Below are 119,339 nucleotides of genomic sequence, written 5' to 3'. Positions count from 1 at the left end.
CACCTAACTGAAGGGATGAACCAGTGTTGTATCATCACTTAACAGAAAATCTGGGGAAGAACCTGTTTTAAATTATACCTTTAGGCACTTTGTAGCAGCCTGTTGTGAAACACATTATTTGTTCCTGTTTCTTTGGTTGAATCTGTGAAAAATACCACAGATAACACCATGTGACAGACATAAAATAACATTTTTGCAGCAACAAGGTGTTTCCCCAAAAGCTCTTAGCTGAAAACTCTACATATGGTGGCGTGGTAGTAGCAGACCTAAAATCTATCTACTGCAGATGAACAGCATCTGAAAGTCATGTTCTTTTAAAATGGAAAAAAACGAAAAAGATGTGGCATGAGAGATGCATCTGGCCTCTAAGTTGATGCATCTCTCTTCTCCTCACTGACGTCTCCTCAGAAATGACCTCAGTAGAAGGGTGGCTGCACGAAACTATTCTTAAGAAAGGGAAGCAGGGAGAAAAGGCTGGTGTGTGCCAAATTACACAAGGATTAGACTGAAAACCATTCATAAACAGGTCTTATGGAGGGATGCATGTTTAAGGTCAGGGGAGCAATATAAGAGTGTTTACAGTCGTCTGTAAAACATGGTTGGGACTGAATTTCAGTCGTTGGTGTTGGGAATTATGTCAAAATTGATGGAAACATATATGCAGAAAAGAACCATCAGATTTTGATCCAGCATGCAAGACCATCTGAAAAATGTCAGATTGGAAACAATATCATTTTTTTCAGCATGACACTGATCCCAAACACACTGTAAATGCTGCAAAGCGCACTTGGATAGAACAAAACACACAATGCAGCACTACCAGAGCCTAGACCTCAACATCACTGCAGCGGTGTGGGATCATCTTGACAGAGGATGCATTAAAAGTCACAGTATGCACAGTATTGTCTCTAGTTGCATCATGGGAAATGTGTCATGTCTGGAGCTTGACCCTTGGAGGTGACACAAAAATTTGGATATGTCACCCACCTCTGATTCTGTCAGCTTCTCTCTGTTAAATCAAATGAACTTCATTATGTAGCTGTTGCACTAAAGTAGTTGAGTATATCATAAACAGGTGAAGCAATGGACTCAGAGGAAGTAGAGACTGGAATTGGACGATCAGGAAAGCAGCGTAGATGCGTTGTCTTGTTTGTGTCGGGCAGACTGTATTTAAGAACAAAATCTGACCCAAGAACAATTTAGCCCTATGTGTTCTGTAGTTAAATCACAGAAATAATAGTTTGACATAACCAAGTCCCAGTGGGTTTCCTTCCCCATGATCCCTGGGGGAGGGTGACATAAATAAAACATCCAGTTTCTCATACAATACAGATCCTCAGGGCACAACAAGCACGTGCTTCTGTAAAGCAGATCATGATCTAAGCTTCCATATTATATAGAATCAAAGCGGATATCTCCCTACATGACATCATTCTCTATATTTGGTATTTGATGTAAAGGTTCACAGTGTTTTATTTATAGCAGCCTGACCATTAGGGATTAGTCATGCACAAAGTAAACATCATGTGTAAGTCTTGTGTCTCCCTATGTCACTCTCCTAGCCAGAGTTCCTCAGGCTACAGACGCAGACTTTACTGTGATCCATTTGTCCACTGGGTTGGCACTGATGTGTGGAATAAAAAAACAGCAAATGTGGGCTAAAAGGTGCAGGTCCTCCGGCTACATGTTCCCAGTACAGCTGTATTGTGAATCAATTCTAAATGATGGAGAAAAGAGGTATTTGCACTGCATTGCCTGCTAAGAAAGTTGCAGTGTTTGGTGCAGATCCTTAAATGCTATTTTTAACTGAGACCTTTCTGCTTAAATTACATTTCAAGTTGCCTTCCTCTGATCTCACACGATGACTGCATGTGGTTTATTGTGGTGCACACGTCTCTTTCTAAGGCTCAACTGCATGCACAGTGAACTGCTGATTGATGGACACAAAGTAATGTTGCAGCGGCACGTGTTTGGTGGGGATTTATGTCCAGATGGCAGGCCTGTCCTCATTTCCCAAACGCTGTCTCGTGAACTATTGATGCTGTTGCGCTTGGCAAACCTGAGACCTGAAACAGGCGCAACACTTGCATAAATGTTACCACATACTTTTTTCTGACAAGTACTCTTTCTTTGATACACAACAGGTGGGATCAAGTGAAGCGGAGAGGTAGTTTTCGCTCGTCTCTGTTATGAAATCATTTACTCAAAGATAAGCATTAATAGAACAGCTGAAGATGAAAGGCAACAGAGAGGTGGTCATGTACAGCCTGAAGAGAATCATGTCAAAAGCCTAAAAACGTCTCATCTTTTCAACATCTCTTAATATCTCTGACAACACTGAAAACAAAGTAAAAAAATGTTCTGTTTGAAGAGTGTGACACCTGAAATCTGCTTCATCCTGACTGTGTAGTTGCAGTTTGATCAGATCAGCTTGTGTTCACAGAAAACCAGCGGCTCCCACGACTGTCATCCCACTGTGATCTAAACATTTCCCTTTTTCCTTTTTGAGCCCGCTCCACCTCAGAATAAACAAACTAATAATAAAAAGAATAATCTTGGGTCTTACTGTATCACTCTTATTGAGAAGCTGACAAAGAAAATTTGTGTTTGCGTGGCCTTTAAATGCGTGCAAAGAAGCTATTGTGTCACGACTGCCAGCCCTCAATTAGCAGAAAAACGAAAACCGTCTCAGTGATTAATTGCGTGCAGTCGCAGAAAGAAACAAAGCACTGAATGTCACGTTTGATGTTCTGCCCTCTGGGCCTCCCATCAGTAGAATCTGTTCAGAAGAAGAGCTCTTTATGAGAGCGGAAAGCGGAGAAAACCATGGTTTAAAAGCAGGATACTCACATACTGTAATTACAAAAGCTTTCTGCTTCCCTGCTTCCCTTTCAGATGGTCCCCCTTCCTCAAAGCTGCTGAGTGTGGATCATCGCTGATTACATCTGCAGGTGTGTGCTGAGGGCCTGGGCTGCTGGATAATTCTTGTTGTTTACCCCTGCTGTTAATGGAGGCTGAGGCAGAAACTGTGTCCTCCTGTAGAGAGGCGAATGAGAGGAGAGTCTGTCACCATGCAGCAGAAACCATCCCACTCTCACCTTCCCAGCGTCCTCTCTGTGCTGCTTTCTGATCAAAATAACAATAATCCTGAGGGTGTACCTTTAGCATGTTTCATGATGATCACTCTCCTCCTCCTCCCTCCACCAACTCTAATGCCCCCACCCCAGGCTTTAATCCTGCTGCGATGATGTCAGCCGTATGGGAACAGTGTTATGATGGTTACGTAATAACAACTGCCTACCTTCTCTTTGATTCTGTCAGGCCACTCGGAGTCAGGATCACCTGTTTCCCTCACATTCAGTCCATTCTAGATTCTCCATCACTGACAGAGTTTGTTTCCTCCGGAGAGCAGGAAAAAAATGGATGTTTCTATTTCAGCGCTGTTCCCTGGCAACAGCATCTTCACCCGTTACGCGCACAGTCTCTCGCTCTCTCGTTTCCCCCCACCATCTCTTATAACCTCTCTCTCCCTCGATGAAGCCCCTCCTCCACACAGATTCCCCTCCTTTTCTCCTGCTTGCTGGCTCTGACGCTAATTCACCTTCCTCCCTGTTTCTCCTGCGGTCCTCACAGCTGCACACAGCTCTCCGCAGTGTCACCGCACACGGAGTGGCATCCCTCCGGCATTGCCCTCAATACCCAAAGGGAGCAAGCACAACTTCCAGCTCTTCAGCTCAGGCAGAAAAATTAAATTCAGGTGTTTTTACACTTTATATTAACAACATTTCACTGCACAGCACTGAAACATGCCTGATTTATACAATAAGCGCTTAGCAGATGCAAATTTTGCATTAAGCAACAATTTTATCTCTGTAAGAAATCACTTATTTTGTTGATGTTTACTGGAATTAGGATGATTCTATTTCGTTTCTACTTTATTTCACAGAAAATCTTCTGTAGCTTTAGATTTGTGGCTTCTAATGTTGTTATTAATTCCTTTTAATAGTTAATAAGGTGACAAAATATTACATGTTGATATTTTGCATTATTTTCCTCAACAAAAAGCATGCTTTTGTAACGATTTAGTTCAGTTTTTTAGTTACTTGAACTCATAGTTATTTATTATTTTTTTTAACAGCACGACATAGTCTATGTCGTGCTCTTCTTCTTTATTTTTTCATTTTTGTCCATTTGCCACCAGGTGGCGTGAGAGTGCTCCACAAGTCAAACTCATCAGCGTAAAATAAGAGTTGGACTGAGCTGTATTACAGTTTGTAAGGCTATAGTATATTCAGCACCCTAATTTAGAAATAAGAAATTTAATCCTGTGACATGTGCCACAAAAAATACAGCTCTGCTTCCCGGAGAAAGCAAACATCTGTTACTTTCATTCTAGCAGTCTGGAATAAGAAGCCAAAGGTTTGATCAGGCTACATTAACATTAACATGATGTGTTATTACATGAATACTATTACTAACAAGACTGTTAGTTTTGCCCTGAAGGAGTTAATATTTTACTTATTATACAGAACCCATTATTTTATGCTTAATTTGCAGTGCTGTAGGAAGTGACTGTTCCTGAGAGATGAATCTTTACTAGCAGAAACATTTTAAGTGCTTCAGCAGCAAAGAGATGAAAGATAATAATAAATAGAAAAAATAAATAAATAAAAGTTGAGGAATAGGATAAAATATATAACGTGGCATGGTGGTTAGCACAGCAAGAAGGTCCTGAGTATATATAATATTGGACAAAAAAAAATGTCAGTGCTGTGATTTTATCTAATGAGCAGTGTTGATTGTAAAGTCTGACTGCAGCAGGAAGGAAGGACCTGTGATGTCTTCACCCGAGTCTCCTGAGCAGATGTAGTCTGTGATCTATTCTTTCTTGAATAGATCAGAGAACATTCAGGAACCTAAAGGAATTTATAATTTTAATCTCTTCTTAGGGATGATGATCAAGATGTTTTTAGCAAATGTGAGATGAGCCTTTGTGACCTTTTTGGTTTCTTATCTCTTCTTGAGTTTCTTTAGATTCGGACATAACATGTTGCTTTTTGATGTCTTTAAGCCTGCTTCACTTTGTCACACACGTTATATTTGGATATATTATATTTGGACATGTTATATTTCTTGATTTAACAGATCTGGCAGTGATCAGGCCTGGATGTGGCTCATAAAATTAAACTCAGCTTTACATGATACATTTAATTACTTTTTCACATAGGGTTGGATAAGTTTGATTGCATAAGAGGGGTTGGATAGCCCTTTTCTCCTAATAAATTAAATCATCATTTTAAAACTGCATTTTGTATTTACCTGAGATGTCCTTTTTAAATTTTGAAATTACTTTAATTTTAAATTACCTGAAACATTTAAGTCTGACAAATATGCAGAAAACCAAGAAATCATGAAGGGGGCAAATACCTTTTTGCAGCACTGTATGTCTTAGCCTGGAGCTCTAACCATTACAAACATCCTCCCAATTGAAATTTCTTCATTTTCCAAAAACTTTATCAAGATCTGAAAGAAGTACTGCTACTTACTGGTTTAAATAAAGTGATATATCTGTAGTGGGCAGTCTGGCTAACACCAACACAATCTCCATGGATACTGTGCCCATCTGTGTGACGCCTGCTGCATCAGAATTTGCAGCTGTGGCAGTCAGACTAAAAAGGAAATCAGTGTTTGTCTTCTAGTGTAATATTGGTTTTACACATCATTAAGTTACTAAAAATGATGAATGATCAAAGTTTTAAGCTTGACCAGTCATTTTTGTGGAGGCGATTTTTTCCATATTTGCTCAGCCCAGGTCTACATTATGCCCTTTCTGCTCTGTTAAATTTTTAGTGAACCACGAAAAGCTAAAAATATTCTAATCATTATTGTACTTCACACAGAGGTCAGATTTCCCCTGAGGTAGAAATCAAGCATGGTCAAACAAGAATAAAGCCTGCACAAGTAAGTGCGAGTTTTATGCTTTAGTAGGTCAAACACACTGTCTGGGTGTCTGTACCGTAATTCTTACATAAAAAGTAGATCACCTGGAAAAAGTCCAAAACTCGTCGTGAGACCCTGGAGGATGGGATGAAGAAGAGATTCTCATGCGTCACAAATGGACTTGGTAAAGACATGATTACCAGGATTACCAGGTCAGATGTCAAAGTGAGAGAAGACTTGACCACTTTAATCGGTACCTAGTACAGACAGACTAGGTCTGTACTAGGACCTTAGTACTAACAGATTTGACCCCCTTATGTCTTCAGAACAACCTTAATTCAACAAGGTGCTGAAAACATTCATCACAGGTTTTGGTCCAAAGTCACATGATTGCATCACACAGATGCTGCAGATGATGCAGATCTCCTGTTACACCACATCCTAAAGGTGCTCTATTGGATTGGCATCTAGTGACTGTGACTCGTTCACATGTTAAGGTATGGAGCAGTAAGGTCAAACGCACTGTTTCTGTGGCTGTACAGTGAGCAGTATTTAAACTGTAGGTTACCTGGAAAAAGTCCAGGAGTCTTGTTGAGAGCCTGAAGGATGGGATAAAGAACCTATGCGTCACAATAGGCTATGGTAAAGACGACGTGGATTACCGGGGCAGAGGTCACAGTAAGCCAATTCTTGACCACTCCTCTGTTTGTCTGTATACTCGCAACAAATAACCTGTGGTATAAAGCAGATGAGCTATAGTGACACAGGCTCACAGGCTAAACTGTGGCAGGTTGTTATGAGCTTGGCAGCATCTCTTTTTTGTTGTTTGAATTCACAACAAGGACAAGTGAAGAAAGAGATCTGAAAGATGTGTTTGGTCTCTTGCGTGCATTAATGAAGCAAGGACGATTAAAACAATGATCCTAAAGGAGTTTTCAAATTTTGTCAAAAGACCTAAGAAAGTATGACAGACAAAAGCAAAGGAGGTTAAAATAGTAAAAACAAAATTACATAATTGAATGGGACCTCAAAAGTTTTCTGTAACACTAATAATAATCTGTAAATAGACATAACAATCATCAAGCAGTAAGTTAAAAGAAGTCTGACATCTTCATCAGAAAAAAAAATCCCACACGAATTTCTAAAATCTCTCAAGGGATACTTCATTTAGACGTTTCCATCTCAGTATATTCATTAAGATACACTCACAAACCACTTTATTAGGTATACCATTTTGAGATGATTTGAGTTTTCTTCTTCAATTTTGGTCTGTCTATACTGTAGCCTCAGTTTCCTGTTCCCAGCTAACAGGAGTGGAACTCTGTGTTGTCCTCTGCTGCCATGGTTGTAATACTTTGGCTGCAATGAGTTAGTTGCTGTGCTTTGTATCAGTTTGAAGTATCTGCCCATTCTCCTCTGGCCTCTGACATCAACAAGGCATTTTTACACAGAGAACTGAATATTTTACAGTGTCTGTAAACCCAAGAGAAAGTTTCTGTGCAGTTTTTCAGTTCTGGGTGTTACAGAATGTTTATGTTATGAAAGTGTGATGTCCACAACATCACTAAAATACTCATTAGCTCTAACTAGGACAATATATGGCAGTCATGGCAGACAGGAACGCTTCAGGACACCTTTGAAGTATCATTCAACTCTTTAATTCCTGTTTTAACATGCAGATAACCTGCAAAATAATTTTTAACCAATGCAAACTGGATTTAATGTGTGATAGATACACAAACTGATACAGACATTCTCTGCTTCTCACCCCAACCGGTCGCAGCAGATGGCCGCCCCTCCCTGAGCCTGGTTCTGCCGGAGGTTTCTTCCTGTTAAAAGGGAGTTTTTCCTTCCCACTGTCGCCAAAGTGCTTGCTCATAGGGGGTCATATGATTGTTGGGTTTTTCTCTGTATCTATGAAGCGCCTTGGGGCGACTTTTGTTGTGATTTGGCGCTATATAAATAAAATTGAATTGAATTGAATTGCTTATATCATATGATTTGGCAAGAGAGGAAGACAGGAAAGCTGGGGACAGTGCACAGGACAAGACACGCAGTAAATGGCCTCAGGAAAGCTTCAAACCCAGGACTGTGCATCAGCCCTGTAGCTTATGGGTTGCCCGTTAAACCCAGTGAGCTAAACCATTTTTTATGTAAATGTCAGTGACAAGAAAATCTTGCTTTAAAATATGAACCATTTTGTATTTCTACTTAAAGGAAATCAAGACAGCTCTGTGACTGTAGAGTCCACCTTTAAAAACAGTCAATACTGTGAAGCTCAATAGGAAAAGAATAGTATTTTCCAAGTGTATAACTCATGCTAACCCTAATATCAATTAAATAACAGTTATAAATAATAATATAGTAACAAAGAGCTGTGCAAAAGAGTTTTCAGTGTTTTAACCTCAAACTCAAATAAGTTCAGTATCATTCATGATAAATAGCTGTATCTGCTGTAGCACTGCTGAATTTAACATCCACTGTGGTAACCACTGTTTATATGAAAGGTACGTGCGTACGTTTGCATTATGGAAGTTATTTATGTTTTACCTACAGTTAGTTTTTATTATTCGATCACACTAGTTCCATTGCAGTGATTAGTACTGGTTTGGCAAGTAGATAATAGTGAACTACATCCAGAGGGTCTATCCTGATCCATCTTGTTGACAAGATAAACACTCTCCATTGTCTGCAGGCTGGCAGTTATGAGCTAAGCTCTTTATCGGTTTTACTCCAGCTACAAGTTATTGACATGGTCTAATCATCTTGACACACATCTAGGGAAGTTTGTATACAGCTCTTGTAAACAGTATCTTGTTTTAAACATACAAAATTTAATTTTAACGTGACCCTTCTCTTTTCCACCAGCCCTTAGCTTTACGCTTTCCCTGTAGGACTGAGAAAGATTACAGCTGAAATATGGCATTCCTTATGAATCAAATGTTGGGTGACAAGTTGAAGAGTTTTACCGGAGGAGGTGGTGAAGGTAACGGTAAAGCAGGAGCAGAAGGAAAGGAAACAGCAGAGTCCAAAGGCATGTCCAGAGAGGAGTTTGAGGAGTACCAGAAGCAGATGGTGGAAGAAAAGTGAGTAAACCTTTGCAGCAAACGGTGCCTTAAAATAATGTTAACAACAGCTAAACTGGATAGCATGTTCACAACTATTCAACAATATGTTTTTTGCACTGAAGTCACAAACTAGTGGTTAACATTTTTAAATGACAATCTAAGTTTGATGTAAGTGTGAATACTTGTGTGTTATTCTGTGCTTGGACTGGCGGTTTGTCCACAGCATAGCCCACCATCTAATGCCAGCTGGGATTAAAGTTTATGTAAATGTTTAAATGTTTAACAGTGTGTAATTTTTTTTAAAAAAAGGGAAAGATACAACTCATGTTAAGCGCGGGCTGTATTACTCATCGCCAGGATTAGTAATACCAGGCTATCGCGTCATGTTTGTTCCAGAGCTGCAGATAAAAGCATATAGCACCGATAAAAAGTGCCTCTCTTAATCTCAAAACCCACTCTTGAATTGCTATTACATTGTGGACCATAGTAGCAACATTTAGAAAGAAAGAGGTTCGTTTTCATTCCCTGTCAATACAAGCTGTATTCTACATTTCAGACATTTGTATGCTGACCAGATCCCAAAAAACTAAATGCGGAGCAAAACACTGTGTTTGTGTGGGACAGTGTGGGACGGGTTAGCATTGGTGGGAGGTGGTCGGAAGTTTTCATATGCAAAAAATACCAATAGAAGAATCGCTGTAGGTTACCGAATTTGCATTTACAATTTTCTTTGTACTAGCTTCCATCATATTCACCCAAATCTGCAAAACGTGTTACTTTTTGGTGACGCCTACCTTATGGGCAGAGGATTAGACAAGCTAACTTCCACTTAAATGTAATAATCCCTGCTCTCTTCACATGCACTGGGCATATGCCAGACTTAAGGGCTACTTTACCCTTTAGTATGAGCTGCATAATCTTAAGACTCATTTTGGAGTCAGCTTCTGCCATTATGAGAAAATACTGTCAGTCAACATTCTCAAACTGTATTGTTTTCTATAGTGTGTGGGTGTGTATTATACAGTCTTACTTGTGCGACTACATATGTGACATCAGCGGATGTGAGACAGGCTTATAGTTTAGCTTTAGGTACAGTTTATTCCCTTGAGGCTCAAATTAGCCAGTGAAGGAGATTAAGCTCTGTTTGTAATGACTTGGTTCGGTTTCAGGAAGCCACCATTAAACATGTCTGTTAAGCCAGTGTGTTTTAAAACAATAATTATTTAATCACCTTAAAATCTGAAGGGATGCTACAATATAAGCTAATTTCAACTAAGTGAAAAAAAGAAGCTCTTAGGGCAGACTGTATAACAGATTACAGTCATTTTTGATTTATTATTTACTTATTCAAGTGGCAAATGGCAGTTTAGTCTTAATCCAGTTCTGGCAAGTATGGTGGTCAAAAATACAGGTTACTGTTAATTTAATAAAGGTAAGTTCAGCAAGAAAAAAAAGACATTTTTGTGATTTTCTTTTTTATTATTGTTAATTTTTAAATGTTTGTTTATTTAATTATTTTTAAGTGGCAAATGATGTTTAACGGGAAAAGGAATAGTAGTTCATTTAATTAGGGTAAGTGCACCAATACTAATTTCATTTAATTTGTGGTATTTTTTTATTGTGATTTTTTTAAAGTAGATTTTTGTCTTTATTTAAATGTTTATGAATTTTTTGAAGTTCACCAGTTTTTTTTTTTTGTAACTTTTTTTCTTTAAAGATTATTCGAGCTATATTCTACAACAGGAAGTTGATGGACAATACTATAATAATGTTAGTAGAAGTGATTAAAAAATTGGTCTGCATCTTTGATTTTTTTTAGAATTAGTAAAAACAAAAAACAAACAAACAACAAATAAGTTAACGAAGCTATTCAGGATAAGCGAAAAATTTACTTTTTCAAGTTACTGTGATTCTATTTGAGGATGAACTGCATTTAAGTAGCTAAATGCTAATATCGCCTTTGTGTATAAATGGCACAGCAATGGGAGTGAATGAGGTGAAGGAGTGCAGCCCTGGTCAAAACATCAAGTAACCCCGGATTTGTGTCAACTGCTAGCTTTCCATGTAGCTAATCTTATTATTAAGCAGGGCATTACTGCAGCTACAGTTACAGAAGTGGGCTAATAGCACAAATTACGGTAGTTCAGTGTTTTCAAAGAGGTTAACCTGAAATCAGGAGGTACAGAAGTAAAAGTTCTCTTCTATACCACCTAAGATAACCTTACAGTACATTGATGCGCATCAGCAAATTGTTATTACTAGCTACACAGCCTTATTGTTATTTTTATTAAAAAATAAATATTGACAAACTGATACCTTGTGTGCCTGGTTCAGTGCATATTGAATTTTTAATGAATATGTTACACCAATGAAAACCAATAACAACATAATAAAGTTTTGTATACTGCAAGTTTCACAAGTTCTTGAGTGTAACAAGACTCACAGTAACCACCATAGAGCAAATACTGGGCCACCTACAGGAGCTGCCCACCCATGGAGACCCATGCCATAAAACGCCTGCTGCAGTTTCTGCGATGATTTTAATAACAGAGCAGATTAGGTTCCTATTAAGCTCTTTAAAATGACTAATTTTCTCACAAGTGTTTGTAATGGCAGACTGCATGGCTAGGTGTCTGATTTTATACACCTCTGGTAACTGGACTTGGATTGGACTAAGTGGTGACTTTTATGAACACATAGAGACGAAAAGAAAAAAATCAACAGTTTTTAAATTAGTTTTTATAAACACAATGGTGGACAAGGGACTAACTGATAGAGGGTCATACTCTGTATGTATTATTATTATTTACCTTACAATATAGGTTGTTGTATTTGTATAAATAAAATTGAATTGCAGCATATGATGAGCATCAGCTAACATTAGCCTATTATTGTGGCTCTCCTGTAATTCTCTGGTCCTGTTCTGCTGCATAAATGTTGGACAAGTGGTGGTTGCCAGGTGACGATATGTCATTAAAAAATATTAAATATATTGTTTTTTGTACATAAATTAGATGTTACTGTCATTAAATGAAAATGATATGTTGCATCCTTTGTCCATGCATGCTAAAAATGAGTCCCATTAGCCTGTTGATAAGTGGTAGCTTTGCAAATGATTTCAGGGGGCCTGAGATGTACCTCTACTCCAAGTCTGGTCCCTCAACTTCTGATCACATAGGAAGAGTTGTGAAGAAACAGACAGTCAGACAACTACTTAATCCTCACAGATCCACACAAGGTCAAACACAATAGATGAAGGCAGGAAAACAAGATCCGTGCAGTGAGACTTGCTGATCAGCTTAACAAGATAATGTTTCATACGACATTCTAATTGACGCAGCTGGCAGTCCTGTCTTCTTCTGCTAACAGCATGATGCGCGTGATAACATAATGATATGAAAGGAAATATTTACTTATATTAGATATATTTTAGGGATTCTGAGCATTTTGGAAAATATGATAAATAAATAAATAAAATCATATGATCATACATTAAATGTATGGTAAAAATAAACACAATTACATTCCAGTGATTGATTTACTGTTTCTTTTTCCTTTAACTCACACTCACTATGTGGCAGGGTTGGCCTTACTGGCTTACATAAAGTGTGTGCATTTTGCAGGATTCAACGTGACAAGGACTTTGCAACCAAGAAGGCTGAGAGGGCAAATCTCCGAGTGGCTTTAAGAGATAAATATCGACTTCCAGATGTAAGAAACTCTAGTTACTATATGTTTAGTTGCATTAACCTTTACATATATCAGTTTATTGTGCCATTTTTCCAAGTGTATCTCATTTACCAATGTTATTTTACTTTTATTATTATTTACTATTTTGATTTATTAATTATATTTATTATTTTCATCACTGTATTACTGTTTTTGATTTTCATTAAATCATTTGTATTACTTCTCCGAGCATTTTATGTGTGTGCAGCAGTTTTATTTCTGTACTATTATGTTTAAATGTTCTATATAAATATGTTTACTCGACTTGTATCAACTTAATTTTAACTTAGGTAAGTTTACTCTATGACTAGTACTGCATGATTTCTGGCACAACCCTTTTAGAATTACTTTCCTTACATAATTACTTTCTTTAAATGGTAAAATCCATTATTTTTACACATTAATGCAGTTGCTATTGAACCATACCAGTGCATTTGTATAGTTATTGTAAAACATTTCATATTTTCATCAGATTTAAGTAAATAATGTTTCCACACGAAGGTGAACACAATTTTTTCAACAGGGATTTGGGGAAAGGATACTTTTTAACACAGTTAATTATACTCATATTCAAAATAAAATGCGTATTTTACTTATTTATTGTGTAAGTACTGTAAAGTAAGTTATCCTTTGTAGAACATCCAACAAACGTTTTGACATATATTAGAAAAAGCATGCAATTAATTGCATGTATTTGCTATTAATACTAAGAAAAAGACTTGTTTTTGGGTTACTAGCAAAGCTGACTGAGACTCAGTTACTAGTAACACCTGATCCATTAATATGATACATTTCTGCCCAGCCATAATCATTCAGTCTCTTAAACAGCTCTAAAGTGCGTTTCCATGGTAACTTATTAAATCTTTGGGTTTTAACATCATTCTGAACTTACTGCATTACAATTTTGTGACTTTTGTCACAGAGCACTCAAGACACGGCATTAGTGGAGATGGCTGGGGATGACATTGATGTGCCAGAAGAGCTTGCAAAAATGGTCGATGAGGATGAGGAGGAAGAGGAGGCCAATGACTCTTTCCTCAATAGACTTCAAAACTTGGACATGGACACACTGAAAACCAAGGCCCAGGCAACAATGACGGAGATGAAGCAGAATGCAGAGGAGAAATGTACCCTCATGTGATAACTACTTGTCTAAAACTCAAAGTATAAAATATACAGTGCTCGCATTGTACCCAGGCCTTCACACATTACTTTTCACCTGAACTACAACATTTGAAATTAAGTGTCTATTTCACAGATAATTGCTTTTATTTTTCAGTCTTCATACTCAGACTACAGGTTAAAGTGCTTTGTTTATGGAGCGCTTCTCTACATACAGGTGCTTCGTGAAATTATCCGGCCATCTTCACTTCACACCGGTTTTGCTACTTATATACACAGTATGACACTCAGTACGGTCATTTGTATTATATTTCATTTGTCTATCTCTTCACCTGTCTCTGTAAAAAATACAATAAAGATTTAAGGGTTCTTATTTCTTATGTTTGTGATATTCATTCAAAAACTGTCTTTAAAGAGGTTAAATTCCCATTAAGGTTAAAGCATTAAGTTCCTAATCTGGATGAGTGGACGAGAGAGAAACTCTGGTTATTATGACAAACTAAAAGATTAAAAGATAAAGTACCTGAACGCCCCAAATATTGTTTTCTTTCAACTAACGTCTATCTGCATCATTTTCGTAAATACATTTATCTCAGATGAGATTTACTGCATATTTGGAACTTTATTTGACAGGAATTTGGATTTGCTTTTATCTACAGAAGACATTTTAGGTCACAGAGTATAATCTAGGATTATGGGCCATAGGATTAATCTAGGACCCATATACCTTGTTATCTCTTCTATTAATTGACAATCATCCCATTATATTTTTTTGTTGCTGAATACATTAAAATGTAGTTTTTAACACCTCTGTAGAGATCGGAGGTATTCTTAAGAGATATTTGATATTTGTTTTTAAATCATTTCATTTGGGCAGTGACTGGTTTCAGTTTCAAGTCTTTAGACGTAAAAAGATCACATTTTGTACAGACTTTTAATAATAAGCACAAAGTGCACATTTACAACCGAAAAACCATGTGACAGATTAGACTTTTCTTCACATTTGAGCATGAGCTGATCACATCTCCCAGCATTTAACCCTCCCTTTCCATTATGCCTGTCATCCCCCTGCTGTTCACCATCCCCCTTTCCCCCTGTAAGCTGACACAGCGCCTTTAAACTTTAGCTGCTTTCTTCCTAATGGGATCTCAGGGACTTAAACTGTCATCTGATAAAACTAAGGCGCTTGATAGCTGCGCTGCACCCTCTTAACCAATTTGTACTCAATTAGGATAATGGGGAAACAAGCAAAGAGGGACAGCTTTAATATATTAATATTAATGTGATAAAATGATTATCAGTGTCCCTTGCTTATGACCTGCTACTATTAGGAGCATCCAGCAGGTGTCATATAAATATGATCTGTTATTAAAGTAGTCCAAACATTAAAGGGCTTTACAAATGATTTATAATTTATAAGTAGATACCTGCCAAAAATGACAAAAACAGTATAAGAGTCTGAGTTATCAAACGAAACAATTCAGTATGGACTAAAATCCGACTTTACATACACAAATTTTACATACTTTACATGCTTTAGTTTACTAAAACTGAGCCATAATTAATCGTATCTACAAATATGCCTTCACAGATATCACATGTCAACATGATGACCTACTGTAACAGGGATTAACTGCAGCGATGGTGCTTTTCCTGGTTTGTTAGCCTGGAGCAAGCTTTTCCGAAGATGACCCTTTTATATTTGGAACCAAGTAAATAAAGTTTCTTTATACAACAGAAATTCATTCCAATTTCTTTAAATGGTAATTATTGTTTTTGTGGAGGCATTTCACTTTCAACATGCAAATATGTGAGATATAGCAAAATAAATGTCAGAGTCACAGCTAACGTTGTTTAGGGGTGAATTCTGATTCTAATGAAATAGAAAAAATAATAACTTTAACAGGTTTTTACTTGCTATTCGTTTTTTCCCCCCTGACATATTGAAAGTTAGAGAAAGGTGACGCTGCACAACACCTTACAGGGTTGGCTTCCTTCATAGTAAACATATGGTGGCTACCTACTTACCAGCAAATCTCTGCCAGGGGGGCATCTTTAACTTCTTTATTTATTCACAGGCAAAAGTAATAGGCTTTTCAGTCTCTCCTTTATTGGAAAACAACTTTGACAACCCAGAAAAGGTGGTCAGCCAAAACCACTTAACCTATAGCCATTCAGCTATTAGATCGGACTGACAATGTAGCTCGGTGGCTCAATTTAGGCCAGATGGCTTTAAACTTGTTTAGCTTTAGGTTTCCACGGATTCTTAACCTTCTCACTGACTCCTAGAAGATGGTTTATTCCCTGCTGCTCCTTTATTGTGTGCCAAAGGGCTAATAATAAAAAACCCAAACAGGATCAACATTTACTACCCAGCAGATTGCTGGACTTATGCAGTTACACTAACTGTTATTAATAATGCAAACATGTAAAATTGAAAACTTCGCGAAAACTATCTATCTAAAAAAAACACTTTACGTCAGAATTCACAGCAAGAGTCTCAGTGAACCTCTTTGAAGGCAATTTGTATTTTTTGAAAGAAAAGTTCTGGATTTTGTTTGGCATGTCAAGAACGCCTAAATATATCTTAAGGTAGGTGGGGTGAGGTCAGTGGAAATCTCCAGTCAAGTCTTTAGGCTAATTAAGGATGGGGTTGATCTCTGCAACACCTACTGTAGCATCTACGGCTTTGGCTGTGCCAGCTGGCATGGGTGAATCTTGCAGGCTGTAGAATGAAATACCCAGTGCCACCAATCCAAATCCACTGTGTACTATCAGAAGCAGATCAGCAAGATTATGTGTCGATTATGTGTTGTGCCTTTTTGGCTTTTTTAAAAAAAAGTATCATTAGACAGTGAAAAGTTATTGCAATGATTATAGTATACATGTATATTTGTGTATTCCACTTTGAAAAATGTAATGTGATTAAATCCACTTTTATTTTAATTTATCAAAACTGGTAAAATGAGTAGTGTGAGGATTAAAATCTTTCACTTGCTTGAATGAAACATTATTTTACGTGTTTACAGTGTGCAGCCATTTAAGTGAAGTCTATCTCTGTGTCTTTCCTCTCTTATATTGTCTATAATGAAGGGATTAGTAGGGGGGAAAAACTCTCAGTACAAGCCATTATCTTTCAGACAATAGATTTTTTGAAAGAAAGTTTTGTTGAGCCTTCATTAGCAATGGCCTCCCTCTGTGGTCTGAATGCAGGACACATTTGGAGCAATTACTTGACCAGAAAACAACTGTCAGTCATTCTTAAAGGGGAAGGATTCCAATTAATAAACCTCTTAAACTCTTTGATTTTACTAGCATTCAACCTCCAGCTTTGGTGTCTTGTGCAGTTAAGGAGGAGTTTTGTCGGGGGAGACATGTTACATGTTCTTTCTGCACAGAACTTCAGCAGTAGGTCATTTGCTCAGTTGTTTGCAGGGGATTTCAAGGACTTAACAGGGAGTAACAAATGCCTACGGTAGATATTGTTAGAGTCAGTTGTCTACTTACGGACTGCAGAGACGTCATGTGCGCAGCCTAGCCTGTGGAAGGAGAACGAAGGAAGGTAACATTACTTTATGTACTTTCTCGCTATGCATTCTGTCAAATATGTTGATAAACACTTTCTATTAAGCTGATTTATATTTAGGCATGAGATGAGTTAAATTCACTCTTTTCTTTACTCACTCAAATTGTTTAATTATGTAAAATAGTTTTTACTGAATTAATTCATAATTCTTCCAACTTTTACCAGAAGCTAATATTCCCAATAGGGACTCCTGCTATCATTTTAAACTAAAGGATCACGATGAGCAAACTGGGGCTCCCGTAAAGTCCATCAAGACTAATAACAAACCGTTAAATTACCTTCAAGTGCAGAACTTTACATTTTTGTCTTTTTTTTCTTTCCTTTTATTTCTTTTGCAGACAGATATGTGAATTGGCTTTGCTCTTGTGGGAACGGCCTGCACACTCCACAAAATTCTGCTCTGCTGCTCTGTGTGAAGCAGAACAACAGGTGCTCTGCCTGGTCTCACTTGGTAGCCTTTTGCTTTTCTCTGACAAGGAAAAAGAGACAGTGTCTCCAAAGGTTCGAATGCATTTGTCAATGGATACCCTGGGAATAGTGGATGATAGTTGCCTAGACAACTATGACATGGCAAAAGGTGCTGGGTCAAGTGCCGGAGGCAGGGTTCACAGTATCGATGTCATACTGGGATTCACTAAAGACCAGGACCCTTTACTCCATTCAGCAGAAAGTGATGAAAGCCAGAAAGCAAATGGAGCAAACCCTCAGGATCCTGAAAAGATGGTCCCATCGGACCACTACGCTCACCTACCAGACCTCGGAGACAGCTCCCAAAATTCTTCCTACCATGGTGAGTCTTTTAATAAAAGGCATAAAAACCAGGGAGTTTTTTCCTCTCAGTTTAAATCATTGAGGGGATTGTCTTGTTAACCAACTAAAGAGTGGAATTAAACCTGTACTAAGGTTGTTAAGATCTTGTACATCCAGTTTAAACATAGTACACACATTTCTGTATCAGTGCTCAGGCGCTTAAAGCCATCATGTTAACTGAGTTGCTTTTCTGAAACAACTTGTTTAAATACACTAGTTTTGCACCTCATGCAAAGCTGTTTAACAATAAAATAAGTAAGTAATAAATAAGTAATAAATAAGTTCTGGCAAGTGGTAAAGTAACTGACAAACTTACTGTACTGTAATATTTAAGTTTGTGTACATGCTAAGGACAAAAAATAAGCATTACTCCAAACTTTACAGCCCATCAAATTCAAAAGTTAGCGCAAGTGTTTAAATAACTTCAAGCACCCAAATTAAACTGCTCACTACCGAGTTTCATCAGCAAAAATTATACATAGATGAATAGATGGTGTGGTTTAATTTTATCTATATGTTTTGACTAACGCTCTTTTATACAAAATGAAGATGTGAAATACATTTAGTGTCATTTACATAATTTTACTTTACTTTCACTTTGGCACTTAAACAAGAAAGAAAGCTATCTTACTCTCTTCATACTTGTTAGTTGCAGGTGTAGCTACTAACACAAAAACTGATTACATATTATTATGTTTTACTTGTAAAGTAACTGGTACATCTCACTGGAAAGCAGACCATCCAGTTTGCCATATTTCTTCCTTTACCTTCTGAGGATGAAAGTAGTGCCTGTCGATACAGGCAAGGCAGGTGGGACCAGTTTGAAATAAGAGGCCGACAAGCCAACAACATCAGCGTATGTAGTCAATTAACTAAAATTGAGTGTAATAAGTATTTAGGAATAAAGTTAATTGTCCTGCATATATCATAACCAGAATTACAAAGTGCTGTAGAACAACTAGATAGAAAAACAATTAAAAACACAGTTTATGTGTATGAATAAACAGGTTACACAGACAGGAAAAATAATAAATACAACTAAAACAAAAAGACTAATATAAAACAAAGGATAACCCCCAAAATATATTATATTTTCTTCACTTGTATAACACTTTTTAGAACACATCGATGCAAACCAACCAATGCTAAAATTGAAAAACAATTAAGTTTAACTGGATGTTTTAACCTCTTAAGCCCCAAGCCTAACTGATCTCCTGCCTTTTGCCCCCGTATCAGGAGGCATTGGGGCTTAAGAGGTTAAAACTTAAAATAGAGATGTACATGACTCAGATCTCCAAGAATAAGAATTATTATCATTATAGACCACATCGTTCATTGTGGTTTTAGCACAGAAAAGAGCTTGATGTCATTTATCGGGACCAAAGATAAAGATTTAATTAGTTGTATCTGACAGTGACTTGACTGAAGAGGATTTGTGTCTCCCTGGTCTTTCCCAGGAGACAGAGCTGTTTATTTCATTAGCAGCGAGCTGAATGACAACAAAGGAAATGGTTGATATGTAGTATGGCTCTACTGGCTTTTATTGAGGGTTCCTTTATGACAACTCATTAGCTTAAAAAAAAAAACCTATGAGCTTTTATTGAGCTGACATGCTATATGCTACAGATATGTCATGCTACATTGCTATATGTTTTTAATTTTTGGGAAAATGACAAATTTCTTCTGCCTTGCACACTTTAAAGAGTTAAAACTGTGTGTGATTATAGACACCTCCATATTTTCAGTGGCCATGCTTCAGTGTGACTGTTTGCTGGACAAAAATACATATTTCATACACATTTTGTGGACAAAGGTTGAATTTTGGATTATAAAAGATGACACACACAAAAATCCTGTATATGAAGGATGAAATAAAGCATGGTCGAATATACCTTTCTGTGCAACTGCTATCTTATTACATATCTTTATCGTGAGTCCCTGCAAGTTAAAAATATAATTCCAAAGCCAAACAGTAGTTCTGCACCAGCTTTGAAACTTGTACCTCAAAACTGTGTTTTAATGTTTAATGTAGGGTTTACTATAATGTGCATTAAACACGAGTCCCTTTAAATAAGTTTTAAAGTTTGGCAGCTCAGGTTGATTTGACTGGACGCGACTTTAGAGAGGCAAGGCTGAGATGGTTTGGACATGTGCACAGGAGTGATAGTGGATATACTATATATGCGGTTGTAGAGGATGAAGCTCCCAGGCAGGAGGAAAAGAGGACGACCACAGAGAAGATTCATTTATGCAGAGAAGGAGGAGGTGAAAATTGTGACAACAGAGGATGCTAGGGACAGGGTGAGGTGGAGGATCCCTAAAGGAAGCAACCTACATTGAAAGATTTGGAAGACTGTTCTTTGATTTGTATAAAAGCAGTCACTTTCTCCTCACGTGCACTTTTAGAACAAAGATACTTTTTATCCATGACCATATTGCGTGGAACGATTTGCTATGACTAATGAGCTTTGGTACATCACTCACATGACTCCCTTGCTCTACATCCATTTCTTAGAAAGCACAATCGGCACTACAACTGTTTACCTGGCTCGTGCAGAAGCCAGTTGTCAGGGACTTGCAGGTTTAACTGGTAGCATCTGTCACTATTGGATTACTGCAGGGAGGAATTCAGTGAAAGACATGATGTCATTTAGACCTAGCCCTAACCCACCCTAAGGTTCATAAGCCTTTAAAGGGCTTTGAAAGGAGTTTTTAATCATTGATTTGTTTTAACATGGAAGCTAATAAAAGATTTCACTTTCTTAGTTAGTGGTAGAATAATGCATAAAACATTTCCCCCAAAGTATTCACTTCTTATTAGAAAAATCTTACATATATCAAGTTTTCTTGGTTTCTGATGACTGAAATAACAAAGGGCAATTAGACCATTTATTATTGTTTACCATAAAGTAGAAATACATAACAAATGTTGGACATTTAAGTAGTGTGCAATTTAAGCCGAAACATCAAAGTACTTTAAAACCTTAGTTTCACTGCTCGGTTGTGTCCTTTTGTTGTTGTTGTTTTAGAATCTGACATTTTCTCTGGTGACAAATGTGAGGGAGAGATGAGCAACTTGCAAAAGGAGGCAGATGATGCTGAGGGATCACCAGAGACCACTAAAGATGAAGAGCACGCTAAAAAGAAACACAGGAGAAACCGCACCACTTTCACCACCTATCAGCTTCATGAGCTGGAGCGAGCTTTTGAGAAATCTCACTATCCAGATGTCTACAGCCGTGAAGAGCTGGCAATGAAAGTCAACTTGCCTGAGGTTCGAGTTCAGGTAAAGGCAATGTATATGAAGATATAAGCACATGTCATCCAGATATTCTCACAACCTAAACACCAACACAGGGACTGATTGATAGTGTTTACCAATCTTCCATCAGAAATCCACGAAAGAAATGAATATTTACCAACCGTTTGTGTTTAATGAAGGGTTAGAAAAAATCCAAAAAGTAATATGGAACCTGAGTGGGATGGTGTTGATATGGAAGATTATTTGTTCACCTTTTAACAAACATGCTTTTTCTTGGAGGATTCATTATTCAAAGCTAATGATCCGATGACCATATTGCCTGAAACTCTTTGGCATGATTAATGGGCTTTGGTACACCTGACTCCATTTCTTGGAAAGCCGAATCAGCGTTACAACTGTTTACCTGGCCCGTGCAGAAGTCAGTTAAAGTCTCTGTTTAGATTAGAGAAGGCACGGACTTACAGGTTTAAGTGGAAGCATCTGTTACTATGGGATTACTGCAAGGGAAAATTCAGTGAAAGGCACAATGTCATTTGCAAAAGGTGCAGCTATTGGTAGTAAAAAAAAAGTATTTTATTCAGAATCCATTTTAAGGATTTACTTAGTTTTTTCACTATGCTTGATAGCATATTAATCCCAATTATTAAATATGGCATTTAACTGTTAATGCCCTTTATGTTCACTATTGCCCGGAAAGCAATTGTCCACTTTTAGGTCAAATACTGTGCACACAGACACAGAAAAAAATATTGCACCAACTTGTGTTTTTACTAGAAAATACATTTGCAGCCTCCATAGTCTCCAAGATATATTTGATTAATTTTTTAGTTCTTGCTAATGTAATTCAAGGCTTCCTTGTCCATGCATCATCCCATTTTATATCATTTTGTTCGGTTCAGGTGTGGTTCCAAAATCGAAGGGCAAAGTGGAGACGTCAAGAAAAGATGGACACCACAACTATGAAGCTCCATGATTCCTCCATGCTATCCTTCAACCGTCCACCGATGACTCCAAACGTGGGGCCAGTAGCCAATCCAATGCCGCTAGATCCCTGGCTGACCTCACCTATTTCCAGTGCCACACCTATGCATACCATTCCAGGTTTCATGGGTTCACCTCAGAGCCTGCAACCCACCTATCCAAGTCAAAGCTTCCTTAACGCCCCGCCAACGATGGTCCAGTGTATGCAGCCACATATGGGGCCACCTCCTTATCAGTGTCCTCCCAGCTTCAATGACAAATACCCAACGGAGGATGACAGGAGTTCAAGCATTGCAGCACTCAGGATGAAGGCCAAAGAGCACATTCAGTCAATGGATAAAACCTGGCAGCACATGTGATGTGAAGCAGACAGATTTGATTTAGCTGGTTCTCTATCACATCAAGACTATCTCTCCACTCTGTTACATATTCCATATGTAGGGGAAATGATTCCCCTTTGTCAGGGTGTGCGGATACTTCTTTAAGACACTCCGGCTTGCCCAGTCAGGCCCCACAGCTTGACAATAAAACAGCTGTGGAGATGTGAACGGAATGTGTCTCCAAGCCTAAAGGCTGGAGATATAGTCTCTCACTCAGAGATCCGAGGTTACAATGTAACCACATGTTCCGTTAATGTTTACAAACTCCCTTTAAAGCGTTTGACTCGTGTTCCAGTGACGCGGACATGTGATACCAAAGAATATTTTTAAAAATCAATTTTATGTCTAACAAACGTCTAACCATTTAAAAAAAAAAAAAAATCACTTTAAAATGTATTTAAGTTTCAGCGACCCTTTTTTTTAACCCTACAAATACAATTAAATCCCTGCCAGGTTCTTGAACAGACTCTTGTTTAACTTTTGTAATCATTCATTTTGTAAACCTTTAGTGAATCTCTACTGAACTGAGATGAGAGATGATACATAGAGTCATGTTGTCAGAAGTAGCAATGTTTTTGTATTGTACTACAACGTGATGAAAAATTCATACTTGAGATTTTATAACTGAGTTGTGTTCTGACTGTTTTGTGGTGGTAAGATATTTTACAACACACACACTGTCACTGTTTATGGATGCATTGTGTACAGGTATTAATGATATATGTTATTTCGATATAAGATTTCCCAGCTCCTATGAAGTGATTATGACCAATTAGTTGCCTGTTAAAGGGCTCCAGATCTCCTCTGTTTTATTGTAAATTTAGTTAGTTTGATGTTTTTCTTTCAGTTGCTGCAAAGAAAGTGAAAATGTGCATTCAAAGCCAGTTTTCCACTAATATCAATTTTGTTTAGTCTTTATAGGGAATATGAGTGTTAATGGGCTTTTGAAGAGCACCGAGTTCTGATGGGGGAGGTTATCGTAAGTCATGGAGCGTAATCTATCTTGGAGGCTAATCTAAACAGACATGCACACCTCTTAACACCTAATTACTGCTTTTAAAGCGATTAACCCTGGATTCTCAGCCATAGACAAAGTGCTCTCAAGTGGCCCTGAAAACTCTTTTTCGAGCTCTGGGTTGCATGGCCCCTGCTCTAAAAATGTGACAACTCTAATATTAATTAATTGATACAGAAAATATATTTTTTTAATCATGACTGCATCTTCATGTTGATCCATTTTGTCTGCTCATTATTTGAATGTTGACTAAATATTCACTTAGGTCAGGTGGAGTTGGAGATAAAAGATTAATGGATGGTGGAAGTCTCTCTTATCTCTTGGAATTAGAAGAGTTGAATGTAACTGTTGGACCACAAATAAACAATATTTTACCGACTTGGCTCAGAGACATGTATGCATTAAGTCAATGCTGAAGGGTATTGGAAAAATGTTCCCTCTCAATTTTCCTTCTGCTTCTTATGGAATTTGCAAAGACTCCTAAATATGCTTAATTCTATATGTCAAAAGTACTGTATTAGCAATACATGTATAAGGGTAATACTAATAAGTAAGGTTATGAGGGAAGTATTCACAAATATTGTCTGTATATCCCATCCTTGAGAAACGGCACCATCAACAGTCAGTTTTACAGGCTTTGCTGCTCTTAGTGATCACCCTGATCATAAAACCAAAGAGAAAAAGAAGATTTAATACAACACAAACGTTTGAAGATGTTTGTTTTCTGTTTTCAATTATATTTCGAACCCCTTTATGTTTTTAGGAACGTGACTTTTATTTTCCAAATGCAAGACCCAGAATAAAGTTACAGAGCACAACTGTTGATTGTGGACCTTGTCTTTCTCTCCACGCATCCATTAGCCACCAACATGACTTTGTACTGTTAATGAGTGCTGGTGTACAATAGGCCATGTAAGATGTGACCGAGAGAGCTGGCCTGACGGAGGCCTGTTGTGCTCGTGCAGGCCTGTGGAACTTTGCCAGGCTGTTAGGCAGATGAAGCTCCACTCCATCAGGCCCAACCAGGGGTGTCAGGGGCCCTGCCTGCCAGGACGCTAAGGCCACAAGGGCTCAAGCTGTATTGAGCCCTTGTGGCCAGTAGCCTAGGTGGCTTAACTGCCCCGTTTATTTTGGGACCAATGATTGTATAAAGGGCTATTATGCATCCAAGTACTCTGCAACAATGCCTTTTAAACCTTTATTTAATCTGGATGAAAACTCCTGAGATTAAGAACCTCTTTGGCAAGAATGTCCTGGGCCTTCTGAAGAAATCTCACGCAAGCACACCAACAACATGCAGTCCACACAGCAGCGCCCTGCATGGGCTCAAACTTACACTTGCTCCACACTGATATGTCTTGTCTGATAGACACCATGAACTCCACAACCATTATTTTTAGGATATTTGCCATAAGAGATGGTCAGATATTAGAAAAGCCTCTTTTTAGCGGTGTTCATGACACACTCAGAAACAGCAATTCATTACACAAATTATTGTGTTATTTTGCTTGGCTAAGCATGACCTTCTCCGAGTCTCAGGCTCTAGTTAACAAGCTGGCTAGCGGGACGTGGTCCACGGTGGAAATAATGAGGGTAAGGAGCGGAAATAATTGGGTTTGATTAAGAACGTTTTTTAAAGGGACACCCTTTTCCTCCCGACAAAACTGCAGATCCCTTAGAGCAGACGTTCCCAAAGTGTGGGGCCCGCCCCCTAGGGGGGGCGCAGAGCCATTGCAGGGGGGGCGCGGCATGAAAAGGGAAAAAAAACAAAAAAACAATGCTTGGACACTGCTAGCACGGGCGCCCACACGAACGCAAAGCAGGAGATGAAGCATAGCTGAATATGTTTCCAAACCAACTTCATTCTATGGTGAAGCATATCTTCCCTTTGGTTTCACCTGCACAAGTGCCGAGGTAGGTCTCCCTGCAGGATTGGTTTTCCCTTCGTTGGGAGCAGCGCTGGGCTGTTTAAATCACGGACAAACAGTATCCCACATTCTTGATTTGTAGTTCACAAACACTTGTTGTAATGACTAACTACTCCTGACATTTTGGAGATGTTAGCTCTTTATACAGTAAAGTTACAGTGGGATACAAATAACATCAGGCTCATCCTGCCACAATTTGTTCCCCGGTTCAAATCACGGACAAACAGCATCCAACAGTTGTTTATGTTTTTGAACCCATTTTGCAGAGGGATTTTTTGAAAAATGTATTGATAGCAATGATGAATATTATTACACATGAAAAAAAAAACAACTACATGTAAAATAATTACACCATGACGCCTCTGCCTTTCTAAATGGAGGGACAGTAACTGCGTGGGTATGTAAGCGTGTAAAACCTGCAGATAGTCAGATTAACAGTATTTCGTCTCTGTCTGCCATTCTGCAATTCATCTCATGTAAACAATAACGTGCACACAGCGTGAGGTGAAAAAAGGCACATACCTTTGACATTGCGTGACGAACTCTGTATTCCTCGTCCACACGTAAACGCAAAAAAGGAGTTTTAAAAAATCTGTTCTCAGTGATTCGAAACGCCGTTTTACGTGTGGACGAAACAGCTGCGTTTTCAAAAATACCCGTGTAGGTGTGGACGTAGCGTAAAAGACTTAGTAGTTTATTTTCTTACTACCTGTCATTTATTGCAGATTACTTGTATTTGCTTAATTGTTTACTAAATGTTTGAGGTGTGAAATAAACCGCAATGGAGCAAAATATGGGCGTGTGTGGTTGGAGGATGTGTTCGTGCGTGTGCGCGCGAGGGGGGGCGCGAACATTTTTCTTGTAAAACAAGGGGGGCCCAGCAAAAAAAGTTTGGGAACCACTGCCTTAGAGGATGAGGGGGCTTGATCACTGGCGCCAGTTGTTTGTCTTTGCTCCTTTGAAAATAAGTTTCTCAAACAGTGCTCCCTGCTTTGTCTCACAGACCTGCATGGCTGTATTTACAGTTTTCAGAATGATATTTTTCTTCTGAATAACCATTTTTAATAATGACAAAGAAAAATGAAACAACACTTCACCCTTTACTGAAATAAATGTTTTAAAGTCAAAAGTAATCACTAGATTTTTTCTTATTTTAATTCTCTAATCATAAATAAAAAAAATGCATAGGACACAAAAACATGTCCAAAGTTTTGATTATTTATTTCATTTCAGAGATCAATTTATTAAGTAAACATGTAGTTTAAGTCACCCACACTAACTACCCAGCTCAGAACACAAACATAAAATTGAAAAAGATGAAATTATTTTACACCACTAGGAGGATCTGTCAAGACTCCATCTATATTAAAAGAGTATGCTTTTCTGCAGGAAATGTAATTATTTCTGTTTTTATCACTTTTACATGTTAGTAAAGATAAGCAACTGTTTTTTATTTGATGTCACAGAGCAGGGCAACCCCACGCAGGATCCAGTGGTCTGGTGACTCGACTGTAGGCAACATCACTGCTGTGATGTAGTTCAGGTCTGTGCGCTTTGGCTTCTTGTAGATGGGGCACACATAAAGCTTAGGATCCGGAGGGGCAGTGGAGTTGACAGCGAACATGTGAATGACAGGCAAGGGTGTAAACAACACTTTGGGTGAGGACTCGATGAGACGGGTGTTCTTTCTGTCCCAGCCAGCACCATCAACGTACAAACCATAGACATAAACTCCCTCCTGTTGAAGAAAGGCAGGATAGTCCATTATTTTATTCTCTCTTTAATAAAAAAAAAATCTATTAGTCAATTGCCTGTTATTCACAATTTTCAGAAAATACTGCATTTTAACTCACTGTTGGTGAGGCTGTGATCTCCTCCCTTGTGTGCTTGAGTACTTTGTTGTTGAGTGTGACCGTGTCCAGAGCCCAGCCTTTGTTCGCTCTGGTTACTTCTTGCCTCATGGCTGTCAGAAATCCTGCAAATATCCAAATAAAGACAGGATTAGCATCAGTGTGAAGGAGTTTATTCCCAGTTGATGGTAACATCAAGTTGATGGTGACAGCTGGTTTTTATTTATCTTCATTTATCTTCAAAGTACAGTGTTAGAGATCGATATCAGCAGTCCTGCTTGTTTTCTCATTGGCTGTATATGATACTAGTAAAATGCTCAAAGGTTCAACTAACCCTGTGGGTTGAAGAAGCCTGTCATCCAAAATGTTTTTGGTCTTCCTTCAAACACCCAACTGTGGAACTGCTTGTTTCTCTCCAGGAGCTCAGTGAACCAAAAGCCTAGCGTGGAAGACTCCCAGGAGATTTTCCTCCACAGGTTTGGCACACGGGCATCAAAAATATTGTCGAGGGCATCACGCAGGTTCTAGGAGTGAAGTACAGACTTTAAAACTTCATGAGTGCATTTAATCGTATAGTTTAATCACTATGTGTAAAAAAAAAAAAAAGCATTTCTGAAGTTAACAGTTAAAATGATTCCAAATATGGGGTGGGGCGATCGTGGCTCAAGAGTTGGGAGTTTGCCTTGTAATCAGAAGGTTGCCGGTTCGAGCCCTGGTTTGGACAATCTCGGTTGTTGTGTCCTTGGGCAGGACACTTCACCCGTTGCCTACTGGTGGTGGTCAGAGGGCCTGGTGGAGCCAGTGTCCGGCAGCCTCGCCTCTGTCAGTGTGCCCCAGGGTGGCTGTGGCTACAATGTAGCTTGCCATCACCAGTGTGTGAATGACTGGATGTGTAAAGCGCTTTAGGATCCTTAGGAACTAGTAAAGCGCTATATATGTTAATATTTGAACAGAGAAGTAAATTTACCTCGCTCATTATTATAGTGCCATCGATGGCCAACTTCAGGTCTGTCAGACTTATGCGCACCAAACTTATAATCCTTTGCATTCGATCTACTTCCTGACGTAGGAAGATGTTCATTGGGTTAAGCGCTCCCATCTTCAAGAGCCTCGCTTTGACCTTAACCAATCAAAGTGACAGCCATTAGATTTTAGTTCGTGTAAACGTGACAAAAAAGCATTTGAACAGACAAACTGACCTCATGAGGTACATAGTTAGGAGGCAGCTTCTCCAACATGTCCTGTGCCATGTTATAAACAACAGACTCTCGAGTCACTCCTGATCCCCCTCCACTTTGCTTGGGCTGAATATTTGTGATTGTGTCTAGCACTTCAGCAGATGTGTTTGTCTGGTACCTGGTTAATATTCGTTACAGAGCAGAAATGCGTGGTTAGCAATTATATCAGCAATTACAAGCAAAGCATTCAATGCTTCATGATGACCACGTCCTCTCCTTACGTGATATCAGCATTAGAGTGCAGTCCTAATGCCTGGGGTGAATCCACAGTGGGCAAGCTCTGAATATATTCCATGTACTCGTCCACTGTCTCGCACACAGGAATCTTATAGCCCGTGTAAAAGCAAAATGCTGGATCAAACATCTTTTTACTGAACCACACCTGCAGAAAGAAATGCAAAATGCAGAGTAACCAGGATATAAACCTTTATTCATCAGTGAAAGGTAACTCAAAAACAAACATAAAACTGGGATTCTTACACGAGAGAAACACTTCAACAGGCGTTTGTCATAGTCATCTGTGACTCTTCCTCCATATTGCACCTCAGCTAGCATGTATTGCACAGTTACCCATGACACATCATGCTGAAAAAAACAAACAAACAAACCACACACTGGTAAGTGAGGGCAGACGATGCAAACTCATTTTTCTTTTTTACACTGTCCCACATGAATCCTCACCTTCTTGCAGCGACAGTCATCCAAGTGCTTTTCAACAAATTCAACACTTGCTGTGAAATCAGCTGAGTTGAACTCATAAGGTATGTTCCAACCCAATGGTCCGAACTTGCGTCGCTCCTTAAAAACAAAGCAATAAATAAATAAATAAATAATTTTAAAAATATGAAACCAAATCAATTTACATGGCTTCTCACCAGGTCCTCTAAAAGGTCCTGCCTGACAACATTTTTGTCTTCGTTACACTGGCTCCCCAATGAAGTTTAGGGTTTAATTTATAAACATGGTGATCACTTTCAGAGCCCTTCACAGTCAGATGACTTCCTATATCAGTGAATTACTTCAACCAAACATAATGTCTAGATCTCTGGTGTCACCTTATCAATGCTTGTTGGCTGTGCCTCGGTCCAGATTAAAGACAAAAGGTGACTGTGATTATGGCCCCAGAGCTTTGGAACTCGCTTTCATTGAAACTAAGGTCTCTGGACACTGCTGATATCTCTAAAAAGAAACTTAAAATCACCTGTGCACGTTTGCTTTTATTTAGCATTATCTTTTAAAGTTTTTATTTTTAATTTGGTTTATATCAACTTCTGAAAATGTAAAAGACTTTGAGAATTTTGTTATTGGAAGGCGCTATATAAATAAACGGTACTAACAAACAATCAGGATCAGAGTAACTGCAATTAAACTTTGACAGACTGGTGAAGGTTTTTAAATAACTGCAGTATAATTAATAAATTCAGGTAGATTGCCAAAATGTTGCAATCAGTGTGTAATCTAGCTATATTCTTATGTCAAAATAGGTTACTGAGGGTCATTTTGTAGTTAAATTGTCGTGCTGCAGACACTACATTAACTTTTGTGGGGGATTTCCTGATGGTAATTAATGCCAAACTAAATTAATCAATTCATGTGAATTTCTGTATAACCTGATATCACCGCATTTGCATGATAGCATGAAATTTCCAACTTCACCCAATTCAATTAAAAAAAAAACTGATGTAAGACTGTAAGATCCCAAGCTGACTGCACACAGGCTCAATAATTCTGGTGTGGTTTTCAACCAGTTTTCCCCTAGTGTGCCTTTAAATTCAGAGCGATGATTCTCACTTATCATAACACACACAATTAAGAATTCTCGAAGTCAGTGATCCTTACATTTGTATATTATTCTGGCCTGAATCATGTCAGGAGCTACACTGATTATCTTAACCTGGACAGTACCTGCACAGCAGTGTGGAGAAAGGCCACACTGTACAACAAGGGCTTCCACGAGGGCAGGTTGCATACTTCCAACTGCTCCCGTGAAATTCCTGCAAATGTTCGTTTCAAGCCAGCACGTATTCCCTGGGGTGGATCGTTAGTAAATTTGATGGAGGACTAGAGGTAAAGGGTTGAGAAATATTTGCTTTAAGCTTGTACACAGCATCGGGTCAAGATGGGAAGTAATAAATGAAGTGCTGCAGCATACAAAAGCTTTGTCAAATGTCACCTGTAAAAGTGTGATGGAGAATCGATCATGTGGCTCCGTGGTGATCCACACTCTAAAAGTATTGTGCATGGTGTCTGCAGCTGTGATAGTTTCGAGCAGCTCATCCATAAACTCCAAGCCCAGGTGACAGTTTTGCAGTAACACCCAGCCTCCCTATACATATCCAGGTACAGAGACCACAGATTAGGTAAAATACTCAGCCATTATTAGGGTTATAGTACAATTTGATTGGATATCGTAAAGCTCTTATTTAATACTCTATCTGATAGAACATTACTCAACAAGCAGTATATCTGAGAGCAGACACAAACAGGTCAGCAAATTTGTGCATGAGCAGGGAGGCAGATGATTAGCAACTGGAAAACAAAAACTCATGTGCTAAAATGAAGTGCTAAGGATCATGCTCTTCATTGAATTGTATTCACACCTCTATCATTGATGTCTTAACAAGCTTCCTTGCATGCACCTCTTGTCCTTGTCCCATGGAAATCGCACTACATTCTGTAGGATGAAACAATGCAATGACAAATCATCTTCTAAGTTAAAACTGCAAACTAAAGGTTGTAGTGTTGTTTTATGGTTTAGTCAAACTCACTAAGTTGAAGTTTCTTAGCTAGTGCTTCAATTTGCTCTGTGGGATCTGAGCCCATAGAAAGGAAGCAAATTAAAGGGGTGCGAGGGTCGCTTTCCTCCCATGTGCTGTGAAGGTTCAAGATGACAGGCTCAGCAAACCTCATGCCCAAAGAATCTCCCACATATTTTACAGCCTGAGACAAGGTACGGTCAGGGCACCAGGACCTGTGGGAAAAAAACCCAAACTTATATAGTTATTGTCTTGTGTATGTATGTGTATTTAAAAAATACAACCACATAAAAAGACCAGCAGGAGAATCCAACCTTATCAACAAGAGTTTATGGAAAACATCAAGAGAGTTGTATCCATCTGGAATGACACCTTCTTCTGGTGCATCAAGACTGACCCAAGCTTTCCAATGTTTTCCACTTTGAGACACCTATAAAATATATCAATATTAACTCTGCAAGTACACGACAGCAGAAACCTCAGATTTATGATCTGTGGAAAGTAGCCTCACCTGCTTTACAATGTTTGCGAATTGTGGCAATTTGCTGAGCTCCACCAAGTTTAGCCATACCATATCCAAGATCCAACTGAATGGTTTTGAGGGGCAGGTCTTCAGGTCCAGAGCCGCTCCACCTATTTAGACATTTAATGAGCTCATCATGTTTTATAGCAATAACAGAAAGGTGCAAAATTACATTTCCTGGAAGTGCCGATGACCTCACCTTTAATAAGAACCTGAAATTTGCTGTGCTCTATTTTGTTATTCTGTATGTCAATCTTGAGGGCCAGCAAAAGGGTAAAGATGAACTTGTGGTTTTCATACAAGCCTCTGACGGTGTATCTGAACACCTCAAAAGTCAGATATTCAATGATGTTTGCAATTCGCTTCTGAGTTTTTGGGGACTTTTCAGACCTGCAAAAACAAATTCACAGTAAGAGTAAGTGGACTCTTACTTGCTTACTCTTACCTTACTGTTAGAGTAAGCCATACTTACTCTAATGTGAATTTTATCAAAGCCTTATGCTTCATACTTCATAAGAGACACACATTTTTCAGTATATAAACTGGTACTGGTGAAAACATACCTTTTCAGTGACAGGTCAAAGATTTTGAGGAACTGACTCAGGGACGTCTGGTACATGACATTAACCATGCTCATCTCTGTGATGAGGAAGTAAAGGATGCTGCCTCGAGAGGCAACAGGACGATATTCTGCTTGAGCTACATTGATCTTCACCTCTGCTTCTGCTGCAACGCTGAGCTTTGCACTAACTTCTGCTGCGGTTTGCTTAGTTGTAATCAGAATGCCGATCATTGAGTCGTCATCAACTAAAGAACCTTTAATCACACAGAAACAGCTTTTTTAATGGAGCACTAAATAAAATACAAGTATGTCTTAGACGTTAACATACAGAAGAAACAGGGTTACCCTTAGTACTGCTGAGTTTGTACAGCAGGTTGTCTTCCAGCTCTTGCATTTTTCTCTTATTAGCAGTCACATCTTTAATTAGCTTTAGTCTTTCGGCTTCTAATTCCTATTAAATAAATAATTGTACAATTTCTGTGTAACCAAATGCCCCATCAATATTACATGCATGATACTGAAATAACTTTTCATCAAACACATTAAAAAAATGCACTGATTTTCACAATTCATTAGTACATTTTCTACCACTAACCAATGTGAGGGGAGACTGTTTCCCACTGACCTGTTTCTCTGTGAGGATAACACGGCCAAGCAGCTGGTTCTCTAGACCCTTCATGTTAACAGTGAAATCAATGATGGAAGTCTTGGCACTGACTTCTGGGGAATATGCTGGATTGGGCAGCTTGGTGGTGATATAGAGTTGGAAACCATCCATTACATTTACTTCTTTGTCTCCCACTTTGACCTAAACAAATCCGATTTATGAGACAGCACGGTTTAAAGAAGTAGACATAAAGATTGTTGAATGTTAATGGTTTGATGATTACCTTGAAACGTGTCCCAGATTTGACGAAGTTTTTCTCAAGGACATTGTCCAGCACAGGATCCAGATCCTCAGCTATATCTTCAATAAGCAGTGGATTTCCCATAGAAAGAGAGTCTTCCAAATGATTACGAAAGAACTTGTGCTTCAGTGATGTGACCTGAAAAGACAAGACAGCTTGCCTCCATAAGATGCATAACTAAAACAACCAAGTTTGTTAAAAACAGCAACATTTAATTGTAATCGACAAAGTACTTGGAGTGAATTGGCCATTTCTTTTTTCTTTATCCAAGCCTTTCCCTGAGTCTGGGGATCAATGAGGAGGGGATATCTTGTTGCTTTTGTGACAATGATACCATTCTGCACAGACAGGTCATCTCCAGGGAGTCCCTGAAGGTTCCACTCACTTATCTTAAACAAAAATAGGATGATAAAAGTCTTTAATAAGTCACAAATATCCTTTGAGATGCTAGTAGATATGCAGAATTAGATTTATTTTGTTCTTACAGTGGGAGGGTCCACTAGGGCAGAAATGATGTTGAGATTTTCTGTAAAAGGGATTTTATTACTCTTGAGCTCTGCCTCCCAGATATCCTTCAGCAGCATGTCACGGAAACTCTGGTTGAACGGCCCGCAATAAGACAAGAAACCAGTGAGCTGCAGCACGTCACCCACCAGTCTGCCAAGAAGAACAGAAGCAACTTGCCTCATTATTATTCTACCCCAATCAATACACTGCAAAACTGCAAGCAAACATGCAGACATGAAAAACAGTCCCTTCTTAATACAATATTTCAATATAAAATGTGATTTTCTTTGTAACCTACCTGTTTATCTGTGATTTAAATTCTTTGCTCTGCTCTGTCCAGCGAACTTTCTCTCCACTAAGTCCATCAATAAGTGCAGATGCAGCCTGCATTTTATTCTTGCATTTCTCAGCATCATCCAGCAGGTCCTAAAAAAGACAAAATCTTGAATGATCTACAATTTCAAATTCAACATAAAGGCTTATGCAATATTAATAACATTTATCAGGGTGTACTGCACCTGTTTTTCTTTCATAGCAGCATCACATTTGGCCTTGACTTTGTCAAACTCTGCTTGCTTCTCAGCAAGCAGAGCCTCTGCATTCATTAGCTCATTATTTGCAATTCTTAGTCGGTTTTCTTGAACAGCCAGGTTAGCCTGGAGAAAGATAAAAGACACTGAGATTCACAAAAAACATATGAGGCACAGAAGCTTCATTACACATACTAACTAATATAAAAAGGCTATATTGACCTCTAAATTACAGACTCAAAGAGGCTGAAAGAAGAAAGCTTAACAATACAAATACAACAGTCCCATGTCAGGTCTACTTTGTAAACAAATTATGTCTTTCTGTCACATTGAGCATTAACATCACCTTAAGTGGCAGCACTTCTTTGTTGATCCCAAAGAATGTGGACATAGCCCGGGTCCATGCTAGCAGACCAGCTACATTACCACACACCTTCTTTGCATTTTCCATTGTGTAATCTTCCATATCAAAGTAAGGCTGTAGCAGTTCTACTGTTTCCTCATTAATTTTGTCTTTCTGGAAATGTTGGAGGGATGTCATGAAACCAGCAGCACTCATAAGCTAAAAGAGGACACAAACATATGGCAAAGGTATCAGATAAAATAGCATTCAGTGATGTGCAACTCTCATAAACCTATATTTTATTCTCAGGAGACTACAGAAAACATCAGATGTTTAAAGTGAGAAATATACCATTTAAAAAAAATGAAAGATTCAGCACAAAGCCATGCTGTTGTGATAGAGGTATGAGGATGAGGATGCAGTGTCCATGTTTTCCAAAGATTTTCAAATTTCAATTCAACTGATTACAGAATAGTTTTCCACTTTTAAACAGGATTTAGCCCAGGGACGACAGCAATGTTACTGCATCATGTGCAGACATGCAGGCATGGTGAACTGTTTTTAAGCGACAGTACCTAAGCCCCTGTCATGTTTTCCATGACATAATCATGCCTGTTTTTAAACAAACTGTATCATATTGATTTTTAGACTTGCCCTTTGCACACAGATTTCTCAAGATTTTCATAATCGTGCAATAATTTTATGTACTGTAGATGATGAGCTATTCAGTCTATCTATATTGAGGAACACTGCTGTCAAATCATCTAATTGATTTGTTACCAATTAAGCTAATTAAGTTAATTGGTTGCAAAATGTTTCTCCTAATTTTTCAGCCTTAAATATTTTGCTGGAAAATAACTCCATTTAGTGAGTTTTTATAAGAAACGTTTTTGTTACCTTCAGTGCTTCTGCCCACGATGGCTTAAGACACTGTCGTTCAGGATCAATGGAGACAGAGTCTAACTTCTTTTGAAACAAGAGAAGGCAGGAGTCCATGATCCGCATAATCAGATGTGGCGGCTTGGCTAATTTTCTCACAGTGGCAATATCAGTTGGCTTTATGGTCTGTAAAACATTTAAAGTATATGTACTGTGTACATACAGTATATATGAGAGAAGTACTTGCGTATGTAAAAAGTAATCACAGAGGGCTCACATTCAGTGCGGCTTTAGCCTCTTCTAAAGCTGGTTTAGCAGCCTCTAGTTTAGCTTCAGCAACAATTTTCTCTTTTCCAATCCCCTCCACAATTGTCTGGGCTTTATCCTTCACAACTTGGACGTCATTCTTTACAATTGTAGCAGCTTCAGCACTGACTGTTACCTCTGCCAACACCTATGTAAACGTAAAACAAGATGGCATGTTATAAAATGTGTAAAATATCTACATAATATACATAACATTATGTCTATAAGTTGTGCATTTTATTTGGGGGGGTCAAAGGAACCACTATGTATTATTTACCTTGTCAGCTTTGACAGATGCTACAGCAAGCTCTTTTTCCTTTACTTTTAGTTCTTTGGATAGCTCAGCCACAGACTCACTAGCCTCTTTTAGTTTCTCCAACCCTGGAAAACAATAACAATTTGAAAACCCCTTTTTCCTGAATAATCTTTGCAAAGTAATCCATACATGCCATCTACAGATTTCCTATTGAACTTTCTTACCAACATTCATGCGTTCTGATAGTATGTTGATGCTGTTATACTTTTCAGTGTACAACGTTTTGTAACCATTTATAAAAGAGAGGTAGGATTTAGGGGTAACATGAGTTCGTCTTCGGAATCTAAAAGATAATAGATACAATGCTGCATTGGTGTAAAATACAAATTATAGAAGAAAAAATTAAATTATATACATGGATATAAAATCATTTAAATGTAACAACATAAAAATATCGTCCGTGTTTTATACCTCTCAAAGTAGCTTTCACATGTGACAGATACTTTGTCATGGTATGTTCCCATAGCCGTCACCACAGACGCTTTGACTTCAGCAGAACAAACCATATTAAACTCAGACAAGAAATAATTGGATACAGCCACCAAAGCCTCATTTGGCCAAGGGGTGAACCAGTCCATCGTGCAGCCAGAAATCAACCCTGGAAACTTCAGAGACCGGGAGCGAAACTTCGGTCCCACCTGTCAAGGTTGTGAGACAAAATGTGCTTCACCACAGACTCATACAAAATTGTATCTTTAATGTAATATTATAAACAATACAGGTAAACAAACGATACAAAGTCCCAACCTCTGAGTCACTGCTTTTGTGAAACAAGTATACAAATCTTTGACGTACCGGTGAGAAGCAAAGAACAACATGGAGATTCTTTCTTGACCGTGAAATAAAATACTCGTAAAGGTTGTCAAAAGTTGGTGGAATACGAGGAAACTCCTTTTTCATCACAGGTATTAGGTTCTGGGTGATCTCTTGGATCTCATCTTTAGCAAAAAGATTGGAAACCTGCAAACAGTCAATTCACTATGAAGTCATCTGGACCAAATATGGCCACAAATGTAGCAGTTTTTAATTACATGGTCTAAATTTTGACTTTCAGCTTGGATCAAAGTGGATTTTTGTGGATTTAAATATATCTGAATTTTTTAAAGATCCCCACCTCTCCAGATGAAAGAACATTGTTGAGGTACTCAAGGAAGGCCTCATTCTTGATATCATTATCAGTAAAGATAAAGGTGATGCCTTTGCCTTCAGCCCCAGCTGTCCTATACAGCACTTTCAGGTCATCCAGGAAATTGGTCATGTTGTATGTTCTAATAAGAAGACAAACACTATAAATTCTGCTAATTAGCTAAACCCCAGATGATGCACATGTGTTTACATGCCATAACATGCTAGGTGCAACCATGTGTTTTCCCCATGCTTTTGACCCTCAATCTATGGCTTGTGGATCCCTGGGGCTCCAGGGCACCCAGTTTGAGAGCCAGTGGTATAAGGACTTTAACTTATAATATAAGCAGCATGAGGTAACTGTTGTGAATTGGCACCATATTGATAACATTAAATTCACCTGAACTGAAGGTTTAGTTTTTCTGTTCTTACCTGGTCAATGTGATCTGGAAGACGTGGTATCCAGCTATGAATGAGGCTAGCCGTGTCAGGCTCTGTTTACCTGATCCTCCGACACCCACAAGCAGGGCATTTCCTTGGTCAGTTCGAATTATTCGTGAGATCTAAAGCATTGGAATAAATCAGCATTAATTGTAGCCAGATATAAAGGAAATGTATTAATTGGGCTTGTAGTCTGACCTTGACGAGATGAGTCATTGCATCTGTGAAGAAAACCAGATCCAGAGTCGAGCCTCTTACGATCTCATTGTGTTGAGTCTGATACATCATTAGTTTCTCTGATAAGAACTTGAAATTTGGCACCTGAAAAAGTGAGTGTTTTCTTTCTGATTAGTATGACAGCTTTCTATATCAATGTTCAACAGTATCAATATTGTACTGTGGTTATAAATACAAATCTTTTACCAGTTCATAAATTTTAGGGGCATCAAAACACGCATCCTCCCCTTCTTCTCCAGTTGGCTCAGGTGCATCTCGGAGAAAGTCCACAAAGTATGGCTCAGGATGAAGTTTTGGGACAAGGCTAGGATCAACATGCTCTTGGATCACCTGGGATACACCCTTCTCAAACCACTCTCTGTCCTCTGAGCAAATAAACCTACAGCAAAATGATGTTTAAATTTTAGCATCTTTGTTCTGCTTATAAAGTGATTTGATGGATGTGAGAACTTTACCTGTCAGCGATCACCCTTGTACATTCACTCTTGAAAAGAGCCAAGAGGGTAGGTATATCATGACACTCCTCTGCCTTGATGTTTAACATCCCTTGCCAGATCCGAGACAAATCTCTCAAATTGAAAATGTAGTGGAACTTGGATGGTGTGGGAAGCATTTTTACCTTCAATGTGAAATCATCGAATAAGATGTCTTTATTAATACATCCACTTTTATAATCTGTTCACATCATCTTTTAAGTAGTTACCTTTGTCCACTGCCATAAAATCCTCCCAGCAGATACAAGATGCTTAACCATATCTGAAATGCTCTGCTTGAATTTTCTGCATTCATGGAAGTAACCACCACCAATTATACCTGCAAAAAAATTGCATCAAAATAATCTATTTGTGTGATACAACTAGTAATGAGGGGAAACAAATTTTGAGGTACTTACCAAAGATCTTATCAATTGAAGTATTTGATGGCAGAGTACAGTTAAAGACAGTAAACTGCCTCTTGAGTCTTTGAGGGATGTCATTTCTCCCACCACCAGGGTGAATCATGGCAGCAAGTATCTGCACATCTTCAATAGTGGAGAAGTCTCCTGGTTTGTCCAGACTGTACATGCCACTCATTTCCATCATCTGTCGAACTATCTCATTGGTGATCTGGTTTGGAAAGTTATATAAAGGAGTTATGCCTGAATTACTGTTCAGTGGAAAATCTACACCGTAACCTTCCACATAACCTGACATGCACCTTCTAAAAATGCATTTATGCATTTAGGTGTTTTTGGTTATGTCCTAAGTTATGATGTAGATTTCCCAGAGAAATCTAAATCAAACTTTACTAAGACTGGAAGCCACATGAAATAGTAAACAGTATATTTGCTGTTTTGTGTATTTTGTAAAATAAATATATATATATAATACATGTATATATAAATACCTGATCTCCCCATTCATTGACAACTGGCATGTTTATATCATCAATAAAGACTGTCATCCTGCGTCCTCCTGGGGGTCCAAAGGTGCTGCCAATTCTTTTCTCAATGTAACTTTCCACTGTTCGCTGTATATGTATGTATATAAAAAAGCTTTTACTAACAAAAAGCCATATAGAATTTGTTAAAGATAAATATAAAGAACATTTTATAGGTTACATTTTACCTGAAACATTAGTGGTTCTGTTGCAGATGAGAAGTTCAGCGTCTTTGATAGGTCTGTCTCAGGATCATATTTTTTTGTGCAGCTTTTTATCATCACAGTTTTAGCAGTTCCTTGTTCTCCAATGAGCAGCACAGCCTATTTATACACAAAATTTAACTGTAACAGAAGTACATACCAAGGATAAACATATGCTCTTTTATTTAATATTCATATTTTAAATGAGACCTTGTGTTGTTTAGCAATGGTATCCAGCAAGAAAGAGGTTCTTGTGTTATCCACATTGGGAACAAGAATAGAAGTGTAGTCAGGCAAATGGTCAGTTGGATAGATATAATCACCCACATGGTTGTTCCAATGACACCAATCACCTGAAATAAAAGATGAAGCTCTTATAGTAATTAAATTTCAAAATGCAAAAGACAGCATAGGGGTTTTATGTTCTGTAGAAAATGTTTTTACCATTTGTGCCAATCATGTACTCAAACATAGTTTCCCCTGGCTGTGTTGGAGGAACATCAATATTGCTTTCATGACCTCTGATGTAAGTCTCTAGTTTGTCTCTATCATCTAACTCCAAAATGGCTCCAAGGCTCCACATCAGACAGAAGGCAAAGAGACGCTCAAGGTGTTTGCTACCAGCAAAGCCGCCTGTCTCCTTGGTTGGGAGGAGGCCTTCCAGCAGATTCACAGACTGAAGGTGGAACATAATGAGACAATTGAATATTTCTAATTAATTTAGAAGCATCATCAATTTCTTCTCATTTGTCAGAATACATACCTGCATTATATAGTTACACTCCAAAAGCTCCATTTTGGGTTTAAGGTTCCGCTTCATATACAAGTAAGCATCCTCAAATATCTTGTCATATAAACTTAAAATACTTTCTGCCTCCTTTGCGTTGCGCTTGTTAGCCCATCCCTAAAACATAAAGGCCACATTCCATCTGAATACAGTATTGTAACAGCAGCACTGATTCTTTTCTCCAAACAGTCTTTGAATGGAAAATTTCAAAAAACAAGCCTACCCTGAGTATGGGTTTCCAACTGAGAGCTGATGAGCTCATGAAGACCATACCCACCCGGGACACTGTAGCAGGGGAGGCATTATCCATGTTGTGCACCTCAAATACCAACTTGCAACATGGTGACATTGTGATCCGGTCACCATTAGCCAAGGTCAGTGTTTTGTTATCATCCAACACAGAATTAAGATTCTCAATCCATATGGCGTCGACAGGACCATCAAGCACAATCCATATGAACTCCCCTGAAGTGTTCACATTTTAAAGAAATGAAAAATTATATATATATATATATATATATCTGTGTGTGTGCGAATATTCATTAAATATTGTATCATAAACCTTTCTTAGCTTTGAGTGTCCTCCTCCATAGTGTGGAAAATATCCCATCTGTCCAATCATTGGTGGCTGCATCAAGACGGCCAAACATCTGCGCAGCAGTGATTGCTTTGGGGTTCATGCGCATCTCCCTATGCGGGGATCCACATTCAGTCATAGCTCGCATGAGAATGTTGATGACTGTGGTCTTCCCAGCTCCACTTGGTCCTAAAGTCATCAGCCCATGCCGCACTCGTGAAGTCTCATAAAGCTGATAGTGATGTATCAGTAAGAAAGAGTGTTTTCCAAAGAAAATCCAAATAACAACAGCAGATAAACACGCAGATGGTACCTGAACAAGCTTGAGATTCCAGGGAGGATGGTTGATTATACCGGCTGACTGCACTTGATGGGCAACAGCTGCCTGAAGTTCAGCATATGTGCTACTATCCAGCTGGATACCAGGGAACAGGTCATTGATGAGACTGAGGAAAAGTGGCTCATCCTCGTCCACCTGAAACACACACACACACACACACACACATTATATATATATACAGTATATATATGCAATATATTACTGTCAAATATTTGACTAGGTTTGCATCATACCAGTTTAGACAGATTCATGTCACGCAGCACTCTCATGACAATGCTGGACTCTGTGTCATCAGGCCGTGCTCTTTTAGCAGCCCCAAGTGTTCGTAACACGGACAGGATGTTCCTCAGGCCAAAGTCATAGTGGACCTAACAAAGCAAGAGCTTAGCTTTAGAGGGTTAATAATTACTTATTATAGGAACTAAACTGGCCACATGATTATTACCTGTTTTGTAAGTTGTTCTTCACACAGTTTATAAAGAACAAAAAACTTCTGGGCTAAGATGATGTTGTCATTGAATCCACAACTGGCTAGCTTAACTCTCATGATGATCTGTCAAAGGCAATAGTGAAAACAAATGGTTAGAAGTTAAACAAAAAAGATAATATTTCTCCTTAACAAAACTAACCTTTACCCACCTGTCTGTCTGGCACCATCATAGAAACCGTCCTGAATTGCACTTTTAAATTTTCAGGAAGTTCCTGACGACCGGCATATCCGGGGTTCTATGTATTGAGTGACAACATGTTTTACTATATTCATACTAAACATCTGCTGCCTAGTAAACATATAAATCCTGTATCTTACCATAGTGATAAACAGGCCAAACTCTGGATTCAGATCCACAGTGTCTCCATCAGTAAAAATGAATGTGCTCCTCTGGTTCTTGCGTGCCGTCAGAACTATATAGATCTGCTGAGCAGCAACAGAGAGCACTGGCAGGTCGATTCTGTTGAACTCATCAAAACAACCCCAGGACCCTGACTGTGCGAGGCCTGAAAAAGAATGAACAATTTACCAAATGTGCATATTTTTGGAATGTGAAAAGAAGCTGGAAAATCTGAGTAACAAAACATGCACACACAACTGAAGACCCGCGTAGATTTGAACCTAAAACCAAAATCTTTCTATGAGCAGCATAAGATAAAATGAAATCTGAGTGTTTTGCTCATTAATCCAGGTAAGTAAAGTTGATTCGGCTCACCTGGATGTCAAGACCAAAGAAGTCACTTGGGTGAGAGATGAAATGTTTCTCCCACTGAAAATGCTACACAATAAATTTTCTAAGATATCTGATAATTTGATTAATTGGTTAGGATACCTTTATAAATCCTTCCAAGTCCTCTGAAGTCCATCTGGTCAGAGCAGTTGAACACTACAACATACTTGCCAAGACAGCGACCCATGTCTTTGGTAGTTTCAGTTTTCCCAGTTCCAGCCGGTCCTGCAGGGGCTCCTCCCATACTCATACCTAGAGCTTGGGCTAGTGTGATGTAGCACCTAGGTAAACAAGAAGGGGTTAATGAATGTACCTTAGTACATAAATCTATATAAAAAGTAATTAACAAAATCTCATTATTTACTTGCCTGTCTGTCAGTGGAGTGATGACCAGACGATCAGTACAGCCTAGAAACTCATTCTGATAAATGAAGTCAACATTAGTAATAGACACAATGACCTTATCCAGGTAGCCCCTGAAGTAAAACCTGCTCTGCTTCAGCCATTCGAAGTCGCCTACAGATTTTATACGCTTTTTCACCTGAGGAAAAAGCAGGACATGAAGAGGAATGGTTGACCATAACAGTTTAATAATAAAAAGTTATCTGTGATAGTAGATGTGGACAAGTAGCATTTATCCAAAAAAAACCAAAAAAACCCAAAACTTACTAGGTCATTAAATATATCAGTCTGGTGCACATGAATTGTGACAAGTGTCTCATATTTGACTCTGTCAAATTTGCTGAGGTCATAGGTTGTTTGCTTGATGAGTGTAGTGAGCAGACTCAGTAATTTCTTTTGGGTAAGAGGCATGATGTGCTTGTCATCTTCTGTTTGGTGCAGGGCCTTCTCTGCATCTCTTGTCCAAATCATTTGGATTCCCAGCAAGCCCACCTAAAAAGTACAAATCAAACAATACACGAAAAGATGCGTCATGTATAGTACATACAGGTAAAGTGGTAGAAATATGATGCTACATGAAAGGTACTACTGTCAAAGATATCCAAACTTGTTATTTTACAAACGTTGGAAAAAGAATGAAAAAGAACCATGAGATCTGTTAAGCTGCCTCTGCCACTGATAAAGGAAAGAAGGAAATGTGACATGAAAACAAACAGTCATGTTGCTGGATAGTTTAATCTTATAGAGAGTAACGTCTCAAATCTTTAAAATCTTGAATCCCTTTAAACACTACTAAATGGTGGTTGGTATTACAGATGGAAGAAAAAAAAATCTCTGTTACACTTAAATGAACAAAATATTTTAAAAACTCATGAAAACGATTTTACTAACAGCCACAATTCAGTTTTCCTACCTGTGCTTGAAATTTGTTGAGAAAAGCAAGAAGATCAAACTCCTCATCGTCTAGCTCTAGATCTGCAGCTCTGATAACAGAGTGCAGTGAAGCCTGTTGTTGCACCAAAAGCTTCCTAAGCCAGATCTCAACTTCTCCCTGAGCCATTACAGGACTCTCTAGCTGAAAACACAGAAACACATTTGTTATGTTGTACCACACCTGTGATAAAAAATTGGAAAAATATTTACTGTCAGCCTCAATTGAACCTTATTCTGTTTGAATATCTATTTATTGTACCCTACACTTGTCTGTAGAAAATAGCAATCTGATATAAATTTAACTTTAATTTGAATTTGACTCTGTTGACCGCTTGCAAAAGTTATTTGCACTAAACGTAACAAATGCAATTCAACATATAGTTGTATTACAGCTCTAAACTGAAAATGCAAATAGTATTAAATACCGGCAGTTTCTCCCCTTCTTGTGAAATAACAGCTATAATCTTGTCATATTCTGTTGTGTGAAACTCAGCTTCTTTTACGTTGTCAAACACTCCAAGAAGATGTGCCTGAAAAACAAATGCATCTACAATTATTTTTGCTATTTTACCCAAAATCAAAAACCCAAAAGAAAAAAAAGAGAGAGAAAAAAATAAACAAAACCCAAGAAATCAGATTTCAATACACAAACCATTTTCTTAATATTTCTATCCTGATCGTCTCATTCTTTGCCCATGAAAACTCCAAATTTAAATTGTATTTCTTATTTGCTAACATGAGTTTTTAACATATCTACGCAGACAAACAAATTAGGCCTTTTGCAGTAGCAGTATAATTACATTGTTTTATACTTTTTTATTTAAATTTAAGTTTCTTACAGTGGCAGTGAATGTTCTGACCTGAATTGTGTGAGAATCACTGGCTTGTCCAAGGATTTCCAAAAGGGCAGGATCAGACACAAAGAAGAACCGTGGAAACAAGAGTCTCTTTTTCTCAAGATACCTGTGAAACAAGATCACATCATCTGCAGTGTACACATTGAAGTAGTACAAGTATTGTTATAATTATGGGGCCCATTTATTCAATGCTTTTCTTTTTATTGCAAAGCATCTGTGGGTGACAAAAGGACAAAAAGGGGAAGAAAAGGAGGGGAAGATAAAACCTGGAGTAATTATACTGCATAAAAAGTGCTTGAGTAAAAAGCTAATTAACTAAATAGTTAAATAATGTCATGTAAAAAAATTTTAAAGACTGAGCTACTCTTTACTCTTAAACTGTTGCAACCAACAGAAAGATGCAAACTAAAACAAGGATGGTGCCAAAAAAATTACCCTGCAAGAGATTTCTGACAGAGCTCTAGTTGTTTCTGAAGATCCGGAAGCTTTTCTCTCAGAGAGGGATCACCTACACAGCACTCCACAGCATTTGGGACCTTTTGTGCTCGCCGCATGATTTCAGTCCAAGACTTGTCAATATTCTGAAATCGATTTGCTTCCTGCAAACGGAAACATTTTTATGTTAGCATTTACTTAAGGATGCTTTCAAAATTGTTATTTTCAGGACACAGGGCAGAATTAATGAACTGTACCTGTGGCAGATCTTTGGCAATGTCGCCCCCAACAAACACAGCCTCCAAATAGACCCACAAGTTTTGCACTATAACCCACTGTTCAATGACCTCAGATGATGTTGAAAGCTTGAAGACCCAATCTTGAATCTCTGCTTTGTGGAAGGTACTGTACCTGTACAAAGCAGACAAAGCTTGTTAAGTTCTTTAAGACATTGCAGAAATGGGAATATGTGTGGATATTTCACATCTTGAATGATTACACCCAAACTAATCTTTGTCACTTCTAATTTTTCTGGGCTGAATGATTTGTTACAGTTAGGTAGGTCTTGCAGTCTTGCCCTTTTATTACTCCAAAGTATCAATGTTTCTTGGAAATCAAGTTTATAAAATCTGTTACAAAATTGTAAGCCGGGGTTTATTCTGTTCTACCTGTTGCTCAGCAGTGAACCTAGCACCATCAAACTGTCCTCCAAGTTGGTGAGAATCTCAGATGTTTCTGCTCCTTTCAGCATCAGTTCTCCTCTATTCTTAAATGTCATCAAGCTCAGGGTCTGAGCAGACCACAGCTCTTTTACTTGTGATAATTTGGCCTCAATATCCTTCTCCTTTACAGCTGATATGCAAATGTCCTACAAATACAAAAAGCCAAACTTGGGATGGTGCATACACATGAGCAAATCAAATCTATAAGCTTGAAATTGAAGTAGATTATAAATGTCAAATCCGCCAGCACACCTCAATGTCGTCCTTGTACGTCAACAAAGGCGCCTCCATGATGTTCTCAAGTATAAACGTACTGGACTCCACCTCAAAATGGTGTCCAGTCACTTGTGCAATACGGTCCCAGTGTCTCCGTTTCATAGACTTGTTTGCCATCATTTCAAGAAGAGGACACGAATCATTAAAATCATCAATGGTCTTTTTTAGATCAAGAAAGGCTTGCCAGTCCTTTAGTGCTTTGGGTAGCTTCCGACACCTATAGAAATTGGATAATAAACTTTTGTTAAAATGAATACTCTTAAAAAAACATTCACTACACAACAAATTTTTAGGTCTGTAAGTTATAATAACAGATATACTCAACCTGTTCTGAAAATCCAGAAGTTCGCCATTGATCTTTTCAATATCCACTTGTATCCACAGTATCTTATAGTACCCACTAATCTTGTTCATCACTGCATCATACAGGCCATAGAGTTTTTGAAGCAGATCAAGCTCTTTTCTAAAGGAAGCATTAGGAAGCATAATGTTTGAATATATTTTATAATGTGATAGATGTTAACACTTAGCATAGTATTAATAGAGATGCAAAAGTTATTCTAGCACAGAACAAGGTTTGATTTTTTTGCTGATGTACTTTTTCTTGTGTAGACAGTTGTATTCTGTAACTGGTAAGCCAAGAAGCTGCTGTCCAGAAGTATATGTGGTGAAGTTTTTCCAAAGCTCTTCAAATCTAGCCTGCAAACAAAACATACAATTAAATCTCGCAAGACTGTTTGTTATGTTATGTTTTCTTGCCCTATCAGCTCTCTCTTATCTAGTAATCATTTACCTCTAACTTATGTGAATGATTATAGATTTTCACACACTGAAAGAATTGAAACTGTTAAACGATTTAACAACGTCACCTGATAGATCTGAAGCATGCGGCTGGCTTCTTGTGGAGCTAATCCTTCAACCAAGGGGCCTTCCTGAAAAACGAGACATAAAATGAAGAATAGGTTAATATGAATACACTGATTTATTGAAAACCACCTGCACACAGTTTTTAAGATTACTCACAGAATCAAACTGTTCCATATAAGTGTCAACATCTTTTTGGAAGATAGCCACGCTCTCGAGAAGGTCTCGTTTCAACTTGGGTTGCATACGAACAAGCTCATATTGCACCGATCTCTGCGCAAGTCAATATCAAAAATAAAATCAAGATCACAGCTTATCACATTTACAACACACAAGATCACATTTATTTTTTAAAAAAAGTCATCAAACAAAATATGCATTAATGTCATGATAATACTTACAGCTTTAGACTGGAGCATTGTGAATGAGTCTCTCAGACTGTACACTTCTTCTACTTCTCTTTTGGTCTCTTCTGCTTCATATTTTGTCAAAATGTCATATGCTTCCTGTAAATACATTCTTATATTTAAATGTTCAACATTTAGCTCATTCTGAACACACAGGCCTCTCATTTATAACTAACAGTAGTAACAGTAGATAGTTAGATACAGTTAAAATTACATCCTCAAAATGTCTTTCACTAAAAATTTCTGGGCTTTATTTAATGTTGTTACTGGTACTCTGCAGCAGTTCATATCACTTTGTTTATTGTGTAGTGCTATTGCCAGTCCTTTGAAATATCTGCAGTTACACAATACACTTAAGCAACTGATACCTCAATGGAAATCAGTGTCATGTCAGTCTGTATTTCAGCTTCTCGAAGCGTAGACAGGGCCCCCATAGTACAGCGTACATCTTCCAGATTAGCCACAGGATGTGATAGCTGGATAAGGTAGTTGTTCAAATGTGTGTGTGTGTCAGTCATTTTCTTCTTGTACCTCTCCTTCAGGTATTTGCAAATTAGTTTCTTCCAGGCTTTTGTCTCATCTGTTAGGGCCTTTTTCAGTGAACCTGTATATAAAGGAACTTAGCATTAGTCCTCCAGTTCTCAAACTAATAACCGCCTACATGTGACATGTGTAATAAAACACACTAAATATCCAATTATCCAGTGGTAGCAGAATAGAATTCAATCCTGGTCCTCACAAATAAAAATTACCTGTTGTTAACTGAACAGATTCAAAAGCAATAACAGGCTTGATAGCTTGAATTTCTTGCTCAACTGAGTCATAGTGTTGGATTTCAGATGTAATGTGGATCAAGGATGGGTTGCTTGCCATGAATTCCTTTGTAGAAATTAAGAGAAGGGATATGATAATGATATAACTATATGAAAACAACAAGGAACATGTCATGGTGAAAGAAAATCAAAGACAACTAACTTTGACTTTAGCGTTTTTGTCCTCTTCCCAGATCGCTCTGAAAGTATTGAACTGTTTCAGAACACTGGCTGCTCGTCCCTTCTGAGAGTTGATTGCTGTTTTCAGAATGCCCACGAGTTTTTTGATGTCCTTGTGTTCCACAACAAAGTTAAATAAATGATCTTTTTCTGCAGAAACACAAATAAACAGTCAAAAGTACAACCAACGATTGTGCTAACAGCTAGCAGCTGACAGTTTCATTCAAAGTTTAACATTTACTTTTGTAAATGGTATTTTATGGGTGAGTGAGCCCATAAATTCAGCAGGAAAGTATTTAAAGGGAAACAGACTTCTACTGGACCAGAAGTCCATTTGCAACCACAACTATCACCATCTAGTGGCCTTCAGATAGAATGCAAGTTAGAGGCACCTCTGAAAGGTACTACCTTCATGTCTTACACAGTCCCCACAATAAGCTTAATATTTACAATCTTCAATCATAATAAAGAATGTCTTTAATTTAGGAGCTGTCATTCTTGGAACTTGTGCATCAAGTGTGTTTGCTCCTGTATGTGCATACTGATGGTGAGTTACCTGTTTTCTTCCTTTCATTAGAAGTGTACTCCCACTGCCAGGCAATGCTCTTGCTAACTTCCAACACAGAGTCAGTTAGTTGATTTATGGCCTGCTGGATTTCATCTAAAGTGGGAATCATTACCTGATAATGACAAATATCAGATATCAAAACTAGATTTTCTGTTCAACAAAACTTGCAAAGAATTCCAGATCTCTCTGTCCTACAATGCAAATACTGCACTTTGAACATGTACTGAAAGAAAAGTAGAAACTCACCACGTTGGGTACATCCAGGTGGACTTCAGATTTTATTAGCGGAACTATCACAGGTTGAGGCTTGGATTTCTTGTAACTTCTGTAGTATATTGATGAAAATATGAAAGAGTTCTTTCTCTTTGACTTATGATACTGCACTGAGCACATACCAACTAACACAAATATACTTACATAGCACAACTAATCCTCTTTTTCAAGGTGTTCAGAGATAACTTTGTTGTTTTGAGAACTGCATCAAGTACCCTTGCAGTGAAGGATTCATAAAGCTTCTTAAACTCCTGAAATTAAGATTTGTATGCAAATCAGTCGGTCAACTGCACATAGCAGAAGTGTTTTACAGTTGTTAGACAAATATACCTTTTCGAATTTAGTATTTTTGTCTTTCATTGAACTTTCTGCAGTCCCTCTCTCATCCTCATGAGCAATCGTGTGTCTCTCTCCTGCGAAGGTCATGGTCCTCCCGACTACAGTGTTGAAAGTGTGAAATACAAAAAATACGTTTAAATACTGTATTCTTGTATTCAATACAATATACTGTTCACTTGTATTCAACACTTAAAACTCTGCCTTGACATCACCTGACACAGGTTCCTCAACAGTCTTGTAGCCTTTTGGTTCATAAACAGCACTTAAAACAGTATCCAGCTCTTCGATTGCTGTTTTGGCATGACTACATTTGTAATTCAATGTCTTCGCCCACTTTTTACAAAGATTCTAAAAAGAGGTTGAGATATGTATTTGGTGAATAAGGCACAACTTATTTGTAAAGGCAAATTAAAAATGAGAAGAAGACTTTAGCAGAATAATCGTTAAATTATTGTAAAGAATTTAATTAAATTGATTTCGGTTGATAAACATCTAAAATTCGTGTTTTGATTTGGTACGAGTGGCCATACCTTATTATGGTCAATCAGATGCTGAACTGAAGTTGGATCATCTGAGAGCTCAATCAGCACCGTCTCTGAGATGTCTTTAAGGACATCATCAATGTGTAACTTGTTAATATTTAGCACCTGAAAAAGAAGGAAATGTGGTTCTTGCTTATTATAAATGCACAATAAGGAAAATTTTAATTAATGACACAGAAACAGACCTTATTCACAAGATGCTGGAGCTCATACAAAGCCGTGTCAACTCTTTGGAAGAACTCGTCCAGGAGTAAGGATGACCAGGTGAACAGCACTGCCCCACGTTGAAGAGCAGATTCAACCTAGCGAGTTACCAAAGACATTAAAGCTTATTATGATGCAACAGCCATAAATAATATTTTTTTAAAAAGCATGGCAACAACAGGGCTCTAGAGTGCGAACAATTTGGTTGAGACCTAATTTCTCAATGGTGCGACTAAAGAAAGCCTAGGTCTCACTAGTACGACCAGTCGCTCGAGTAAAAAAGAAATCTTCGTAACTCTGAAAGCCTCCGTGTGGTCAACAAGAGACACACATCCTGCCCATATCGTGGGCGTAACCAATCGGGGATAGTCAAGGAAGGGACCTCTCTGATTGGCCGTGGTCCAGATATTCCTGTAGGCCTACGTGTATGTACATTTGAAAGTGCAGGCTGATAGAGAGAGGTGAGTAGCCTAGGCCTGATAGAAGTGGATTGAGTTGTGGGTAATGAGAAAAGATGTAAAGAACAATTGATAACTTTTTCGTTAAGTTGAGGCCTGATCTGTCTGAAATTCATAGCCAGTGCTCTGACATAGAGCCATCAACCTCTCAGGTAATGGGTAATGTCTAACACTGGTCATGAGACGGCATCAGACAATGAGCCACATACAATCGACTCCGAGCCAGAGCCCACTGAAAGTAAAAGGGGGAAAGTGTATACGTTTCAAAGAGAGTGGCTTGACCAGTTTCCCTGGCTAAGATACAGTAAATCTGACAACATGATGCACTGCATTTACTGTCATGAGTGCGGAAAGAAAAAGGGGGGAAAAAGGCCAAATTACAGGAGTTGGCCATCTCAAGGGTCTGTGACTGCAAAAGTCCATACAATAGTCCATAAGATATCAAGCTGTTCAGCTGTTCAGATGTTCAGATGTTAATTTATATTTTCTTTTTATTTAATATATCTTGAGATGTTTTAAGTTTAAATTTCAGTTCAGTGAAGCACTTTAAGCACCAGCACTTTTTAAGTAACTTATCTTTCTTGTAGAACTGTGCTCAAATAAAGAACTTTGTGTTGATAAGATTGTTAGCTAATTATTTACAAAAGTCAATACTGTCTGTATGGACAGCAATTTAAAAAAAAAGTGAACTGAAAACTGCGGTGTTAAGCGATGCGGTTGAAAAATTCTGGGTGGACCTAAGAAAAAAGTTAGGTGCACCAGTGAAACCGTGGCAAAAAGTTAGTCTAGAGCCCTGAACAGTGGAAAACATATTCACACTGCCATTAACTAACAATGTTTAACAGGTGAGACATTTCTTCCACAAAATGCACCATCTACTGTAATGTACTTACATTTTTGATTTTTGAAGCCATCCAGCTGGAAAAGTCTTCAGGTATTTTCTCACAAGTGGACTCATAATCTTCCAAAATTGTCTATAAAAAAGGACAACAAGTTGTTTTATCCAACCACTCGCTTCCGCTTAACCTTTTCAGGGTCACGGGGTGCGCTGGAGCCTATCCCAGCTATAGGACGAGAGGCTGGGTACACCCTGGACAGGTTGCCAGTCTCTCAGGGTTAACACACAGAGACAGACAACCATTCGCGCTCACATTCACTCCCACGGGCAATTTGGATTAATCAATTAACCTATCCCCACAAACTGCATGTCTTTGGATGGTGGCAGGAAGCCGGAGTACCCGGAGGGAACCCACGCAAACACGGGGAGAACATGCAAACTCCACACAGAAAGACCCCGGCCTTATGGTGGAATTGAACTCAGGACCTTCTTGCTGTGCAGAAACAGTGCTAACCACCGTGCCACCGTGCTATAATATAAAGTTATTTTATATTAAGTTAAATAATCATTTTGTAAAAAAACTAGTTATTACTTGCCTGTAATCGATGGTGATCAGCACTGAGTTTTGTTTCGATGTTGAGAAGATGTAAGGCTTGCTTTGGAACCAGGAGATCCATCTTCACCAAACACTTTGCCTCCCGTATGACCTCAGTTACTTTAGGATCAAAGTTGATAACAAGCTTTTCTGTCTTTGGGTGACGAACCAGCAGTGCGACATTTAAGACTGTTGTGAATAACACAGAGAGTAAAGTCATACTAACAGAATCAGATACGGTGTGCCATCAAGGTTATCAGCATATTTAATTTAAGCCAACCATGATTCATCTGCGATACTTCCTCGAGCCATGCTTGGTGGTAAATACACTCAAACTTTACTAACGAAGCTGCAGTCTGATTGTACATTTTGACTGCATTTCGTCCCTGAGGACTGAGCAGGATGTCCGAGTTTTCCTGTTTAGGATGACAGAGTGAGGCAACATTAAAATCTTTCAGTGCTAGTAGCTTTAAAATTTTTGCTGACAGAAATCTAGTCTTACTTTTATGTGTAACATGGGTTCCTCTATTTTTTTGAAGAGGTGCCTGGCCCAACATATTCGTCCAGCCACAGGAGGCATGTCCCTAGCAAGTGGAGGGTTCTCTTTGTGGTTGCCATAGTGCTGCAAAGGAAGTTTGTAAAACAAAATCTGTGAATTTATATTTTATTTTAAATGGCATTAGCAAATAACAATAAAATAGGTACCTTTCTCACAAGCTCTACTTCTGAGACATAACGCTGAAGAATATGACTCAAAAGATGGGGAACGTGTGCGTTAATGCAGGGAATGTTTAGCCTCTGGAAACTACAAATTTAAAAAAAACAAAGTAATAACAAATCATTACAGTATTTAATATTATATTTCTAATATAATATTTCCAGTGATATATTACATTGCTTAAAATATCATATATAGACACTTACCGCTGTATCAGGTGAATGGCACGCTCAGATGTCTTCACATGTGAGAAGCATGAATTCATAAAATTCTGCAGCTGGTTCTGTAGAAAAGGTAACAAATGTAACCTTCATTAGTACTTTATCATGTTTCAGTTGTGGCCATGTCTTAATGAGTGATGTCTGTGATTAGTGGTTTTGTGTATATGTAATATATACATATGATGCTTCCTCTTTTAAACAATGCACAGGAAAACAGCAGCTACATGTTTTAGGCATAATGAGTACACAACTATACATACCTCAATGTAACAGATTTGCTCTGTAAACTTGACAAAATCTGCTTCAAACTCAGCACTCCTTGGAGCCAACATATCATACTGCTTTCTTTTCAGATTCATGGCTATAGTGTTGAACTGTCTGGCTAGAATCTCAATGCCCTCAATGTTGGACTTGTTAAGTGATTCAAATGTCTTGAACACTGTGATTATTTGTGTGATCTAGAAAAAATAATGCTTACTGTTATATGGCAAAGCATTATGACAAGACTGACATACATATTTTAGGAATTAAAATAGACCGTACCTTTTCAAGCTGCTTGCAGAAGTTGGAAAACTTCAAAAAAATTTCCATCTCTGAAACCTTTCCAGGTGCAGCCATTGTTTCCATCTTTGTTTTCTGGAAACAAGACTTATATTCCTGGTACAAGGAGGTACAGTGCTGCAAAAGACAAAAGATTAACAACAGCAGAAACTGTGTACTGCTGCAGTCATGCCTCTAAGACATCTAATAACACTGATGTGTACTAATCACAGTGTAACAGTCACCTGCACTTTTGTGATGATGTTATCAGCATCTTGGTCCCATATGAGACGTTTGCCATTGTCAGTAATGTACGATCTGCACATTGTAACCATCTGATTTGTGACCTAGAAGAGTTTTCAGTATCACATGTTGTACAAAGGGAATTGGATCTTAAATGTTTGTTCTTTGAATGAAATGAAAAAACCCAACAAAGTAAACTTACTTTGATGAATAGTGAAGATATAGTTTCACTCGTGTTGTAGTACAGTGAAACTCTGAAAATCATGTGAATAGTACTGATGACATTTTGCACATTTTTCATCATGGTAACCTGAAATGACACCAAGTATAGTCACATTATTTATAATATATTGTTTGCTCTGATATAATTTGTATTTCTTAAGTTTGTAATGAACAACTTTACTGTACAAAAATTAAACTATTAACAGGCTATTATCCATATTTATTTAAAAAAAAAAAACAGTATGTAAGATGGTCACTAATGAATAGTACATGGACTATGAATTGAATACTAGCGTTGTTTCTAAGTGTAAATAGGCAATTTTTGATCATTTTATTGTGATGTAGTCTGGGGCAAATAAAAGACTATTTTAAAACCTGTCAAAGACCTCCTGTATTCAGTGCATAGCAATAGCTTTTGTTTCTTATTGCCTACATTTGGTAAAAAAGACCATACTTTCCCCCCCAACACTGTTGGTTTACAGCCTGAATGCTTTACAATTTATATACATATCTTTAAATAGCTGTGTATGCGATATAGGTGCTTTCATACTTGGCTTATGCTTTAACATCAGTTCATCAACAAAAACACGGTTTGGCTCAGAGGTAAAACTTTATTTAATACTAAAACTTCTAACAATTGCAAGTTCTTAATGGAAAGGAATTGTTGACTGTACATACCGGGTCACTGATGTAGAGAGGTTGAAGAACTTTCTCCAGTGTGTTCAGGAATTTCACATTGTCTTTTGCCTCATTGGCACACCTTGTTATCCTAGTATCCAGCTTCCGCCACATCTACAGAGGTACATGTTTATGACAGTGATGAAGGTAATAATATATGTTATTTATTGTAAATGTTTGTTTATTGTTAAATGTTTGAAAGAGTAATTTCAATTTCTGATTTTATTATAATTATTATTATTGTTAAATTTTTAACACATTTTTTTGTACATAAAATAGAGGCAATATCCCTTGAATTATATGGTCACGATGCAAAATATTATTAAAAATACACAAATCACATTTATGGATCCATGATACATCATAGAACAGTAATTACTGATCATTCAGGAATAATCTTACTATTATATAATTTGCATGTAATTTTTATTATATATATCAAATAGATTCAGTTTTTCATATTGCATCTATATACACAGTGTTATAGATGCAATATGTCTGAAGGTTTTTTTTTTTTTAGATTTCGATATTGTTATTGTTATACCAAAGTTATTATTGTATAAGTGGGCCTAATGGCATCATAAAAACAGAATAATAACTAAATACTAAAATACTAAAAACTGTGTAGCACAAATTATTTTTTAGTGAGGAAAAACACCTATTAGTGTTTGCCTCACTTTCACTGTTCATTGTTGTTTCATTGTTATGTGTGGAGGAGCTGTCTGACACCAACCTACAATAAAATGTTTACCTTTGCTAATTTTAGAACACAGGTTTTTATTGAAAGAGTTTTATTCATTGAGCATATGTTTGAAGTGAGCGACTGACTTTGCATTTTTGGACACACGTGAACAAGATTAGAAATAAGTATATCAGAGGTGTGGTAATTAAAAAAATTATATTGTGCAACAAATAATGTTGTTACAGTATACCAGTACATACATTATACTGCCAAGTATTATCTTACATTAAACAGTGGACATAAAAATAAATACTATAATAGTGTGACTGACACTGAGAATGAGTACCTTTACAGTTTTGGATCTGCTAATATGGAGCACCATTACCACCGTCTTGCACTTTTGGCTTTTGATGTGAGTGATGATAGAGTTGAACCTTATAGACATTCCTTTCCAGTGCTCTAAGTCACTCAGTGGCCCTTCTGAATCAGCTCCTTTTCTCAGCTGATCACTCTCTATGAGGACCTGATGTACAGCGAAAAGGTTACATTAATTCAGTCAGTACTCTACAGCAAGTTTTTCTTTTCCTTTTTTCCTTTTCAGTCTCTTCTTTCATTTCCTTTCTCTCATACTAACAAAATATATACCATTCATTTATAAAGTCATCATCTCTGGCCAGTAAACTGTATTCCTTGAAGCCACTGGTTCATAGGCTGCACTTCACTTGTGCGTTTTAATGATTTAACAAACCTGCTCAATTTCCTTGCACCACTGCAAAAGATTTTTTTCCAGTTGATGGACCATCTCACAGTTGGCAGCTGCAGTTTTCATATCATTTAGGCTGGCCAGTTTAGAGAAGTCAATATGTGTGAATGTAGTCAGATGAACAATGTACTTGTTGCTTATATGGATTTCTGCAGGACAAACATAACAAAGTACAAAATTATTAAATTATTGAAACCAGCCATTTAGCTACAGTATGTTGTTCTGAAGAAACAATTTTTTTTTACCTTCTAAGGAGTCAAGACAGCGTTTTATTGTGTACATTAAGTTCTCTTTACATTTTACTCCATGTCTGGACTCTATAGTGCCCCAGTTTTGTGGTGCATCGAGAGCAGGCAGTAGAAAGTTGTAAGTGTTCCTTATTCCTTTCAGGAGGCCGTCTCTGGCATCAACTACTGAAAAAAAGATCTCCTACAAAGTATGGAGACAAGTCACCCATAACGTCATAAAAACCAAAGCCAAAACATCTGGGATATAAATCAAAGTATTTTAAACAGATTTATTTTCTAACAGCTGTACAGTTACATTGTAAATAGGTGTGGACGTCAGATTGTTTTATAATGTTAGTGAAATGGTTGGATGTCAAACGTGACCTCAAGATTTAAAAATATGTTATGGAAGGAGGGTTAGACCATATTAGCTTTTTCCTAAACTAATACAGGGAATGCTGAAAAGTGACAAGTTTATTATGTGATGTTTATTATGTGAACACAAGAATTATTATGTGGACGCAAGAATTTCCCCGCCATGGGATCAATAAAGCCTTATCTTATCTTACATAAACTGCTCAAAAAATAAAAGGAACAAAAAAATAAGACATCCCAGATCTGAATGAATGAAATATTCTTGTTAAATAATTTGTTTTTTAGTAGTTGAATGTGCTCAAAAATCACACAAAAATTATCAATGGAAATCAAATTTCACAACCCATGGAGGTCTGGATCACGCTCAACATTAAAGTGGAAAAACACACAACAGGCGGATCCAACTTTGATGTAATGTCCTTAAAACAAGTCAAAATGAGGCTCAGTAGTGTGTGGCCTCCACGTGCGTGTATGATCTCCTTACAACGCCTGTGCATGCTCCTGATGAGCTGGCGGATGGTCTCCTCAGGAAGCTCTTCCTAGACCTGGACTAAAGCATCCGCCAACTCCTGGACATTCTGTGGTAGATGGAGCGAGACATGATGTCCCAGATGTGCTCAATTGGATTCAGGTCTGGGGAACGGGCGGGCCAGTCCATAGCATCAGTGCCTTCATCTTGCAGGAACTTCTGACATCCACATGAGGTCTAGCATTGTCTTGCATTAGGAGAAACCGGCATATGGTCTCACAAGGGGTCTGAGTTTCTCATCTCGTTACCTAATGGCAGTCAGGCGAGCACATGGAAGGCTGTACGCCCCCCCCCAAAGTCCTGCTGTTGGGTCTGTGGTCATCACCTGCAGAACCCCTCCTTTATTGGGGATGTCTTGCTAATTGCCTATAATTTCCACCTGTTGTCTATTCCATTTCTACAACAGCATGTGAAATTGATTGTCAGTAAATGTTGCTTCCTAAGTGGACAGTTTGATTTCACAGAGGTGTGATCGACTTGGAATTATAATGTTTTGTAAAAGTGATCCCTTTATTTTTCTGAGCAGTGAACACAAAGACATATAAAATGCACAATTAGCTTTTGAAAAATAATTTCCAACCCAGATCCTAAATCATATCTGTATGTCCAATGAAAACTTTACCATACTATTGTCCTCTGAATTTAAAACACTTTATTGTGTGTTTAAATGGGATTTTTTTTCACAGATAAACCATTTTCTTTCAGCATATAAAGAAAATTCTGACATGCGCTTGGAAGTAAGTGGGACTTTTATTTGATATGTTTTATATGTTCTATTGTGAATAAAGTATGGGCTTATGAAACTAATGAGATTATGATTTCTGTTTAATTTACATTTTACACACTGTCCCAACCTTTTTAGAACTGGAATGGTTATAAAATCATATATCTATATTATATATATGGTTGTTAGGTTGTTAGATATGATTTTATAACAATTTTATATGGCAAAAATTGTGCATTTTGTTTAAATGTATATAAAAAAAATATTAGTTTTTTTTTTTACCATTCCGATTCTAAAATGGTTTGGACAATGTGTAAAATCTAAATAAAAACAGAAATCATAATATTATTAGACAGTATCTCACAAAAGTGAGCACACTGCTCACATTTTTAAAAAATATTTTGTTATATCTTTTCAGGGGACAGCATTGGAGATATGACACTTTGATACAACGTAAAGTAGTCAGTGTACAGCTTGTACAACAGTGTAAATTTCCTGTCCCCTTTAAATCAACACACAGTCATTATTGTCTAAACCTCTGGCAACAAAAGTGAATACACCCCTAAGTGAAAATGTCCAAATTGTGCCCAATTTGCCATTTTCCCTTCCTAGTGTCATGTAACTTGTTAGTGTTACAAGGTCTCAGGTGCAAATCGGAAGGTGTGTTGAATTTGGTGTTCATTCCAACTTTATTGATAAAGCACTTTAAAAACAACACGGTTGACCAAAGTGCTTCCCAGTAAAAAACAGTAATACAAGTTAAAAACCATACATTAAACAGACAAAGAAAATTAATTAACAGTAAAATAAATGAATGAATGAAAAAAAAGATCAAATAAATCGGTAAATATTGAAACGTGAATAAAACAGACAATATAACAGACAATAAAGAAAACTAGCAAAGTAAAGAAGATTAAAAGCAACCCAAACCTAAGACTGACTCTGGTACTACAACAAGAAAGCCCACAAACAGTTTGCTGAAAACAAGCAGACTAAGGACAATTAGTCAGTAATTGTGATCTGATGAGACCAAGACCAACTTATTTTGTTCACATGGTGTCAAGGATGTGTGGCGGCAACCAGGTGAGGAGTACAAACACAAGTGTGTCTTGCCTACAGTCAAGCATGGTGGTGGGATGTCACTGTTTGGAGCTGCATGAGTGCTGCTTGCACGGAGGAGCTACAGCTAATTGAAGGAACCATGAATGCCAGCATGTACTGCGACATACTGAAGCAGAACATGATCCCCTCCCTTCAGAAACTGAGCCACAGGACAGTATTCTAACATGATAACATCCACCCATCTCCATGATGTCATCATGGAGGGGTGGAAGAGGATTTCAGTGGCACCCTGTGAAGCTCTAGTGATCTCCATTCCCAACAGAGTTAAAGCAGTGTTGGAAAATAATGATGGCCGCACAAAATATTGACACTTTGGGCACAATTTGGACATTTTCACCAAGGGGTGTACTCACTTTAGTTGCCAGCGGTTTAGACATTAATGGTTGTATGTTGAGTTATTTTGAGGTGACAGCAAATGTATACTCTTATACAAGTGGTACACCGAGTACTTTACATTGTATCAAAGCGTCATATCTTTAATGTTGTCCCATGAAAAGATACAATAAAATATTTACAAAAATGTGAGGAGTGTACTCACTTTTGTGAGATACTGTATATGGATATTTTAATTATATAATAGTTATAGAAACAAACCACCATACAAATTCAGTACCCTCTTACCTCATGTACATTTTCAGAATTCACAGCTATGTCCTCTCTTGTCCGTATAAAGTAGCAGCAAATACCTGTCAGGGATATTTGGGACAAATCGGGCATAAACAGCCTCAGTGTTTTTTCTCCTTTTGCAGCACCAGGATATGAGCGACCACACTCTGCAATAAAATAGAAATAATTTTGGAAGAAAATTAAAAAATGAAAATGACACATAAAACAGATCTTAATTTTTTCTGCTAAAACTGGGATATTTCACCAGCACAGGGATAAAATCATTAATTATCACGTGAACTTGGTAAAAACTCCAATTATAACTGGCCTTGAAAATCAAAAAAGTTAAATACTGTAATCCTAGTTTGTTTTAAATTAGTGGTCAGTATTACTTAGTATGAAATAAAAAAAATAAGCAGGATAACATGTGACAGTCAAATACTGGAGTCGAGATTTATTCCAACCTGGTCCTGGCGCTGCAGACTCTTGATACACAAAGGAAATGGTTTTGCAACCTCCTTTGGCAAAAAAATGATCAAAAGCAGCCAGCTATTCATGATAAAGAAAGAAAAAGAAAGACAAAAAATTGTGAACTGAAAAATGTGTAACTGTATAATATCAGATGTGTTTAAACCATAATTGCCATATCAACATAGACAATATAACGTGAAATGTATGAGATGTTTTGACTTTTGCTTGTTCCAGTTGTACTTGCAGCAGCCAAAATATACACTTCTGATTATGATATTTTTTGCTTTTGATATTTTGCTTCCAAGGAGCCAAATGTTCATGTATTTTTTTAAGGTTGCTTTGAGCAGTAGTTCTCCAGACTTTCTGAAAGTCTTTTCGAAGCTTTTCTGAATGAATGAATGAATGAATGAATGAATCACTAAAGGGTAAAAGACTTAACTCAGTGGATGAACCAGTTAACCAGTCTATTATTAACAAATAATAGACGACTTAGACGACTTAAAGAACCGATTTAAAATTGTACGTTTTGTTATTATCAGCCTGTCCAAAAACACATAATTTTTGGACAAGGTTTGACAAGGATAAAATATTTTTTTGCACCACCTATTTGATTCTCAGTGAACTATTAACTGAAAACTTGGTCCTTCAGTTAATCTATTTTTCACTGAAGCCTCAACAGAAATGGGATCAGTAGAAGGATGGCTGTCAAGAAGCTATTCTTAATGAAAGGAAAACAGGGAAGAAAAGGCTGAGGTATGCAAAATTACACAAAAACTGCTCTGAAAATCAGTGGCAATAGATTTTACAGAGTGGTGAATGATAAATATGAAAGGATTAAAACTGTTGTTAGTATCTAAGGCAATCAGGAGAGCGGTACAACGGTGAGTGTCCACATCCTGTAAAACACGGTGCAGGCTTTGGTATTATTTGGGGATACAGCCAGTGGTGTCGGGATCAAAATTGATGGAATTATAAACACAGAAAAGTAATCTCTGATTGCTGCCATGCAATACCATCAGAAAAGTTATTGACAGTGGCTTCTTTTTTCAGTATAACAATCATCCTAAATCCACTGCCAGTGCAATAAAAGTATACCCGGATAGAATTTTGAACATAGTTTGTCAAAGTATATGGGAAAAACTCACAGAAGACGAATCTAAAATAAACTCCTCTACATCTGTTGGCGATAGGGCCAGTCTCTCAGCCAAGATGTCAATGATATACTTGTGTGCAGGGGTGAGGAGCTTTTTTCGCTCTTCTCTTGCCTCCTTATATTTGGCCTGAGAAATACAATAGATGTTAATTGTAGTAATTATAACTGCTCCGACAACAAAAGTGGTTGACGTCAGTAAGGTTTCATTAAAGCCATTATCAATTTACCTGACATCCAGCCTCGTTTGTATTTTGGCTAACTTCTTCCATCGTATTGTTTGGCAGGAGTACTCGCCTCCTTGATGTTTGAAAAACTCAGTGACTCTTTGACTTATTCTGCCTGGAGGAGAAAAAAAAATGAAATGTTATGAAAATGAATAACTAACTAACTCCAAAGTAGAACACAGTGAAAAAGTATTTGCCTCTTCCTCTTTTTTTTTGCATATTTGTCACATTTTCATGTTTCAGGCCATCAAAGAATTTTAATATTAGACAAAGATAACCCGTGTAAATATACAAAGCAGTTTTTAAATTATTGTATAATTTATTAATAAAAAAAGCTATCCAAACTTCATTTTGTGGAAAGCTTAGGTCAATTTCACTAGTCCCTCCCAGGCCTGCTTACTGTCAGACCATTTGAATCAAAAACCACTTGAAAAGATTCTGTCTGACAAAGATAAGATAAGATGAGATAAGATAAAGCACTTTTAGTCCCACACGTGGGAAACTTTTTTTGTTCACAGCAGAGAGTACGTTTAAGTTTAAGAGCAGTATAAGTTAAGAAAAACACAACAGAATAGGATAAAATAAGGGTTGGGATAAGGGTGAAAAGGGTTACAAAGCCATTTTTAAGGTTTTTGTTTTGTTTTGTTTTTCTTCTTCCCTTTAGTGAGATTCATTATCCACAAATGGAGAAAACTTAGAACAGTGGGGAACCTTTCAAGGAGTGGCGGGCACAGCAAATTAGTTCAAGACCTCACTTGCTTCAGGTAGGGTCAGGGTCAATAATAACAAAGACACTGAACAAAAAGTTTCAATGAAAAAACCACTGCTGACCACAAGAACACAAAGGCTTGTCTCACATTTACCAAACAAAAAAAACAAACGAAACAAACAGAAAAAAAACTCCTGAAGAGCCACAAGACTCTTGTAAAATAGATAGTACATATTTTTTCTGAAGGTTTGTGTCTCATTACATCTGACATAAAACTAATGTAGCACCATTAAAGGAAAATCACGCACACTTGGTGGTGGTAGTGTGATGGTCTAGGGCTGAGCAAAGTATTAATTAAAATTGTATCAGTAAAACAGAACTGTTTTTCAATCAAAGTGGCACTGAGGATAATATAATTAATAAAAAGTTCTTCTTTCTTTAGTCTTTTAGCTTTACCGCCATCTGAACGAGCTAACTGGATTATTTATTACAAGTTGGAGACTTGTTATCGAGGTCATATCTTACTTATATAATTCTAACCTTTGATATATATATTTTCTGCCCTTACCAAAACGTGGTCATTCGATAAATGGTAGCTTTCTGTTGGGCACATGTTTGTGCCAGTTTCGTTTTAAGTAAAAAATAGTATTTTGTTTCCCGTTTTACAATCGTGGAAGTCACTTCCAAGTCCTGCAGTCGTTATGAGCCGTTACTGATACCTGCTGTTAACGCAACAGTTGAAACGAGGTGTCACGAGCCCAACCGTTACCACACGTTATAAATGTTAATATTCACAGTAAACGTAAAACACAAAGCGTTTTTCATAGTTTGGGGGAACTTCTTGTAGTCGTATTGCTGACCGTCCTCTTGAAACACGTCAGATAAATAAACGTTCACAGGACAGTCATTACTTTATACTCTTTATTTGTTATTACCACCCTCTACAGGGTGGTTCCCGCACCGACACGACCGACATAACTCAAACAACAACTGATCTTGGACCAGGCTACGGACAGGACATATGTTTCGTGGTCTACTGTGATTGGTTCAGCCACACCGTCTGTTTGTCCAATAGCGGGTAGACATCTGTTCGCTGGAGCAACTCTAAAATATTCCCCTCTCTTCCTCCTGCACAGTCTTTTTGCTGTCCTGCCCGGCGACGCTCCTGCAGAGCTGCTGAAAGTTGAGCTTAAAATGGGGAAAATGCAAGTCTTAGGAGTAATTGCAGTAATATTAGCAGTGTACTGTGTACATGCGAAGATTTACTTTCGGGAAGAGTTTCTGGATGGTGGTAAGTTGTGCAGAGAATTTTTATAACTTTGCAAGGTTAGCACTTCACTGCCTGTTAGCTTGACTTTCAGACATCGTTGTGTCACAAAAAATGTTCTCTAGACTGTGAGTCCTCTCAAAAATACAACCTTTTCCGTTAAATAACCGAAAGTGCATTGATAATTGGCAACATGCATTAAGGTCGAAGGGAGCAGACGTAATATCAATATCAGTTAATAATCGTCGTCCAAGTTGCAGTTAGTGAAATTAAATTTCGACATTGACAATTTGTCGTCGCATCTACAATTACTGGGAAATTGTGAGCCGATTTTCATGACGTACCATGCTCTATTGGCGCGGGACTGTTAATCCTCAGCAAACTTACTGGTTGTTTTCTGAACAGATGAATGGAGAAGTCGCTGGGTGAACTCCAAGCACAAGTCAGACTACGGAGAGTGGAAACTCACGGCTGGCGACTTCTATGGCGATGCAGAGAAAGACAAAGGTACATGTTCGGACTTTCTAATGTAAATCTTCATTACAAAGTTTTCTTTTGATCAAAATAGCATTTACTGTTGTCCAAATGACAGCAAGGCACTTGACATTTAATGTGTTCCTGTTTTTTTAAAAAATATTTATTTCTATTATAGAAGTGAAAATGAGTCATTTGATCATAATAAGCAGTAGTAATGTCTCGAATAGCCCCTACAAAGTGCCCTCATGTCTGATTTCCATTATGGTTCCTACTTCTTTATGTTTGTTTAAAGCTGAACAAAATATATTTAGTTTTGGTTTGATACTTTCATTTTCAGGTCTGCAGACAAGCCAGGATGCACGTTTCTATGCGGCCTCTGCCCGTTTTGATTCTTTCAGCAATGAGGGTAAGCCTTTGGTCATCCAGTTTACAGTCAAGCATGAACAGAAAATCGACTGTGGTGGTGGCTACGTGAAAGTCTTTCCTGCGGACTTGGAGCAGACTGAAATGCATGGAGAATCCTCTTACTACATTATGTTTGGTAAGTAATAATGACCTGTGTGATTTTACAGTGCTTCCAGCTGTCACTGGATTTGATATGTGTAATAATTTTATTCCTTTCCCCTAGGCCCTGACATTTGTGGCTACAGCACCAAGAAAGTTCATGTAATTTTTAATTACAAAGGCAAGAATCATCTCATCAAGAAAGAGATTAAATGCAAGGTAATTCTTGTGTTTTGAAGTCCTTATTTTTAAATGGAAACCTGCTTCTGCACCAAAGGCTTTAGTCTAAACCCTGCTTTTTTTTTCTTTTTTTTTTTTTGCTTTTTCTTTCTAGGATGATGAGCTGACCCACCTGTACACACTAATCCTGAATCCAGATCAAACCTATGAAGTAAAAATCGATAATGAGAAGGTGGAATCTGGCAGTCTGGAGGATGATTGGGACCTTCTGCCTCCTAAGAAAATTAAGGACCCTGAAGCCAAGAAGCCAGAGGATTGGGATGACCGTGCCAAGATTGATGACCCTAGTGACACAAAGCCTGAGGTGAGTAAACTCAGTACACTCATTCTACCACCTCTTACTTTGCTCTGCGCAAAGAGTTGTTTATTTTAACCTCAGTATTTTGTGTTTTTCTCTAGGACTGGGACAAGCCCGAAAATATTCCAGATCCTGATGCTAAAAAGCCTGAAGACTGGGATGAGGATATGGACGGAGAGTGGGAGCCACCCATGATTCCCAACCCAGAGTACAAAGTAGGCTAGAAATTGATCACCAAAATACTTTAATATTAATATATAAAATACTTAAAATGCTTTTAAATTGCATTACTGATAACCCTTTTTAACTTCCTGTATTTCAGGGAGAATGGAAGCCCAAACAGATTGATAACCCCAACTACAAAGGAGCCTGGGTGCATCCTGAAATTGACAATCCTGAATACAGCCCAGACTCGAACATCTACAAGTTTGACAACATTGGTGTTTTGGGTCTTGATCTTTGGCAGGTGAGACACAGTTCATCTTTTAAGGTATGTGGTAGCGGCAGTTGAGTTACAGTCTAACAGTTTTGGTTTTGTTTTGTTTTTTCCCCCTCCCTCCTCAGGTGAAATCTGGTACAATCTTTGACAACTTCCTGATCACAGATGACGTGAAAGAGGCAGAAGAGATTGGAAAGGAGACATGGGGTGTGACAAAGGTCTGGCCTTATTCTTTTTAACTCATAACTTGTTGTTCATGCAAAGCACAAAGTCTGCCCCTATGAACTACTGCTGTGATTAAAAGACTTGGTTTTTTGTTGTTGTTGTGATTCCTTACAGGAGCCAGAGAGAAAAATGAAACAGGAGCAAGATGACCTGAAACGAAAAGAGGAGGAGGAGAAGAACAAAGAGCAGGACACTGAAGCTGCTGAAGATGAAGAGGAGGAGGAGGAAGAAGAAGAAACGAAAGAAGACACAGACGAGGCGCTTTCAGAAACGGATGAAGAAGAAGGAAAGCTTAAAGATGAGCTTTGAAGGGTTGTTGGCATAGAATTTCTTTGTTTGTTTGTTTTTTTTATTTTATTTTTTTCCCTTTTTTGGGGGCAGGGGTGCTCCCTCAGGAACTGTCCTATATTTCCCAGGGGTATTGTGGCTGCTGTGCATCCTTTCCCTGAGATTTGGACACAACCCAGCTAAAGGGTGATTTGCAGTAGATTGGAAGGGGGGGGCAAATGGTTTGTAACATACTTGGGGTCTTTCATTTTGATCTTGTTAACCCTGAACTGCTGGATTAATTCTAAGGTTTTCCACTCAAAGTACATTCTTTATTTTGTAATAACAGATAATAACGATAAACCGTCACCTGCTGTGTGCTAGATTTTTAGATTTTCTTAAACTAGACCACAGACTGTATATAAGATTAATCTATGCAGTCTGTGGTCTGCATGTCTACTTTTTTGCAAATGCCCTTTTGTTTTTCTTTTAGGGTGTTTGAAAGAGCTGAAAATGTAGTAATTATATTAAATTAAGAACATCAGCCACTCAGATTTCAACGTTAACTCTGAAACAGAACATACAAAGCATAAACCAAAAGTTGTGACCATTAAAAAAAAAAAAAAAAAAAAAAAATATGTGAAGAGACAAATCAATACTATGATGACTTCTTTTGGTTATGTATGCAGCACTGTCTTTTTCTTTTGTCCCCACACTCTGAATTGAATTAATTGATTAGGCATGAATTGATGGGACCTGCATCATATTTTGAAAGTCTGGACAAACCGGTGGTGAGCCCCTGTGTGTGTCTTATTTTTATGGGACAGAATGTTATTGATACCAAAGTTTTTATTAAAAGATTATAACCTTATTGTCCACTGATATTTTGTGTGTGAGAGAGTTCACAGTTTAGAAGCACTGCTTGTGGTTTAGATGTAAATTAGTGGACTCCACGCCAACTGTTTCAAAAAGGAATGTCAAATGAAGTTTCATTTCCTCCATCTGTGAATAAAACTCTTCTAAAGATTCAACAGAAATTTCTGTTTATATCCAAGCTTGGTATGAATAAATATACTTTTTTTTTTTTTTTAGAGAAAATACTGGAAATTTAAAAAACAAAACACCGATTGTCAAATGCATACAATTTTTTCCTTATTGTTTCACCCAAGAGCAATAGAAAAAATATTCATACTGTGAAAGTCACTTCATGTCAAGGAGACCATACATGTTAATGATATCTAGAGCCTGCTTCATATCTTCCCCAGAAAAAATTCTGGAGAAGTATAGAAAACGCTAGTATTTGGGGGCCTGTAATCCATGTGTCTTTGGGTTAACTACAATTACACTTCACCTAAGAATATATATATATATATATATATATATATGTATGTATGTGTGTGTGTGTGTGTGTGTGTGGGGGGGGGGGGGGTTCTGAAATGTAGTTCACAAATAGCCATGGAAATTATCTGGTGTGAACTTAAAAACTGAAAACAAAATGTGTTTGTAAACAGTAACATAAGTCTTCATAAAATCTGCCTGTTACTTTGTATGATTTTTGGTGTACCACATCTCGAAAAAAAAAAATATATAAGACAAACTATTTAGCGTCAATCCAGTGACTGCATTAAACTGAATGTTTTTCTAATTTATTAGAGACCTTAAAGGACACTAAAGCTTGGATTTATGGGCTTTATCAACTCGTGTATGTCTTAAATTTCTGTAATAGAGACGCAGCAGCGACGTCATCCCTGTAAGACCCACGTGTTGTCTGCAGCCAATGAAAATGTAAGACGTTGTAGGACCGGGTACTAGGGGTTAAAAAATGCCGTGTAGTCCCAAGTAAAGTTGGACACCTGCTGACCACACATGCAAACGATCCCAGGCCTCTAGGAATGAAAACCTCATTTCATTTTAATAGGATTCAAATTTGCGCAGTTGCTCTGCAGCTCTGACAGGGGCGCGGTGTCCACACCCACCGGAACCGCGGTCCCCGCCGGTCCCCAGGCGCTCGCGCCCGCTCCCTTTAAGGACTCTGTGCGCACTCCCGAGACACCAGGAGATATGGCGGCGTTCATGACTCTGAGTCAGGTAACAACTCCAAACAGCTCAAGAAAAGTAATAAAATTTATTAGAAAGCGTTAACATCTGACAGCGACAGCGGTTATGTGATCTGACTGCTTTAGGTCTTCATAAGATAGGGTGAATATAAACTACTGTGAACGCTTTATTAAGCTTTCGATGTCAACTAAGTTGACAGGGTTAGCTAGGTTAGGATAGCAAAGTTAGTGTACGCTTTAAAGGATGAGGAAAGCGACTGCTGGCGAAGACAGTAATGAAGCTAGTGTAGAGTGTGGTGCTGTCGAAAACAAAACACGACTAAGTGGCAACTAAAAAAAGATGGCCTTTACTTTATGAACTAAATATGTTGGAAGTTTGTTGCCATTGAAATTAGCCATTCGTTTTCTAGCAACTTAATTTAGTATATTTGATGCTTAATACACATTCATTTGTAATTTGTTTCCTTCAGTTATCAAGTGGAAACCCAGTTTATGAAAACTACTACAGACTGGTAAGGTCTACGTTGTTTGCTGTTGCTCCCCCCCTCACTTCAGATCATTTACTGTGCATTCATCTCTGTATGATCTTTTATGTAACCCATTCTTAAAGACACTTCTATCCTCTGTATCCTCCTGGTAACTTCCTCATGATTCTTTACAGCTCGACCCAGGAAACACAGGCAAAATATCAGCTGGCGATGCAGCTCAGTTTCTTAAGAAGTCTGGCCTATCAGACAACACACTGGGAAAGGTGGGTAACAGTGTCACCTACAAGTACACACAACACACAGTCATGTATTTAACCTAACTAAAATCTTGTACCTTTGCATTTATTCATGTACGTATTTTAGATTTGGGATTTGGCAGATTCAGAAAGAAAAGGCTATTTGGACAAGCGGGTAACGCAGAATTTCTTTGTAAATTTGACGGTATTGTCGTGCTGATGCATGCAGAAAAAACAGGATTTGTTCTGCTTTCTTCCTCTTTTTTAGGGTTTCTTCATAGCTTTGAGGCTGGTGGCATCTGCACAGGGTGGAAATGACATAAGTCTTCACAATCTCAACCAAAACTTAGCTGCACCCAAATTTGTAAGTTATAATTACAAATAATAATAATAATTATAAATAACTCCAAAGAACTGAATTAATCAATAATGTTATGGGAATTATTTCTGTGGACTGTATGAAAACTTCATTATTTAGTGTCTTAGAAAATGATAAGTTGATGCATTTCATTTCACTTTGTCTATTTCTTCTTTTTTCTTATAGAAAGATACAAGCAGCCCATTACTAACTGTTTCAACAACAGCATCTGATTCACAGTGGGCCATTAAGGTAAAATGTTATAAGGTTTCAAGAACTGTCATGAGGATATCACAAAAAAATGGGCTTGTCACCTAAACTTGAGTTTGTTTGTTTTTTCTTTATTTCCCAGCCTGATGAAAAGGGAAAGTTTGAGGGAATTTTTGAGAGTCTGTTACCTGTGAATGGCCTCCTCCCTGGTGACAAAGTCAGGCCAGTTTTGATAAACTCCAAGCTACCTCTGGATGTGTTAGGAAAGGTGATGTCAAGTAATACTATGCAACCTTTTTTTTTTTGATATAACTGTAATTTTAACAGTTTGTTAAAATTGAGCACTTACTCATTGTTTGTGCAGATTTGGGACCTAAGTGATGTGGACAAAGATGGACACTTGGACAAAGAAGAATTCACCGTGGTAAACTGTGATTCTGTACTGACATATTATCTGGGTTCCCTTCTTTATTTGTAATAATTGGTTATACTTTCCATTTTACAGGCTATGCATCTTGTGTATCGCACCATGGAGAAGGAGCCGCTCCCCACTAGTTTACCCGCTTCCCTTATCCCCCCTTCTAAGAGGAAGAAGACTGGGGTTGGACTTCCTGGTGCTGTTCCCGTGCTGCCTGCTCTGTCTGGCCTTGGAACTGGTCCAGCTCTTCTCAAAGAAACTTTACGCAGCACTTCTCCTCTGGTCAACACTACTCCCCTCGGCACTGTTGCTCTCTTTGGCTCCGGTGCTGCCAACCTTTCTCCAAAACAGTCCTTTAAGTCCAGTTCTCCGGTATGTTGCCTCACATTGCTTGTGTGGACAATATTATTAGTCGAAGATGCGCAAATGCCTCTTTTTGGCCGTTGAGTCATGTGATTAAACCTAATATATAATATCAATGTAATGGACAGCACAGTGATGTTGCTTCAAAAAGTTTCCCCTCCTAGGGTTGGTCTTTGCGGAGGTTGCATGTTGTACCTTTACCTGCATACGTTTTTGAGTCCTCCAGTTTCCTCCCACAGTCCAAAGAGAAGCATATTGTGTCAATTGATGATTTTAAATTGGATAAGTGCATACAATTGAAGCACATAATAAAGTGCTCTCTGAAGCTGATGTTGGTGGAAAGCACGTTGAATGATCATATCAGATATGACCATGCATATCAAACGAATGGTCACATAACTATTCGTTTGATGTAATGAGGGAAAAATCACTACATTTGTTTTTTGTTTTTTGTTTTTTTTCTTGGTTCTCTCTACGTGTCACAAGGTCAGATTCTTGACTCTTAAACAAGCTAGGTTGCCATGTATTAACTGTCTTTTGTTGCAAATGGGTAGACTTGTTTTGCCACATTGTTCTGAGCATTGTTCAAAGGCCAACCTCTCTCTACCAGGATACAGCTTCAGGGATTTCAATTTTGAAGAAACAGGTTTTCTTGAAAGTAACGAGTAGCAATACTTGTACTACCTTTGTACCTTGACCACTTGATCAGTTGTTATGTTGTTCTGTCTTTTTTTTGTTTTTTGTTTTTTAAATTCATGGCCCTTTCTGCTTCTTTAAATGCTTTATCCTATATTTTGTTTTTTAATAGTTTGTTTTTTGACAGAAATAAAATGCAAGGTATGCATTTCATCTTTCCTTTTTTTTGCATATATTTTTTGCATTTTTTATTAGCTTGATTAGTTACAGTTTTAATGTCTTGTGTATGTTATACAGTTGTGTGAATGTTTGTGATAGGGCAGTGAGAAAGCATCCTGCATCCTACAAATGCAGTTCCATCTAGCTGAGGACTGTGTTTTGTTTTTTGTTTTTTTTGTTTTTTTGTTTTTTGGGGGGGGGGGGTTGTTTTGTTTTTACTGATCTGTTTTAACCATTCCATTGTGCAGATTCACAAATTCCTCTTGTTGTATGAAGTAAACCTGTCTGCACTGAAGAAGATCTGTGTGTTTGTTGTATACTGAATGCTGTGTTCATCATTTCATATCACACAATGCCTTCTGTTGTCTCTAGCCGGCGGTGAACTGGGTTGTACCAGTGGCTGACAGAGAGAAATATAAAGAAATTTTCAAGAACACGGACACTGACAATGACGGCCTCGTCAACGGCGGCGATGTCATCGAGCTCTTCATGAACTGTACGCTCTCCCAGACGATGCTCGCACAGATATGGTAAGACCACAGCTCAGCTCAGACATATTTAGAGATTTTGTTTGTTGGGGGTTTTTTTTTGTATGTTGTGAATAACATGGTCCCAAAGCACTACAGTGTAAGAAAACACAAGCAAATTACATTTTCTTCATTACACCCTCACAGTGGCTTTTAAATACAATAATTCATATATGGTTGAAGTGCAGACTTTTAGTTTTCATTCATAAGGGAATCAATAAAAGTATTACATTAATCATTATTAGGATAAAAATCCTTTACATTTAATGACTGCCTGAAGTCTAGAACACATGGGCATTGCCATATACTGTCTCTCCTCCATTGAAAACCTCCGCCAGGCCTTTACTGCAGCCACCCTTAGTTGCTGCTTGTTAGCAGCTCTCTATGCCTTAAGTTTCGTCTTCAGTTACTGAAAAGCATACTCTGTTGGGTTGAGATCAGGTGACTCACTTGGCCGTCAAAGAATATCCAATTTCTTGCCCTTGAGAAACTATTCGGGCTCTTTTGCAGTTTGTGTTGAGTTATTATCCATTTGCGCTGGGCACTGTGTTGCTTACACATTCATAAAGGTGTTTGATTGTATGTGTACCTCCTGGAGAGTGTTCTTGATTTGGTTATATGAAAAATGATGGGTCATTTCTCATAACCATAGAAATAATTCTGTCATCATGAACTTCGGGTGTTCCTGAGCTTTCATTTGCATTTCTTCTTATTAGGAGAGAACAAGTTTGTGGATTTGACCAGTCCTAAAATTGTTGCTATCTCTCTGATAGGTTTTATCTTAACGTGTACATTTAAAATCCACTGTGTTGGTGTCACAAAAACGGTTTCATTGTTCAAAAAGTTATAGACCTAACTCTTTTCGTTGCCATTGTGTTAAATTGGTGAAGATGTCAACATTTTCATACATTTTTACACTTGGTCCTGTTTTGATTCAATTCAGTTTTGACGCGGTCAGAAATATTATAATTCTGATAATTCCTCTTGGATGTATACTGTTGAAAGAACTCTCTAAACATTGTAAGTTAAAAATGCATCATTCCAAATTATTTGACTATTTCTGTGCAATTATGAAGGAGGTAAAAAAAACCAAAACAAACAAACAAACAAAAAAAAACAGAACTGACACGTGTGAGACATTATCAGAGGTGTAAGCATCACAGCAGATGCCTTTGTGTCAACGTAACTGAGGTTAAAACAGAGAAAAATGTGAAGGAGATTTTCCTGGCCTGATCTTTTATAGCATATAACCCCCCTGAAAATACGCTGCAGTAGATCAAAAACTAAAGAAAACCACGAATTAACATGTGGACATTACCTGTACAAAGACTGATGCTGCTGAAGCAAAACAGAGCAAAGTTACAGTGGTTTTATCACTGTCGGAGGTTATTTTGGGGAGAGAAAAAATCAGAAGCTGACAACAATGTATACAACAGACTGGTGCGTAATAGGCAAGTGAATAATGCAGGAAAATAGAGTTTTTTAATGGGAAACTGGTCTTGAAGTATAGAGGTATATTGGTCATAGAGTAACGAAGCCTGCAGTTCAGAATCTGTCAGATGTCGGCTTTCGGCACTCGACATGTCCATGTATGATCTGTCGGGTTAACGAAGCTTTGTTTACATCTTTTTGCAAAATCCGTTTACCTGCTCTTTAATCATTTGCTGTTTTAGCTGTTTGGCAATTGTTGAAATGTTTTTGTGAGCTTTTAGCTGTGGTTCTGGCTTTTATGGCAAAATACATTTATATTTAAAAATTAATTTTAGGATTTAATGAATCAATATCAGATTATTCAAATTAAAATCGATTTGAATGGGAAGTCGATTTTTTTTTCCTCTTTTTTTTTTTTTAAAAATACAAACATAGTCAGGAAGATTCTCCCAGATAAAGCTATATAGCACCATCTTGTGGCCACTTAAAATTAGATTCAAGAAGTTTATTGTCATATACACCGCAAAACACAAATGGTTACAATGAGCAATGAAATTCTTACTTTGCAAGTTCCCTTCACACAACTAAATACACAAATGACTAAAAAAATTAAATACACCTAAGAATAGAAAATAATAAAGTAAAGCTAATGCTGTTTACACAAGAGTAGGGTGTAGTTAAAATTTTAAAAGGCAGTGCAAATATTAAAATTGTTTATATTGTATGAAGTTGTATTATAGTGTATATAAATGTTAAAATTTTTGTTCAAATCATCTGAGTTCAACCAAATGACTACATTTGGTCTAGAGAAGTGGAACAGAAGTGTTTTAAAAAAGATTTAAAGGATGCTTACTTAACCAGAATAAAATGGACCATTTGTCCGTGGTAACCACTCAGTGGGGATTTATATTTGTAAAAAGTGCTGATATTATTGCTCAGAAGTATGTAATAGGGTGAGAAAAATGTCTCCTCTTCCTCCATAGGGGACTTGCTGACACAAAACAAACAGGCAAGCTGAACGAGGAGCAGTTTGCTCTAGCCATGCATTTGATCCAACAAAAGGTCAATAAAGGCATCGACCCTCCCTCTACTCTCACTCCTGACATGATCCCTCCATCAGACCGATCTGCATCATCAGCTATGGGCTTTGTGAGTTCTGCCTATACCATATTCCAACCACTTCTTCATCTGTCGGTTTGCCAGTTTATTACAATTTGTTTCTTTTTTTACAAAGTGCTTTTTAAAAATTTGCATCTGTACCGTCAGCGTGTTTACCCTCATAACTTGTGCTATTTAAGTGGTTCTTATTTATTGCTTTCTAGTCCTCAAATGCAAAACCTTTTCTTTTTTTTTTCTTTTTTTTTTATTGTTTACAGTTTTTATTCTTTTGCCTTCTTGGGATCTTTTCTATCCTGTCTAACAGAACTATGTGGGGTTTGTCTTCTGTAAGACTAGAACTTGGTTCCTTTTTTAAGGTGCACATTGTGAGTAGTTGGGCCTTTGCCACAAGGTGGTGCTCTTGTTCTATTATATTCTCTCTCTCTGTTCCAAAGAGAAGGTGAACAATAATATGGGAACATTTAAAGTGCTGCCACCTGCTGTATTTTCATCATCACTGGCTTGAGATTTTTTGATCTTCAAGGAAACGAAACATAAGAGAATACCGTTCTATTATATTACAGAGGATATAATAGAACAAATAATTTTTAATATGAGTAGAGAAATGGGGCCACTGTTAAGTGGGCAATCAAGTAAACCAGCATGTAACCTTTTATTTAAATTTATCTGGGGAAAAAACATGAATTACCATTACCAAGAAGTTAGCTTTTTATTTTTCAATGAGTGTAAAAGTAAAATTTAATCTGTCTGAACTAAGTGGGTTTAAGCTTGACTGCCAAGGTGAGGAAAACAAATCAGTTACTCCAGTTGAGCTTTTCAGACCAATCATGCTTTTATTATTAATATTATTAGATTAATGTCGTCATTACAGTAAATTCTAAGAAACACAATTTAATTTAAATGCACTGAAATTCTGGGCCAATAACAACTATAAATAGGAAATGAACAAATAGCTGATGGTGTTGGCATCAGCTATCAGTTATATTTCTGTATTGTTCTGCTACTATTGTGTAGCTCTCATAGATAGTCTCCTATTTCAGGTGAAACGCGAAGCGTAAATAGATTATGTGTTGTCTTGGTCTGCTTCAGCAATTTTGCAAATTGCCCAATATTTTTGTTTAGGCCTCTTGATACGGCATGGGTCTGTTTAACAATGAACCGTATTCCAAAATTTACTGTTGCATTGAATTCTTTTAAATAGCCTTGTGTGCAATTTATGTATCGTCTGGCTGGCTTGCTCCTACGCTAACTGTGTGAGCTGTTTGTATTTCCTTCCTCTGACTTTTGTTTCTTTAGACACAACAGCGGGGAGCACCTCTTTCCCACTGCATATCACTCACATCTTCCCTGACCTCTTTTCCCTCCTTGTACTCCTTCGCCTATTAGAACAAATTCTTCGTCGTTCGCCTGTCCATTTCCCAGTCCTAATCAACTGTTTCTGTGCTCCCCTCCAGTCACCCTCATCATATCTTCTCTCCTACCTTTTTTCTCCTGTCTAACTCGTCTGTCTCAATGTCTCTTGCCTCAGGACGGTATCGGCTACACAGGGTCGACAGAGCAGACAGGTATCAAAGAGCTGGATGACCTCAGTAAGGAAATATCTCATCTGCAGAGGTGAGCCCACTAAACCCTAACTAGCAGTAGGGACAGTTTTGTTTCGCTTCCTGTGGGGAAAAAGTAGACAAGCTTTTAGTAAGGTGATGTTCTAGATCAAAGTTTTTTTCATACTATTGTACTGTTTGTATACAGGATGCATTGTACTCAACAGCTGTCAACATACTTCTCACTGTGTAACTCTATACGGATTGCTGACAAACATGAAAATGAATTGGATTAAATGGTCACAGTTGACTATACCTTTGTCGGTTTTTGGACTGTTAAATATATTTTTATTATCACAAGAGACATTAATACAATCTCAGCTGAAGTAGCATGCTGCTTTTTGATGCTACTTAATTTTTTCTAATGTAATTTGGCACCAGGGTTTAATATAATCATTACCCCAAATGGCCCAGAGTATGTTTAATTTAAAAAACAAAACGAACAAAGACCCCACACAAAAAACATGTTGGGCAACTTGATTAACTGGCTGCTGGCCTTTTCTGGCTATTGACAGCAGTCCAGGAAGTCATGGTCATGAGTTAACATTTGATGTAAATAGTTTTTTTCTTGCAGTCACTATTTTCACCCTATGGCCAAACACTTGTGGTGTAAGAAGGAAGCAACTAAGAGAATGTGTCAAAGAATGTGTATAAAGACTGCAGCGTATGGAATCGTTCCATTAGCATTTACAATTCAAAATAGATTTGTGCATACTGTAAAATACATTTATAAGCCAATAAAAAGTATTAAAAATTCATCTCAAGTAACCTTTTTTTTTTTTTTTTTTTTTAAACAGGGCACTTGATAATGCACCAACAGTAACATAGTCATAATGAATGTGCTGCAGAAGGACTATGAGCGAGTTTAGCCTCTTTTTGTTTAGTCTCGATGCATTAGGGTGGCTTGACAAAACTAGAAAACCACAGTCAGAGATAACAGATATCGCATCACGTTAGCGGTTTCAGCATTCTTTGTTAAACCAGATATTTGGCTGCAGGCTCTGTGCACGTTCACGTAAAATGGGGCAGTTGATGAGTCGCTGGAGATCTGTAGTGTCCGTATAAAAAATAAAATAAAATAAATACCAGTAAAAAGTAACACTGTAGCTGGAAATAACAGATGAAAGTAATTGTTGTGAATTGATTTCCATTACAAGCACACAGAGTGCATCAGTTCACATTAATGCATTTATTTTACTGCTCGGTGCTGATGCCCATTAGACTTCTGAAACGTTGAACTTTTTACATTTAAAACATTAAAATGAACAAACATTACTAGGTTTGTTCATTTCTTGTAAAAAAGAAATCAATGTTGGCAGATCATTTTGATTGAATATTTTAATTCTGATTTCTCTCATCCATTATGTTGCCTGCAAATCTAGACAGAAAAATGAAACACTGGGTATAATTTTTGTCATTTGCCTCTCTTTCGTTTGTTGGTGAGTGATGTCCATTTTATAACCTCTCTGCCATTGTTTGGCTCGTGTTTTTCATCTGTAGAGACAAATTCATCCTGGAGCATGAGATCAGAGAAAAGGAGGAGGCCCTCAGACAAAAAAACAGTGATGTGCAGGTAAGACTGAATAAAATAAAATAATTTAGTTTGCCTGGTTAAAGTTAAGTTAAAGTTAATGGTATTCATGAGTAAATTCCAGTCCATTTTATTCTACAATTAAAAAGTTGTCAGAAATACTTCAAATCCAGCACAAATTGCATAATTTTGAGGGGAACTGAAAGCTTAATAACTCAGAAAAGATCATGCCTAATAGCTATACTTTCTGCAAACACATGTGCCTCTGTGCGGGTTTTCCTTGACCCTCAGGACTTGCAGAATAATTTGGAAAGGGAGAGCAGCAGCTTGCAAGACCTGGAGTCCCAGAAGCAGGATGCCCAGGTACGCCTGGAGGAAATGGACCAACAGCGCTCCAGGCTTGAGGGAATGCTCAACGACATCAAGCAGAAGTGCCAGGATGAAACCCAGAAGGTTAGGGATGTGACACACTGAAGTGATGCGCATGTATTTCAGTTGAGAAATGTTATTGGATTTTGTGTTTGGCTACTGGTGACAGTGGTACACATGCATTTGTGGTTTTACTGTAGTGTAATCTTTTTGGTCTAAGCTGATAATGGTTTGGTGTCAGTGCGATCTCAGATATCAGGCCAGATGTCAAAACATTGGTCATCTGAGGTTAAGATTTATTTACTTGAAAGTGGTGAGAGTTAGTATTTTTAAACACATTCACCACAATAAGGTGTTTGTTTAGAAAGTCAGTGTAACTGCTTAAGAGGCAGCTGTGCATATTTGGCTTTTAGTTTGTTGGTGCAAGATTGATGTGAAAAAAATATGTAAGAAGTGAAGCACTAATTGCATTTAAAAAAAATTATAATTGAAATCTACAATTTCTAAACGAACAGCAAGCAGGATGTTGATCCTGCAGATATAAACTCCTTTCTTTCTTTTTGTTTGGAAGATTTCATCCCTGCAGAGCCAGATCCGCTCACAGGAGACTGACCTCCGCAGTCAGGAAGATGAACTGAGTCGCACCAAAACGGACCTGAGTCGAGTCCAAGAGGAGGAGGCACAGCTAGAGCAGAGATTGCTGTCCGGTCGGACTCAGCTGGACAGCATCATTAAGTCACTCAAAACCACCCAGGATGAGATCAGTCAGGTCAGTTTAGAGGGAACGGCAACAGGTTACTTTAGGATGTTGTGCCACTTCAGACCACCAAGCTCCATAATAGCAATGTTGGGATTAAAGATCAGGTTGGAAAGTGGGATAAAGGTCTAGATATCCAGTAATACTAATAATAACACTTTTATACAGAGGTAGAATTGAATTTATGCTTATGTACTAGTGAAGTTTCAACTAGTACATAAAGTTAAATTCAAGTTTGAATTGAACTTGATTTTTTTTCTTTTGTTTTTTAAATAATCATTTTTGAAGCAGACGTTTACTCTCTTATTCCTCTGACAGTCATATTTGTCATGCTTTAAAGGTACAAAACACCTAAACCGCTTACAGCCAGTTCTGTTTAGTGACTTTAATGTCTGGTGCATTCATCAGATTTGAGCACCATGTTTGTTTCTGTTAGCTGAAATAAATCCAGATTACAATCCTGCCTAAAAACGACAGCCAGCATTTCTACCCGAAAATTTGTTAGCCCCAGTTGATGCAGATTTGGTTACTGTTATGCTCCCTTTAAGTAGTGGAATTATTGTATTATTTTTTTGTATTTATTTTTCTTTTGAAGTCTGTTTATTTCAGTTGGTGTCTGGAAACCGTTTTCTTATTTCAGTTTAGTTTTTAATGTTTAAAAATGTTTCCTTTTACTTTTGATTTTCTTTAGTTTCATTTTCAGTTTTGGCTTTTTCTTTTGTCATGATACAGGGAACGTTTGTAAGGGCCAGAGGAGGTCACAGTATTTGTATTGTCATAGTGGAAATTATTGGTTCATAGACTTGTAGGAAGTGAACAGTGAATAATTTAAGTGGATAGATATCAGTGTAGTTCTTTAGAAGCATGTTGGTATACTGTAGATTGACATTCTTTGTGTTTTTTAGGCTCGTGGTAAGTTGTCACTGATTCAGGACAGCCAGAAAGAGTTGACCAAGACCATTGAGCAGTACAACAATGCTTTGAAAGAAATCAACGCAGGAAACTTGAGCAACCTGCCGGACCTAAATGAAGGCTTTGCTGAAAGGGAGGATGGAAGTTTCAGAAGTACGGTGAGGAGACCACAACTACCTATGAAGGATGATTCGTTCACAATACAATTTTAGTCTAAATCCAAGAAACTCAATTTTTCTGTTCTCTAATCATCTGGATTTTGTTTCCTTTGTTGTTTTGCTCTGGAGATGCTAGAGAAGTGCAAATGTACCCAGACTTGTAACGTGGAAGTTAATTTCTGGATGTTTTCTGGGTACATTGGTAAAGGGCTTTACTGATAAGATTGTTGCTGAATTGTTGTTTTCTGGATGGTTAATCAGGAGAGCTCTTTAAAGTCAAGGATAGCCATGTTCAGCAACAACAGTGCTGCCAAGGAGACTCGAGCAGACCCCTTCAAGATGGAGGATCCCTTCAAATCTGACCTCTTCAAAGGTGTGAATACTTCCTCAAGTCTCCTTATTTACTCCTTTTTCCGTAACGACTGTGGCTCTGTCAGCTGCTGCTTGCATTCAGTTTGTATCCCTTCTAATGAGCTTTTGGTGGTGTCCTTTTTCTAGATCCATTTGGAAGTGATCCTTTCAAAGAAAGCGACCCTTTCAAAGGCACCTCATCTGAAGACTTTTTTAAGACAACTGACAGGCCAGGCTTGTTTGGATCTGGAGACCCCTTTAGCAGAAAACCTGTACCTCCAGTCAAGGTATTGACTTCTTTCCCCCCCTTCCCCAAGTGATACTAGTTTGGAGTGCTAATATGGCTCTTTTAAATGCAGTGCGATTATTAGTTCAAGAAGATTTTCTTTTTTTGTGCTTGGAGATAAATGGAAAAGCAAACCAGAAAGAGATTTGTGGCGTGGTCATAGTGTGTACATTTTAAATGTGTTTGACTGAATTAAATCTCTTCTGTATTTTTTGTTTTTTCCCCTTCTTTTGCATTTGTCAGCCAAGTCCTTTTGGCAGCAGTGACTCCTTCAGATCAAACAGCCCAAAAACAAAGGATTCAGGTACAGAAGCAACATGGGAAGTCGAAGCACACTGATGGAGACTTTAAATCTCAAATTATTAAAACCCAGAATAATTTGTTTGCACATAGTCCCAGAGTTCTTCAGTTTAACATTTTTTCAATTCCACTTTTATTAAAATAGCAACCAGCTCATACCAGCAGTCATCTCAAGAACCGTAACAATCTGATGATCCCCTTTAATCAAGTACTTTGAGAGGCAAAACCCCCCCCCCCCATCTTTTATCTTTAACAGGAAGAGGCCTCATGTAGCTAGTTTGTCATACATAAGTTGGACAGGTTATATTTAAATATGTTACTCATCCTTCTCCATTCGCTGTTATTGAGATGATGATGTATGATCGTGTTTTCATGCACGAATCCATGCCGATTTCCACGTATAGTCATCCCTGTACTAATAAGAGCAGATTTTCCAAGCCTTTTACTGAAAATATGACTCTAAAAACAGACATCTAAACATGAGAACTCTCTTTAGTTGTGAAACCCATCTTAAAAGAGTCTTTTTGCCCCATTCTGGGTGACGTGTTAGATTTAGATTTTATTTTGGGGGGAGCACCAGGGGCAAACAATTTTTACTCACTGTGGCTTCAATTTTTCTGTGGTTTCGGGCTATTTTTAGTCGAGTACCTACACATTTAACTACTGACCAACTAAAAATACACCCCCACCCCCTGGAAAAACAGGAGGCTAACCGGAGCCAAGCATAACAGAAACTCTGTGACTGCTGGTCCTTCTCTACTAGAATACACTGCCACTCCTTTAACCAGTTCCCTCCTGCCTCTGTCCTGTCTTTATACTTGCTGCTGTTGAACTGCTGTGCCTCTTTTGGTGCGGAAGTTGTTTTAAGTTGGTGGCTGCTGCTGGTTGATGCTCTGCCGTGCTACACGTGTTTAAGATGAACACAGAGTCGACTGTAGACCTGAGCCGAGTTACTGTGCGCAAAAGAAAAACACAGATCCTGCACATGAACGGGTCTTTTGTGGTCGAACACTCACAACAAACATATTCTCTTACGATGTTTTGTTTTTTCACGGTGAAAAAATGCAGGGTTTTTTTTCATTAAGTGGCATACTGCTGAGTTTCAAAACAAGCCAGGCATGGTTATAGTTAACAGGACGCCAAATGACGCCCGATGCATACGTCAGGTTAAACAAAACCTCTGCTTTACAGGTTTTTTTGTAAAATGTCATGGAAAATTAAACGGTCATGCCACATTGCCTCTTCTGAAAATAGAAAACAGGCCCTTTCAGAATAAGCAAGATGCAGAGAGGATTTTGAATGTGTGGTTTGGGGCTGAACTTCATTATAGTTTCTGGCTCTTTCCATAAATGTATTCAAATGTTCCAAATGCGTTTCAATGTACTCTTGTCACAGATTTGTTTGGGAAAGCAGACCCCTTTGGAAGCAACTCTTTTGGAAGCAAGGGGGGTGGATTTGCTGACTTTAGTCAGATGTCAAAGGTAAGCTCTGGAGACTTGAAGTTATGAATCAGTTGCACCATAAAGCATAGTTTTCCACTAAAGCTGAAGAAAGCCGTGCTGTTAATTTAACTTTCATCGTGACTGAGGTCTTGTTTTTTTTTTTTTTTTTCCTTCCAATTTATCACATTTCTGAAAAGAGTCTACCTTGTATAAGTCCAGAGGCTTTACATCTTAGCTGACATTTCTGTTGGGGTCATCGTTTTGTATACGGTTAATGGTTTTTCTTTTCTTTTTGTCTTGTGTCTGAGAAGAAGTCGGACAATCCTGTGCTCCCAATCCCAAAGAAAAGTGTGCCTAAGAGGCCTGCACCTCCCTATGGTAAGCATCGAGTTTATTCATATGTATATCTATATAAAATAACATAAAACGTGTTTTTGATGAACTTGACTGTGCATGTGCAGGCATGGTGTTCATAACTAGGAAATAGAAATGGGTCAGATCTGCTAAACAGATCACACTTTTTTTTTTTTATGCCAGTGATGATGGTACATTCTCTTTACTCATATGTAACTCAAAATAAAAGCATAATAACTTTTGGGGGTTTTCACGGCGAGTAACTGTCCTGTGAAATAAGGATTTGATGCTTAACGGTGGTGGAAAAAAAAAAGAAGAAAAAAACAACTTCCCTATTGAGGTGCTAGGGTGCTGAGAACATAATTTCTTCTTTTGATTTGGTAAACAGGAAAGCTGCTGGCAGAGATACGAGTCCTTTAAATGATAATGATGTTATTGAGACTCTGCCGCAGTGATGTGTTAAGATATTCTTGTGTACAGGATAAGGAGCCTTGAGAACAACTTTCTCATCCTTTTTTTTTTTTTTTTTTTTTTTTTTTTTTAGTGGTTTTGTTCGTGTTGTTTTTTTTTATGCACATGTGAATTCACACATTACCTAGAAGCCATGCCCAGTACATGCCCTTCCGCTGTGACCTTGCACTTATTCTTGTAGCAGAAGCATCAGCCTGGGAAAGTTAGTGTTCCCCTTTACCGCACAGAAAAGGGTAGAGATGAGTAGCCACGGTTTGTCTTGAACTAGAGACGTGCTTCACGTGTGATGGGGAAGTGAGAAGTCCACTCTCACAAACTGTGGGCACCGTTGACTTTCTGTATTACAAGGACAGTTGCTCAACAGTTAGAACTTTTAATATTTTTTTTATTTAATTGGATCTATTCTTTTGCAGGTGTGTTGCAGCAGCATTTGTAAACAACTCTAATAATGCTTGTTTTTCTTTTTGTTTTGTTTTTTTCTTAATCAATTCTTTTTAATTTGACAAATCAAAGAATTAGTTTTTCGGAAAATTGAGCCCTTGAATTTGCAGGAGCAGCCTGTGCTGCATTGGTGCACAAAGTTCGTGAGATAAACAACATTCTCACTTATTAATAGTACCATCATTATAAGAAATGTGTGCTTACTGTACACAAGGGTGTGTCCATCTTTTACAATTGCAAGTTCCAAAAAAGCAACCGTGTGCATGTTTAAGCTTCACTGCATCAGTGAGCTGTACTGAAAAAGGTGTTAACCGCATTTTTTGAATCAATGTGGCTTTCCCCTGGGTAACTACTCTGCTTGCATGAAGCTGTTGGCTTCCTGTGAATATTTAGTGGCAAAGTATTATGCGTTAGCCTTTAAAGTGTGAGTTCAGTTTCCCAAGGGGGTATCGGTGAGAAATATCTCTAATGAAGATGCTAACAGCAGCATTTTCTGTCATGTTGAGTTTTTTTTAAATATATATTATCTTATTTAAATGTCCTTCCTTCTTTGATAGGTTTGAGTCCATCAGAGCTGCTCCAGAGCGTTGGCTCCACAGCAGACGGTGCAGACTCTTTCTTTACGACACAGTCGAGTAAAACATCCAAAGATTATCCTATGGGTTTTGCAAATTTTGCATCTGTAAGTGTAGTGTACTTGCTGTAGAGTATCTTTGCCTGCACAAGCTGCTGATCTCATCTCGATCTTTAGATTGCTGTGTTCAAGCCACAGAGGTGTCAGCTCTGTGTCATTGGGCCTCGTTCTGTTAACGCCCCAAAAGCAGTGTGTTCAGAAGGCACTCAAAGAACTTTTGTGTTTACTGGCTGTTAACTAACAACTGACAGAACATGTGAGAGCTTTTCAACTACTTGGTTTAGAAGGAGAGTAAATGATTGCATGACTGAGTTGGACAGTCCCTCTGCTGGTCTCTGTCGAGTTATAGATTGGCTCTGTGCACCTGGTAAAGGGGCTTGCATGCTTGCTGTCATCTTTGACTTTGCCTTTGAGAGGAAGCGAGGATTTATAAACTCATAGTTGGCGAGTTCATGAACTTGCCTGGTCAGGTATCACTTGAGGAGCATTTTTCAAGTCTCGAAGTGCAAGCTAAAGGCTTATTCGCTGTCAAAGCATGATATGCCTCAAAGCAGAGAATAACAGAGTAAATCTTCCCCTTTATGTCCCACCTTCCGCTTATTTGCCATCTTGTATAGCCTAATGGCTGACTGTGCTCTCATGTGGAGAGGTGATGCATGGCAGCTTTTTGTGTCTGGTTTGTATCACTTGACATGATATGTATTTATTTTATCCCTCATGCCAGCATGACTTTTGTGAAAGGGATTTGTGGTTTTTATATCGAGCTCTGTGTTGTAATTTTTGTTTTTCTGCCAGGATCTGAACATGTTAAGGTAAGACTGTATAAAGGTGTGCTTTTCGATTCTTTGCATGTGAAAAACCTGTCGGCAATGCATAATCTAAGTAAAGTGATTCTCGAGCATAATTATTTTCCTGCATTCTTGCATCCAAACACAGAATTTGGGAAATGTGACCACTGATTTGTTGTAGTGGAGCAGCACCTTCTTTGCTGTCTTGTGTGATGTAAAAGTGAAATCTAATTGTCTTTAATTTGCATTCAACTTTTGATCAGTATTTTTCTGTGTATCAGATCATTTAGCTAAATAATACAGTTTTTTGAGAATCAGCCCAACTAGAAACGCTTGATTTTTAGTTATTTATTTTAAATTTTTTGCATATTTCTTCCAGTGTTTCGTCTGTTGTGTCTTATTCGACTACATTCCTGCTTTTTATTGTGCACATCTAATGTTGAATGTGTCTCTGCTCCAGTTTGGAAGTGAGAGCGAGCAGCTGGAGTGGGCCAAGCGTGAGAGCGAGCACGAGGAACGGGAGAGGTTGAGGAGGCTGCAGCTCCAGGAGCAGAAGGACCTGGAGCTGGCCATCGCTCTCAGCAAGACCACCATGCCAAACACCTGAGCAGGCGTGCTCCAGCACAACTTTCTGTCCCCTTCACTTTTCCTTACAGCCCGCCGTCTACAGCCTCGTGACAACTGTACCATCATTGGCCCGACATGACTAGCACCCCCTGTTACCAAGTTGTGCAAGAGCCCAGTGTTTCTGCAGCTATGACTGTACTTGTGTTCAAATGACTCCACATTTAGCTACTAGTTAAGGTTCATTGCTCCCAAACTATGTGGAAACTATAATCAGGGACAATATGGAGGCACTTGATTTAAGCCTTGCTTCATCCTCCAAGAACATGGATTTAACGCAAGCCAAACCGGCAGGGTACTCGACTACTACAACCTATATCTAACTCCATATCTGGTTATGGCTAATCAGCCTTACCTTATCCAAATTTGTGGGGGCTTTTTTGAAGGTAAAATAACATTTTAAAAATATTTTTGTTTTATTTAGAAACGAAAGCAGCTAATTTGTCATGTATGAAGTGAGATACATCCTAAAACTGTTTTTATATTGCTCAGAAAAATCACAATGAAAGTCGAAACATTTGCTCTGCTGACATTCAATTGACTTTTTTCAAATTTATTTTTTTTGTTTTTATTTTGTTTTATTTCATTTTTTAGGAAACCTCTTCTTTTAGTATATATAGTTATACGGTTTTATTTTGAGCTTAACCAAATAAAAGACGGGGGAAAAAAACTCCTTCCTTCCTGTCTTAAACAAGGTATGAGATCATCAGTAGCATGATTTAGATTCTCATTTTAAATGCTACTAGTGTTTCTGGGCATTTATGCTTTCATAGCTAATATTTATATAAGTAAAGTGCATGAATTAAAAGAGTACTGGAATATATTGGAAATCCTAAAGATGCTAATGATAATCATTACGGTCTTCCTTGCCTGTGAACCCAGCTCTGTCCACTTGGAGCGCTCTTCCTCTGCGAACAGCTTGTTTGTCAGATAGATCATCATTGGTTGCATTGTTGTAACACCCAAATAGCTCCCTGCAACTAATGCCTCTATTAAATGGAAGAAGTGTAAACCTCTCTTGTTTATACTGGTGCTGTTACACCTTTTTACTACTTCTGCTATTCAGCCAAATCAACCTTTTGGATATTTATTATTTTTCATATGGATTTGTGTTATCACTGTCTAGTAACCTAGTGGGAAGACTTTTCTGCAAATGGCCTGAATTATTGCATCCTTGTAATCATACAAAACACTAATCAGGTTTATGTGGCACATAATGTATGCACTGTTATGTTCCAGAGCCTACTGGACATGCACAGAGTGACGGCGCCTTATTTGTCAACACGTTAACACTGTAATGTGTAATTGCTGCACATTATGTATATAACTTTGAAGTAAAGGTTTGAGTTGCTCAAAACTGTAAGGACTTTTAATTGAATAAAAGTGATTTTTAACACCAAGCACAGAGAGCGGTAGGTCTGATTTCTTAAATATTTCCACAACCGCATAGAAAGAAGTGAGTCAGGTGTAATTGCAAAATTTATGTTTCAATGGTAAACAAAGAATGAATATACAGCAAGTGGCCTTGAGAAACTGGTGCTGAGCATTGCATAGACTTGTTATGAAGGGGGGGGGGGGGGGGGTTAGTTTAATTGTTCTTGTGATGCTTCTTTCTAAATCTAGTTCTTGAAGTAAAACTAGAGTGAATCGAACATTGATTGTTTTTATGTCTTAGAAGTCTGGTTTGATATTGGAACAAAAAAAGTGAAATGAGAATGACATATTTGCATGTACTGGGTAGATATTTTTGGCCCAGTGTGTACTTCCTCTTTTTTCGTTTTAAAATATGATAAATTTCAGTGTCGATAAACGCGTTTGAACTCTGTTTGCATTTGCGTTTTATTGCTGCAGGTGAATTTACTATACAAAGTAACTGAGTTACACTGATTCAATTAAAACTGTTTTATTAAGTTTTTAAAAGACTAAGCTTTTTAGAAAAGGCCATCTGGCTTTTATATATGCACTCAATGCACTCTTTGATGCGGGCAAAACGACTGCTCACTGACACTATGCAGCCATAATGTGCACGGACTTGGATACTTTGAAACTGTAGTGCAGAGTGATTGTGTGTAATTGTAGTATTAAGGCTCTTTGATGTCCTACTATAATTTCTACCCATCAGAAAGGGAGTCTAAGGGCTCCCTGATGAGGGTTTGCTGTGCCCCTCTGTCCAGACGGCTCCTGGCTCACTCTGTAATTATGGAAATGGAGTGTTTGTATTTATAGGCTAAGCCCACAAGCGGCTGCCCTTCTCTGTCTTGCAGCTGCAAAACATCACAGTGGAAATCAAGTGCTCGTGTTTTAAAATTCGATGTACAGTTTAGAAGAACTGATGTGACAGTCCGCAGGTCTACTGCACCTTTTTACAAGCAGTTATGTTGAGTGGCTGGATGTATCCAATAAAAAAGAAATGTGTGAACAAATTTAAGGAATGAGTAAGCACGCAAGCGAAGTAAAGACTTCTCAAGCCAAAAACTTCAGTTCCATTTTTTTTAATATTTACAATAAATACATGATTTACAGTATAAAATCCAGGTACTTTTTTTTTTATATATATAAATTTAAGTAAAAAATAAAGCACAGGACATCAAGCCCTGATAGTGTACAGAGGGGCTGGAACCAAGAGTTTCACACTGAGATGGACAAAAAGCATTTAAAAAAACAACAAAAAACAGTATAGGCCATTCAGACATTGAGGCAGTTTAAATAAAACATTGTCTTTGCACATATTAGGCAACTGTATGTGCATTGCACTCCTGTCAGCAAGAACATGTACTGCTTTTTTGGCCATGTCTTCTTTCACAAAGAGGTTTTTTTTTTTTTTTTTTTTTTTTTTTTACAGTAGCACAACACAGAAAGGCACTTTTGTGTCAAACACAGCATTCCAGTTCTGTCAAAGGAGAGTAGTATATACAGGGCCAGCCCCTTCTTGGTCTGCCTGCTCTAAAGCAAACAAAGCTTTTCTAAAGCTTAAACAACCAAAGTAGTACCAGCTACGTTATTAAACAATAACACTAAACATTTTTTTTAATTCAATATCATAATATGCGTCTTTGGTCATGTGAGGAATATTTTAAATAAAAAATACAGTTGAAATCGTAATAATAATAACACAACCCACCCCCCCAATCGCCCAGAGTCCTTATGTGGGTTACTTCACATGTGTCTCTTCATATGAAGGGCCAGGTGGTCAGACCTTGAAAAGGCGCGCTCACACAGGTGGCACTGGAAGGGTCTGTGTCCGGTGTGCTTGCGGAAATGACGGGTAAGCTCGTCGGAGCGGGCGAATTTCCATCCACAGCCTTCCCAGCTGCAGTGGTACGGCTTCTCACCTGCGTGGACAAAATTTGAAAAAAAGTTTATTAGGCTGTGCTGAAACGGAATTTTGTTTTAATCAATGCGCTGCTCTGTGCGTAACTGCGCACTTAAAAAAGATCATAGCATACTTCAGCTCAAACTTACCGGTGTGAGTGCGCAGATGTGCCTTCAGGTGCGAGCTCTTTGTGTAGGTTTTTCCGCAGCCTGCAAACGTGCAGGTATGCGTGGCTGTGCGCTTCCGTGGCCACGTGCGCCTGCCTCTTTTGGGTTTGGACTCCAGCAGTTCGAGGGGAGATGAGGGTGGAGTAAGCATCACCCTCTGTGCGCCCGGCTGCAGGCTGAGAGCTTCATCATACATGCCAAAACCAGCATGTGGAGCGTGGTAGGCCATCTGCATCTGTGGAGCCTGAGGGTGGTGCTGGAAAGCCACAGTTGTGTGATATTTCTGCTGAAAGTTCATGGGCTGGCATAACTGTCCCTGACAGTCCGAAACTCCCTGGTCATTGGGACTCAGCGGCGGGGTCATGTTGCTGGCCGCTCGGGGAGAGATGGCCACTCTTGGCTGCTCAAAGGACATCATGCACGAAACGTTGCCTTCTTGCTTGATTTTGCTGCAGCTCTGGGGCACCATGCCCATTACGGGACCATAACTGTCCATTGGTGGCTCGACTTTGATGTTCTCCGGGCGGGGGAAATGCGCCGTGCTGGCATAAAATCTTCCCTGAATGCTGGGGTTGCGCGTAATGCCATAGCTGTCTGTTCCTTCGGAGCGGAGTTGTTCTGTCATGAGGCTGGCGCCGTACGGGGGCGGCGGGGAGCGATGGTCGTCTGCTGGGAACGATGGCATAGAGTTTCCAGTCGTGTACATGTTGGGGTCGGCGGTGCCCAGATAGTCCATCGCGCTGTCTGAGCCAGTTGTATTGGCGAGAATAAAATCCAGATCCAAATAGTTACTCAGATCCTCGTCTTCCTTTTTGTTTTGATTGTCCAGGTTTTGTACCATTTCAAGCATGGACCAGCTCGACGAGACCAGTTTGTCCATCTCTCCCTTCCATCTCTGCAGGAATGAGGAGAAAACAGCAGATGAGAAATAAGCGACTGCAAAGTTTTTTTAGAACCAAAATATATATTTATTCGAAGCAAATAAATTACTCTTACATGATATTTATATTATTACAAGCAGAATCAAAATCACGGATATTTAAAAAAACAAACACACACAAAACACATACACACAATTGCGTGACATTGTTTCAAACTTACATTTTCCCAGGGTTTTTCTCTTTGGTTTGAGAAAGTCGAAAATGACGGTAGCATCACTCCGGATAAGGCCATCGTTGGGTAAAGTAATACAAGTTTCTCTTGTCAAAATCGTGCTGTGTTGAGCGGCAGCCGCGCAGGGGTCTGTGCGCCTATTTCACTGTCGCTTCTCCACAGTTTCACATCAAATACATGAACAAGTTTAAAAGTGGTAGGAGGTCCTCCGAACCTTATAACCCTATTCCGAGCGCGCCTGGCCAATTGTGAGAGCTCAGGAAACAACGTAAAGTTTGGTAAATTTAGCGCTTTATAAAGCAGCTCGCGCAGACTCACTGCTCACTTGCGTGTGACAGGCAGAGCGGCTCGCACCAAGCCTCTTTGAAAAGGGCGGGCCCTAGCCCGGCCCCTCCCACATTGTGACGCAAGATATTTGAAGTTTGTTTTTTTAAAAATTATAAACACGCTGTATAGCAACCATATATACTTACGTAATAATCTAAAAAGAACAAGTACAGTGACAGAAACTGCTGGAGGCAAAGCCGCACCAGCAACTTAAAAATAAAGGCTGTCAGTACTCGAGTTAATCACCAGGACACAAAGGAGATGTGGCTTTCTGATGAACAGTAATAAAAATATAATTAGATTGGAATTAGCGGGTTCAGCTCTGGAAAGAAACTGAAAGATTTGCCACGAAATAAAAAAATATATGCTGGATGTGGCATGCATTATTAATTATTATATATTTATTATTTTCTGATCTCGATGCCTCTATAAACCTCTTTCTTTCACACTTCCTCGCGCACTGGTCTAAGAGCCTCCATTAAAGGGGTTTCTATTTAAATAAACACGTTTTTGTTAAACTTATAAGAGCTCAGTAAAGATACGTGCAGTGTAGGTGTCTGTGCCGGCTCATTATCATTAATGGTAGATGCTTTTTGTTCTCTCACAACGGGCCTGTCTAAACAGGCGCCAGGGTCGCATGAAACTTTTCCCCCCCTTTTTTGAGGGGGGTATTATCACGCTTTGACCATTCCTGATATAAACGTCATTTAAGCTAACGTCCTGTTCACATGTAAATGGCATAATTGGGGCTACTGGTTTCGATTGGGTTCACATTTGCATCACAAATCAGCGTTAGTGTTTGTTGCTGCTTCGGCCGAGAGATTTGAGGTTTTCGCGGCGAGGAAAGGGGGATTGTTTTCTGGAGGAATCCGAGGAAGTCGTCTGGCTCCAGAGGTCATGAAGACAGGCTTTCTGCAGGGTACGACTCCGCACTTTTTTGTGCCACTTTTTCCCAAAGTGTGATGGAATTAGAAAGATTGGTGCCTAAACTTTATTCATTGGATCCAATTCAACATAGAATAGTGCAATGAAAGAAGAGATTGTTTTAAGAAGCACGTGTTTTATTAAATGTCACACTGAAGCACGATTAGTGGAGGCAATTGGGGATGAGTAATGATTTAGATTACCTGTAAGCAGCCATTTATCTGCACGTGAAGCTGATGTTAAGATAGTTTTTTTGTAAGTTTAATGTAGACTTGTTATTTCAGAAGGAAAGCTTCCCTCTAAAATGCAGCACAGAATAAGTCAAATAAACCTATGCAACTCCAAGATAGGAACCTGAAGTACACACTATATTTTAGGTACTCTCCAGCTGTACTTTATGTAGGATTTAACCTGAAACCCCAAGAGAGATACACACCTCATCCTCAACCTCAGCAGGTTAAAAAAGCGCAAAAGTACTCAGTGTGCCAATGACCTGATCCAAGTCAGCTTCTAATGACAGATACACCACCTCTCATCAAGCTGTCATGTCCACCACCTTCACCAGTAAACTTTCAGCTGTGAGGTTTCCACATCCTGAGCCCTGTCAGCTCTGTGTGTTCAGTGGAAAGTGCGTCACACAGAAGAAGTCCAGTAAGGCCAGAGAGGAAATGTGTTTTTAGAGGCAGCGCAGCAGCCGGCCTGATGTCTGAACCCATGACCGCTGTTGTTGACCCTTGCTCTGCGCCGCGAGCCTTTTTTTGCTTTGCTACTAGTGAGAGTGAGAGCAATCTCACTTCCTCTCTTACTCAGCTACCTTTACTGCCCTGTAATGCCTGATAGATTACATTTAGGCAATTACCAAAGAACTCAAGGTTGTTAGAGACATTGCTTAAAATCTTCTTGCACCACTATGTTTAAATTCAGAAACCTTATGCAAGATTTGTCGCTCTGCTAAAGCCCACATATGAAAAAAACCCCAACAGGCTGTCTCAACAGTATATTACACCAGTGCCATTTGAACTTTAGCATTTTCCTACATGCTTTTGTCTCACTTAAAGGGAGCGCTATTAATATTTGCCTTCTTTCTAAGAAGTTTAACTTGTAAAAACAAAGAGGCTAAATATTTGTGTTTTTATGGCATTTTTGTGGCTTATTATTTAATGGTTTGTTGCAGTGACTTCGACATACATTATATATGTCTCATAAATGTCAACAGATTCCTTTCAGGACACTTGAACAGGGGGAGTCTGGGATGAAACATCAGGTTTTTCTACCCACTGAGCCACAGCTGCTGATTTTATGTTTATACAAGCTCTTGCTCAAGGTTTGTATTTATAAAAAAAAAAAAGGTGAAAAAGACAAGAAGGTTAATTTGGCTCGTTTAATTATCTGTAAATAGCCCTGAATTTGTACTGTATCTATTAAATAACCTCTACCTGAAGCCTTTTACAGACTTACTGATTCTCACAGTGCACATTTTAGATACTTTGTTTCAACTAACACAGCTTAATAGGAAATCTTTGACTCAACGATGCTGCACCTGGCGGATTCAAAACCAAGCCAAACATGACCGAAACGTTTATACGCGAGCAGCCCATGCCCACGTTAAACTTCACTCAGCGTGCACTGGTCTGTGAAGCAGAGCAAATTGATGTGAAAGGCAACAAAAGTAGTTGGCATGTCTTGTGGGAATACTTCGTACAACATTTAGGAGATGGGTTTATATTTCGTTCTGAGCTGTCACTTCCTGTGGAGAAGTGTGCATACCCGAGGAGAGAATTTCATTTGAGCGCACCGGGCAAATACTCATGCTGGACATACGATGGGCGGGACACTCTTATGACTGCAGCAGCCCACGTAAAAACATCTCTCAGGTTGCACTCAAAGATTTGTAACAAGTTCATAAAGAACTGGCACTCAGTTGATCCCTGTGGGGAAAATTGCCCCCACGTGCTTTCCACTCTACAGAGGTCAGAAGTAAAAAAGGAAAAACAGGACAAATATCTTGGTTTCAGTGCACTTGTCATTAAAAGCGCCGTCTCTCTTGGAGTCAAAGATTGCACTTTCAGCTCTTACTGCAGAAGAGGAACCACTAAAGTCATCATATGGCAGGATTAAGTATAGATTAGTACAATTTCCAGCGAAGCCTCTTTCCCTGAACTGAAATTTACACAATAGTTTTACAATTGGGCAACAATGTAATTTCACAATTGTTCAAACTATTACTGTTGCTGTCTTATCTGTGCTGTGAGGTGTTCAACTTATCAACAGGCTGTCATGTTTCTCAGGAGTAATGAAGCTGCTGACATGTTGTTGCATTAACAGCAGCAGTCGTTCTGTAAAATCTATTCTTTTCTCTTAGAAAAACTTTCCCACGTAGGACTGTTACAATACTGTTGAGAATTTTAAGCATCCTCTTTTGTTTTTGTCCAACATGCTTTTCAGGACTTGGTGTAAAATAAAGACGAGCTATTTCTAAAGAGAACCTCCCATCCCCGTGCAGCCAAAAATGGAGAGATCAAACAAACTACAAAGTGCAGTTTCACAGAGAGAAAGCACAAAAGAAGAACGAGACAATGCTGTTCTGCGAGAACATGCTCGACCTCAGCAGAATAATACTGTACACATCATGTCCGCGTCCAGTATTTCTTTGAGTGTGGAAAGGCAGATAACTTTACGGGTTTCCCAAAATGCCAAGTTTCTGACAGAATACAAATGGGAATGTTAAAAACAACAAGCATGAGGTTTATTAGCTCATCACGCTGATGTATGCTTCATGTTCTCCATGATGAAGCTTCATGTTGTCACTGCCGAAATTGTTTTGGGCTGTTTAACTTAGTGACATGAGCACAGCCGTGCATAGTGTTTATGTCACGTCTGCAAGTGCTTCATCACCCGCACTGGGGATTTGCCTTACTGCGTTAACTTTCATGGAAAAACAGTGTGTAAGTGTGAGAGAGCGGACTTGGCGGGCCCGCTCCGACATCCCGACTGGGCGAGAGGCAGCGAGAGTTTGAGAGTGAGTTGGATCCTGCTCTGTGCTTATATACCTCGGTTATTTTTAACCACCCACCCCCTTGCTTATTACAGCGTTTCCCCCCTCCGAACACTCAGGAAGCACGTTTGGCTCCTTTTCCTGCTCACATGCGGCCAGATTCAAACAGAATCAAAGAATGATAGCATTGAGGCTCGCCGTCCCCTCTGCTGGAAAAAAAATGTAGGGGGATGTGGACAAGGTGGGGGGATGGGGGTTTCGGGGGGGCGGGGGGGGGGGGATGTTAAGCAGAAAAGGTTGGCACACGCCAGTGGCATGACATTCTCAGAGCTGGCTCCGATCCTACACTAATTTCAGACACCGTCAAACATTTGTTAGAAAAGTCAGCCCAGAGACAGTCCTGGAGACTTTCTGTAGCTGCTGGGGGCCTTCAACAAGGTTGCTTTGTTGAATTAGCTTAACTAAAGTGCAGCTGAATTTCACAGCGAAACTTAACTGTCACCATTCAGAGCTGTCAGTACCTTTGTAGATCATTTTCATTTCTTCCTTTTAACAATGTGTTGCATGACATTGCCTAAGTGTTATATTGTTAAGTAACTGAGTTGATACTAAAGATGAAAGATTATTGAGAGACCAGTTCAACTCTTGACCTTTACTACATGCTCTTTTGTTTTTGTTTTTTTTGTTTTTTTTTAAAGTGGTTCACTAGTGAAGACTTTAAAAGAAAAAAAAAAAGCTTCATGAATATTAATTGCATTCAGTTGTACACCTACAAACAGAGAAAACCAGTTAAACCAAACAAAGCCGATCAAGACAGCCTGAATGAATAATGGGATCCAGAGCAGGATTAGTCGCATTCGACCGCATTAGCGCGATGTCGGTTCATTTAATAAACTGCCATGTCAGTTACAATGTTGAAAACTTGTAGACAAAGGTGCAATAAGCTCCTCTTTTTGTTCTCGGCTCTATCTGGCTAATAAACCTGTTTGTCGTCTCTGCTCACAGAGAAACAAAGACCACATGCTGGCCCCTGCTGCGCTCCACAGCACCTCTGCATTAAAACAGCCAGCGTTTGGCTTCCACAGAGCCCAAACATGTGTCCCAACAACCAGTGCAGCTTTCAGCAAGTGTTATGGAAAACCACCTTTTAAAAATATGCAGCACACTCAGGCTAACATGGCAGGAATACTGGCTACATGTGGATATAATTGAGCCAGTAGAGCACAGAGGGGATGGGCCCCAATTTATTAGCTGTTAACACCAGGAATCATACTGGTCCAACTCGTCACACCACACACACATGGCTTCACAGACAGTAAAAATGTTGCTTTTTTAATTCTTTCTCTCTCAAAAGGTGCAAAGAAAGGTGCTTTTTATTTGATAAATGAGAATAGGGGAGTTCTCTGGGGCTTGAAGTGGGCCACTCCAAAAGGCACTGAAACACTTTCAGATACCCTGTGGACACATAACAATTCAAAGTGCTGCTTATTGTATTACACAAGCACTGAAAGGCATAATCCACCTTTGAAAAAAATACACTTATTAGTTCTCTTGCTTAGAGTTAGATGACATTCATACCATTCTAATCAGAACTTGGCACTTTTTCAATGTGATGGACAACCGCAAATGCTTTGTGATGGATAAAACTCCAGAGCCGTGCTAGCAGTACCCCACTGTCCTCCCTAAAGCAAAAAAACCCTGCAGTTTCTCAACTGCATGACTGGTGTTGGCGCCAAATGAGAGTTAATCACCATAAAACAGGGCTGGCAATTCATTTTCTCAAGGGGCCACATGAAAACTGGGACTGTTGTGGAGGGTCACATGAATAATAAATTCACTTCTCCTTCATATTAATGTAATCTCCTCATACTCTGGTACCGGTAAGAGCAAATATTACAATTAAGTCCTAATTGTGGACTTCCCACCCCTGCCCTCTTCTTCTTCCATCCTTTCTTTACAGCAGAAATAAAGGCGTTATTTCCTGATACGGTCTTTAAGGTTAATTTCCCCGTTTGTGGCCACTGTAAGGATTGTGAATTTTTATACAAGTACCACATTAAAATTGTATTGAGGGTTAAAGTTATGAATGATTAAGCCACTTTCATTGGTGACAAAGGAGGCTACAGATGCTAGCTGCCTGCTAATTGTAGTCTGTGTTTGTGCGTTGAAGTCCGTGTTTTTTAGACAAGTTATGGTTTGATGTGCGGTTTTAATGTCATTATATGTTAATTCATTCATTCAAAAAGGTCATTTAGGGCTTGAAAATCAATTTTTACATTTTTCCACTCTGCAAAAAGCAAATAAACATAATTCCTGAAAGGTCACACATCTCTTTTAAAGTCACGTACTGACTTTGTATGATGTGCGAATGGTATTCATTAATAATCCACTGTGCCGGTATAAAAGGCATTGTGCTTTTTCTGTTGTTTGCACTAATTTGTAACCTGACTAGTGTCAGCAGGTTAACTCGACTGCTCGATCAAGCCTTTGGTTGTGATGACACTGCAAGTCCTGCTGAAAACTGGAGTAGGCCTTTCCCCCCGCTATAGTTCCACAACTTCAGACCTGTGCGCATTTGAACATGCCGCACTAAACTGTGCCAGCTGTTTAAATAACATATCCATGGCCTCGACACAGGTTCCCCATTGAAGGCACGCTCAGCTTGATTGAGTGATCGAGCCTGCAGTGTGCTTTATAGTGTGCACACTTCAAAATGGCGACATTTGTGGAAAGCCTAATAAAAACATTCCAGGAATAAGGTATGCGCCAGGTATTTCCTCTCCTACACCTTACCATTCCTTAAGTGCACTCGCCTGTTTTCACAGAACCGCACTGTTTCAGTGAGTGGACACAGATCCTGTACTTGTGAATGGAGTTGTGTTTTTGCTCAATGGATGACACTAAAAATGCGGCTCCCTTAAAAAGCAAAAGATTTGTGCTCTTTGAGCCAAATTTTTGGGAGCTGATTCCTCAGTCGTTTGAGAAATAGGGTGAGGTTGTAAAATGAATGAAACGCTGTGAATGGGCGTTATAATGTATGAAATCCAGAATGACAAGAGTGCATTACCTATCATTCGCACAAGTGTCATGGAAAATGGTGACAAACTCACATCGTAGGGCGTTAAAAAGGTCAGGCTGAGTGTCAGTAGAATACGGCAAGATTGCATCAGGGTTACATGACAAAATGTACTGTATATGAACATTTCTCAACCTCAGGATCAACATTTCAGGGTTACGCAATACTTAAAATGCATTTTGAATTTCCTACCTTACTCATCATCTACAATTCAGTGTGTAATATCAGGTGTCCATGTGTAGGGTCATCACTAAAAGCAGTTTTTATTTAATTTATTGTTATGCACATATATATACGTGTGTGTGTGTGTGTGTGTGTGAGTAAAAAGTAAGTGGATGTGAAAATACTTCTTGTGATTCAAAGGTCCAGGCATTAAACTGCTCTGAATGCTGAGATCTTTTTCTGCCTACTCTTGCTTTCAGTTGTTTGAGCCTTACACTCCTACAGCTCAAACTTTCTGTTTGCGACGGGCAGCCAACCAACGAGACAGGTGCTCACGAAGCTTGGTTTCAGACAACGAATGAACTAAAGGTCTGCTCCAAGGCCAAGTCTAACATAAACAAGAATAATTATGAACATTTTCTTTTTAAATTGTACATGAGTTATATACTCTAACTCTTTAACAGCAACAGAGATATGGCAGGAAAGGAAGAAAATTCAGATTTCAAAATTATGACTGAGCAACAAGTGGAAGCCGTTGCCACACCGTTTAGCAGCACAGAGAGGAGAGGAGATGTCGGTTAAATCCTAGTCACTTTTTACAGACAATGTGATGAAGATGTGATTAACATGAGTACAACTCCTCCACTGCAGTCTCATCTGATGACATTAACCAATATACGTTTGATCTTGAGAGCTTCTGCTACAGCCTATGTGCACGCAGCAACAACTGTAACAGAAAGTCACACTTACTGACCCAAATGAACAAACCAGAGATGTGAGGTAGGTGATGATAAGTGTAAAATCTGGGGGTTGGAGCTTCGCTACATTTTAGGATATACACAGGAGAGTTGTTTTACAGTACTGCATTGCACACTTTTTTGATTATTTCCCCCAATTTCGTTGTAATATCTACTGTGGCAGCTGATTGGGTGAAGGTTATTTGAGTTGGACAGCACTTTGGTTACCATTGCTGCCTCATTGAGTTTGAATCCAGTACTTGGACTTTTTGGAGTTTGGATGTTTTCCACATGTCTGCGTGGGTTAACTGGTGCTCTGTCTCTATGAGTTAGCCCTGCAACCGACTGTGCAGGATGTATCCCACCTCTCGATCTATGGCAGCTGGAATAGCCTCCAGCTCGTTTGTGAACCTGAACTGGAAAGAAATTGAAATCAACCCAGGTGAAGTCTGATCTCTTCTGTGTTTCAAAGGCAAGAGGCTTCATGTTTTCCTGCAAGGTGTTCAGCAGTCAGTCAGTAACTCATCCAGGTGTGGCACCGTTGTGGGGGGATCCTCTGCACATTGCAGATGCTATCTCGAAGACGCACCGGGACATTAACCCCCAGTCAAACCGCAATAAAACACCATTAGTCTTACAGTGGGTGGTGGGTAAGAAAGATGCTGATATATGGAGTTTAGTGTAGTATACTTAGTATCACTTCTTCTTTTCTTTCACAGTGTAATTTGGAAACTGGCTATATGTTTGATTGAAAGATAGCTTCATGCGATTGCTGGAATGTTGGGGGTTCAAAATAACAGATGATTGAGTCTGGAAAGTGGAAAAACAGCTAAATCAGCCTCTTCTATACGTTTTACAGTTGGAAACAGTTAGAGGGAGTGTTCAGGTGTTCAGGGTGGATCTACAACTGAGTAATTTAGATTTTTGGGTTTGGCTACTAAAACGAGGAGAAGATAACAACCTGTGGTTGTCAAACAAACGAGATCCGGTGTTTACCGACATTTTGGCACGCGCTGAATTCATATTTTGATGTGTCCTTCTTTCACTCTTAGCCTGCTGACAGGAACTGGTATTTGTAGTGTGGTTTTGTGAACTAACCAGGTGGGTCCAAGATGCACTGAGTGAATCCACACCAATGCAAAATACTCACTTCATGATGTGTGAAGTGTGCTACCTCAACGGAGAGAGTGGTTTGCTGAGCCGCATGTCGGTTTCCTCTCAACTTTCAGCAGTTTCTTTTGTGGCTATGTGCAATCCACTGATGGAACCTGATTTAAAATCTGTTCGAAGCCGTTTACAGTTGGAACATTTTCATCTGTTTTAAATATGGCAGTGTTTTACTACTCCAGTAGAACTGAAAATACCCACGCAGTTACCAACACAAAGTCAAAGATAGCTTTGAAAACGCCCAAAAGGAGTGAAGTGAGTCAAATTACTTCCGACACTGCATAGCTAATTGATTTATTTACTACACCTGGCTTCAATAAATGGACCCAAAGTGCAGGTTACTGGCCTATTCAATGCTGCAACTAAGGTATAATTACACTGTAATAGCTCAGGGGCCTCACTGGACTGGTTACCTTCAAACTCGCCCTCTTCCTTGCAGCGCTTCAATAACTTATAACTATTGTTTAATCTGTACCTCCTCTCTTGCTTCCTGAATGAGGCCCACTATTGATCATGTTGTAATTTATTTGCTTTTCATGACGGGGATGAATACTGACGGAGGTTGGTTCTTATCATAGCCGAGGGAATGATGATTAACCAAAGTCAAATTCTGGCATCAGAATAAGGGTGACTACAGAAATGTATAATTAACATGTATCGGTATCTTCAGAGCCGTCAGAGCATTTTTTTCGTCATAAGTCAGCTCACGGTCAGGTCTGTTGTGAATGACAGGGGTTATTACTACAGGGAAGGACTGCTGACATAACTGCTCCATGGTGTTTTATGACTGGGTCTCTTATTCATCAACAACTGTGCCGAAAATATGTGATCATTTTGTCCTCTTACTGTACGAGTATGTGCATACGCAAACACCCACGCACGTGCCCAGTGCTTAGCAACTGCGTGTGTTGTGACAGAGCGAGGAGAGCTAAATCGGAGGAACTCTTACTGCTCGACATCTGAGCCTGTCACCACTCCTCGGAGGCATCTTTTAGGGTCGCAGGTCAAAGCTGGCTGCTACCCCGAGGTGTCCTTGAGCCCATGACCTTTGAAGGGCTTGGGGTCTCCACCCTCTCGACCTTGACTGACCGCTTAAAACTCACCTGAGCTCTGCCCCAGGCGCTTATCAAGCCCATCTTGTTTGCAGCTCAGATGAACTGTCAGAACCTGTTCTTGCACTAGCTCATTACGAGACCTTTTGACTGTGCTGTCCTTTGACTAAGCGCACAGATAATGACTCTTGGCTCGATTAATTCCTTCTTGCTTTTGTTCCCATTTGAACACTTACAACTGTCAGCATGCCCGAGCAACTCTCTCCAGCGGGACAGGTCACGTACTTCAACCTGTTGCAGGCTGAGGGGATAAACACACTTGATCCATAAATGCATGTGCACTCATGGAGCGAGAGCTCTGCAGCTCTGGGTCACATTCTCAAATGCAGCTGTTGCGTTTAACCTGAGGCTCAGACACAGTGCAGGAGAAAAGCCTTTGCTAATCTACCTGCCTGGCATGATTTGCAGTGCAGACATTCTTATGTTAAAGGTACAGAGATGTTGTTTTTTTGCTCTCGTGACAAAGCATGCATGTGAAAGTACGTCTTTCTTATGCTATGGGTGTGGTCCTTCTTTCTTCTGTTCAAGAATGTCACCCCAGCATAGTGAGAATCCCTGGATAATGTACTTGTGTATACATACATCTGTCTATCATGCAAATGAAGCAAATAAAAAATTATTTTAAGGAGGTGGTGGAACATTATTCTCAGTTCTGCTTTAGACTTTTTAAGTAGTTACATATTGGAGGTTGTCAGTGTATTTTGAGTTGTATTACTGAGGTGTACTCTGGTTTAATGCAGCTGGTAACCACTTCCTGTTTTTCGAACAGTGAATCTTCTCACAGTTTGGCCATAATTTCCTGAAGTGTGTGTTTCGTGTGTGTAAGCACAAGCATTTGTGTGTTGTGGCTTAACGCAAGCTGAGGTGGCTTGCATGTTTGCAGTGAACAATCACAGTTCCTCTCTACTCAAGGTGGTGCACCTTTTCGAGCTGCAAACGGCGAGGCTGGTAAACATTTTGCACCATATATGAGTGTGTGTGCATGTGTGTGTGGTTTTTTCATATGCATGTGCAGCCATGCAAATGTATCTGAACGTAGCTTATTAAGTGTATGTAATGGCGATGGTTTAATGGTATAAAAATGAAGCTGAAGACTCGTTGTTTATTAATGCAATCAGGAATCGCCATTCTGGCATCATGCTGTACGATTCCCGCTCAGCTTAAATGTTAACATGTGAGATTTGTGTTAACACTGTGTCCTGATCTGTGCATCTCTCTCTTTTTAGAGCTTTGTCTGTGATCAGCTCAACAGTCTGGACCTCACACAGCTTCATGACAGAGATTCACATTCCTGTCTGTGCAGAGGCCCATGTCTGATGTTGTCTTTCAAATCAGAGATTAACAGGAACACATGTACGCCAGTTGTGTATATATGTGTGTTTCTGAGTGAGCCAAGGAGACTCATACGCGGACCCTAATTTGTTTTTGCAGACTCTGAGGTCAGCAGTGCCAAGATTTATACTCAACTGGCTTTTATCCCCTCACCCCCATTGAACTGCGAAAGCCTGATAGATACGCTGTTGGCTTTAAAAACGTAGACAAAGGCGCACATCACATTTTTACATTCTCTGTGTCAGATGCATTGGTGATTTCATGATTAGTCATGTGAAAATGCTTATGAGTTACTGATCCTCTCTATCAAGGTTGCACATCTGAATTTAAATTGCGATCACCTAGATACTGTTCATGATTTTGTAAGTTGTTGACTTCCTACGGAAAGCCATGCAGCAACAAAGAGCGCACAGATAATCTAGCAGCTGCATCACATAGGTAGCCACACATGCCACAAGTTGGAGAAGTGGGCCTGCCTTGTGGGGGAAGAGGCTCCCCACTGGTTTTACACACAGAGATAAACAGCACATTTAACTGAAAATAGATCTCCTTCATCTCCCTTTGACCTAGAATTTGTGCACCCACACTGAGGGTTTTCGAACTCAAACCAGTTGTTACCTGCCTCTGAACAGCTGAGGAGAAATATCTACCATTTAGCAGCTCATATGTGAAGGTCTCAGCCCAAAGTAGCCCCCATAAAGCAGAGGGTCCATGACCAAAACCTGAATAAACTGTCATCCTTCATCCTGAAATATCCTCATCAGAAGACAAACTGGGGTTATAATAGAAATGTATGGCAGGGTGTGTCGTGTTATGAAAATGCCACAAATTATGGGCTGGTGGGGAATTGTTCTAATCCAGCAAACCAATGCTGCGGAAACAAAGCTGCCATTTTGGAGAAAGGGAAAGAGCCCGTTATTTCCTGAGTCCACGCTGAGATCTAATGGATCACGAAGAAGTTGTGTGGGTCTGCTGGAGGTTTTGGTTTCTTTTTTTTTTTGAGGTGGGAGACCCCACAGTTTGGAGGGTTTGGGGGTTTTGCGGCTGTGAGTGCATGAAAATATCTTTCACTGAGACTGCAAGACAGATTTTTATAATTAGGGTCAGTTCTAATCTAAATAAGGTTCAGTTTCATGTCTTTTTTTCACATTTCCCCATCTCTCAGCAGGCATATGTGAACAAAAGATATCGGCGAAAGCGCCTTATGTATTCGCTTGAGTAATTTAAGTCATTTCTCTTTGTCTTCTGAGTCATTCTTTACTAATAATTCACGGCACTTGCTCAAACTAAAGCTTTCATCAGATGTTCAGACGCAGCTATGTCCTGGATCATGTTGTGTTTCTGTGGCTCGCTGCTTTTCTTGGAATGTGCGCTGGCTCTTTGATTGTTCTGTTTCCTGTGATTTCAGAGGCCCTTTGTCTCGACATGGTAACTCACTAATCAGGGAACTCCGTCATAGCTCCCCGTCGCTAGGCCGCGCTCCCCTGATGTCACCCTCTATGTAATGATATTTTTGGCTCTGCTCTCATGTCTCTTGCAGTCCACTGAAGCAGACAAAAAAAGTTACATTTGGGAAGAACAATCACCTTTCGGAATGTGCCGAGTGAAAAAAAGAAACTGTGGCATGAGCTAAAGAGGTGACAGCTCTGTCACAAGGCATGGCTCCAAAAGTGAATACCTATGAAAAAAAGAGAGATTATCTATCAATCTTTTTTCAACTGAAATTCCTCTCACTTTCATGCCTGTGTATGATTTATGCCTTGATATACTTTAGGCTACTGGTTACATTCATTCATTTTTCTCTATTCATAAACTGTGTGAAAAGAACTGGTTTTGCCAGGACTGAAGAATCATAATGAGGTTAGTTTTTTTTTTCTTTTCGTACTCTGGGTTTCCCCCATCTTTTTTTGCTTAGACTGTGGTTTTGTGATGTGTTATGGGATCCATGAAACAACAACGAAACCAGATGTGCTTAGTAATGCGTCTATATACAGTCTTAACACATTTGCAGAAGTTGAACTGAGAGAACGCCGTGTAGTCGGTGTTAAAACTTTGTGCCGTCTAAGCTTTCTGGTAAAGCTTCTGCTCTTATATAGCAGCTCTCAAAATAACCCCCCTCCCATTGGCTGAGCACGGCCGGGTCGGTGAATCACATCAGGCCAATTAGAGAGTAACACTTCCTTTACTGCGAAAGATGTTTCCTGTTGATAGTAAATGTATGGCCTGCCGAGGAGCAGAGAAGGGAGGGTGGGCTGACATGCTGCCAGTGTTTCCCTGACCTTTGTGGCCTTCGTGGAGGAAAAACTGATGGTGTTGTTGGAGCGAGGTGTGTGTTTTGACTGTGTTATGTGTCCGTGCGGTGGAAATTAACTAAGCACAGTAACTCAAGCACTGTTTTGAGAATCCTTGACAGAGTATTTTCACTTTATGCTCCTTTGTCTTGATGCATGCTCAATCATCCCAAAAAGTTGACTCTGTTCAACTGGACGTCCAGAGTCAACTTTTGAGATTTATTATTTGTAATTGTAATTGTTTCCCATCACAGTTTCTCTTTTGAATATATTTGTCTAACATCTGCTTGCTTTTTAATCTTATAACAAAAACTATTTTATGGTAGTTTTAGACAGAAGTTTTTGTTTTCCTTTGTATTCCCTCTATTCCTTGATTGCTTAGGCATTCCTCTTCAGGACATTGTCCCCAGGACGTTGTCCCCCTCCACACTGCAAAAGCTGTTCAGGAATGGCTCTAAGAGCACCACAAAGAGGCCAAGGTGTTGGAGATTGTCCAGATCTCAATGTGATCAAGCATCTGCGGGATGTGTCAGAATGAACCGGATCCTCGGAGGCCCTGCTCAGGAACCTCACAGGATCTGAAGGATCCAGTGCCAGACACCTGGAGGATGACCAGCAGAGGTCCCCTGCTCATGCCCAGTCAGGTCAGAGTTGCTTTGAGGGCACGAGGTGAACCTCACAAAATGCAAGGAGGCTTATTTCAATGTTTAATGTGTAATCCACTTTGTCAGTAGCTTAAATACTGACCTATGAACTAAATCTAAACATTTACACTTAATCTTCTACATTTTACTAATAATACTGTGTGTTTTACTTCAGCTTGTTTTTTTTAAATTATGAATGCTAGATCTATTTTATCAGTTGCTCTTTTACTCTGCATCTGGAGGAAACGCTTAAACATACACACACTGACACATGCAGAGGATTAGATTTACTCTGGAACTGACTCATATCTGCCATGTCACATCTTCGCCCGTGTCACTGGTCAGGGGAGACGGCTGTTTCACAAGCCTGTGACAACCTAACGGTGTGAAGTGGTTTACTCTCTGCCGGAATTATAGCTTTGCTCCGATCAGCTCATTCAGATGACATTCAGAGGCTTTAATTACAGAAGCGAATAGACGTGATGTTTAACTTTTTGAGGGGCAGATGTCGTGCGTTTTTCACAGCCATCAAAACAAAAAGGAAACCACAAGGGGATCATTTTTCCCTTTTTGATGTTTGTGAGAAAAAAATCAGGGTCAAATCTGAATTCTTGAGTCTCTAAACTGTTGCTGAAGAGTTTCAGCCTTTCAGTGACCAGTCTCACCCCTCACGCCCACCTGTTTCTGTGGCCTGCATAGACCGAGGATTGTTTATCTCTGATGGTGCTCTGCTGCGGAGTTAAAACTGTGGGGCCCAATGGCTGTGGCCACAGGTTGGAGGAATGTCTACCGTCTGGACGGGAAAATGTAATCAGCTGAGATCAGCAAATTAGAGGCCAGTTTCTCTTTCTCCCTTCTCGCTCTCACTTTCCCTCCATGTGTTTCTCATGCATGCAGGCCCTCTTACTTTTCTCACTCTGCGTAGCAGAGTCGTACATGCACACCCTCACACACATACAGACACGCGTTCCTTCAGATGAAGAAAAATGACACCTTTTCTTTCAGCTATTTCCTCTGTTTTTACATACTTGGGCCCGAGGTACAAGAGGCAACGTTGTGTTTTCATGTGACAAAACACACAGAGGTCTGTGTGGATTCAGGAGAGGTGAATAGTCTAATTCATCATTTGGGCTTAGGCATGTCTAAGCCTCATCTGGGAATATCTCTATCTACAGTTAAAAAGTGCAACTGTTGGCACTGTCTCTTGAGCTTAAAGGAGCTACAGCTTAGTCCTGTCCTCCGTTTGACTGATGAGTTCTCTGGAGAATCAAAATTCCACAGTTAAAATGTGGTTTAACCTGAGAGCCTGAGTTTCTCTGTAAAAGTTCTGCTGTTACACTGAGGAAACAGCATTTTGCTTGAATCTTTATTGATTTTGGCCACATTCATAAAACAATAAGGAGTTTTTAATTTAAGCAAAAGCACAAAAAACACATAAAAATCATCCTTTACTATTTCATTCATGCATTTAAACCAAGGCCATGTGCATATTTCTGATCAACTTGTTGCACCGTAATGTAGAATTCTATGTTCTGTTTAAACTTTGAATAAAATGCACTAAAAAAACTAAAGAGAAGGAATAAAAGTATATGTGATAGTAACTCTGGATCTCTCTATTATGTAAACATTTCACTATAAAGTACTTACTAATAGTAAATGGAGGCCAGAGTGTTATGAGATTAGTTCTGTCTATGAAATATATATTTTTTAAACATGTCAGACCCATTTTTAAGTAATGCCTTTCCATGTATTTTTAAACACAGACCCTTTTGTTCTTTTTTCCTCCTTTCCCCCATGAGATTAAACCTGTGTAGCCACACACAAAGGACTCCCAACAACTGGTGCATGCATGTAGTGCACTTAATGTAGACAGAAAAACTGGAGCATGCACAAATATACCAGTATTTAGTTACAAGTTTAGTATGAAACAAAAATGAAGCCAAGTGCTGTTCCTTAAATGTACACTTCTTTGTCAGTTAATTCCAATAGTGCCAACCTTACCACAGAAATACATGTTTGCAGACAAATTTACATGTTTACACATCCAAAAACTGTTTTGCTCTCTAGCTAATGAATCCATCCACAAAACCTGTACAGGGGCTGGGTTTTTATAAATCTTGTGTATTTAAAATGGATTAAGACTTGAAGTTATGCACAAATAAAGCTGCTTCAAATCAAAAGTGGGTTCCACAACACAAGTGTTTGTAGGTGATAGCTGTCTACTACACGTAACCAGAACATTTTTCTTGTTATGTGGCAAATAGTACGTCTCGCTGTGTTCCTGTTTTATGGTTGTATTTTATCTATACTAGTACATGCCTGTGCTATAGTATTGTCCAACCTTTTTGTGATGCTGGCTGTGAACTGAAAATGATACAATGGTTTTATAGGGTGTTCTTGGTACATACATGGAAAAATTTTGTCATTTTAGCTAATTGCGAGGCGGTATAAAGGTAGCATGATGTTATCATAATGTTAGATGCAGATAAGAACCTAAGAAGGCCGTGAAGTCAAGAACAATCTTACTTGTGTCCCACGTTTGGTTGCTCAATCCCTGATCATATAGGAGTTGACGGACAAAGAAACAAACGCACAGACAGAGATTTCATGTATTACAGTGAGATGTTAGCACTAATTAGCCAGTATCTGTGCATCTGTGCAAGGTGCACCATGTATGGATAGGCCTTTAAAATCAAGCTAGCTAACATTAGCCAATGATTAAGCACAAAATCTGTCATTTGAATGTGGTCACTTCTGGCTCTAATCAAACCAACATCATAATGGCTGTAATGGAAATTACAGTAGGCCAGTAGTAGTAGTTTGTTATAGACAGTCTGTGTTTTAATTTAAGAACTTGTCATTACCACAAGCAACCTTATGTGTCACTAAACACTTACTTCCTTTATAATATAATTTTCTAATGTGTACAAACCCAATTCCTCCAGATCTGATAGAACCATCGACCCATTGATAAGTTTTCCTCTGCTTATCCAGTTTACTTTTGCAGTGGGCAGGAACCTGCCTCTAGACACCAGTCATCAGTCTAACGGTCAGTGCGCTACAATGTGAAATACTTTGCTTCCAAAGTTGCCTTGTATCCAGTACAGGGTTTTTTAAAAAAAAGTGCTTCGATTCCACAGCAGTTAACTGGTAACAATAACAACACAAACTGTGGAAGAGTCGTGAGTTTCACTCTGTTGCCGGTAGCAATGACTGCAGACACACTCGCAAAAATATGGGATGAGTTTTTGACTATAGTATGGACTTATGTCGTGTGTCCATGTGTTTATTCATAAATAAAATGAATTTTATTCATAAAGTGCCTCAAGACCTTTTAACTACAGTGCTATTAATATACTTTGAAAAGATTACATTAGTAGAGCCCGAGTAAATGGGTTACTTTCCCTACACTAAAACACACCTGTCATCACTCACATATCACACAGTATATAATAAGTCTCACCACAGGCATTATTTGTGATAATTAAGCCTCCTCAGTGGACATTAAGAGTAACAGGTCAACCACAGGCACGCTCGGGCTGCGCTATATTCCTGTATGCCTGTCACGTACACTCACTCTCACACATTCTCACTCACTCTCATACACATGTCGATAACCACACTTGTAATGTGAACCTTGCTGCTGAGGAGAGCAGTCTATAATTACAGAGCAATGGTGGGGAAGCCATAATCACAAAGACTCAAATAGAAATCTGAATCAACAGATGATTCCAGATTGTTTCATTCCCTCTGTTTACACAAGGTCATTGTGATTTACATTTGCAAATGGAAAACCTATTGTCCCTCACACAAATGTTAACATTTCTCTGATTGAGCGTTTAGGAAGCTTGCAAGTGGTGATATACAATTGTGCTTTTTTTTTTTTTGCTTTCGCTCACAGCCCACATCAAAAGTGTTCTTTTCAGCCTGGCAACAGCTTAAACAAAGTCAGCGTCATTCTGATCATAACCCCTGAAAGAAAAAAACAGATTGATTTCAATCAGTGGCCAACTGTGAATCACACTTGTGTTTTTAACCGCTGACAACAGATGGCTCTTTGTGTTTCAGTTACACAAACAAACACAACATTTCCACTATTTCAGTCCAGCTGGTGGAAACCGTTAAAAGAGCAGAAACTATAACACCTCTGAGGCATGAAAATTAGATGTAATGCACATTTTCTTTCCATATAAAAGAAAATAATTTAAATAGAGGTTTAGGTCACATTGTTTATAGACAGCTTGAGTATGTATGAGCTACCCTATCTATCTATCTATCTATCTATCTATCTATCTATCTATCTATCTATCTATCTATCTATCTATCTATCTATCTATCTATCTATCTATCTATCTATCTATCTATCTATCTATCTATCTATCTATCTATCTATCTATCTATCTAACTTTGTCGTTTGCTGTAGCTTTAAAACGCTGCTGTTTAAAACACTGTCGTTGCTCAATGGCAATTGCCTAAGACACCCCATTCCTGGGAAATGAATGCGTGCCCTTGTTCCAAATTTAGTTTTTACCCGCCACCATGGTTTGCTATTTGGTCTGCCATTTCTCAGGGTTGTGGGCTTCTTTAATGAGCACTTTGATCCCACTCAGGTCTGGCGTTGATGTTTACGTGACCCTAGAGAAAAAAAAGGGAAAAAAGAGCAAACGTATCCTATTCTTTGTGAGAGACCAGCACTGTGGTATCAGGACCCGGGGACCTCGTACTCATCCTCAGCACCCTGTGAGCGTCCGTAAAAGAGGTCATACCTACACTTTCCAGCCAGACCATGCTGAGTTTTCTGTGGAAAGAACAGCAGCAGATGAGAAATGTACACTGAGGAGAGTTTTGTAAAGAACAAAATATGAAAATGATTTTGAAACATCCACTTGTCCTGTCAGATTTATCTGGATAACCAGTTCATGTTGCAGATGTTAGGGGCAGATGTTTTATAGCTTCATTTGTGCACTTGATCAGGCTTTCTCTTTATCAGCCCCATAACTTTCATAACTACACTACAACAGTTTCTTGGCTCTACGTACCACATATTTTATTTCCAGCATGGCTTTGACATGGACCAGCTGTGTTGTGAGCGCAGCGGGGCAAGTTCCTCCTAATTGGCTACATCTGTATACTTTCACTGTAAAAATCCATAACTTTCCAAGCTGTTTTTCCTCCATTTTTTTCTGAAATGTTACACCTTAAAGTATCTCAGATTTACCATTGCATTTACTGTAGAGAGAAGGCTTCACAGGGGTGGAACGCATAAAATAATCACTCTCAGTTGATACTTTATCCTAATTTTGCTTGATTTCATTTGACAAAGACATTTAAAGTCATTTCTGTGGAATTTGATTCTATTTCGTTAACTTGTGCTGCTCCACTAACAGCTAGTAAATTTCTGCCAAGCAGCTGAAACTCTAAAGCTCAGAAATTGCTGGGTATTTGCACAGAGCGCACTGAGTATATGCTAAGCTTTAGTCTGAGACGAGCCCCCTCACTGCAGTCTGCTGTTGTCTGCTGCAGGAACAGTTACAGCAGTTCCTCTTACCTTAGCATTTTTACATGTTTGTGTTAGTAAGTCTTAGCATTGCTGGGCACATTTTCAGTCCTGCCAGAGACTGACAGAGCCCACAGACCTGTTCTACCTGCTTCCAGCACACACTATTATAAGCAATTAGAACTCAGTCAGTTCCTTGTGTGAGAATTTTCAGACGTGATTCTCTCTTTATAAACTAAAGCAGACAGCCTGCTCTGATTTAGTTAAAAAATCTTCCATCTATCCACAGTCTCCCTCTCTGCCCAGGTGCAGACACCCTACAGCAAGATCCCCGGAGCACAGAATAAAGCCAGCAGCAGCACCAACACATGTGACATAGCATAAAATGGAATACTTGGGCTGGAGGTGGGTTGCAAAGCAGCTTGACTCAGCCCTTTATGAGAGATGAATTCGAGTGAATTAAAATGGTGTCAGAGGAGACATCAGCCAATACAGGTTTCCAACAAAATGACCATATGTGCTTTAATTGCTGGCTGACCTTGACTTCATGGCCTGCCTGGCCTAGTGCTACTCTCAATTTAAGTACAAAACAAGTAGCTTGGTGACAGGATCAATAAAATGGGTTATAAATTGTGCGTTTGTTAACTGGGAGAACTTTGCTGGCTACAGTTTAGTTGTGATTTAAACGTTGGCCAGGCATTTTTATCAACTGAAGTGCACTTAAATAAAAGTTAAATTATTTAAATGGGATCGGTTGAGGGAACCTGGGGACCAATTGGTCCCCAGGTTCCCTCAACCTATCCCTTTGAGGGATCAACCGATCCCACTTACTTAAGTGAACATTGGTTCACTTAAGTAAATATGTGCTAAATAACCTACGAGTAAGCAGTCTCAGGAATATTGTGGAAACACGTCAAATCAAATAAAAGCCCTTCACACCAACTTGTTCTTGCTGTTGCTGAAAGAAAGAGATTTTAAAAGCTTTTACATTATCCCACAGAAATAAAAGTGTACAGCAGGTTTTGTTCTTTTTATCGCCCTGAAGGCATCAGCAGGCAATACCACATTCCAACAAACGATTTAACAGCTTTATGGGCACACATTATACAACAAAAAGCTTCAACCGGGAGGACTGAATGTTCTAGAGTCAATCAGCATTTGGCATGGAGTCTCACCTAATGTCATGATGAAGAAAGCTTGCCCTGTTTCACTCTGTGGGAGCAGCCTAAACTGAACAATCCAGGCCAACAGTAACCATACAAATAGTTCAGCAAAAACGCACATGACAGCACCTGGAAAGCAACCCATGAAAATACAACAAGGGGTTAGGCACCACACTGGGTTACATCAAGTTGGAGAAGATGTTGCCTTTGTACAAAAGTTTAATCTCTTATCCTGTTCGAAAAGGAAGTCAGGATATGCAAAGCTACCATAACTGCCTGGGTGACAGGTGTGTTTGCTTTTCAAAACCTGGAACTGGAAGAAAGAGACAACCAGCCATAGAAGCAGAAATTAAGTTAGAAAGTTGCACACATTTCTTTGAACTTTGTAAAACGTACCCAAGGGACGTTTTCCCACCCTTTGTTAAAAAAGTCTTGAACAGTGTGATGGGAAGCTTTGAGAGCCAAAAGACAGAAGACAGCTTGCATGCTGATGCAATGAGTCAGAGGTTGCTGTTTGCACTGGGCTGTTAATCACAAGTGTGTATGACCATGTGAGCAGGTGGAAGAGCAGGAGCTGCAGAACTAATCCAGATACACAACAAAGAATTTTAAAAAAAGTGCATGAAACAAAAGCCTGGTATGCATTCACATGCATATTCACGTGTTTACACACTTGAGGATGGTTTGGTGTGAGGTAGCTTTAGGGATTAATTCAGGTGTAAATGGCTGCAACCCTATGCCTGGGCTTGTCTGCTGTGCACCCATCCACGTGTTCTGGATACCCATGTGTCAGTGGTTATGAGTCACGCCAGACAACGATGTTTGCCCAAGTTGCTGTGACTCACTCATGCTTGCTCGATGGGACCCGAAGTGTTGTTCCTTTCTCATGCAGTGCAGTAAAAATGTGCAACTTTTTGCTACGCTAATTGATCCGTCGTTTTCTTCCCTTGCACCTTGCCTGCCAGTTGAAACTCCCTTTAACATTAAAGATGGATTTGACTCCAGATTCAAAAGCCTGCTCGTGAAGATTATGCCAGTGATATTTTGAACAACATACTTCTACATAAGCCCATGCAGAGTTCTTGGCTTTGGAAACATGCGTGGGCGATGTTAGTGGCGTGTGTTGGTGCCTGACCAAGGGTTACAGCCCAGCAGAGACAGGCTTAGCCTCAGTGCTGATACAGAGGCATTATATGTATCTTATCTCTTCCCGGGCTCCTTAAGTCTGATACACACCACTTCAGCGGAGTTTTACAGCAACACAAAAAATGGTCATAAACATAAAATGACTGACTGATAGCTGCACTCAGCTAAAGGATGCCCTCTAATTAGCGTGTTTTATGAGCCCAGGATCCACAGTGAAAACATGCTCACGCTGTGCCAGAAAGCAAACACTGCCTGGGAGGTCACGGTGGCCAGAGGGAGCTTTGGAGTGTCCTCAGACCAAGTTCAGGGCAATTCATAGAGAGTATCCCAGTAGACCTTTAGCCTCCATATGTTATTTGCTGATTGCACAGTTAATTATTGTGTGACTAATGCGATAATTTCATGTGTAACGAAACGATAAGATGTTGTAAAAAAATTCACCATCATCAGTACTGTTTGGCAGCGGAAATAGCTATAAACTTGTCGCTTTAAAAACGATTACACAGTAATATATTAGAAACCAAATGTAATATTAGAATTTACTTGAGCTTTTCTATTTGCTTCCATTGCCACACTTTCAGAACAAAAAAAACCTTATGGAAAAAAAAAGATTGATGATCCTTTACCCATGATTCAAAACAAGCCTTTTTGTTCTGACGTAGATTTTTATCAAGCACAGTGTTTTCTGCCTAAGCTGATTTTCTGCTGTTTGCAGTAATCTGAAGCGCCGTGTGGGTTTTCAGTCAGTGCAAGCTATCGTTACCCCTCTCCTGTGCATGTGACAGTTTTAGTGAGCAACACATGTGCTCCAAATGTTAAGTGGCATCACTTTTTTAAACACACAGATGTGTCGGTGTTGGTCCTGCATCAGCATATTAATGCTGGCCCAAATGACCAATCAGGTTATTGTGACGTCACAGTTCCACTATATGGAGAAAAAAGAAATGCCTTTGTTTATATAAAACTCTCTTCCCGAACAAATAATAAGCATTTAATATGTCATATTTGTTCATTTGTTAATATAAAAAGTATATTATGAAGTTACACCCGGTTTCCTGTTGGCCAAGTTTACGTTATTCAAGTTGGTTTGCTAGTGATAGTTTTTAATAGCATTAGCTTACCTTTTAGCTATTTGTGAATGGTAACTGGACTGATTTGAACGACATGCTACATTCACACAATTCAAACAAGCACAAGCATGTTATTTCTACTTAATATTCAGACTCAAATAGAACTTCGGATTTAGTATCTTTCCCAGGGATACTTTGGCACGATGACTGGAGCAGTCAGGGATCGAACTATCAACCTTCTGATTAGCTCTACCTCCTGAGCTACAATTAGCATCAGCTATCTAAATTAGCATTAGTAATTCAGGTGGCTAAAGATTCATATATCATTGGTCGCAATGTTGATCCTAGGCAAACATTATAATGATGTAGGAAAAAGACCGATGCAGGGATCTCAGAGAGTGCTTAAAGAAAAGAAATTCTAATCTTAACTCCTTGAAGTGAATTTATGGAGACACCTGGTGTCTCCTAAATCGGAGAACCGGTGAGGTCTCATCCACACCGACAGCAGGGAACCTCTCGACAAACGCTATTTAAATGGTTGAAATATTTTACAGGTTCCTGAAGACAAAAGAAGTAAAAACAAGAGAGCTGAGTGAGATGCTGGAGAGCTCCCCATCACCCCCTGGTCAACCAGAAAGAGGGAAGGGTTAATCCCCGGTTAACACTGACCTCCTCAATCAGCAGCTCCTCAGCACCGCAGTGATAAACATGAGTAAGAACAGGATTCTCCTCATGCATGGAGACGGCTCAGCGCCCCAAGCCTGACCCCAGAGGTAACGACAGATGTGACACTTGATTCTAAAGATACAGCTGTATTAAAGGAGAGAGAGAGAAATGAGGCGAAGGTACTGAAGATGCAGCAAACACAACTTTCTTGACATTGCTTATTTTGTAAAGTAATTGCTCATTTATCAGTGAAAAAGTTCCACCTTTCCTGACAAACGACAGAGCAACGCAAACACTAGTAGGGTAACAGAAAAAGGTCAGTTTTTAGAAGCAGCGCGTTCTCTATGAGCCTGTATAAACGGGTTTCAATTATTAGATGGACAAATCCATCTCTGCTTCACTTTTCCCTTTGAAGTAAATGTGATATGTCTCCAGCTATCAGTCAGCTTAGCAGTTATGCCTTCTCTCCATTGTTGCTTCTCGTGTTGCGTCTTGCTAACACTGGCTCAGAGGGTAATAATGATGCCAAATTCTCAGAAGACGGGCTAAGGAAATGCTAACATTTTCCAGGTGGTAGGCTTGGTACAAGTTTGAATGTCAGATTATATAAGTAGTCCAAATGGGAATGGTTAAGAAAATCAATTTATGATTGAAGAAAAAATAAGAAAAGGATATGAGATATCTACAGAAATTCAACCTATTATTTATTAACCCCCCTCACCGCCCCCATTTCTTCTGCCCTAGTACATTTCGGAGAAATCAGCATGCTTTTTGTCACTCTCACAGCTGATAATATGCCTGCTATCATCCAAGGTAAATGCAAAGTTCAGAGAATGTCACAACTGTTTGGAAAGCATTGGGCGTTGACATGAGCTTTGCAGTAATTTGCTTTTTTTTTCATTTGTAACTTATCTGTATTTCCATTGATAAGGTGAAGCTGATTCATCAGTGTCAAGGGGTTTTTGTGAGCCTCGAGTTTTAATTTTTCAGCTTGATTAATGTCACGACTATACGTTGAGCACACGGCAGTTGGATGATAGCGAGGTTTCTATCAGACGCTTGTGTGTAAGTTATGCCTATAAATCAACCGTGGACGTGTTTTTGTAGACGTGTAAGACAACGTGTAGGTGTGTTTTGTGTTGAACAGGCTTATAAAACTATTACTACATTCCATGTGTGTGTTTACCTGTCTGTTCAGGTCTCATCTTTAACCGCACCCTCAAAGTGTTTTTATAGTAACAGGCACAGATTCATGTCGCCTTTGAAGCAGACATATAAAAGTCTTTGGGTGAACTGCATGCCGGCATAGTTTTACTGTGGTAGTTAACATTTTTTATTATTTCTTTTTTGAAAATTATTATTATCCAAACCGATCCAGTGAAGCACTTATTACGTTACAAATCTGCTTGTTTCCTTTTATATCTACAGGTTTGCCTCCTGGAGACACACAACACAGTAAAATGTCCATTTAAGTGAAAAAAAACCTTGGAAACTGTTCAGCTTTGTTTACATCTTAAGACACTAAAACAGTTATAGAAACGACCGCAAGGCTACTTGTACAGAACATCCCAGAAAAAAAAAAGTTAAACTCGCAAGTATTTTTATGAGCATCATAAATGAAATATGCACTTCTGTTGACTGACACAGAAAAATAAACCAAAGACACACTAGGTACATTGCGTCTGCCTTTTAAAGTAGAACAATCTGTGCCGCTCAGACCTGTTATTTTGTAATTATTTACCCATCGTGAGAAGCATTAAGTCACACAGGTAAGGCAATTTAAAGGAATGATATTCTCAGAGACAACTGCGTAAAATTCCCTGCAGCTCACTTGCAGTCTTTGGCTGCAAGTGATCTTTCTGTTCCATTTCTTGCAACTCCTGACTGAACCTGTTTGAGAAGGGAACATAGGGAACCTTAACTTGTTTGATTGCTTTGCAGAAAGAAACAGTTCGTTCGACTAATCTGCCACTTTGAAGTGGCTCTGGGACTCAGAATACGTGTCCCGGTGTCTGAGACCGAAACAACAAATGTTGGTGAGATTTAGCCAAATTTTATCTCTGGAGGCAAAAATAGAGTAACATGTGTTTGGAGGAGGCTACATTGAGTCAAACAGTATAACCACACTCACTTAAACACGAACGCACTATGCACCTGTGCAGGATTGTGCTTAGAAGAGTTGATAGCAGACTGAAAGGACTTGACATTTGTTTTCCTAATCACCCGCGACACCTCCTTTCTGTTTGTGCAGAGCGAGAAGTATCAGGGAGCTCAACAAAAGCCCCATTTACTCGCCGTCCTCATTTGTCCAAGCGTGTTTCCCTCCAGCTCCCTGAAACCACAAGCTCATTATTTCATCCTCTGTAATGTTAGCTTTTAAATCCACATCAGCACACTCATTTGGTTAGAGATGGCAAATATTTATGCAGTGTCAGAAAAACACATGCACACGTGCGCACACACAACCGAAAAACACATGCATATGTGCGTGCACATTTTTTAACTCTTTCATTTGCTCTTTCATTTCATTTCTTTAAGGCTGGAAAAAGTTGTACTGTATCGCCCGATGACTGAGGTTTGATTCTAAATTTGCTAATGCTTGTTAACCCCTTAGTAGAAAAAGAGTCAGAGCTAGCAAGTGAATTTCAAAATAAAAGTAACAAATGGTAATAAAATGAAGAAAAAAAATCTGATTATGCTGCAGTATCGAGATAGTGATAAGGAGAGACTAAACATTCCTGATGACCGTTCTTGACACAACGCGTTAAAAACAGCAAATTCAACCTGCTCGAGCCCTTTGGTCTGTGCCAGTATCATTAATCATAATGTCTAAGTGTTATATGTTGTTAGGGTATATATTTTGGGAGCGGTATCTGACACTAGGAGTCTCTACTACTCCGGTCCATACTATCCCACTGTGCCTCAAATAAGAGAAGCTTCAAAGTCTTCTGCTTCCCTGTGTGGCTGCTGAATGTTTATCCCAAAATTTGCAGAATAATTAAACAACAAAAGCGGAGATGCGAGGGAAATCACCAACAGCTGTTTTTAATAGTTTGCCGCTTAGATTATTTTGTTCCCAAAAGATTAGACAACAATGCATTCAACCCTCCAAATGTCTCTGCAGCTCCCTCTCCTTCCCCCGTCTGTGTCTCAGGTTGCCTACAGTCAGGTATGATGGCCTTAGGCCTCCGGTTAAATCCCCAGCCCAGACGTCTGCAGTCCTGGTCTGTCTCTTTGGGAGTCCTGAATTGATTGCTGCTTTAGTCCCCTGTCTATGTTAATGGGAGCCCTGCATTGTCAGGGGCCACTTGCATTGTCAGGGGGTCCTTGTATTATTGTATTACTGAGGGGTATGAGGGGACTCGGCTGCCAGCAGCTTGTTGGTTGTGTTGACCTTCTGAAATGGGGACCACCTTAAAATCTGTGGAAAATACCCCAACAATAATGTGGAAACAGTGCAGCTGTTTCGATTGACAACATGCCAGTGAAAGTGAATGATGTACGCAGTCATGTGAAAAAGAAAGGCTTCTCAGGAGTCCTGTAAAAAGTTCACCCCTAATACTTTGATAGGAGCAGCCAGGTGCCGCTAATCAACTGCACTTGATTTTAACTGATCATCAGCAAGTGTGAACATTTCTATAAAAGCAGAGGTTTTGGCAGTTAGGTTGAGGGTGTGTGCCACGATTCCACAATCTTCCCAGGAAATCTACAACATGATGGGTGCAAAAGGAAAGAATAAAGATCTTGCAATGACCCATGCTTGTTGCAGGACCTTAAGAGAGCTGCGCATCAACAAAAGGTTGCAAACCTTAATAAAACAAAGTGGTGAAGAATACCTCCAAAATGATGTTAGAGACTGATAAACTTAAAAAGAAAACATTTACTTCAAGTTATCCCTGCTAGAAATGGTTCTCCAAGGTACTGAATGGGGCGTGATTGGTTCTTTCACTGGAAAGCATAGAGTCATGTGAAAACTTTCTTTGTCACACGACTCATATATAAAAACAGGGACTGCATTCAGGTCACGTAACACGTGACAATAATAAAAGTGTTTTATCTATCTATTAGCTTTGTTTTTGCTGCTGTGGCTGAAAACACTACAGAAACTTAGTAGCGTGTCTCTGCTGTCACAGACAATGAACTGAAAAAAAACCCCATCATATAATGTATTTTGGTATTATATTTGGTAGTGAGTTCCTAAAACTTTAACCATAACAAGTGAAAAAAATGTGCCAGTTCAGCAAACACGCATTTTGTCTTTGTTAGATCTTCCAGAGGATGGCCTCTCCACTGTATTATTTTGTCAACCCAAAGCAAAGTCATATAATTCCAAAGCTGAATACCCAAAGGTTAAAAAAAGGATAGCACAGACACAAAGTTTACAACAAATGTTTTGCGGACATGACCAGAATAAATGGGTGAAACCGAGATCTGCCAGCATTTCATGTCTGTGTTACCTTTTGTGTGTTTGGATGTTGGAATACGTGTTTTACTCTTTTCCCAGCAGAAATCAGCTCACTCCAAGAACATGTAAAATTGAATAGTGAGTGATGTTTCAGATATATACTAGAACTTCGCTTTTTCAATGACTTTACATTAGCACTGAAATCCTCGAGACTGTCGTTTGCACACTGCCTGTGTACTGACACGCTACACCGAAACAAACCTGTGTTTAAACACACTTATCTCCCCCACCTCAGCTGTGCCACGCTTATGTTTGGACTCCAGGTTGTTCCTGCAGGATGCTGTAATTAACTGTTCCAATCAATATCTGGCTCAGTGCTCTCTTTCTCGCTGCGTATCGGTGTTTTGAATTCTTTCTTGTGTTCCTTTTAAAGC

The 119,339-nt window shown here is 38.9% G+C and overlaps 6 protein-coding genes and 1 long non-coding RNA gene across 9 annotated transcripts; 5 read left to right on the top strand and 2 right to left on the bottom strand.

Annotated features, from left to right (window-relative positions):
- Positions 1 to 8,570: 8,570 nt before the first annotated feature.
- On the top strand, positions 8,571 to 14,232 carry cplx4c (complexin 4c). The gene is made up of 3 exons (XM_085139892.1): positions 8,571 to 9,026; positions 12,632 to 12,719; positions 13,660 to 14,232. Exons 1-3 carry the CDS (start codon positions 8,860 to 8,862, stop codon positions 13,876 to 13,878), a joined length of 474 nt encoding a protein of 157 aa, XP_084996018.1. The 5' UTR covers positions 8,571 to 8,859; the 3' UTR covers positions 13,879 to 14,232.
- A 2,896-nt stretch (positions 14,233 to 17,128) lies between these two features.
- LOC146497464 (retinal homeobox protein Rx2-like) lies at positions 17,129 to 24,711 on the top strand. Its single transcript, XM_085139889.1, has 4 exons — positions 17,129 to 17,421; positions 17,784 to 18,235; positions 21,285 to 21,541; positions 22,417 to 24,711. Exons 2-4 carry the CDS (start codon positions 17,953 to 17,955, stop codon positions 22,855 to 22,857), a joined length of 981 nt encoding a protein of 326 aa, XP_084996015.1. The 5' UTR covers positions 17,129 to 17,421; positions 17,784 to 17,952; the 3' UTR covers positions 22,858 to 24,711.
- LOC146497465 (uncharacterized) lies at positions 18,242 to 20,587 on the top strand. Its single transcript, XR_014870534.1, has 2 exons — positions 18,242 to 19,433; positions 19,510 to 20,587. It is a non-coding gene; the product is annotated as an uncharacterized LOC146497465 (long non-coding RNA).
- Positions 24,712 to 27,026: 2,315 nt separating the features above from the next.
- Positions 27,027 to 63,699, bottom strand: LOC146497463 (dynein axonemal heavy chain 8-like). Its single transcript, XM_085139884.1, has 93 exons — positions 63,369 to 63,699; positions 62,095 to 62,206; positions 61,860 to 61,994; positions 60,708 to 60,792; positions 60,259 to 60,410; positions 56,906 to 57,089; positions 56,646 to 56,809; positions 56,244 to 56,420; positions 55,216 to 55,329; positions 54,518 to 54,625; positions 54,318 to 54,419; positions 54,076 to 54,210; positions 53,793 to 53,990; positions 53,518 to 53,594; positions 53,299 to 53,398; positions 53,096 to 53,215; positions 52,874 to 53,009; positions 52,595 to 52,782; positions 52,054 to 52,134; positions 50,684 to 50,800; positions 50,487 to 50,603; positions 50,169 to 50,304; positions 49,948 to 50,054; positions 49,762 to 49,868; positions 49,591 to 49,669; positions 49,333 to 49,456; positions 48,760 to 48,926; positions 48,537 to 48,663; positions 48,153 to 48,388; positions 47,779 to 47,883; positions 47,537 to 47,650; positions 47,383 to 47,445; positions 47,112 to 47,212; positions 46,839 to 46,976; positions 46,490 to 46,730; positions 46,184 to 46,383; positions 45,773 to 45,926; positions 45,516 to 45,679; positions 45,084 to 45,186; positions 44,649 to 44,753; positions 44,204 to 44,365; positions 43,558 to 43,782; positions 43,257 to 43,429; positions 42,991 to 43,169; positions 42,477 to 42,664; positions 42,308 to 42,394; positions 42,114 to 42,221; positions 41,902 to 42,036; positions 41,642 to 41,803; positions 41,314 to 41,560; positions 40,975 to 41,216; positions 40,728 to 40,868; positions 40,409 to 40,640; positions 40,175 to 40,317; positions 39,950 to 40,084; positions 39,729 to 39,851; positions 39,235 to 39,448; positions 39,046 to 39,155; positions 38,798 to 38,961; positions 38,529 to 38,721; positions 38,304 to 38,426; positions 38,097 to 38,227; positions 37,654 to 37,807; positions 37,335 to 37,499; positions 36,951 to 37,177; positions 36,704 to 36,822; positions 36,501 to 36,604; positions 36,195 to 36,371; positions 35,936 to 36,103; positions 35,042 to 35,257; positions 34,684 to 34,821; positions 34,464 to 34,591; positions 34,144 to 34,315; positions 33,892 to 34,047; positions 33,641 to 33,796; positions 33,376 to 33,558; positions 33,096 to 33,201; positions 32,752 to 33,004; positions 32,388 to 32,578; positions 32,177 to 32,298; positions 31,980 to 32,095; positions 31,678 to 31,880; positions 31,510 to 31,583; positions 31,083 to 31,235; positions 30,815 to 30,970; positions 29,591 to 29,707; positions 29,390 to 29,494; positions 29,131 to 29,291; positions 28,871 to 29,027; positions 28,639 to 28,791; positions 28,006 to 28,195; positions 27,675 to 27,796; positions 27,027 to 27,559 (listed from the first exon to the last, which is right to left on the bottom strand). Exons 2-93 carry the CDS (start codon positions 62,134 to 62,136, stop codon positions 27,272 to 27,274), a joined length of 13,650 nt encoding a protein of 4,549 aa, XP_084996010.1. The 5' UTR covers positions 62,137 to 62,206; positions 63,369 to 63,699; the 3' UTR covers positions 27,027 to 27,271.
- Positions 63,700 to 63,922: 223 nt separating this feature from the next.
- On the top strand, positions 63,923 to 67,554 carry calr3b (calreticulin 3b). Its single transcript, XM_085139887.1, has 9 exons — positions 63,923 to 64,091; positions 64,473 to 64,574; positions 64,882 to 65,085; positions 65,173 to 65,267; positions 65,383 to 65,592; positions 65,688 to 65,801; positions 65,909 to 66,052; positions 66,151 to 66,243; positions 66,365 to 67,554. Exons 1-9 carry the CDS (start codon positions 63,995 to 63,997, stop codon positions 66,557 to 66,559), a joined length of 1,254 nt encoding a protein of 417 aa, XP_084996013.1. The 5' UTR covers positions 63,923 to 63,994; the 3' UTR covers positions 66,560 to 67,554.
- An 806-nt stretch (positions 67,555 to 68,360) lies between these two features.
- Positions 68,361 to 88,448, top strand: LOC146497461 (epidermal growth factor receptor substrate 15-like 1). Of its 3 annotated transcripts, none has more exons than XM_085141421.1 (23): positions 68,361 to 68,605; positions 69,045 to 69,086; positions 69,236 to 69,325; positions 69,426 to 69,473; positions 69,567 to 69,662; positions 69,843 to 69,908; positions 70,009 to 70,134; positions 70,231 to 70,290; positions 70,372 to 70,656; positions 71,875 to 72,032; positions 74,444 to 74,609; positions 76,108 to 76,193; positions 77,681 to 77,753; positions 78,003 to 78,164; positions 78,652 to 78,849; positions 79,743 to 79,907; positions 80,169 to 80,280; positions 80,406 to 80,545; positions 80,788 to 80,848; positions 82,240 to 82,325; positions 82,598 to 82,664; positions 84,110 to 84,234; positions 85,435 to 88,448. In XM_085141421.1, the coding sequence occupies exons 1-23, from the start codon at positions 68,579 to 68,581 to the stop codon at positions 85,579 to 85,581; spliced, it is 2,586 nt and encodes an 861-aa protein (XP_084997547.1). In that variant the 5' UTR covers positions 68,361 to 68,578; the 3' UTR covers positions 85,582 to 88,448. The 3 variants fall into 3 exon arrangements, with proteins under 3 accessions (XP_084997547.1, XP_084997548.1, XP_084997549.1); XM_085141422.1 differs by lacking the exon at positions 84,110 to 84,234 and adding an exon at positions 84,982 to 84,998 and having other exon boundaries at positions 68,363 to 68,605; XM_085141423.1 differs by lacking the exon at positions 84,110 to 84,234 and having other exon boundaries at positions 68,365 to 68,605; positions 85,435 to 85,576.
- On the bottom strand, positions 88,080 to 90,530 carry klf2b (Kruppel like factor 2b). The gene is made up of 3 exons (XM_085141424.1): positions 90,180 to 90,530; positions 89,061 to 89,973; positions 88,080 to 88,930 (listed from the first exon to the last, which is right to left on the bottom strand). Exons 1-3 carry the CDS (start codon positions 90,249 to 90,251, stop codon positions 88,755 to 88,757), a joined length of 1,161 nt encoding a protein of 386 aa, XP_084997550.1. The 5' UTR covers positions 90,252 to 90,530; the 3' UTR covers positions 88,080 to 88,754.
- Positions 90,531 to 119,339: the final 28,809 nt, after the last annotated feature.

Source organism: Neolamprologus multifasciatus, chromosome 18 (assembly GCF_963576455.1).
Source record: "Neolamprologus multifasciatus chromosome 18, fNeoMul1.2, whole genome shotgun sequence".
Lineage (NCBI taxonomy): Eukaryota > Metazoa > Chordata > Actinopteri > Cichliformes > Cichlidae > Neolamprologus > Neolamprologus multifasciatus.
Note: the sequence above shows the minus strand (reverse complement) of the source record. Positions and strands in the feature narration are given on the sequence as shown.

Bases quoted from the DNA above. Each gene is read 5' to 3' on its own strand.
- cplx4c (XM_085139892.1), top strand. From the start codon at position 8,860: ATGGCATTCCTTATGAATCAAATGTTGGGTGACAAGTTGAAGAGTTTT. The intron at 9,027-12,631 runs GTGAGTAAACCT...TGCATTTTGCAG, and splicing joins AAGCAGATGGTGGAAGAAAA to GATTCAACGTGACAAGGACT. The intron at 12,720-13,659 runs GTAAGAAACTCT...CTTTTGTCACAG, and splicing joins ATAAATATCGACTTCCAGAT to AGCACTCAAGACACGGCATT.
- LOC146497461 (XM_085141421.1), top strand. From the start codon at position 68,579: ATGGCGGCGTTCATGACTCTGAGTCAG. The intron at 70,291-70,371 runs GTAAACTGTGAT...TCCATTTTACAG, and splicing joins ACAAAGAAGAATTCACCGTG to GCTATGCATCTTGTGTATCG. The intron at 80,849-82,239 runs GTACAGAAGCAA...CTCTTGTCACAG, and splicing joins CCCAAAAACAAAGGATTCAG to ATTTGTTTGGGAAAGCAGAC.
- LOC146497463 (XM_085139884.1), bottom strand. From the start codon at position 62,136: ATGGAAGAAGTTAGCCAAAATACAAACGAGGCTGGATGTCAG. The intron at 34,048-34,143 runs GTAAGAACAAAA...TTTTTGTTTAAG, and splicing joins CCCTAGTGGACCCTCCCACT to ATAAGTGAGTGGAACCTTCA. The intron at 30,971-31,082 runs GTGACATTTGAC...CTTTACCTCTAG, and splicing joins TCTCCATCACACTTTTACAG to TCCTCCATCAAATTTACTAA.
- calr3b (XM_085139887.1), top strand. From the start codon at position 63,995: ATGGGGAAAATGCAAGTCTTAGGAGTAATTGCAGTAATATTAGCAGTG. The intron at 64,575-64,881 runs GTACATGTTCGG...TTTCATTTTCAG, and splicing joins CGATGCAGAGAAAGACAAAG to GTCTGCAGACAAGCCAGGAT. The intron at 65,802-65,908 runs GTAGGCTAGAAA...CCTGTATTTCAG, and splicing joins TTCCCAACCCAGAGTACAAA to GGAGAATGGAAGCCCAAACA.
- klf2b (XM_085141424.1), bottom strand. From the start codon at position 90,251: ATGGCCTTATCCGGAGTGATGCTACCGTCATTTTCGACTTTCTCAAAC. The intron at 89,974-90,179 runs GTAAGTTTGAAA...TCATTCCTGCAG, and splicing joins GAGAAAAACCCTGGGAAAAT to AGATGGAAGGGAGAGATGGA. The intron at 88,931-89,060 runs GTAAGTTTGAGC...TTGTCCACGCAG, and splicing joins ACATCTGCGCACTCACACCG to GTGAGAAGCCGTACCACTGC.
- LOC146497464 (XM_085139889.1), top strand. From the start codon at position 17,953: ATGCATTTGTCAATGGATACCCTGGGAATAGTGGATGATAGTTGCCTA. The intron at 18,236-21,284 runs GTGAGTCTTTTA...TTGTTGTTTTAG, and splicing joins CCAAAATTCTTCCTACCATG to AATCTGACATTTTCTCTGGT. The intron at 21,542-22,416 runs GTAAAGGCAATG...TGTTCGGTTCAG, and splicing joins TGCCTGAGGTTCGAGTTCAG to GTGTGGTTCCAAAATCGAAG.